Below are 144,179 nucleotides of genomic sequence, written 5' to 3'. Positions count from 1 at the left end.
TTTGTTCTGTGCTTGCTGCCACCTGCAGTAACGAAGCACAGAGTTGAGTCAGAGGAAAAACAATGGATGGGGTCTCCATTACATGCAGACTGCAGAGATTAGATGAGTGCTTAATGTACAACCTCAAATCCACTATCTGAATGCCTTCTTAGATCAGGCATGATCACTGGTGTCTTTCCTACTTGTATCTGTAGGGTATAATAAATCAAAGAACACATTTATTTCCCAAAGCCAATCAGAAGGGCACTTGTCTCATCAGTATGTTTTGGTGCCAGGACATAATTGCACAAATGTTGGCATAACTTAATGAAAAATCTGTAGTGCAGGTATGGATATCTTCTGTATGTAATTCAATTATTATTTGATTAAAGGATAATAATTGTTATCTTGTGTTAGCCAATATGCAGTAACACGTTGCCTTGTTTTTTCAGTCCGTTAAGGATATTCCAAAAATAATGCAAGCACACTTAACAGCCTTTTAAAAGCCAGAAATGTTAAATTATTTTAAAAGATCAACATGATTTAGAGTTACACAACTTGCATCGTCTTGCAAAACACAAGCATAGGCTATTCAGGCAATTTTCCATAAGGGAAATGTGTGCATCAGTAAGAGTGAGGCAAATAAATTCAAAGGGGATGTTAATAGTGCCTGGCAGGGTATCTCTACATTCCATCTGGAGATCATTGATTCAATGGGCAATAATAGGCATAAATGTTAGAGGAATCCTCATTCTTAGAGTCAATGAAATGCTAAATCATAATTGCACCCTTATCAATGCATCAAGGAGTCTTGGTCTACAGATTATATCACAGGGGATGTTACTACATTCAATTATGTCAATGGGAGATGGCACATTTGTAGGGGAATATACTTGGGATCATCTTGCTCTATGGGTAATAAGAGCTAGTCTGAATACTAAAACGCCTCACTGATGAATTGTTACAGAAAACACTTTTTAAATCTCGATAATTCCATTACATTTGGTTGAAATTAAAGATGTGCATAATAAAAAAGGAACTAAAAATGTTTTCCAGAGTTACGAAATGCCCTTTAGCTGCCCTTGACATTTCTAAATACATTTTGTCCAAGCAGGATCCTTCACATTGGCTGTGAATGTCACTTCAGAAAACAGTGGCAATTCTAGTTGAAACATCATGTTATAGTCCTATATGGTGCACTGTCATGTAACATTGTAAGAATTCATATGGATAACCACAGAAAATTATTGCCATAAAATGACTTTTTCAGATCAACCCAATGCTTTCTTCTTTTTTTCCTTTTCCCTGCTTCTAGCAAGAAGTAAAATGAGCTGGTTTACCTACAATCTTCAAAATGGCAGAAGGGAGATCGGGAAAAGAGAGAAAGGAAATCTGATCGACTCTGGTGGCGAGTCTTCCACACTCCAGGATGTCAAAGGGGTCTCTCCATATCTAACGCCAACATTTCTATCCAATATTCACCTGGTTTACCGACTCCTTGTGCATTTTCCTCAAAGCGAAATGAGCTCTTGTGAAGTTTCACTTGAAACAATTTTGGAGAATTCCTTCTAAAATGTTTTTAAAACTTCCACAATATGTTTTTGAATGTTAAGATAAATTACATTTATAAGTAGGTCTCTTACATACTCAGACATTGGCTTAAACTGGCTGGTTTTCAGAAGGGGAATTGCTCCTCAGAGCCCTCTGAAACTAAGTTAGCCACCTTCAAAGCTCTTGCACTGAAACATCCCATGAATTTCATTGGGGCTTCTGCCAGTTCAAATGCTTTGAGGCCTAGACTGCCTAGCATGACATCCAGAGGTCACCATTTTATGTGATAAAGCCATAAAAATTTCCATATGATGTATTCATGAGACTGCAGAACCTTACACAACTGTATTGCTTGTGAAATCTGACTTTAAAATATAGCTCCAATACTTTCCAGCTGGTTCTACCAGTGACAGAACACCTGTCACTGGAAACAGAACACCTATTACTTAACTTTCATCTTCTGTTTGATTAATCTTAACAATTCATTAAAATATGACTCAGTCCAAGTATAGCAAAGACACTTATTCCATGTCCTTGTCCCTGATGGCCCAATAGTGAACAGTATTCTTTTAGGGCAGGGGTGGACAACTTTTGGCCCTCTAGGTATTTTGGCCTACAACTCCCATCAGCCCTAACCAGCATACCAATGGTGGTTGCCCAGCCCTATTTAAGGGGAAAGAGCACTCAGTTGCCAGGGGTACTGAAAGTTGCAGTGGAAAAATGGGAGGGAGAATGGACATATGCATATAAAGGCATATGCATATATATAGTTCACATACACTGAAAGTTTGGGTTTTAGTTACCACTACTGTAATGAGATTTCATGTTGGTCTGGATGATTTTCTGTAGTACCTTTCAACCCTGTGATTCTGTAATTGTAACAAGGAAAGGGTTAAGTTGTTAAAGTCGGCCAAAACCTGCTGGACTGGGCTGGGCTAGCCACTTCTATTGCAGTGGAGGCTGGTGGCTCTGATGTCATGGGGCAGTGAATCTGCTCTGGGTTTCAGTCAGAACTCTGAAGGAGCTATCCAGGGTGCTGAAGCAGAGCAACAGATATTTGAATGGGGTTTGAACCATAAAATAATTTCACCCTCCCTCCATAATTCATACAAAATTCTCAGTCCCACACACTTCCTTCATCTTAGGCTCCATTCTCTCTCTCTCTCTCTCTCTCTCTCTCTCTCTCTCTCCCCCTCATTTTCATTGTTTTCTTAAATCCCACTGATGTGCTGGGTCCCACTAGCCTTTTGCAAAGACTTCTGGCTGAGTTGTAAACATCAGTGATTAAGGTTGCCAACTGATGAGACAAAAAACAACAACAACACCCCCACACACCATATTTACCTCATTTGGATTTTCAAAGGTGGCAAGCATCACTTCACTGCACATCATGACTTACATTTGGCGTTTGACCACTGAACTGGGCTCATAAAAGTTAATCTTTTTCAATGGCAATTCTCCTCAAGCACTGAAACAATCACCAAGGGTAGTGTTTGGGAAACCCTTTTTAAAAATTCTCTTTATCGTCTGTTTTACAGTTTGCCAGAGCCTCTGATCTGGTTATTGTTTTTTTGCTACTCCCATCTTTGTCTGATAGAGTGAATAGCATGCTTCATGACCACAAATTTGCCTGTGTTTGTTCGCATCAGAACCACAGTAGCGTATGGGCCCGTCTGTCAGTTTTCCACCGTGAGGGGAGCACGGGGATTGTTCTTTGGAAGCCAAGGGCTGGAAAATAACAAAATGGTGGAGCAGAGCTTGGACAGCAGCTGCTCAGAATGAATCTGTCTCACCCACTGCTGACACCTTTGTGCTATGTTTATTCCTCTGATTTAAGAAATTCAGAAAATCCATCATGCAGCACAATACTATGCATGTTTACCTGGGAGTAAATCCCACTTTGTTTGATGAGGCTTACTCCCTAGTAAATGCCCTTAATATTGGAGTCTTAAATATAAAATCAGATGATCGCCTCGGTACGTCAGGGCCAGTGGTTCTCACTGATATACACGTATCACGCTGCGGATTGATTTTGCCATGGAATTTTGCACTGTTCTTGGTCAATAGTTGCTTAGAATATTTTTAAAAGGCTTAGCAAAATTCTCAGAATATGAATGAATGCACTCATCCACTCTTGGGCTAAGCAACAGTGTTATTGACAAAGACTATAGATGGCTTCTGTGCATCCCAAACCTATGCATGATTACTGGAAAGCAACCCCAACTGAATTTGATGAGAGCTACTCCAAGTAAGTCAGCATATGGTTACAGCCATAGGGTTGTATCCATTGTTAGTCCTACTTAGAGTAACCCCATTGCAATGAATGGGACTTAAGTTATGTATGACTAACTTATTCATTTCAATGGGGCTACTCTAAGTAGGACTAACATTGGATTCAATCTGTAGTCTTGCCACGCATAAGGCTGCAAAAAAGCTGCTACTGGGATGTAAACAACCTGTTAAGAACAGGATCTGTGAGGAACTACCACAATGTAGCTGCTTTTAATCAATTTGTGGCCAAAGAAAAGTATGTGAATCAGAATTGAATGAAACAGAGATTGATAACTGCATAGTTTCTTGTTTGCTTTCCCAGGCCCTCTGGTTTTGAGCTACTTTTGGAGACTCTCTGAGCCAGCATGCTACTGGTAATAAATATTGAAACATTTTATGACCTTTTTATTATAAGTATCACAGTAAGTAATAGAGGGGCAAAATTCTAGCTTGTGCTCCAGTGCTAAGCGTTTGCATTGCCATGTCAAATTTTGTAATGTTGTTCTGGTGCAGCAGTTGCTTCTCACTGTTCTGAGAACTTTTTGACTGCTACAGCAGATAGGCCAATAGACCTACAACATGTTCCAGAAACCACTAAGACAGTGCACAATTAGAAAGCAACAACCAGGGTGTGTGGAGATAGTTTTCAAGATATAAGGCAGCAGGAATGAACACAGTATATAGTATTCAGATAATAAAGTAAAATGGCAGTGGTGAGGAAATATATAGACCCAAGTGAACAGAAAGAAGAATCTAGCTGAAAGCTATTATTATTTTACAGAGCTTTTAAAATATTAAAAAGTTACTCCAGGGTAGAGAATTTGAGAAGTAATTTCTTATCCAGGAAACAAAGGTAGCAGACTGTGGTTGAAATAACAGATCTGTAATCTGTTCCCTAAAGAGTCTGGTGGAATATTGTTTTTAGAATGTAACAGTAATTACAAGCACCATAAGCAAGACCCTGTGAAATACTATGGGAGACAGTGAAGAAGAGGTGAACAGATGGAAAGACAAAACTAATGAGTAGTCCAAGCATGTACATCCAGAAAAAAAAGTATAAAGCTGTGTGGATTTTGCATTATGCTATAAATAGGTCAAGTGGATATTTAATGCTAGAAATGCTGCCTTTAGGCTTCTCCGTCCAGTGTTAGTTGTACTTCAGAACACTCCTGAAGATTCTTTTTTAATTTGTGCGTCAGATATACAGTCAGAGGCTGTTCTACATACTGCATTTATCATGCACTCTTCATTCCATACTCTCAGTTGTTTATGGGTTCTTTAGATGATGCCATGACCCTTGTTTCACTTCTGTGACTAATGAGCACTTTCAGTGAGTTTTTTTAAGAACAGAGAAAATGTGGCATTTCATTGTGAAAGCGAAAGAAACTGCTTTTTCCACTTCTGTATTTGTACTATTGTGCTATACCACAGTGCCACCTAGGGGTTATGTAGTGGAAAAGCAGGAAAGGAAATGCTCAGATCTCAGTTCTGCGACAAAGCCAAAAGCAGATACAGCCAATTAACAGCTACATGTAGAAAAGCTCAGAGAAAGATAAAAGAAATCCTCTAGTATATGTAATATAAACCATATAACCAGGGTGCTCACAAGAACAAACAAACACACTTCTAGCTCAGCCTTCCCCAGCCTGGTGCCCTTGAGATGTTTTGGATGACAATTCCTAGCATTTCTGACTATTGGCCAAGCTAACTGAGAATCATGGGAGTTGAACTCCAAAACACTGGGAGAGCTCCTTTAACACCGGGAGGAACGCTGCTTTAGCTAAGTTCTAGTGTGGAATGATGTGTTATTCGTATCAAATGTTTCTAAGATTAAATTTTTTTTTTAAGAACCTTCAGTTTCAGATAAGAGTTGAGTCACTTACAAATTCACTCATGCTCCAAAAGGCATGGAAATTGTAAGTTATTATCCATGCCATGTGAGCTATCTTAATATATTCTACAATCCAGCCTTCTCCAATCTGGTGCCCTCCAGATGTTTTGGACTACTACTCCTACCATCACTGACCATTGGCCATGCTGGCTGGGGCTGATCTCCTCAAAGAAGTCCAAGTTCCTGTGACTGCTCCAAAGTTGTTCCTGGATTTTCTGTTCACCCCAAATGTCTAGCAAGTCTGCTATCATCGTGCGCCTCCACGACACCCCTCTTCCCTTGTTAATCGATGCCATCTTTGGTTGGCATTGATGGGAGAAACAGAGGGAAGGGTCCTATCCAGCAGATCTTCCCTGGAACAAAATGGACTGAATTCCGAGCGGCAGGAATGGGATCTCCTGTAGAGGGTCATGCGGCGGTCTGCGTTGTATGAGCCTGATCAAGAAAAGAGGACACAGAAGTAAATATCAGAGGAGGCAGTGGGCTATGTGCTTCTTTGACACTACAGTCCTTCCTCCCCTCTCAGTGCTCCCCCACCAGCAATAGAGCCTTTCGCTCAAGCCAGACCTGGGTACGGGGGGGGGGGAGGCATCAGAGGGCAGCCGCATGTCATAGCCGCGATTTCGAGTCCATTCCGTGCAGGTGCCTGCCCCCCGTGCCCCCAGTAGCAGCAGCAGGCTCTTGAGGTGGAGCACGGAACTGAGATTTAGCATAGTGCCTCCAGGGTGGGTCACATGACGCAGAAACTGCATGGCTTTGCAGCCTTTGCAGAGGAAGGTAAAGCAGGTCAACCCACCCTGACTCACGCACCAGGTAAAGCACCATCCCCAGGCATTGTGTGCCCAGATGCGGTCCATGTCTTTTGAAGCCCAAAAAGCCATTCAGCGCACAAGCCCCGGAATGCAAGTCCCACCTGCCCAGCCGGCATTCTTCTCCCAAGAATGGGCATGCCTTAAGACTCACAGCGACAGTGGATACACAACAGGAAGAGATCTTCATTGTTCTGGAATGCTATTCGGAAGGGGGCGCAATTGGTCCACCAAAACCCCAAACGTACACTGACAGCTGTTGCTGCTTTTTTGTGCATGCTACCCGGTGGGGTAGCCCTTGGTGAAGAGTGTTGCTGTGGTCGCAAAGACTGCATGCACCCAAAAGGGAAAAACATACCCCACGTAGAGTGGGAAATAACACTGAAAAATTTATTGGGGAGTTAGTGTAGGAGCAATGGCAACCTCGTACACTACACTGAGGCACTCTCAAAGAAGGACAGCATTTACAGTGATGACAGCAATGTGGAAGTCTCCCCAAAATCATTTTCTGTGCGTTGCAATACCCCGGCGGTGGGGAAGAAAGCCACGTGAGGAAGAGAGTTTTCAGATAAAGGGGGGGAGGACACAGTGGGTGGCCAGCAGTGGTATCACGGGGGGACCAGCAGACTGGGGGAGTGGGAATACACAGGACAAATAGTACTGCATGCTCAGAAAGTGGGAAGTTGGGTGAAAGCACTTACTGTACGATCCCGGCAGACAGGGAAGCTACAGCGACACCCTCCAATCTTCGATTCTTCAAAGATTCAAAGATAATCTCTGTATTAGTATTTTTATTTTTTAAAAGGGAAGGGGCACAAGAGGTCTACCGGTTTGTGCTAAAATTCTGACTGCTGAGGAAGCAACACGATCACAAGCCGGAAGACGACCTGGGGCCATTGAGGGCTCTGATTGGGCAGGAGGGAAATACAAACACTGCCATATATGGGCATGCGTGGGAGGGGACAATGACCATATATGGTAATGAACACGGAAATTCAGAGCACATTAATGGGAAATACTGGAATAACAGGGTGTTGAAAGCGGGAGCAGGGGAGCGGGAAATTCCGGTTCCGAAGCGAGGCGGGTGCTGCATAGTGTGAAATACGGGTGGTGAAACCACATTGGAGGCGGGAAAAACCGTAAGTGTAGATTGGCCCTTGATTAAACTCTCCCCATGCACCATGGATGTGATCCTGATTGGCAGTGATTTAAATTTTTTAACAGGGCCTTGGATCCAGATTCGCCAGTGGAAATATGCTGCTGGCAAAATGGGACCTCCTTGTCCTCTTGTTCCCCTACCAGTCCCTGTGCATGCCCTCCAAATCTGCTCCAGAGCAAAGCCTGGTTCTGCCAGCGGCATCCTTCTGCTGGTGGAATGACACTTCTGGAACTAATCTTGGATGCATTCAGTGCATTTATGCATTTCATTTTCTTTCTCCCTTGTCTGGGGAAGGGAATCTCTTCTTCTGATCCTGCCTTCCTGTGCAAGGATCAGAAGGACAGATCCCTGAGCTTTACCTAGGAGAGAGGACTATATTTGTGGAGTATGATGGAGAGACATGAAGAGCAGCAAAGTTGGCTGGGAAGTTGACAGGGAGGGATGTCATGGAGCTCGAGGACCTTGAGGGAAGGTAACACTGGGTGGTAAAACAGGCAAGGGAATGGACACTTTCTGAAAGTGAGGGAGCACCTGAGCGCAAATGAAAGGAATGGAAACAATAAGAATGAACAACATTCAGGCAGACAGGGGCACAGTTGAGGAGATGGCTGGCAAGTTGGTTGGAAAAACACAGATTTACATGGATTGCAGTGGGGAGGTGAAACTATGTTGAGGAAGAATGTATTTTCATTTCATTTCATTTCTATACCGCCCAATAGCCGAAGCTCTCTGGGCGGTTCACACAAACCCTGCTGCCGCTCACACGTAAAACTGGCAACCAAATTTAGCGTTGTCGAGCACGCTCTGCGGGTGCAGGTAAAAGAGCTTGTCGAGCGTGGGGGGCACCCAGCGTGTGGTGTGGAACAGAGACTCACCGACCTGCCAGCCGGGGATGTCCTTCATGATCTTGGCCTCCTCGTCGAGATTTTGACGCAAGATGCGTAGCATCCTGCGGTCATCCTCAGCCATAAGAAGGGGAAAGATGGCCACTCGCATCTCCAGGTCCTCGATGTTCAGGCGCCAGAGACTGCCTGGAAACTTACCGCCTCTCTCGGTTCCATGTCACAAGGGAATAATAGCCATAGACGAGGGTCCCAATTCCAATGGCGAACAGGCTATAGCCCGAGAGCCCCCGCCGGGGCAAGTTCCTCTTGTAGTCAATGGGCCCGTACCCGCCCGGCGGCGGCATGTCCTGCTTCACCTTCCCACCTTCTGAGTAAATCTGCGTAAGTAACAAGCTTCAGTGTTGCCATACAGTGCACTCTCACTTAGGAGTAAGTCCTGTTGAACTGAACAGACTTACTTCAGAATAAACATATATGGTTGAACTTTTTTTCTATAACAGGCAGGTTGTCTTTCTTGCCACTTTTGAGGAGTTAGAGAGAATTTGCACGCTATTTGGAGTTTGGGAGGCAGAGGTGTAAATTGAGTTGCCTACTCAAGCCAAATCCAAGATTGCTCACTCCCCCACACACACACCCTTCAATTTGTCCCCACCCCCTTAGTAACCACTGAAATTTCTTTTAATAATTCATAGAGGCTTCCCCTCCCCCCTTGCCACCCTTTACTGGTATTTGCAGCTACTGTATAAAGTCCGTACTGTATACAGTACTACAGTGAGAGAGAGGGAGATCAGACAGGGAAGAGTGGGAAAAAGAGGGAACAATGAGAGAGAGAGAGAGAGAGAGAGAGAGAGAGAGAGAGAGAGAGAATGAACACAAAGAGACAGACGAAAGAAAGAGGGCATACAACAGTGAAACACACACAGAGAGCAAGTAGACACATACACTGAGCTGACAAACTAGTTCTACCCCAGTTGAAAGCCAAATTATCAGAGTCTGCTACACCATTTCCTGTTTACAGAATTAAGGTAGTGATGGCTAATGTGTTTCCAATTGCTGAGACACTGCCAGTACTTCCAGGGTCCATAGCTGTCTCAGCGCCTGCAGATAACATGTGCTGTGATAGTTGCTCAACACAACCCACCATTGATTAAAATTGGGAGTTGTGTGCAATAGATTGCCACCAGGAAAAGCAACATCCCTACAATCTGCAAAAAAGGCAAATGCTATTTTGGGCTGCATTAATAGAAGCATAGCTTCCAAATCCCGGGAAGTACTAGTTCCCCTCTACTCAGCACTGGTTAGGCCTCATCTGGAGTACTGTGTCCAGTTCTGGGCACCACACTTGAAGAAGGATGCAGACAAACTGGAGAGGGTTCAGAGGAGGGCAACAAAGATGATCATAGGACTGGAAACAAAGCCCTATGAAGAGAGACTGAAAGAACTGGGCATGTTTAGCCTTGAGAAGAGAAGACTGAGGGGAGATATGATAGCACTCTTCCAGTACTTGAAAGGTTGCCACAGAGAGGAAGGCCAGGATCTCTTGTTGATCATCCCAGAATGCAGGACACGGAATAATGGGCTCAAGTTATAGGAAGCCAGATTCCAGCTGAACATCAGGAAAAACTTCCTGACTGTTAGAGCAATACAACAATGGAACCAGTTACCTAGGGAGGTGGTGGGCTCTCCCACACTGGAGGCTTTCAAGATGAAGCTGGACAGCCATCTGTCAGGGATGCTCTGACTTGGATTCCTGCACTGAGCAGGGGGTTGGACTCGATGGTCTTGTAGGCCCCTTCCAACCCTACTATTCTATGATTCTATGATTCCCTGAATATATACCACTGACAGAAAAAACTGGTTTAAGAAAAGGTAGGTTTGAGTACACACCTGAAAATGTTGCAACAAGTAAGAACTGCATTTTCAGGGAAAGTATTTAAACTGCTGTATCTCAGCTATTTGTAATCTTATCTTGGTTCTATTTTCATGCTCACCAGACGTGCAAATGCTCATGAACTTAGGCCAAACTGTCTTCGTTTTATAATGATTACATTATTCAGACTAGATAATGGTAGAGCACTGTCTGACCGCTCTGCATTAACTTCATAAACGCTTCTGTGCCTGTAAGATTTAGTTGCCAGGAGAACCAGCTAGCACCCAGAGCTCTGTGAATAATCCATTGTTTGCATATTATATAATAATTATTAAGTGCTTTTCTTACATATGCAAAGAACTTCCCATACCTTATAAACCTTACAACAGCCCTGTAAAGCAGGCCACTATTATCTCCATATTACATGAGGTTAACAGATAAGTGGCTTCCCTGAGGCTACCAAGCAAGTTCTTGGCTGAGGTGCATTTGAACTATGGATTTCCGTATCACAGCATGTTGCAGAAGAAGTCCACATGCAGCTTCCTTTAGCTTATATAGTTCTATATAAAATCTATACTTTTCTATAGAATTTTCACCTTATATGGTCCACTAGTAACATGCCATTTTCTACAAGGTATCGCAGATGGTCGGAGTGAAACCATCACTGTGATACAAACGTATTATAGAACAGTTATGTAGAAAAACTTTGCCTCTCTGTACTAAAGTGCCTCATTTTCTCTGCATCTGCAATTCTTCTTCTCCCTGACATCATCAGCAGTGGGAATTAGGGAATGTTAAGTAAAAAGACTCACGAAGTAACAGAAGACCCAGAAACAGGAACTGCAGCTTCAGAGGAAACAGAAGGTAGATTTAACATCTTGGGATGTAAAGCATTATTCTGGGGAGATGGAGAGAGCAATCCTAACGCCCAGATCCATTGACTGGACGTAGTTAGGGTGGGGAAGAGGTGCCTCCCTGCCAGGGGAGCAGGCAGAACATCCTCTCTGCTGAGGCCTAAAGCTTTGAAGGAAAGCTTCAAAGGAATAGATCTACGACTGGCAGCATTTCTGCTGGCGGTAGGCCCCAAAGCAGGGCATTCCAATGTCAGGGTAGGCCCTTCTTATTTATTTATTTATTTATTTATTTATTTCTATACCGCCCAACAGCTGAAGCTCTCTGTCCTCCTGTCCTTCTGGCCTGTCCAGCTCCAGCTAGACTTTAAGCTCCTAGTGATGCGATCGGCAGTTGCAGTACTTCATAGCTGGGAGGTGCAGATGCAGATGCAGCACAATCACAATAATCGAAGGCAGCTTCTGGTGAGTGAAGCAAACGGAAGCTGGAAGCAGTAAAGTTTTGGTCAGCACGGTCCGGACTCAGCTGGAACTAAGCAGCTGGAACTAAGCCAACTACTTTCCTGTTAAACCGGTGTCCATCCTCCTGGTTGATAAAAGTTGGATGGTGGAGATGTAAATGTTTCTTTGAAAGAGAGTTGTGTTCCTATACTTCTAAAGAAAGCACTAGTGCTAAATTGGGGGGGGGGAGCACTATCACCATCACCATTGGATCCCACCATTCTTGGATCAATTATCAGGCAGACTTCTTTTTTGAGTAAAGCCCTAGAGTGGGCATGACAACTCAGCTACAGTTTTCTTGGATGAAGCTGATTATTTGGGTACTTCCCAATCTAGCTTCAGGCCCATTTTTTGAACTGAAACAGCCTTGGTCACCTTGATGGATGACCTATGCCAGGAACTGGAATCATAGAATCATAGAATAGTAGGGTTGGAAGGGGCCTACAAGGCCATCGAGTCCAACACCCTGCTCAATGCAGGAATCCAAGTCAGAGCATCCCTGGAGATGGGGAATGGGGAATGTACTCCTCATTCTGCTGGACCTCTCAGTGGTATTCATTACCATCAACCAGTATACTTCTGGGAAATTTGGCTAATATTGGACTTGGGAGATGTCTGTTTTGTGATGGTTCCAGTCCTATTTTACTGAACATTTACAGAAGGTGGTGCTGGGATATCATTGCTCGGCCCCTTGGCCATAAGCCTGTGGGGATCCTCAGGACTCTATTTTATCCCCAATGCTTTTTAACTTCTACATGAAGCAGCTAGGAGAGGTCATCCTGAGTTTTGGGTATTCCTGTGCTGATGATACTGAGCTCTACCTCTCTTTTTCAACTGATGCCAAGGAGGCTGTCAAAGTCCCAGACTATGGTTTGGACTATTGTAGTGATGGATTGGATGCAAGCTAAAAACTGAGGCTCAATCCAGACAAGAAAAATGTTCTGATGGTCAGTAGACTGAAACGTGTGAGTACAGCCTGTTCTGGATGGGGTTGCACTCCCTCTGAAGAATCAGGTTCACAGTTTTCAAGTGCTTCTGGATCTGGCATTGCTCCTGGATGTCCAGATGGCCGCTGTAGCCAGGAGTGCCTCATCCCAGTTTTGGCTCGTACACCAAATGCACCCATTTTTGGAGAAGATGGATCTAGTCACCATGATCCATGCCTTAATCACTTCCCATTTAGAGTACTCTATATGGTGCTGCCTTTGAAGAGCATTCAGAAACTGCAGCTGGTGCAAAATGCTGCAGCCAGATTGCATTCTGGTGTGTATTTTGTAGACCATATTGCACTGGTCCTATATCAATTGCATTGGCTTCCAATTCATTTTGGTGCCCAGTCCTTACCTATAAAACAGTAAGGGTTAAACCAGTAAACCAATCCTGTGTTGATAGTCAGCAGCCTCTAAAATCAAAGGCTGCTGAGCATCCTTTTGCCTTCAATCTTCTCCCAGCATCAGGGTCTTTTCCAGTGAGTTTTCTCTTCGCATTAGGTGGCCAAAATATTTGAGCTTCAGCTTCAGTATCTGTCCTTCCAATGAGCAGTCAGGGTTGATTTCCTTTAAGATTGACTGATTTGACCTCCTTGCAGTCCAGGGGACTCGTAAGAGTCTTCTCCAGCACCACAGTTCGAAAGCATCACTTCTTTGGCACTCAGCCTTCCCTATAGTCCTGCTCTCACAGCCATACGTTGCTACTGGGAAAACCATAGCTTTGATTACATGAATCTTTGTCGGCAAGGTGATGCCTCTGCTTCTTACTATTCTATCTAGATATGCCATAGCTTTCCTCCCAAGGAGCAAGCGTCTTTTAATTTCATGGCTACAGTCACCGTCTGCGGGGAGCATAGGAAGCTGCATATGGCAGCTTCCCCAGTCTCCTCCCTGCCCCCAGGACCGCCCCCTTTTCTCCATCTCCATGCTCAGGTTTCTGAGTGCAGATAGGTAGCTGGCATGGTTCTCTCCATGCTGGCTATGAGGGGGAGGTGGCAGGAGCATGGTTTACTGGCTCTGAGATAAGAGTCCTGTCTCCGACCTTGGAGCCAGTAAACTGAACAATCCTATGCCCCCCCACCCCCAGACACTGTCTAGGGACCATAGGATTGCTCCCTAAATGGTTTGGGCTCAGGATGTTGGGTTTATTGTGGGATTATTTTTTTGTTTTGTTTTGTATGTCATCTTGAGTGCCCAGTTAGGGCAGAAAGACAATTTATAAATAGTGGTAGTAGTATTAACAACACTTCTCCATCCATCTGCCCCTACCTGCTCCATTTCTGGAACACTCAGGTGAAGAAATGCTACGCACTACTGATGGCAACAACTTGCTGTGATTATTATTTTAATTTATTTATAGTCTTTGTAGTTGGGAGACAAAGCAGGAAAGAGTAAATAATATCAATAACCTGGAGCAGTGCTGGCGAGGAGGCATGGCCTGGCAAGGGGGTGTGGCCTGTGGAAAGTCCAGAGGCCCAGACTGAGAGGACCAGAGGTCCACATTTGGCCCATGGGGCAGAGGTTCCCCACCCCCGTACTAAGAGGTCAAGGAGAAGAAATAAGAAGAAGAAACAGCTATGACCAAGGGGCAATAATTGCTATACTAAAGAGACATAGAAACAAATGGGAAGCAATTGGCACATCTACTGCCTGGATACAAGTGAACTCCAGTACAGGACTTGAAGAAGCAGGGACATTTTCCAGGAGTTGTGCCAAAAAGTGAAAGACAGTGCAGTTACTCCCTGGCCATGTTTCCATACACCGTAATGATACTAGATCATCATGTCACTGGGGGGAAAATAAAGAACATAACCACTTAGTGGTAACACAGAGTAGCAGAAGGAGAGAGCAGAGTCAAATACTAAGCCGTGTGTGGTCTAACCACTGCTCTTGGAACAGACTCACTCTGCTATGTATCTCTCAGTAGCTGTGTTTTGTGGGCAATCACTTCATGAATATCTGTGTACTCGAAAGAAAGTGACTCCACTCTGACCCAGTAGGCTAGAAAATTGGTTTATATTATGTTTGAGTTGAATTTAATGGGATGCAATGGCTCCTAGCTATGTATAATGATGTTTATTAGTTTTCCAGAAGGAATGAGCATCCATATTTTCCAGTATCTTGGAAATGAAACAAATCTCATGGTGTGAGAGTAATAAGCATCTGTTTTATTTTGGGAATACCACATGCCTATTACCTGATAGATACTTTAACAAAGAAATATCCTGAAACTAAATGTAAAAATTAATAGAAATGGCTTCAAGCACTAACAGCACTAGAAGAGATTGCCAAAATGAGGCCTACAAGTAATTCAGAGCTGCTGAATAAGAGACCTGCCTTTTAACTTAGTCCTTCATGATATTTACCTAGCCATTCAAATTTGGAAATGTCTACAGCTGAGCTGTCTAATGTAGCTTCTTTAGCCTGAAGAGAGAAAAGTGCTTATCTGATTATTTTTCATGATTGCTTTCTATTCGTTAGCATTACCCCTTAAAAGTTAAGGACATCCGTATTGTATTGTGGACACATGTCAAGTTAATGGCACAAAGGAACAGTGACGCCTTCGGGCATATTCATAGATATTCAGCTCTGTTTGAATTTGAAAGCCAGTATAATGCAGAGGCTGGAATGTTTGGGTTAGATATGGGAAACTCATGTTCCAATCCCCATTCATTCTGAAGCTCACTGAGTGATCCTGATCAAAAACTGAACATGAACTGCATGCAGTTATCAGTTCACATGGCGGAGGATCAGATGGGCACACCTCCTTCCATCATGCATGTGTTGTAATGTGTTGTCCAAAGGCTTCATATATGTTTGGTAACCCAATTCATGCAATTTTTATCCCTTCTATCTTGAGGTGGAAGAACTGCATGTGGTAGACCCATGGGTTGTATCCTAAGTTAGTCCTACCTAGAGTAGACCCATTGAAATAAATGGGACTTAAGCTAGATTGACTTAACTTAGATACAACCCACTGAGTACAACCCCATGTCTGTACAACCTTGTACACAAAGGCCTTGAGTCACAGGTTATGTCATGCACGCCCCTACTCTTCTGCCATGCAATATAGATTAAAGGCCAAGTGTGTGTTTGGTGTAGACCAGCCTCTCCTAGCCTGATAGTTGTGAGTATAAAATAGATAGAGCCATATATGCCACACTATGTTCCCTAGAGGAACACCAGGATACACATGTAACACATCAATAATTACACCACTTCCATAGAAACACAGGAAAAGGATAAACTGAAGTGAGAGAAAAGTGAGATGATAATCTATGGAAGTATTTATTAATAGAAGTTGCGAATACATACATTTCCTAAAATGAACATTCAAATAGCATGAAGGATCTTTAGGAAGGCAAGGCACAATGAGACATGGTTTGTTTTGAAGCTTGCAAGGCATGCAACAAACATCAGCTTCAGGCTCCAACAGGAGTGTCCTAGGACAACATATTGACCAGGTTCGCATGATCAGCAGGCAATTAAAAAGCTACACTGGTTTGTTAACTACACTGCTGGGCACATGCTGGGGGGATTTGCATAATTACCCTCAGCAGTACCGCTTGTCATGTTGTGTGAACCTGGCCAGGGTGGCTTGTTGCCATGGGTAATAAGCCACCCAGAACCTTACAAGCACCCATGGGTTCTCTGTGGCTTGTTACCTACGGCAACAAGCCACCCTTGCCGGGTTCGCACAACATGACAAGTCGTGCTGCCAAGGATAATTATGCAAATCTTCCCGGCATGTGACCAGCATGCATACCGTAGTTAACAAGCCACCATGGCTTGTTAACTGCCTGCTGACTGTGTGAACTGGACCATTGTCTAATATAGGTCAGAAGTCCAACTGTAGCTGTGATTAGCATGTTCAAACCTCCCACCTGCAATAATTGTAAAGACCACGTGAATACGCTGTAGAAAGATGTTTCGGCGATCATCATAAGGGCTCCTGGAAAATTCCTGAAAGTGAAATGTGGTGTATTTAACCTCATAATAGTTTGCCTATGGTGTTTCATCTATTCATGATGTCTTGTTTTAAGTCTGCATTTGTAAGTGCAAACTTCATCTGATGCTTGACAGAACCATTTGCTATGACTTTATGTTTCCTCAGAGATTCTTAGGCCAGGTCCCAGTGCCCATTCAGGAGCAGACATACATGGTGCAAGGATAGTGGTTAATTTACAGTCTATCTTGAAGGTCACCACAAAATGAGTGTCATGAAGCTGTCTGGCTCTTAGGGGAGTTCATTGCAGAATGCTTTTTAAAGGAAAAAGAAGAGGTAATATCTCTAGATTGAAAAGGAGGAACTCTTAAGAGCAGGGACTTGGGATCCTTTAATAAATATATTTTTTGCAGCACACTGAGGCTCTCTCAAATCACACTTGGTTGGCACACAGTTTGGGAATAACTGCCTAATAAATAATTCCAATAATTCTAATAAAATGTCACCTAATATATGTCACATATTTATAGTCATAGGGCTAATCTCTTCCCACTCATCTACATTTCTTATTTAAACCATGAATTGCAAATCTTATTCTTTAATTTAAAATTGCATTCATATAAAGTGAAAGCAGTGCTCTGCTGATGCTGTGCCACTGATTTTTCAAGATGGCTTGCATTGGCTGCATATGGACCTAATATTAAATTATGGTTTAGTGGTACGTAAACAAACCTTGGTTTTATGCACTCCCTTTCCCCTGGCACAGTCACAAGGAGAATGGAAGCATTTGGTTCCATTTTCAACTAAGCATGGTTTGATGTTATGTCTGAACCTGGGCAAACTGTGGTTAGTTTGACTCTGGTTTGTCTGAACAAGCCAATATCAAATATGATCCTGGCACATTCGGATAAACCACAGTTAAAATTAACCACAGTTTGTCCAAATTCAGCCATAACAACACACTACACTTAGTTTAAAGCAGAAACAGTTGCTTATGATCTCTTGATAGTTGTCATGCAGAAAATGGACTAGATTTGTTCTCCAGAGGGCAGAACTAGAATGAATGGGTCAAAATTGTAAAGAAGCCGTTTCTGGGTAAATATTAGGAGAAACTTCTAAACGGTAAAAGCTGTTTGAAATGAAAAAGACTGTATCGGCAAATGGTCTGCTCTTCTTCATTGGAGGTCGTACAGCCATCCGTCAGGGATGCTATAGTGATATCCTGCATTTTACAGCCTGAATTGAACAGCGGGCTAGATGAACTCCAAGATCACTTGCAACTCTATGGGCTTTCTCTAAGTACAACTAACTTTGGATGCAACCCTATGATTCCTCTCAGTTATGCTGGAGGAGGGAGGAGCATTGTTGTACATGTAATGCTAAACATTGAATGAGTTCACTACATGCAGATATCATTAACTCACATGTGACAACAGACTGCTGGAAGGAGAAAAGGTGACGTTTGCACTTCTCAGGTTTCGAGCCAAGTTAAATGGGAATGTTTTTCTGTGGTAAGGATGGTTTTAACATGTGAAGCTAGGGCCTCAGATATTTCTCAGAACTGTGTCATAAAAATAAAGGAATACCTTCTTGTATATAGCAGTTAGCCTATTATGTTTCATTTATTAACAATGTTTTATTTTAGGCTTGCACTTGTGAGAACAAAAGAAAGCAAACAATATGTAAGGAGGTAACAAATAGCTAAGAAATGGTGTGGCATGAAAAAGAAAGGAAATGTAAAGAAACAGAATTTGATAAGAGGCAAAATTTTGAAAAGTAATGTTGACAAAAACGAAGTTCATATACAGCTAACTTGATCTTGGAACAGCCACTCCAAGAATGAAGCATTCAAGGAACAAGGTTATGAACCATCTTGGAAGTCAATGTTTCTTCCCCCTCATACATGCTTTTACTGCCATCTCTTGGACAGTGTTTAGATCGCAAGAAAGAGATTTTATAAGGAATTCAGATTTGTGAGAATGCTAGAGGCCTTTGGACTAGATGAAATGGAACTTCTACAAACTACAGGCTTGGATAAAAGAGACAAGTAAAATGGCAATTGAGAAAAATGGATGCTAAAGATTAAGATGATTGTAATGATGGAAGGCAGAATCTATGTATGGAGAATAATTTCCAAGGAGCAACTGGGGCACCTTTCCCCTTACCACTATTGAATCAATAGCCTTGATCAAACATTGGTAGATTGATAACTGTATCCGTGTAAGGTACAAGGAAGAGTACCCCCCCCCAACCTTTTTACTCTGATTTCTTAATTCCCAATTGGAGGTGGTGAAATTTACTAAGAGGGAATCACAAGTGGCTTCTTGTTTATTTCACTCCTATATTAACTGGGTTGGTTTTTTAAAAATGATATTTTCAAACTGTAGAGTAGTTCCTCAAATTAGTTTGTGAAATCTGAATACTTTTGCAACCACACATTTTGTCTGTTTTATGATCTGTTCATCAGACTCAATTCAGTACCCTTTGCTGTGTATACATATTGAACCTAAAATGAACATTCCCTTTCCTTTGATAGCCATTGTTGTTTATTCGGTCAGTCGCTTCCGCCTCTTCGTGACTTCATGGACCAGCCCACGCCAGAGCTTTCTGTCAGCTGTCACCACCCCCAGCTCCCCCAAGGTCGAGTCCGTCACCTCCAGAATATCAGCCATCCATCTTGCCCTTGGTCGGCCCCTCTTCCTTTTGCCTTCCACTTTCCCTAGCATCAGCATATTCTCCAGGGTATCCTGTCTTCTCATGATGTGGCCAAAGTACTTCAGTTTTGCCTTTAATATCATTCCCTCAAGTGAGCAGTCTGGTTTTATTTCCTGGAGTATGGACTGGTTTGATCTTCTTGCAGTCCAAGGCACTCTCAGAATTTTCCTCCAGCACCACAGTTCAAAAGCATCTATCTTCCTTCGCTCAGCCTTCCTTGTGGTCCAGCTCTCTCAGCCATAGGTTACTACGGGGAATACCATTGCTTTAACTATGCAGACCTTTGTTGTCAGTGTGATGTCTCTGCTCTTCACTATTTTATCAAGATTTGTCATTGCTGTCCTCCCAAGAAGTAAACGTCTTCTGATTTCCTGGCTGCAGGCAGCGTCTGCAGTAATCTTTGCACCTAGAAAGACAAAGTCTGTCACTGCCTCCACGTTTTCTCCCTCTATTTGCCAGTGATCAATCAAGCTGGTTGCCATAATCTTGGTTTTTTTGAGGTTGAACTGCAACCCAGCTTTTGCACTTTCTTCTTTCACCTTCGTCATGAGGTTCCTCAGCTCCTCCTCGCTTTCAGCCATCAAAGTGGTATCATCTGCATATCTGAGATCGTTAATGTTTCTTCCAGCGATTTTAACTCCAGCCTTGGCTTCATCAAGCCCACCATGTCGCATGATGTGTTCTGCATACAGGTTGAATAGGTAGGGTGAGAGTATACAACCCTGCAGTACTCCTTTCCCAGTCTTAAACCAGACCGTTGTTCCGTGGTCTGTTCTTACCGTTGCTATTTGGTCGTTATACAGATTCCTCAGGAGGCAGACAAGATGATTTGGTATCCCCATACCATGAAGAACTTGCCACAATTTGTTATGATCCACACAGTCAAAGGCTTGAGAATAGTCAATAAAACAGAATATTTTTTTTTCTGAAACTCCCTGGCTTTCTCCATTATCCAGCAGATATTGGCAATTTGGTCTCTAGTTCCTCTGCCTTTTCTAAACCCAGCTTGTACATCTGGCAATTCTCGTTCCATGAATTGCTGGAGTCTACCTGGCAAGCTCTTGAGCATTACCTTACTGGCATGTGCAATAAGTGCCACTGTTGGATAGTTTGAACATTCTTTGGTGCTTCCCTTTTTTGGTATGGGGATATAAGTTTATTTTTTCCAATCTGTTGGCCATTCTTGTGTTTTCCAAATTTGCTGACATATGGCATATATCACCTTGACAGCATCATCTTGCAAGATTTTAAACAGTTCAGCTGGGATACCGTCGTCTCCTGCTGCCTTGTTATTAGCAATGCTTCTTAAGGCCCATTCAACCTCACTCTTCAGGATGTCTAGCTCTAGCTCACTGACCACACTGTCAAATCTATCCCCCATATTATTATCCTTCCTATACAGATCTTCCGTATATTCTTGCCACCTTCTCTTGATCTCTTCTGCTTCTGTTAGGTCCTTGCCATCTTTGTTTTTGATCATACCCATTTTTGCCTGGAATTTACCTCCAATGTTTCTAATTTTCTGGAAGAGGTCTCTTGCCCTTCCTATTCTATTATCTTCTTCCACTTCCACGCATTGCGTGTTTAAAAATAATTCCTTATCTCTTCTGGCTAACCTCTGGAATTTTGCATTTAATTGGGCATATCCCCCCCTATCACTGTTGCCTTTTGCTTTCCTTCTTTCTTGGGTTGCTTCCAGTGTCTCAGCAGACAGCCATCTTGCCTTCTTGGTTTTCTTTTTCTTTGGGACATTTTTTGTTGCCGCCTCCTGAACAATGTTGCGAACTTCTGTCCATAGTTCTTCCGGGACCCTATCTACTAAATCTAGTCCCTTAAATCTATTCTTCACCTCTACCGCATATTCATGAGGAATATTAGTGAGCTCATATCTAACTGATCTGTGGGTCTTCCCTATTCTCTTTAGTCTGATTCTAAATTGTGCAATAAGAAGTTCGTGATCTGAACTACAATCAGCTCCAGCAGGTCTTGTTTTTACCAACTGCATAGATGTCCGCCACCTTTGGCTACAAAGGATGTAGTCAATCTGATTTCGGTGTCGACCGTCTGGTGAAGTCCATGTATAAAGTCGTCTCTTAGGTTGTTGGAAGAGAGTGTTTGTTATGCACAGTGAGTTGTCTTGGCAAAATTCTATCAGCCTATGTCCTGCTTCATTTTGTTCTCCCAGACTATGCTTGCCTGTAATTCCAGGTGTCGTTTGACTACCCACCTTAGCATTCCAGTCTCCTGTAATGAAAATAACATATTTTTTGGCGTACTATCCAGTAGGTGCTGCAGATCCTCATAGAACTGATCTACTTCTGCTTCTTCAGCATCTGTGGTTGGGGCGTATATTTGGATCACTGTGATGTTAAATGGCTTACCCTGAATTCGAATTGAGATCATTCTGTCATTTTTTTGATTGTATCCAAGCACTGCCTTAGCCACTTTATTATTAATTATGAAGGCTACTCCATTTCTTCTGTGGTCCTCTTGTCCACAGTAGTAGATCTGGTAGTCATTTGATGTGAAGTGGCCCATTCCAGTCCATTTCAGTTCACTGACACCCAAAATGTCTATATTTAATCTTGACATCTCCCCAATAACCTCATCCAATTTGCCCTGGCTCATAGATCTTACATTCCAGGTTTCTATGGTGTGTTGATCTTTAGAACATCGGATTCGTCGTTCACCACCAGTACCATCGGCTGCTAGCCGTCCTTTGGGCTTTGAGCTAGCTGCGTCATCACATCTGGGGCTAGTTGAACTTACCCTCTGTTCCTCCCCAGTAGCATTTTGACCATCTTCCGACCTGGGAGTCCCATCTTCCGATGGTATACCGACATATCTCTGGTTGTACTGATCCATTTAGTTTTCATGGCAAGAATACTGGGGTGGGTTGCCGTTTCCTTCCCCAGGGATTGTATTTAGTCTGACCTCTCTGCCATGACCTTCCCATCTTGGGTGTCCCTTCACAGTTTAGCTCATGACGTCATTGAGGTGCTCAAGCTCCAGCACCACGACAAGGTAACGATCTCCTTTGCTGAAGTTGATAGCCATACATTCATATATAACAGTATGTAAGCACACATCATTCCAGAAACATTCCTTTGGCTAATGTCTTTCACAAGTCACAAACAGCCTTCCTAACAGCTAACTTGTAAAGAAAAAATCTATTAGGGCCTTGCCAAAATTAGCATGAAGCTATAAGACAATGTCTATCTAAACCTTTCTTAGCTTTCTTTAAATCACCTAATCAGCAGAGGAATTTGGGAGTTGGAAATCTTGCAGGCCTCCTTCATTATTTTGATCTCAGTGATGAATGAATGAAATGTACTGAGTTCATCACTAAACAAGGAAATGAATCAGTCAGAGAGAGGGAGGAAAAGAACACAAGCAGGCAATTTCTTTGTCCTACAAAAAGAACCAATGACAAGATCATATTCAACATCAACATTAGAGAAATGTTACCCCTGCACAAAAGGCAAAAAAAAAAAAAGGCAAAAGAATGGCAATCTATCTGTGCAAAGACAGCAGCTTCTAAGGGTACAAGAATGAGACAACAGCACAGCGCATGTCAACTCTGGAGCTGTGTGTCTATTTTGTTGGGACTACACAGATCCATATATTGTATAGTGTGTGTCTAAAATTCACCAAGATTCATACAAAAGTTACTCCTTTACTAAAAACCCTTACCTGATACTAGAATAATCCAGGGTAGTAGGCTATTTATTAGAGAATAATTTCATTATCAGTTAAACAATTACCATTGAATAGTAATTGTTGAATTGGCCAGCAAGGCGGGGGAGGGGGGATAAAGCCAACTGCTGGAGGAGTTGGAGGGTCTCACTGCAGGTGTATTGAACCTCTTTCAGCCCGAGGGCCAAATTCTACTTTTGGAGAAGGCCACTTTCTCCAAAGGCCACATTCTCCAGGGGCCACATTCCAATGGTGGATGGAGTGGAAGGCTAAAGGGGCATGGCCAAGGGCAAAAGGGGAGGGGCCAGAATACGAAAAAAAAATCAACAGAGTTTACCTTAAAGCTCTTACAGCCAGTAACTAAGCCTTAGGAGAGGTATTTCAATCTTTTAGGATGGGGGAAATTGCACAAAACCTGGGAAAACACCAAACAATTGATGCCCAAGAGAAAGGGGGTGGGTATGAGATGAATCAATTGTTTTTTATTCAGACAGTTACACTATTTGTCTGCCCCTTGTATTGGGACTTGACTGATTTGATCAAGTTAAATACATCTGTGTTACCCTCCAAAAATGAGTGACAAGAACATTAAAAGAATGTTGGTAACTGGGGAATGGACTATGATATTCAAGACCAAACACAGAAATAGATTAAATTGTTACATACTGTTTTAGAGAAAATTAGTTTTCAACTCTCAAAATGATGTGTTTTCCTCAGATATGTTAAAATAACAACAACACTATGTTCAACAACCTTGGATTCTGCCAAGTTGCTATCACCATAGTAACAGAATATCTCCATTTTTTCACCATGGTAAGAGCAAATCATTTACTACTAGACTAATGGAGGATGAAGGAATAATTCAAACTCACTGTTAGAATAGAAGTTGAGAATGTAATTCTTAACCTTGCAAAACTTGTCCAAATTACCGGTATTATAGAAAACAGTGTTATGTTTCAGTGTTTGAAATTATCATGTTTGACCATGTCCTGCATCAAAATGAAGCATTGGATTGCAGACAATGCGTCACTGACTTATAGAGAACCCACTTCTTGAGATATGGGTGTATCACTTGGAGTGGTCCAAAACTTATTGTGGGGTTCAAACCCCCAGTTCCTTATTTGTCATTATCATCTGGGATCATCACACAATGTGCAAAAAAGGCAGTTTTGAGTCAAGAGAATTATTATTTCATTTGAAGACAACAGTTCCCCAATCATGGGCGTATATGATATGTGGTAGTCCAAAGCTTCTTTTGTGGTGCAGCCAGGACATATACGCTTTAGGTCCTTATTCAGTTTACTAACTGAGTGCTATTTCAAACTTTCACGCAAATAAGGAACCGGGAACTAGTAACCAACTTCAGCATTGTGTATTTTCCTTTGTATGAGAGCACTTCTCACACAATGAAACAGACAAGAATGTTGGGCAGAGTGCAGAATGATTACTCACTTAGGGAGAGAAGGAGGATGTCCAAAATACTACATCCATGCAGCGTTATCGTTGCACCACCATGACTTAATTCCAAAGAAGAGGGCTAGAATTGATGCACCTTCACCACCATCATCCACACCATCCTCCCAGTCCTTCTCCCCAGCACTGTCCTCATGTGCAGTCGTAATATTTGGAATCCCGGGAGTCTGCATCAAATGCTAATTAAGAGTAACTGCATAGTTTGGGAGTTCTCCTGGACTCTGGACTAACTGAGGAAGCTCAAGTAGCTATGGTGGCCAGGAGTGCTTTTACCAGTGTAGGCTGGTATGCTGGCTGTGGCCTTGGAAAGCACAGGCCTTGCCTCAGTTATCCATGCACTAGTGACATCTAAGCTAGACTGCTGTAAAGCACTGTGTGGGGCTGCCTTTGAATGGTTCAGAAACTTCAGGTGGTGTCGAATGCAGATGTTTGAGTGTTGGTAGGGATGAGGCAGTCATATCATATGACACCTATACTGCACTAGCTGCACTGGTTACTGGTGTGCTTCTGAGCCCAATTTAAAGTGCTGGTTTTAACACTTAAAGCTGTAAACAATCTGGGACCAAGTTACTTGAAGGAGCATCTCCCCTGTATCAGCTGGCCCACACTTGAAGATCAGCAACGGGGGCCCCTTTCACTTGCCCACATTTGAGGTAAGTGAAGTTGGCAAGTACAAGAGAGAGGGCCCTTTCTGCTCTGGCCCCACATTTCTTGAATGGGTGGTCATCCAGGGTCTCTCAGGCCCCATCACTGCAAACTCTTAGGAAAGCCCTGAAGACCCATCTGTTTTCTTTGGTCTTTTCTTGGTGGTGTTTTATTGGACTGTTCTTCGCTTTTAGCTGCAGTTGTGTCTTAGATTTTAGTACTGTCTGGGCTGGATGTTTGTTGTTATTGCTGGTATTTATTGATTTCACATCTTTTGTTTGTTTGTTTGTTTTGCTGTATTATTATTGTAAGGGACTATATCGTGTAAGGTGGCACAGGGAGGCTCTCTACACCAGCCTAAAATCCCGCACTTAAAATGGGGCTTTCTGCTTCCGTTTTAAATGCAGGATCACAATGGACCCCCTTTACACATGCTTCCTTTCCCCCTCCTTTTCCCCCTTATCTGAATCTTCCATATGTTTCATTATATAGCTGCTAGATGGCGCTGTGGTCTAGTGCCTCTTATTGCAGCTTTTCCTTTTCCATGGAGGGAACTCAAGTGGAACTCAAGTGCAGTAATTTGATAGCTCATTATCTCCGATCTTTTAAAAAATGGATAAAGGTCATTTAGTGTGGGAGATGCCCTGGAGGTTGTTGACATCATCTAAAGGACTGGCAAACTGCCATGAGTAACCAATCTCAATAGCAGGATAAAAGCTCCGTGTGAAGAAGTCCAGTGATTCCTTTGCTGACTCCACTCCCTTGCTAAGGCCTTGGGCCCAGAGTTAAGTACTTTGTCCTTTCTTTATCAGTTTCCAATTGATGCATTGCCTGCACTGGAAAGCGGGCACTGGGGAGTTTGTGGTGAGTAGGCCCAGTACTATAGGGAAGTCTGCCTCAGGACACCCTGCCTATGAGGGTCCCAGGTTTGGGGATCTTGGGTTCCAGGGACTCCTGGCTGTCAGGATCAGGCTCAATGGCAGGCTCTGAGTCCAGCATCTCCACAGTTGCCACTGGCTCATCTGACCTGGCTGGCATCTCCCCCTCTCCAGCATGATCTTGACCTGCAGGTCAAGATCATGACAGAGAGGGGCTAAAGACTGGTCTTCCGAGTCTTGGGCTGCCCTTCTTCAACATGATTTTTGAAAATGCTATAAAATAGTTAGGCAGTTTCTTATAATTTGTGTGCTATGAAGACTGTTCACATTACAATGCTGATATCACAATCCAGCTAAAGAAAAGACCTATGCAGGCATTCTAAACCTGAACAGGGCAAATGTACAAGGAGAAGGAGCACTCCAGCCTCTCCCCTATCCTTCATCATGTTTGCCACCGACAACTCATCTGGAGAGCATCTTCTCTCTGTGGAGCCCCTTTCCCACAATCAAGAAATGTGATGGAGGCTCTCCACGTGAGCAAAAACAAATACAGGACGCTCTCCTCTTCAGACAGTTGCCCTCCACAAGCTGAGGGTGACAAACATGATGAGGGAGAGGGGCAGGGCCAGAGTGCTCCTTCTCCTCCAGTGTTTGCCCACTTCAGGTTCAGAATTCCTAAATAGGGTTTTAGTCAAAACTAAACCTCATTGAAAGCAATGAGACTTATTCATTACAGGTATGTCCCATGCTGTGAATAATTTATTTTCTGGGTTGTTTCTAGTGGCCTCAGTAATACAGTTCGCATTGTAAAGGACACTATACTATATGTACTTTTGTAGCTTTATTAATTAAACTAGGATTAAAATTCTGAAAACCAGTCACCCAGTTCAATCTGGAGCTTGTCAGTTATATTAACACATTAACATATGTTGTGGTACGCACGTATTGACTAAACATATGTCAAATGAAATATGTTTTCAGTCAAAATGTACTGCAGTGTCAATTTCTCATATGTTTTCTGTGAGGGCATTTTAGCTATTGTTTTCAAAGAGAAAAATATAGCTAATCTTTATAGCAGTTATCAAATACACAAAGCAGGTTTAAAACAAACTGAAGACCTTTATAATCTAGAGGTATCTAGGTAACAAGACAAGAGCTTTCATCTACTGAATGGTTCCCTGTACTTACTGAGTCAGGCTAAAAGGGATGTCCTACACCTTTGCCTATGGCCCCATGTACACGGGGATTCTACTGTGTCTCGCAGATGACGTTACCTCCACCCCACATCAACCGTGGGTTTTTCTGCCTGAAAAGCCGCTTTATCGCAAAGTCATTTTGCACTGAATTCTCCCATTGCAGCAGCTTCAGTGCCGTTTGGGAGTCTGTGTGACCTCAATTGGCTTTGGTGCGGGCTGGAGAAAACAGCACTGATAAGCGGAAGGGAAAGTTGCGTCATGAAAGGGTGGACACGAGGAAAAGTGTTGGCTAACCATAAAGCCAGATTCTGGCTGAACATCAGGAAAAACTTCCTGACTGCTAGAGCAATAAGACAATGGAACCCATTACCTCGGGAGGTAGTGGGCTCTCCCACACTGGAGGCATTCAAGATGAAGCTGGATAGCCATCTGTCAGGGATGCTTTGACTTGGATTCCTGCATTGAGTAGGGCTTGGACTCAGTGGTCTTATAGGCCCCTTCCAACCCTACTATTCTATGATTCTGTGATGTTATGTCTACTCATAAGTAACTCATTCTCTTTCATTGCACTTCACTGAGCATGGGAGCAAGGAGAGGGGCGGGGAGCATGCCTGTTGTTTTACATCTCCGGTCTTAAGGAAGAGTGAAGATCCACATAACTTGAACAATTTCAAATGCTGATTGCCCCAAATGACCCTTATTCCTGCTGAGAAAGAGTGGACACGACGAGAGGTGTTGGCTAAACATGTCTACTTGGAAGGAACTCACTGTTTTCCATTGCACTTCACTGAGCATGGAGAAGGGTAGGGAGCAAGCCTCCACTCATTCGCTGCCCCGCCCACCCAAACCTGAACTAATGTGATTTCAGGTGCCGTTTGCCCTGTGAAAGCAGGGGGCTGGGGTAAATGTGTACATTGCTTTACTGGCTATGTGTGCCGTGGGAGGAGCAAACCAGAATTCATGAAAATCCAGATTTAAATGGAATTGCCTCAGAAAGTGTCTCCATGTAGATGGGACCTATATGAAAAGTCAACATGTCTAGTTTTCAATGGCTTTAATCCAGAGTATTTCTTCTGTGGACGGAAGGGCCCCTTCCGTATGCAGAAGGCTTCCAATCTTGTAAAGCATTTCAATTGGTAGGATAGGGGAGGAGGCACTCTTTGTCAATTCCCCCTCCCCTGGCAATCTCCTCCCACCCCTAAAATCTGCTCTGGAAAGTTGGGGGATCCTCCGGAACAATGGAGGAGGTGGCGCTGGGGCTGTGGAGGGAGAGGAAATTGACAAGGTGTGCCTCCCTTTCCACTGGCAGGAGCATTCTAAATGAAGCTCAGGAAATGCTCCCACTGGCGGGGAAAAAGCTAGATCCAACCCTTTGACAGAAGCGCTGACTGTTGATGACTATAGGTTCAGTCATAAACCACTGAATACCTAGCACCTAATATTTTCTAAAGCCAGTATCCAAAAAATACATTAGGAACACCCAACAGCTTGGATGTGTCCAGTGAGATGGGTGGCTTTCCCCCCCTTGGAGAGCAGAACACCTCCATCCCCACTCCAATCCATGTCACACCAGAAACTGCATTTGCTAGTCCCTTCCACTTCAAAAACAGTTTGCCAAGTGGCATGTGAGAGATATCGTATGTGGAACTAATTCTGCAACACCTGCGATCATGGTCTAAATGATTAATCATGGCATACTTGCCTGTCAAAATGCTAGATGAAGCTACTACCGGTGGATTTCAAAATTGTGTTTCCAGATAATACATTTCACATACTCCTGCTGAAATCTAATGATGTCTATACTGACTTCAGCAATTTGCTTCAATTTCATTCTCTTCCTGATGCCCCAGAGGGATGTTGTTACTACTTTCTACCTGTATGAAAAGTAGGTTTGACTTGGGAAAAAAACAGCCTTGCTTTCTCTTTTGCTGTGAACAGCATCCTGATCAGCAGAAATTAGCAGGTGGAATTTTTCACAGTATGAAGATTGCATTAGGATGGGAGGAATACTTGGCTTTCCAGAGGTGCTTATAATACCTGTGCTACCAAAGGGCTTCCCTCCATCCTTAGTTCAGCATATCAGAGATCATGGCAGGAATTTTGCAGATCAATATGCTGTTATATAGCTGCTGCTTCGAAGCTTCGAAGATCATGCCTGAATTAGGGGAAAAAACATCACGGAGAAGCCCCGATTCTGCAGGGATAACGCCTTAATTAAAAAAATATATATCCTGAGTGGGGATAGGAGGGGGTAAAACTTAACCTCATTTGAAGGGATAGAACAACCCCCTGCTCAGTGCAGGAAGCCTGATTCCCAGGCAGTCGCCCATCCAGCTACAGACCGGGGCCAACCCCGCTTAGCTTCCAAGATCGGACAAGCACGCACACATCCAGCCCTTTGCTTGTTGCTGAGGAAATGGGGGCTGCTGAGGAAGCTATGTGATCAGTAGCCAGAAGAAGACATGGGGCCATTGAAAGCTGTGATTGGACAGGAGGGAAATACAAACACTGCAGTATATGGACAGGCGGGGGAGGGGACTATGACCGGATACGGTAGCGAAGGCGGAAAATCAGAGCACATTAAGGGGAAATACCGGGATATTAGGGTATTGAAAGTGGGAGCACGGAAGTGGGAAATTCCGGTTCCAATTCGAGGCGGCTACTGCGTAGTGTGAAAGGCGGGCGGTGAAACCTCATTGGAAGTGAAAAAAGGCGGTAAGTGTAGATCCAGCTACAGTCTATGCAGCCACAGTCTATATGAAACAAATGGTGCTTCTCGATATTCCGATTTGATTCTCTAATACAGGCTCTCTTCATGCCTCATTTTAACATGAAAATGCAGTTTTGCCACCACCAAATTGCTGCTGAATTTCAAGGGCAATTGGGGGGCAGCACTTGGTGGGTTCTGGGGGTGGGAAATAGGCCCCAGAGCCTTCAGACGTTGCCCACAACTGCTCTAACACAAGGGCAGACAGAAAGTAGATCAGGATCTACTGGTTCTTTTCCGGGTGATTTGCAGTAGATCAGCAAAGTTTTCTGACTCCCACTAATTTAATAGTGGAGCTGTGGCTCAGTCATGAGAACACACACTTTGCATGCAGAAGGTCCCAGGTTTGATCCCCAGCATCTCCAGGCAGGACTAGGGAAGAATCCTGCCTGAAACCCTGGAGAGGTGCTGCCAGTCAGTGTTGACAATACTGGGCGAGATGGACCAAGGGTCTGACTCGGTGTAAGGCAGCTTCCTATGTTCCTTTTTCCTATGTCGCTGTACAGGTGCTAGCTGTTGATGTGACTCTCCCTTCCTTTGGTTCTTTACCTTTAAACTGGACTTGGCCTGGGCAGCACTTAAAATAGAGGACACCTTCAAATAGAGGACTGTCCGCTCCAAAGTAGGACACATGAGGCAGTATATTGATTCTGGGACCCTGACTTACTTAAGTCCCAGTCAAATCAAAATGAAGGGTTGCCAAAATGAAGTTAAGTCACAGATGCGTCAGGTTAACAGTTTATTGATTACACACAGGTGATAAATGGATGCAGAAAGAAATGCAAAGATAGCTCACATGTCCCTTCAGCAGGTCAAAGCTGGCTTTGGTCACAGCTGGCTGTGTGCCCAGGTCCCCACAGCACACAGGGTGTCACTCCACAGACCAAGTTCCTCCAGGCTGGCTGCGCACATTTCCCCGTCGAGTGAGACCAAACTGGTTTGCTCTTGGTATGAGCTTATTCAGCTCCCTCCCACCTTTCAGAAGGTGCGTGAAACATCCAGGCTGGGAGAAAAGTCACCCCTTCCTAGGAGAAAAGGGCCTCAACATTGCAGCATGACAGGGAAAGTTTCTCAGCTTTTCTGTGAGACAGAGCAAAACATCCTTATCTTGGAGGGATGAGGTAACCTGGCAGAGCACAGGCAGCTGCAAGGTCATTTGCACGGGAAGCTGTGAACTACTTTATGCGAGAGACCTACTTGATTCACTAAAAACTGCCCATTATACTAGGTTATATATGTCTCTATGCATTCAAACAGCATATAGAACACTGTGGAAGTTCACATCTGACTCCTCCTCATTCTTCCGAAACCAAATCCAGTACAGGCAGTATCCAATTGGGGTGTTCCAGGCACAGCCAGCTGTGCCGGCCTGGGTCCACAAGTGGCCCCTGCTGCTTGCGTGACGTGATAGAGCATTTCCGGGGCATGCCCCGAAACAAGGGGAAACACTCATCTCGGGAAGGGACAGGGATCCGGCAACCTCCCCTCTTCCAGAAACAAACATTTCTGCTCATTTCAGAGCTTGTACCCAGAACTGCTAAATTGCATCGCGCAAGTGGCCGGTAGGGGCTGCTTGCAGATTGAAGCCGGCAAAGTTGGCCATGCACAGGACAGAACCAGCGGGGATGGCCGCACATGAAAGGCCTCAGTTGGAGATTGCCCAAAGCAACTCGATTCTTCAACTGTTCTTATTCTAATAACTGTTCTTATTTTTTTACTTCCTTTACTCTACATCCATCCTCTGATCATTGCCATTCTTCTCACAGGCTATACCTATTTCCCCACCCCACCCCCCAACATAGACACACACTTCATTTTAACATACGAATATTTGCATTGTCCTGCTGAACTGGACTAATGGAGCCATCTATAGATTAGAACAGGCCATAGTTTAGCAGTAGAGCACATGCTTTGTGCATATAAGGTGCCTGGTTCAATTTCTGGCATCTCCAATTAAATGTTAACTGTTAAAGGATCACAAGTAGAAGGGCTGCAAAAGGGGCCTGCCTGGAGCCTTGTGAACCCAATGCTATTTGGAATAGAAATTACTGACTTTGATGGACCATAATACACGAATTACTCTTATGAACATGCGAAGGTGCCTTATACTGACTTAGGACCGATAGTCCTTGATGGACCTCGATGGATCCTCACACAGCACATAGTTGTGCTATGGAATTCTATGAGTTCTATGGAATTCTCTACTACAGGATGTAGTGATGGCCACCAATTTGGATGGCTTTAAAAGGGGGTTAGACAATTCCCAGAGGAAAAGGCTATCGATGACTACTAGTCTTGATGGCTATTTGCTACCTCCAGAACCAGAGGCAGTGAGCCTATGTACACCAGTCGCTTAGGAACATGGGTGGGGGGGGGTGCTGTTGCACTCTTGTCCCACTTGTGGGCTCCTGGTCGACAGCTGGTTGGCCACTGTGTGAACAAAATGCTGGACTAGATGGACCCTTGGTCTGCTCCAGCATGGTTCTTCTTATGTTCTTATGTCCATCAAGGACCATTGGTCCTAAGTCAGTATAAGCCACCTTCATATGTTCATAAGAGTAATTTGTGTACTATGAAAGACAAAAGCTCTGTTCACATGTTACTCATATGTAGGACATTTCTGTGTTCAAGCAGGAGCTGAGCTACACTTTTAATACCGCCCCCAATGTCGCGTCTTCTTTCAATATCTATATGTTGAGAATGGTTGTCTGCAAAGGAACCCAAAAGTGCAAAGAGCTGCTCAGGTGTAGGGGCTCCGTGTGACTGGGATGCTCGGTGGCATGAGTGTCCCAGTTGCACAGAACACCTACACATGAGCAGCTGCTCATTCATTGGGGTTCCTTTACAGACAATCACACTCAACATGTGGATGTCAGAGGGAGGAGATGCAATGTCAGGGGTAGGGCTAAAAGGGCGGCACTGCTTCGTCTTCAACACAAAAATGTCCTGCCCATGAGTAACACGTGAATAGGGCTAAGGAGAGGCCCTACTGTTGCTCTCTAGGTACTTGCACACACCAAAAATGGAGGCTGAGCTTTTGGCTGTCATGGCTATTAGTCAACAATAAATATTTGTTGTTGTTGTTCAGTCGTTCAGTCGTGTATATCCTCCATGAATTCGTTTCCCCCCCTTAAAAGCTATTTCTCCTGTGGTATTTTGTTTTCTGTGAAGAAGTCTTTCTGTTTGTTTATTTTAGGCCTGCGGCCCCTTCACTGGACAATGCCAAATGTGCTTATTTTAAGTTGAGAACTAATTATTGTCCATTCACTGTACAGGTTCTATTCCCCCCCACACACACACAGACCATGGGTTGGATCCAGGCCTAGTCTGGATCCAATATCCTGAAAAAGAATGAAGTAGGGAATGCGGTGGGTGGGGAGAAGAATGACAAAAAGTACTTGTTCTTAGATTTTGATGCCTCGGCTATTACAATGATATTTCAAAGTTTCCTCGTCTGGCTCCCAGCACAGCTAGCAGGAGAAAATTCTTGGCCTATTCTAAAAGCTAAATTAATACTGGCCATTAATTCAGTCACAAAGCCAAGCCCAGTCAACTCTTTAGCTACATTAATTATTTTTATAGCTTGCAAAGTATGTGAAAAGACTTAATAGCTGCTCATTTTATAAACTTCAGTGCAGTTCCTCTGCTGTGAAATGTTGCAGAGCCAACTGGACTGTCAGTCCAACTGTACTGGGGTGAGCTGTGGGCGGGGGGACTCCCCAAACCAGGTGGAGAGATCTTCCGTGAGTGGAGCATCTTTTCCAAGATGGGTTGTAGTTTCTTGAGAATATGTTGGCGAAATTTCAGCTGATAAGTGTATATAATATCAAGGGGTATTCTGTTACTTTCTCCATCGGATGTACTCTAGACCACCAGTCTGGCTTTCTCAGCCTGTTGTTTTACTTTGCTTGTGGTTACTGAAGATTTAAGCATGTCTGACATTCCAGGCAAAAGGTGTGACAGAGGTCATTGAAATACCAGTGGAATTTCTCAAAGGTGGACGTAGACGACGAAGTTGATCCCCCTAAGGCCAGAGTACAGAACCAAAAAGTGGTGGGGGCTGGATGACCCCCCCAACCCAGCCCTCCATGGGCCATATGACATCAGTGGGTGTGGCCACAGCTCCTCTTACCACTGCGCAACGGCCCCTGCAGACTAAGCAGGCACACATATCACTTGGTCACAGCCTTCCTCACTATGGTGAGACATACTGCATTTCTATAGAATTATTATTATTTATAAATTTGCATCTATACATAAAAATCAGCATACGCAGATTTTATGCAAATCCATGTACTCTTTTGTTCTCTTTTCTGGTGATGCATAAGTGGGCCCCTACTGAGGAACATGTTCAAAACATTTTAAGATTAGCTATGCCTCTACCCACCTAATAACAATCAAGGTAACTAAAAAATCTTAAAAGAGTAGATTCCTGCACCCCACAAATCATTCAATGTTCAAGGGTAGAATAGTGTCCCTAATTCAGGTGCATGACTTTTTTTTTTAAAGTGCGGTCATACTCTGAGTGAATTAAAGTGGAATCAAAGAATGTGATACTGATTATACAGAACGAGACTCTCAACTAAGAACTGGAGTGGCATTTAGAAGCAACAGAGGGAGACAAATGAAATATCTGAAACCTTTGGAGTTGCACAGAATTGATTGCACAGAATTACCTTCCTGCACGAAATGCATGAAAAGAACACTTAAAACCAGTGAGCGTTTTTTCTTTCTTTTTTTAGTTTTGCAAACAGATATACCTGGTGACATTTCTAGTAGATGTGCATTTCCACATGAACACTGAATCTTTCTCAATTGATGACTGGCAGCAAGCAGCATCCTTTTAAAACTCCCTGCAGGATAATTCCAGAGAAATGGACAGAGTCACAAATTAAGTCACAACTCGACAATCTCAATATTGAACTTCCTGGTTGCCTTTCATGCTATTTTTTTCTCCCCTGGGGCGGAAGTGAGAGCTGTCCGTTTCAACATAGCTGTGACTGAGCGGTAGCACCTTCTTGCAAACAAAAGGTAGTGGCAAAGACAAGAATTCATGCTCTTTCTATCTCAGGTCTAGCTTTGTGTGGGAATTATGATTTATTTATTTATAATTTTAAACCCTAAAGCAATGCTTTCCTAATGCTACTGCATACACAACTTCTAGAGAAGCGCCTGTGATAGTCTGTAGCAGCAAAAACAAAAAAGAGGGCTAGTCTGTAGCAGCAAAAACAAAAAAGAGGGCTGTGGCACTCTAAAGGCTGACGTATTTGTTATGGCATAAGCCAGACTTCCACATGCTGGTTCCCCCTTCAGATGTGTTAGACTAGAGTGCCCAGCATCCCCCAAGGGTGCTGGGAGTTGTAGTTCAACACATTGGAACAGGAACCGTGTCGGGGCAGGCTGGAATAAGCTTTTCAGGTGTAGAGTCGTCATCAGATGCAAGTGATGGACTCTAGTCCCTAAAACCTATGCTATAATAAATCTATTAGTTCTGAAGGGGCCACAACTCACAAGCCTCTTTGTTGCTTTTATTATACACACAGTCTATTATTTTTATTTTTATCCTGATGTTGTGGGTTGGTAAACTGCGACTGAGAAACTTATGATAGCCCTACAATTTAGTCCACAGTTAATACTGCACCTTTGGGATGCAGCCGAGGCTGGGATTCAGCCCCAAATCCCCTACGACACAAGAGACCCCTCAGGTCGCAGAAAAGGAAGATTTGCTCTAGTTCTCCCCGCTGACTTCTCCCACCCAGCCCGACTTCAGCAGGCAGAAGCCCAGTGCTCCACTGACGCGCATGCAGAAATTGTGTGCTTCTCAAGGTTTAAAACGAGCGAACGAAAGAAAGCCATTTCCCACTGGAGCCGGAAGGAACAGGAACTCCTGTTGTTTTTATTGCTGATTTTTGTCGGGGATGCGAGGAGAAAGGGAACCCCTCAAAATGGTTTCCAACCTGAAACTCGCAAGCTGTACCCTATGTGTGATTCTAATTATTTCAAGTCTATGCGTCCAACGGAATGGTTTCTTCAAGAGCCCGTGCGACGCTTCCTGCCTTCATCTCCACCCGTCATTCAATTCGGCTCGGCCATTCATTGAACAAAGCGTGGTACGGCTGCCAATCCTGGCAGAGGAAGGCGGACCAACGCCCGCCCCTGACGGCGCTGCTGCCGCCCCGCCTTGGCGACTAGGAGAGACGGAGCATGGACGTGACTCGAGGGCTGGAGAACTTCCCCGTGTCCGTGTGGCCGCGGCTGGAGCGGCCCCCGGCATTCCAGGTGAGAGCAGCCGAGCTGGCCAGCGCCATTCGGGTAGGGCCGGGGCCGGGTGGAGACCTCTGCGGAAAGCCCGTCGCGGCGGTACGCGCGGACGACAACAGCCCTAAAGGCGCTGCGTGGGGCCGAGGCTATTTTGTCGAAAGGGTCGCTGGGAAGTGTAGTTCTCTCGGGGGCTGCGGAGTTTGCCGCGCTTCGCCCGAACCGCAATTCCTGGAATTCGGCGCATGGCGCCTCAAAGGAGAATTGTGGGCTGGGGTTGATCCGCCTTGGGGTGCAATCAGCACCCATCAGAACTCTAAAAAAAGCCGTCCAAGGTGCTGAAACTATTTGGGGGATTGGGTTCAAAAGAACCCAAAAGAACTCCTTTGGAGTTCTGACTGAAACCCGGAGCGGATGAACAGCCCCGCAGACGGCAGGCCTTTCAAGCGGGCTTGCGCCCTCGACGTCTCTTTTTGTAATTAAAAAAAAACCACGCCTGATCTTTCCCTTTGCATGGTCGGGGGTTTAGTTCCCACCTCATGTCACTCCCTCCCCACCTCCCCAGCCACCTTTTTTCCCAAATATCAGGAAAAAATTGCCTCTCACTTATCACTCCAAAAAGGTTACAAGAATCCACATTTATCAAGGTACATGTCACAGCATTTTCGCATTACTAAAGGCGCAACCCTATGCATGTTAGGCTTTTTTTATGTCTAAACATGCATAGCATTGCACCCTGAATTTTCCCTCTCCACCACTTTTTGGTCAGAATATTACATTTTCCATAACTTGGCTCTTTTGAAACCAGATGCGCTCAGAAACAATAGAGAAACTAACTATTTAGAAGCTAACGCAAACTAAATAGCTGGATAGGTGGGGACTTCCATTCAAATCCAAGGGTTCCCACCTTTTTAGACCATGAATCAATAACTGTTTTCGCACTTGTGGAGACTGAGTTGGATCCAGATTTAAACTGGATCAATTGTGCTGGTGGTGGAAGTGGTCTTCTCTGCCCCCTCCTCCCCAGAGCAACCTCTCCAGCCCCCTGAAAATGCTACAGCATCAGGAGACCCTGCTGAATGGAGTGAGCTGTGGCACAGTGGAGAGAGGGGACCCCAACAGTTTGGAGCAGAGGGACCTTCCATGAGCAGAGCCCTTCCTCTCATGGAAAGACCCTTTGTCTCACTGAAGGCAGATCCTGGATCCAACCCACTGTCAGTGAGAGAAATGTGCACGCTTTGAAATTCAGTGAATACCACAGGCAAAGTGGTCCTGAATTAATTAGAATTAATCCTAGTGATCTTCATAAGTACTGAGATTTTTAAACTGTCCAGCCGATAATGTTTTGAAAGTTGACCTTCTAGTAGCTGGATCTTATGCAGACAGACATGATAGAGGTGTACAAAATTATGCGTGGTATGGAGAAAGTGGATAGGGAAACATTTTTCTCCCTTTCTCATAATAGTAGAAGCTGATCTGTGGGAGGTTCAGGACAGATCAAAGGAAGTACTGCTCCACACAGTGCATTGTTAAACTATGGAATTCACTAGCACAAAATGTTTGTGCTCTTGTGCCTTTAACAGCAGGATGAAAGGAAGAGGTTCAACAGGTGAACCTTTTTGTATCACTACAACTCCCATTTAATTTCAAACTATTGTGCAGATGTTAAAGGCGCAGAAATCCTTCCAAACACCTGAAACACCCCTACAGGACAAAACAGGCAATATTCCTTTGCTTCCCAAAGTTAGTACTAGATGACCCTGCAATATTGGTTATGTCCATTAGAGTGCATTCTTGTCTTTGGCAAAATTGTTACTTGTTACCTTTTCAAAGAATACAAATAATTCAAGTAATTCACATGCAAGTTTTTGATTGCTGAGTTTAACACTGTTGTTTTAATAGTGTATTGATGGTATAAATGCCAGCCTGAGTATAAAAAAAAATAATTTCCTGACATTTGCAATGTATGTGTACATTACTGAAGTTGTCATGCCTGGTAATTGGGTGTGCAGCCTGTTCTAGATGGGATTGCACTTCTTCTGAAAGAGCAGGTGTGTAGTTTGGGAGGCCTATTTGACCAAGCACGGTCACTTTTAACAGCTTCAGCTGGTTTGTCAGCTACAGTTATTCCTGGATAGTCTGGCCACTGCTGTTCATGCTCTGGTAACCTCTCGATCAAATTACTGTTATGTAGGCATGAGGAATCTCAGGCCCAAGGTCCCAATCCAGCCCTCCAGGGTTCAGATGTACATATAAGTGGCTAATTGTTTTCTGATAAATTTGCTTAATTCAAATATAGTTTGAAATTGTGTAGTCTTGAGCAAAGGGCTGGATGTGCCCGATCTCATCTGATCTCGGAAGCTAAGCAGGGTCAGCCCTGGTTAGTACTTGGATGGGAGACTGCCTGGGAATCAGGCTTCCTGCACTGAGCAGCGGGTTGGACTCGGTGGTCTTGTAGGCCCCTTCCAACCCTATGAGTCTTAAGTTTTGGAACAGACAGAATAGGGCAAGACCATATATCTAGCCAGTTTGTAGTTAAAAACATCACAAAAGGCTAAATCTGACTAATGGGCTTCCAGTTGGACCATGCTGCCCTACACCATCAACTGTAACTACTGGGGGTATTGCTATTCTTGGAGTGTTAATTTTGATTTACAATGTGCAGCCATGCTTTATCCCAGGGTTTTGGAGATTCATTTATTTGCATTAAATTTAGGAAGGAGAAAGCGGAACAAGTGACGGACAAGAAACCTAAAAAAAATGTATTTTTCAGAGTTAGCACAATCCCTTCCACAATCTTACACCTTGTTGGTGTTCTGCCAAAACAACCTGCCTTTCCTCTGATTTCTACCTCCATAGCACTGAGGCTAAGCTGTCTTCCAAAACCTAGCCTCTCAGATTTTTTTCAGTCTCTTTTCCAAAAATGCATTATTAAAACATTTATAAAGTTCCCACCCACCACTAATATGAAAGTATTTGACATGTCTGGCCAGAATTATTAAAATATTGTTTGAGATACTAATTTTCCTAAGCTTACACCAGTATATTTTTTATGCAGTGCTATTTATGTATATGGTGCATTACAAAGTATGAGAGGAAAGGTGTTTGCACCGAGGAGTTCACAATCTATAAAGCACACAAACACGGGCTGTGTTTGTATGCCACAGGATTCTAGTTCCGGCTTATTGTGAATGAGCCAGTGGTCCAGTACACGCTGTGCAAGCAGCTAAATAAACCACAGACCTTCTGTCAATGCTTTGCTTGTTGCAATGTGAAACTAGGAACTCTGGCTTGCCTATCTCCGGACAAGCCAGAGTTATAAGGCATGGTTTGTTCTTGGCTTATGACTCTGGCTTGTCTTCTGAGAGACGAGACAGAGTTCCCATTTTGCACATCACGATAAACCATGGATAGAGGATCTGTGGTTTAGCCACTTCCAGTTGCAAGAGGAGCTAAGCAGGAGCAATCAAGCAGTATGCTGGCTCACTCACAATAAGCCAAAAATCTTTAGATGAACTAATTAAACATAAAGCAAAATTAGTGATAGTTCCTTACCATCAGTGTGGTTTTTCATATGATAACATAAAGCTATAACACTGGATATATTTTACTAGGGAAAATGCAGTAGGACTTACTTCTATGTAAACATACATAGGATAGGGTTGTTACCTATTTTTCAAATACTAGTTTTTCTCTCTATGTGACAGCAAAGTCTTGGGGAGGAAGACTGATTACACTACAAGGTTTGGCTCTCAACTCTCTTCCTTTCTTATGTTCACAAATGTTTTTGTTGAAGACAAAACACACCACTGTCTAGAAGCTTGGGGTGGTTTGATTTTTTTTAAATGTCTACTGGAGCATCTAAGGTAACTTTAGAATAGCCTCGTAGAGTTATGATTAATTAGTGAAGCTCTGCTAAAACAATATGTATATTTTCATACCATGTATGCATGTAGATGAAATCAGAAATGTTTCACTCTTCCACCATCTGCTGCTTTCTTTGTTCCACGATGCAGACAAATTGCAACTCTCATGTTTTTCTTGTGTTCTTAAAGGATGCATTTGTCATCCAAAATACACTGAGTCATGGTTGGTCACTTTAGATAAAATTAGAAGTGTGAGATTTGTGTGGGCTGGCAGGATAATTTTATCCTTGCTTTAGCTAATGAGCTGCTTTAGAGGAATTAAAATGTTAGTATATCTCAACCAGTCCATGTGGACTAGCACCTGCATTGTAAAAGACAGATATCTGCAGAAGTCATTTAGGGAGGAAGCAAAAAGAAAATGCAAAAGAAGGAAGCCTAGAACATTATTTAGCTATATATACTTGTTCTACTCTGCCACTGCTCAGATACCTAAGCAGTAAATTGATAATGTTTCAAAAAGATGTGCAAAGTTAACCTCATGGTTTCTGTCTATTCCTAGAACAATAAAATAACCTCCCTCTTGGGGGCTTTTTGTTAACATTTTATTAATTATTTAGTTTTTCAGCACAACATAAACAGTTTGCACGCCATCAATCCCTTCTCCTCTATCCCCTTCCTATTCCCAAAGTTTCCCCATCCAATCTTCATATATTTTCATTTTATAAAATAAAATAGTTACATATAGGAATTAAATTGTTAATTAGAAACTTGAATGAAGTAAGCAGATGAATTTAACAATGGGCATGCCCCTTTATCAGTTTGCAATGATTGTCTCTAAGATCCAAAATAATTTTAAAAATTGGTTAGCTGATGTATAGTGTGTGTGTGTATGTGTGTGTGTGTATTAGCATATGCTATGCTTTTTCTTCTTCTTTCATGCAGAAAGCACTGTTAGCCACCACAGTGATTTCTTCCATTTTGTATTGCAGTATAGTCCAGATCATGTGACTGGAGCAGGAGATGGACCAAACCCATCTGAGATTGCCTTTCCTGGATGCAGCTGTCATTCTCCTTCCTGTTTGGCTTCCATGTGTTCCTGTCTTCGCTATGGAGGAAATTTTAACAATTCATGCATTAATGGTGAAGGAAATACACTGGATTTTTCAAAGCCTGTTTTTGAATGCAACACCATGTGCCAGTGCGGAGAGTTGTGCCAAAATAGGGTGATTCAAAGGGGCTTGCAATTTAGACTTGAAGTTTTCAAGACCACTAGGAAAGGATGGGGTCTTCGCACCCTGGAGTTCATACCCAAAGGAAGATTTGTGTGTGAATATGCTGGAGAAATCCTAGACTTCAAAGAAGCATGTAGAAGAATACGGCTGCAGACATCGAGTGATCCGAATTACATTATAGCAATAAGGGAGCACCTGTATGATGAGCGGATATTGGAGACATTTGTCGATCCCACGTACATAGGTAATGTTGGTAGGTTCCTGAACCACTCCTGTGAACCAAACCTCTTTATGGTCCCTGTCCGAATAGACTCAATGGTACCTAAGTTGGCTCTTTTTGCTGACCGTGATATTTGTGCAGATGAAGAACTCACCTATGATTATTCTGGAAGATACCGTAATTACTTGCCCGTAAAACATCAAGAGAAGCTGCAAAAAGAGGAAGAATCTAAGAAGACCTGTTATTGCAAAGCCAAATTGTGTACAGGTTTCTTGCCTTATGATAGTTCTTTATTCTACAAAGACAACATAGGAAGCTGTGCTGAAGAAACATTGTAAAAATACAAGCAGTAGTGACATTTATTTATTTTAAATTTAAAACATTTCTTGGCCGCCTTTCAGGGCAGAAGCCCTCCCAAGGCAGCTTACAGCAATAACACATAAAACAGTTAAAATATTAAAAGCGATAAAACAACAATAAAAACAATAAAACCGTCAGCGACAACAATGGCAGTAGCAGCAACAGCAGCAGCAGTCATATCAAGAGGCGGCCATGGTAAAATAATACATTTTCAAGGCCTTCTTAAAAGCCTGCAATGACAGAGCATAGTGAACCGCCAATGGCAGCTTGTTCCAAAGATGTGGGGCCACTGCAGAGAAGGCCCTCTCACGTGTGCTCACCCACCTGACTGCTCTCACAGGTTGGCAAGTGAGAAGGGCCTCTCTTTCTGATCTTAAAATACAGGCAGGCTGATATGAGTGAAGGCAGTCCTTCAAGTAACTTGATCTCAAACCGCTGAAAGCTTTACAGATCAAAACCAGCACTCTGACTTGGGCTCAGAAAAACACCAGTAACCAAAGGCAGCCCCATGTATAGCGCATTACAGTTGTCCAGTCTGGACATCACTAGTGCATGGATAACTGAGGGAAGGTCCATCCTCTCCAGATAGGGCCGCAGCTGGTGTACCAGCCTAAGCTGGTAAAGAGCACTCCTGGACACTGCAGCCACTTGGGCTTCCCCAGTTAGCTCAGAGTCCAGGAGGACTCTCAGACTGCACACTTGGTCTTTCTGGAGGAGTGCAATCCCATCTAAGACCAGTTGTAAACCTCCATCTGAAGTAGTTGGTTTCCCAACCCGCAGTACCTCCATCTTGTCTGGATTAAGTTTCAGCTTGTTCACCCTCATCCATCCCAAAACAACCTCCAGACGCTGGTTCAAGAGTTCCACAGCCTCCCTGGGATGGAAATGAGAGGTAGAGTTGAGTATTATCCGCATACTGATGACATTTCAGTCCACACCTCCTGATGACTTCCCCCAGCATATCATGTAAGTTTTCAAAACTGGGGGGGGGGGGGGCAAGATAGAACCTTGCAGCACCCCGCAGGCTAATGGCCATGGGGTGGAATACGTCCCACAGCACCACCTTCTGAGACCGCTCCTCCAGAAAGGACCAGAACCACTTTAAAATCATGCCTGCCAAGCCCAATCCAGATAAACTATCCAGAAGGATACCATGGTCAATGGTATCGAAAGCCACTGAGAGGTTCAGAAGAACCAACAAGATTGCATTCCCCGCATCCATTCCCAACCAGGGCAACCAAGGCTGTTTCCATCCCATAACCAGGCCTGAAACCTGATTGGAATGGATCTGAGTTCATCCAAAACGGCTTGGCGTTGTGAGGCCACCACATGCTCCAGCACTTTGCCCAAGAATGGCAAATTTGACACAGGGCAGTAGTTATCCGAAACGATAGGATCTAAATTTGGTTTCTTCAACAAGGACCTCACCACAGCGTCTTTCAAAGCTGTGGGGACCTCACCACCCCTCAAGGAGCCATTTACCACCTCAGAAGTGCAGATATCCAGCCCAGCTCTGGCAGATTTTACAAGCCAGGATGGGCAAGGATCTAAAGAACAAGTAGTAGGCCTCAGTCCTCCCAGCGGTTTGCCCATATCCTCAGTTTGCACAAACCAAAAGGTAACCACAACATGGCTAGATGGTGCACTAGCCCCATCTATAGCAAACTTTGTCAAAACAATGGCGTTCCAGTCAACACGAATACAAATGATTTTGTGTTGTCTTTTTAAAGAGTGCTACAGCAAAGAAAATCAGTGCATGGAAGCAGCCTTCCACATATGTAACTGATGCAGATGTGTTTTCCTATCTACTTTGTGATGCCTACTGAAGGTAACTGTTCTGGAAGTACTAAAGGCTGGAGGTGTCTCTTTTCATGTAGATGTGGATCCAACTTCCCAGCCAGGGCCCCCAGTTGTCATATCTGACCAAATGTTCACAACTAGAGCTAGATCAGAAGTTTTGCCTGAATTACCCTTATGGGCTTTAATGGAACTTCAAAAGGTGTTTCTGTAGAAGTGGCTCACCATATTGATACCCAAATCCCAAATGCATCTTCCTAGAAGCAAAGCCCATTAATTCCATTGAAACTTACTTTCTTGTAAGTGTGATTAGCAGGGTGTGTGTGTGTGTGTGTATAAATAAAATCATCACGGCTGTTGCCTTTGTACACGAGTAAATTATGCTAGTGATAAAAGGGTAAAGGAATAGGGACAGGTTAGCCGTTATGGCTATATTTCTCATCAGAAAATATCTACTAATGTAAGAATAATGTATTAAACAATCTATGTATATTATCAACAACTTGACCATAAGCTTCTATCACTTACATCACCTTTTCCAAAAACAAATTTTGCTTCTCTTGTCTCTAGAAGTCAAAATGCATTTGCTCCCCAGTGATGTTCCTAATCACTGATTCATAGGGCACTGGAGCCATTATAGTGCCGTTATACAAATCTGTGATGCAAAAAAACTTGGAATACTGCGCACATTCTGGTAACCGCATCTCAAAAAGATACGGTAAAGCTGGAAATGGGACAGAAAAGGGCAACCAAAATTATCAAGGGGCTGAAGCAGCTCCTCTATGAGGAAAGATTACAACACTTGGGGCTTTTTAGTTTAGAAAAGAAGATTAGTTATAGAGGTGTATGTATGGCATGGAGAAAGCAGATAGGGAGATATTTTTCTCCCTCATATAATTCTAGAACCCACTGGGGTCATCCCATGAAGCTAAACAGTGGGCGATTCAGGACAGATAAAAGGAAGTACTTCTTCCCACAGCACATAGTTAAGCTATGGAATTCACTATCATGTTAGGTAGTGATGGCCGCCAACTTGGATGGCTTTAAAAGATTGGACATGTTCATGGAGGATACTAGTCATGGCTATATATCACCTCCAGTATTGGAGGCAATATGCCTCTAAAGCTGTTGCTGTGGTCTATGAGTGGGAAGCTGCTATTGCACTAACGTCCTCCTTTTGTGCTTCTCATAGGCATCTGGGTGGCTGTTGTGAGAACAGAATGCTCAGCTAGACAGACCTTTGTTCTGATCCAACACTGCCCTTCTTAGGTTCTTCCATGCTTTGTCTTAATCACTTTCCTGCCTTCATTGGTCATAGTGTGTGGGGATGGCACTGAGGCTCTGTTCATACTGATTCCTCTCTTCCTCATTCTGTTCAGTACACTGGCTCCTTGAATCTTATCTAATTAGATTACCTCTTTCTGTGAAAAGAAATGTAGGCAACCGGTGCTCTAACCACAACCATAGAACTTATACCCTGATGTTGGTGCCAAATACATTAGGCACCAACTATTAGAGTATAATATTATTTTTCAAATGAATATTTCACCCAGTCATCTTCAACACCTGTAAGCCAAGTAGGAAAAAAGATGTAAGTAGCAGCATTGCTCTTAAGTTTTAGAATCTAAGGACATGTTTAGTTATTTTTAGGAAGTGAAATATTAACTCCCAGCCTATATATATGAAACCTCACGTCTATGACCTATTCAAACCTGCTTTCAGTAAAAACCAGGGAGCCGGTTTTCCTCTGTTGCAAATTTTTCAGCCTGACTTGGAAGCAGCAAGAAGTTCAGCCTGTTTCCCTTCCAAGTTGTTCAAATAGCCATCTGTTCGTACATCTAGCTCTTCCTAAGATAACACAAAGGTTTATTATGGATTTTTTTTAATGTGAAAAGTAAATTATTCTATAATATCTGTCTCAAACCAATAAAAAGAAGCATCATTAAAGACAAGCAAGGAGATTGCCTGCCAGTGTTAGAATGTTGAATTCACAAGTTAAACCTCTCTGGGCAGTATCCAACGCCGCCTGCATGCCAGCAGGACCCACCCGGTAGTGCAGTGGAAAGCTAGAAGTTGCTGAAGCAACCCCATAAATGAGCCAAAATGCTCATTTCTGGAATGGGGCAGTTCAGCATAGCTTGCAGAAAGGAGCTGTGCTGATCTGTCCCACTCCAGAAACAAGCATTTTGGCTTGTTTTTCAGGTTGCTTTTGAAGGTGCTAGCTTCCCATTGCTCTGGAGATTGCAACTCCCTCAGGCGATCCAGAAGGATACCATGGTCAATGGCATCAAATGCCACTGACAGACCCAAAAGAATCAACAGGGATGCACTCCTCATCAATTCTCAGGCAAAGATCATCCACCAAAGCAACCATGGCAGTCTCAACTCCATATCCCACTCTGAAACTGGTTTGAAATGGGTCCAGATAATCAGTTTCATCCGAGATTGCTTGCAGTTGAATAGACACTGCCTTCTCGATTACCTTGCCCCCAAATGGTAAATTATTTACTGGTCTACAATTATTGAAGTCTAGAGGGTCAAGGGAAGTCGTCTTCAGAAGTGGTCTAACAATTGCTTCTTTTACACATGATAAAATGCCTCATTAATGCTCCCTAGGGAGGCATTAATAATATTCAGCAAAAGTTGCTTTACCATCTCCCCTCCCTGGACTACAAGCCAGGATGCGCAGGCATCGAGAGGGCAAGTTGTCTTTTTGAACAAACCAAGCAGCTTGTCCACATCATCAGGAGTCACAAGCTGAAAATGAACCAGTTTAATCATGCAAGCAGAGTTGCTGGACACCCCACTGTTGATTTCTGTTCCCATGACAGCGTCTAAGTCGGCTCGTATCCGAGAGATTTTATCCACAAAAAACTCATTAAAGGTGTCACAGCAAGCTACTGAAGGCTCTAAGATCGGATTCGGGGGCGGAGGGCTGACTCAGCTTCCTAACCACACTGAACAGCTCAGCTGGGCACGAGTTTGCAGACACGATACATGCAGAGTAGAAAGCTCTCTTCGCTGCATGTATCACCTCATAGGTTTTCAAATGATCCCTATGTGTCTTGTCAGATTCAAGTTGAGTTTTCCACCATCAACGGTCTAGTCATCATCCTTGCCACTTCAGCTCCCTCAGTTCTTCTGTAAACCATGGAGCTTGTTTGGAAGTGGGTAGGAAAGGATATATAGGAGCGACCATGTCATTAATCCTGGTCAAATCTTCATTCCACACAGAGACCAGGGACTCGACAGGCACCAGCCAAGAAACCCCCCAAGGCATTTTGGAATCACAGTAGATTCATTAGCCTTCAGGGGCGGACCATCTTAATTGGTCCTCCACCCCTGTGGAGGCAGGTAGTAGCTGTGATACTAGCTCTGACCAGACAGTGATCCGTCCATGACAACGTGGAGACAGATAGAACCTCCACCCATGGATCATTCTCCTGATTGAGGCAGAAGATCAAATCAAGCATGCAAGCAGCTTCATGTGTTGGCCCCTTGACCACCTGGGACAGGCCTATGGTTGTCATGGTCACCATGAACTCCTGAGCTACACTCGGCAATCTGGATTTGAGGGGGATGTTGAAGTTGCCCAGAACTAAAAGCCTGGGCGACTTCAACACTAACTCCAAGACCAGCTCTGTGAGCTCAGTTAGGGACTCTGTTAGGAAGCGGAGTGGCCAGTACACTAACAAAATTCCCAATCTGTCCCGAGGTCGAGATATACACACTCAATGTGAGCCAGTTCCTTCACAGTGAGACTAGTCATGGGGCTGTTATCTTTGTGGACCACTGCTACACCGCCTCCCCGTCCACTTCTCCTTACTTGCTCTACCATGGAGTACCTGACTGGGAGAAGCTGCATCCATACAGGCCCACTTATCTCCCCCAGTCAAGTCTCTGTAATGCATATCAGGTCAGCCTTTTCATCCAAGATTAAATCATGGATGATTGCAATCTTATTCCAGACTGACCTGGCATTGCAAAGGAGCAGGCAAAGATTCTGCGGGTGTCTTGGCCCGCTCCCAAAGGTACCTGGGCTGACAGGGCAACCAGAAGACTGGATAGGTGTAAAGTACCTGCCCTCCCTTCTCCTATGAATTTTTGCTCTGCCAGCACCATATCTCCCCATGCTGCCCACAACTGTTATTGCCTCCCCTACACACATAATGCTGACTTTTACTCAAAAAAGACATCAAACTCAGCAACATTCAGCAGAATAAAAACAGTCAAGCCCAACATCCCATCTCTCACCTGGAATGTACACCTAACACTCCCTTCCCATCTCCCACCCGGGGGGGGGGGGGGCACAATTCAATACCAGCAGGCTCTCACCCTCTGATATAAAATCACTTCTCTCTCACCCTTTAAATAATAAAGAGCCTAACTGGAAAAAAACAAAACACATTCAGAGGCCACCGCCACCCCCCAGACAACCTCAGAAATCCCCTGTCATCCCCAAAAGGAGGAAAGAAGGGAAACACAGAGAAAGGAGAGAAAACCAAGGGATATGGCCTTCGCCACCCCCCTGAAGTGGCTACCCCAGAGGGGCGACCCCCCCTTTGGTGTCGCCCCACTTGGGGGCGCTGCTGCTGAGGATGCTGCCGCCCACATCGGCTTCCCTTAAGTCCGGCTCCCTGGAGGGACAGCCAATGGCTGGATGCCAAACACTCCCCAGGGAACAAGGTCCTCAGCTGTTCCAGGAGCCGGAAATAACATGCTCTTCCCAAGGCCAGAAAGGCTGCTATAGCAGCAGTGAAGGAGCAGGGAGTTGATGCTGCCCACGGAAAATGACTCCCACCTGCTCCTCAGATGAATTCCCCTGCTGCCACAGTTCTTGCCCTGCTGGCTGCTGCTGGTCTTATTGACCTAGATATAGCCACGTTTGGGGCTGCAAGTCTCTGTTAAAAATGGAATAGCAAACCTGCACATAATAATGATAGTACAATCTTCAGATCCATAGGGTAGAGCTGGTGGTAAAAAAAAAAGCTTAGACGCAGACAGGATCATGCAGCACAGGTGTGCAACTGTGCACCTGGTCTCCATACTAGTATAACCTGGGATGAAAGTTCCAACTACGAATGTATGTGAAATTTGTTGGGTTCGCAATTTTGTGCAAGAATACTCAATTTGCAGCTCCTGAGACTAAACACGAAACTGAATGCATCTTGCTAATAAATCCAGACATTTCTGAAGCTTGCGATGAGGGAGATGCATACAAAAAATGTGTACATTTGAAGTCTGTGTACAAAGAATGCAGCCATTTGGAAGATGTGCACAAAACTGCTATTTTCAACTGGAAAAAATGTGTATTTTAATACATACAGATTTCTGTCCCAATAAAAAAAAGTCTTGCAGTCTGATGCAGACCTGAGTTGGAACAAGCTTGGTAGTGGAAAAATGAGAACCTCAAGAGATATTGATCACCAGATTCACCTATGCCTAGGGCCAGCCCACTGTAGGAGGTAACACTGCCCCCTCCTGGGAGTCTCACACTTGCCAGACTTCAGGCCAGTCACTAACCCTCTTCAGGTGTTCTACGTACCGTGTTGAAAGAATGCATGAAGAGGAGCACTCCAGCCCTGTCCCTCTCTGTCGTCACATCTGTCACCCTGTACACACGTAGGACGATGGTCTAAAGAGCAGCATCTCCTGTTTCACGGAGACATTCCACATGATTAAAAAGACTGATTTTCCAGGGTTCTGGTTCACATGTGGAGCCTCCACAGCTACAGGAGGTGCTCCTCTTCAGATTGGCACCAGCAGGGCTGGAGCGGTCCGCTCTTCCCACATTGTTTCAACACGGTAAGTAGAACGCCAGAAAAGGGCTACTGATTCTCAGCCTAACCTACCTCGCAGGATAAAATGGAGAGGAGGAGGACCATGTAAGACACCTTGGATTCCTTGCAAGCAGAAAAAAGGCAGGATGTTAAACAAATTTTTAAAAAATCACATAACAAAAATCGAGCTAATGAGCAATCACAGTGCAAATCTTATTCCAAGCTCTTAATGTATCAAGAAATTAGTTCAAGACATGGCTGATCATAATCTTGAGATAGAAGTTCTTCCCTCAGATAGCTGACTTGATGGAAATAGGAATCTTCACAGGCAGGGGCTTGATAGAGTTGCTGTACTCCCTTGCTGATGTTAGTGGCAGTTCTGGCTGCCTTGGCCGCAGCAAAAATCAACCCATCTGCGGACTCATCCATGGGGGCAGCCATCTTTTTTTTTGTACAGCCCCTGGAAACCATGTTACATGATCACAGTGTGCCATTTCCAGGGACAATTCCGGCCCTGTTTTAAAAGTGTATGTCAGGATCTGCACTTCCTAGCCGCTTGGAGAGGCTTTTACTTTTAAAGAAGTTAAAGGAAAGAAAGAAGGGAAAAGTATAGAAGTCCTCAGACTGCCTCATGTGATTGTAAGTTTAAATGTGAAGATACTTTGAAACGCTGTAGTAACAGAACTTTCATCTGAACTTAAAGTGTTGGATTTGCAACTTGGTGAACATGTTACGAATTCTGATGAGGTCTTTACCACTCAGGCAGATACTCTGACTGCTAGAAAAACACAATTCCCCAGGAACAGAAGTTCTACTCTTCACAGCGTCATCTGGATCTCCTGTAATAAATTTGCAACAACTGAGTATTTCAAGTACAAAAGGAAAAACCCATAGTCATTAATTCAAAGCCAGTACCAAGAAAACAATTAACACATAGGTAGGAAAAAAAGAATGAGGATATAATTTTAACTTTGTTCTCTTAGACTATGGGTGTTGTTCTCATTTTCAGTCTGGCTTTGACAGGTTTATTTTACCCATTACTCTCTTACTTGGCAAGACAAGTTTGAGAAATCCAGTGGTCCCAGCTGACAGATGAAGGCATTAGCTAATCTTATCATAACAGTGTAGCTACCATCGCCTTTTGAGGCGCCATTGAAGCAGCCTGAAATTCACTGCCCTACAAGGCGTTTTCCTATAATTTTATACATTTACATGTGTCTATTGTTTTCCTTATCAAATTGGAGCCCATTAATTCAGGCAGTCGCCACTTTTTGGGAGGGACTGTTTCCCATTTTAAAAAGGAATGCTCACTTAGAATAAACACTTTGCAAAGGATGGAACTTTTCTCCTGCTACCTTCTAATTTCTGGAGAGCAATGTGCACAAAACAGCTTGCTGCTTTGTTAAAGCCATCCCGAAGAATTCATGTTCTTGGCATACAGAATTATATTGTTACAATTATTGTATGTATTAGGTAAACACACACACACACACACTTTTAGGCCACAAACATGTGGAGCTTTGAATTAAACTCTTGGGGCCTGTGGACCTCAATTCGAGATCTAAAGACTCAATTGTACTTTCTAAATGACAAGTAAGAGCAGCTTCATAACCATGATGATGGGGTGGCTTGCTTCAAAGAATCCATAGTTAATATTAAACACAATAGAGGGTCGGACATGACAAATTCTGGCTAATCAAAAATTGAAGTAAATGCTTCTGGACTTTTCCTCATGATCACACCAGAGGAAGAGAGCGGGGAGCAAACAAGCACAAAGCTTTTCTTTCTTTTCTTTCCCCCCCACCCCCTTACATGCAATAGTCCAGGCATCTCAAAAATTATAATAGGTTAAGGCAGAAAAATATAGAATACGTTGTTCACATAAACCAGAGAGGCCGATAGGCTAAAGGCAGAGTGTTATGAAGTTTAGTATTGCCAACATAAATAATAAATTGATACCAATCCATAGTAAATGTATCTTGTTTCCTACTTCCTTTCGCCATTCATAACTTATTTGTTAGCTTTTCTGTTAAGGAAATTTTCCAAACCTGGTCCCACCAAGCGTCTAACAAGACTCCTCTTAAGTCCTTCCAAAACTGAGCAATAACCAGTCTAACTGCCACCAACAAAAATCCAGCCAATGGCTTAGAGAAACAAATTCTATTATTTCCCCCCAAACACTCCTAAGCATACCAACTCTGGTGTTCTCTCCAATTGCAGTCCAAGTATCTTATCAATTTCACCAAAGACTGCAGTCCAAAACTGCAGGACCACCACATATGCTGGGTTGATCCTGGTTCCTTGCATCCCCTCCAGCACAGCCTTGACAGTTTCTGATGAATATGTGCTAAACAAACAGGAATCATATACCATTTTTGAAGAACCTTCAAAGCTTGTTCTCTCATATCGATAGATACAGTTTTAAATGGGAATTTTTCCAACACTGTATTCCATATATCATCCTCTATTTCTGTTTCCCAGTCCAGTTCCCACATTCATTTTAAACTGTTAGTTGAACCCATATCTAAATCAATTAGCACTTTCTAAATAAGTGACACCAGGCCTTTCTCCCCCTTGCATAGGAATTTGAGTATAGATTCAAATGGTGCTAAATTTTTTAGGGCCTGTTGTTTGATATCCTCTCTTCTAATGAATGTACCTACTTGATACCATTCTAACCAAGTTACTCCAACCTCCTTCAAATGAGTCCTCCCAAACTCTCTGGGGAGGGACAGGGCATTTAAATAAAGTTCTTTCAACCTGTAAAGCCCCTTCTGTTTGAAGGCTAGTATATCCATGTATTGCCAAAGTGATTTGGTTCTTGATTTTACCTAATATAAGGCAGATCAAGGCAGGCAGCTGTCCTAAGGCTTTGTTGCCAACATAAATATTACAAAATAGACCCACTGGGTTTTATCCATGGCATATATGAACACCAACAATCCATTCAACTGGTCCCAAATTATGGTGTGTCCCCTGGGCAAAGGCATGATACCTTCTTTCCCTTGGTGCACTGGGTCTCCTTCCAGGTTAAGGTCACAGCACCTCTCTGGCTTCAGTGGTCTGGAATCCCAGAGGCAAGAAGGAGAGAGGCAGTAGTGAAGTCAGCAGCTTTTGGCAGTGGACTCACACCAGGCATCCACTGGCAACCTTCTTTCCTGTTTCTCCAACTGTCTTTTATAGTCCATTAGCAGGGCCTTGCAGGCAGTCTGTCCTGTAGGCTTAGTCCATCCCACCTGTGCCGATTGCCTACACTTGTGGGAAATGCAGCATCACCACCCAGTCCTAGCAGTCTCTCCTTAAAGGGATATTCCCATGGTTGCTCATAGCAAGCAGCCCTATAGCTTGGCAGCTTCTAGGAGCTGCTTTGTCCAAGCTTTTTCCTTGGGAGTAAAGGCATGAAGGGAAGCTGTGACAGGTCACACCTGACTCCTCTAACTACAATTCATCTTCCGGTAGGTTCCCAATACAATCCATAGGTTGGTCCTCAGTGTGGAAGTCTGGATGACAATGTAAGGGAGTCATAGGGGATATCCCTGGTAGTAATTTTTTTTTCTTCCCTTTCCATACCTGTAAAATTGTTCTCAATGTAGAGGTTTCACTCACACATATTCTCTTAAATTCATTTTTAATATATCAAAATGAATCCACTATCTGTGATGGTAACATCGTTCTCTCCACCTGTACCCAATGATTACGAATATCTGTCGATAACCAAGACAGGAGGTGATGTAACTGATATGATTCATAATGTAATATTAGATTAGGGATACCCCATCCTCCTGCTGTACATTGCCTATATCTAAGAACTTTGGCTGTACATGGTTTCCAACTTTTAAATATAAATAGCTCTAATCTAATCTGCCAAATTTGCAATGTCTTATACTGAAGTTCTAGGGGTAATACATAAAACAAATATGTTAACTTAGGAAGGAGCATCATCTTAATAGTTGCTATTCGACTGAAAAGTGAACGATTAAGTTTCTCCTATTTACTTATATCCTTCAAAATATTTTCCCATAGCGTCCCATAATTTATTTTAAAGAGTTTTCATATATTCCTAGGTAGATAAATCCCCAAATAGCAAAAACAGTTATTTACTAATGGAATCCCTAGTCTTTGTGAAACTCTTAGTTGCTCACCTGGAGGAAAGTTTAAATAAAAAAGGTCTGATTTCTTAAAATTAACCCTCGAGCCCGCTTTTTCCTTAAATTTATCTAATCCTTCTTGTAGAGCCTGAATTGCATATGATGGATTATTCAATGTCAATAACATGTCATTGGCATACAAACTAATCAAAGGTTCCATATTACCTACTGTAATTCCACGTATTTTTGGGTGAGCTCAAAGTTGATTTGCCAAAAATTCAATTACGAGGGTAAACAAAATAGGTGACTGCGGGCAGCCTTGTTTGGTACCACTATACAAATTTATATTACAAGAGTTTAAATCGTTAACACGAATCTGTGCCAAAGTTGGAGGGTAAATACCTTGGACTACATTCAAAAATTTAGGGTCAAATTGATAATGTCATAGGGCATTTTTTTAAAAAACAACTCCAATTTACACAATCAAAGGCTTTATACAAATCCAAGGCCAAAATTGCTATCAGATTTACACTCCTTACAAAAGTGCATCAAACTGAATAACCTCCAAACAGGATCTGCTATAAATCTTCCGGGAAGAAAACCATAATGGTCTGCATGAACAAGTTTCCCCACATGCCTTTTCAGTCAGTTTGTTAATACCAGAGTAAAAAGTTTGTAGTCATTATTTAGTAACGAAATCAGTCTGTAAGAATCCATCTTCAGTGGGTTTTTTGCTGGTTTTAATACTACAATTTTGGAGCGTGTCCAAGTCTCAGGAAGTTGGGCACCCTCCAAAATTCCATTGAAAACAGACTGAAGATGTGGAAGAAATATTTCTTTAAAGTGTTTATAGAATTCCCCAGTAAACCCATCTGGGCCTGGGGATTTATTTGACTTAAGGCAAGAGAGCGCCTCCTCTATCTCTTCCAACGTAATGATATTCCAAGCTGATATTCCTCTATTAATTCTATATCCCTGTCTATGTTTGCATAAATTTGTTCTAAATATTCAGCGAACAAATTAACAATTTTTCCAGGACCCAAATGCTTAACCCCATGATTATTGTCAAGTTCCTTCGTCCTCTCTCTTTGCAGTCAACACACTCCAAGATACCAGGCTTCAGGCTCACTATTTTATTAGTTAACGACCAGGTTCTTTACAGATGCAAATTCTAGGAAACTCTCAGGCTACAAAGGAAACAGCTACTCCACACAATTACAAATACCCATAGAGTAGCCAAAGTGGAAGTTAGAGAAGTTGCCAGCAGTTTGAACAAGAACTTCCCGGCCAGACTAGCTTACGGGGGACACCCCTCCCTTACAGGTGCTCCCCCCTACATAGGCTATCACACATATCCAACCTGGAGGAGCGTCTGAGCTCCACCTCCAACTTTTCCCACTTTGCTCTGTGACGGACCCTAGCATCCCTCAAGTCACGCCTCTCACTCTCCTCCTCCCCCGAGACCTGGGTTCTCATGGAGGAGGAATGGGGGGGCCTTCAGGTCACGCCATCTGTGTGCCAAGGTCTTGAGAAGAACGCCTTGCTATATCTGAGCTCACTAGGGAGGGAGCCTCCCCCGTTTCTGGCTGTTCCCATTCTGAGTCTGAGCTGCTATCTCCACACGCTCAGATTCATTCCTGACAATTATCTTCAATTGCAATGATTTTATTTCTTGCCCTATGCTGCTTCAATCTATTAGCTAATAACCGTGACCCTTTGCCATCAAATTCATAAAATTGCTGTCTAGTATACAGCATCCCCACCATTGTTTTATTAATATCTAGGTTCTGTAGTTCTGCACGTTTGTTATCCAATAGTCGCCTAATCCTAGTTGTTCCTGTACTCCTATATTCCTCTGTTAAGGATCTAATTTTCCCCTCTAATAGTTAAGTCTGTGCTCTGTTTTGTTTTTTCATTGAACTTAATTGTTTAATATATACTCCTTGTATTACAGCCTTCATAGTTTCCCATCGCAAAGTAGAGCTTATTGTATCTATAGAATTCTCTTCAAAGTAGTGCTCTAAACTTTCTTGTATTTTTTGCTTACTCTAATTAGCCGTTAACAGTAGAGGATTAAATCTCCATACTGGAGAACCTTTTATCCTGGGTGTGAGGGTCAGATGTAATAAAAGGGCTGCATGGTCTGTAACTTTTATAATCCCTAAATCCGCTCCCTGCAACCTTTGTAATAATTCTTCTGACAATAAAACTGTATCAATCCTAAAAAAAGATCCACGTGAGCGTGAATAAAATGAAAAACTAAAATCTCACGGATATAACTCCACCCATGCATTCCGTAACTGATAGGGTTTGAAGACTTCAAACATTTTATTTGCCTGTCAGTATTTTCTGAGACAGGTGTTATCACCTTCTCCTAAAACTGTGGTTCCTTCAAGATCATCTGGAACCACCCCCTGGAGGTTCCAATTAAAGTCTCTGCCTAAAATTACTGGGCTAGTCCCAAACTTTTAAAGTTTTTTAAACACTCTGTGAATGAACCCTATTTGTCCCTCATTTGGGGCATATATAGTAGCTACAGTTAATAATTGCGATTGATTGTAGAGTCCCTCTAAAAAAGAAAATGGCCTTTCAGGTCCCTCAAAATCTTTGGTGTAACAAAATCTACATCATCATGAAACACTATTGCTACCTCCTTGGGTTTATTAGATCCAGGAGCCACATATTTATGAGACCATTCTCTACCCGGTATAAGAACATCCTTTCCAGTGATTTTATGAGTTTCTTGGAGTAATAAAATAGAGGAACGCAGTTCCTTCACTAAATTTCGAAGTCTCGCTCTCTTGATAGGGCACCCCGCCCCTTTTATTTTTAGAGAAGTGATTTTTATCTGAGGAGCCATCATTTCGAAAAAATTAAAGCTAATTAAAGAATTACCATGCCTTTCCAGTTCTATGTCCATCTGCCATAATAAAATATGTAGTCTTGGCTTTTCGCATGCCCAAACCCTCCCCCCTATGTCCTGACTGCTTATACATTCCAGTATTATTCCATATATTTCCCAATGGGGTTTGCCCCTCCAGAGCCCCCCTCCCATATCAGAGAGTCCCCTCCTCAGGCTATTCCAGAGGAGAACCTAAGGATATGCAAATCACTATTCCCCCGCAATAATCAGTTGCCTATTGCAACGGGGTTGACAGACTTAGTTATGTCTCCCCAAATGTTGCACCTGAAATGCAGAATTCAGGGTAGATTACACCTCTGCCTTCATTATTGTGGGGTATACCTCAAACACCCTTTATTTCATTTATCTGAAGCCCAACTTAATATCTTATATTTTACACTATCATTTAACCTTTTTCAAAGCTTAGCCAAAAGTTACACTTATAAGTCCTTATAAACTTCCAGAGAAGTTATCTCAGCAATGTCTACTAGTAAGCAGGCAGAGTGTTCTCTGTGAAAGTGATGTGCCCTCCAGAGTAGAACGGCCTGACCTTTTCTTGGCAGTCCTTTTTCCTTTCAGTTTCTCCCAAACGCCTTGTTCTTCCATATCTTCCTCATCGCCCCCCTTAAGTAAATCCTCTGCTGCATATCCCAATGGGAATTCCAATTTAAGAGCTATAAACAATTCCGCCATTTCTTTGAGCGAGGAGACTGTATGTGACTCACCTTTACAGGTAACTGTCAGTCTAAAAGGGAAGCCCCAATAATATTGAATCTCCTCTTGCGATTTCAATGTAAAGGGGCATAACTCCCTCCATCTACGCAGTGTTTCAGGGGCCAGGTCTTGTAGCACTATCACTGGATTGTTATTATACTTGATCTCCTTCAGTCACCTCAAATGTCTCAATAATTCCTCCTTCAAAGTAAAATGAGCAAAACAGACAACTATGTCTCTGACACCCGTTCCTCCCACGGGTTGAGACCCTAATGCTCTCTGAGCTCTCTCAAAATCTTTCACTAATACCGGGAAATCTGGAAGTAATGTTGCAAACCATTAAGACAGAAATGCTTTCAAATCTCCTCTTTCCACATCTTCAAAAATTCTGGCATCAAGAGCGGTTCTCTGCCTCCTCCAACTTATATTTAATATGCAAAGTCTCTCTTCTTACCCTATTCATACTTTTCCAGCTGCCATATCAAAAGCCCCAGAGGCAATGGTTTCAATTGCTTCTATTCAGGATCCCAGCTCCAACAGTTTCTTGCCTAATAAATCAGCCAGCCCCACCAACAACTCTTTATTTAATGTCTGTAGTTGTTTTGCTAAGTCCCCTCTTATCTGACCTGCCTCCTTCATTTGTAAATCTTTCTGCAATATCTGAGTTGCAGTCGCCATCTTATCTGTACTCATAGCATCTGGAGCTGGAGAGACAGCTGTCCTTTCCAAAGGCTTAAAGAAGTCTAGTATGCTGGTATTTCTGCTTCTGAGGGTTCTCGCCAGTTTGTTTTCCTTGTTCAGCTCATTAGTCTATAATTCATGCTCCAAAAAATGAGGTTTTAGGGGCAAAGTGTTACTATGGGTGGAGGAGCTCTCTCATTCAGCATCTTACATCGACTGCAGTCAAGCCACGCCCCAGCCCAAAGCTTTTTGACTAATTCTTGACACAATAAACCATGGTTTATCATGACATCCAAATGTAGCCATTCTGTTACAGGTCAGTAGAACAACTAGTGCAATGCGTCCTTGAATTTTCGCATCTGTACAGATGTCACACATTGTAAGAAATATTGTACTGTCTTTAATACTGCAGAAGGCATTAAATGGAATTTGAGATTATTATTCAGAATACTTAAGAATTTCATGGCCCTGCTGATATTTAAACATATTAAACCAGTGGGGCAGTCCTAGCTGTGTCCAAAGATGACAAATCACTGTTTATACACATCTATCTGTATTTTTTTATTTCCTGCTCTGCAGCAGACTTCCTGGATCCATGAATGTAGTTTACTTTTTAAAAGAACACATACAAATGAATCACCTGCACTATCCTCTAATATCAAGTTTTTTTATTTAGCCACGCAGAATTGGATTTGTTCTAGCAAGCTCTTTTTTTCTTTTCTTTTTTAGTAATCTTTCCTCTGGCATAGGCAGCAATCTGAAGCAATAAATAAAGAGGTAATTGAACTCTTATTTCTGCTTGGAGTATTCTGGTTTAAGTCACGGGGGGAGGGGGGATGAAAGCATATTCTTAATACTGTTCTCAACTCATACATATGGGAGAATATGTGAAAGAGGGAAACAATCTTGTGCTGAAGGGGCTGTGATATCTCTTTTCAAAAATCCACTGAGTTTGATCTTCTAGTTCCCCTTCCTACATTCTTCATCCCTCTCACCCCCCACTCGTCCTCCATCCTTTAAAACAGGGGTGGAGAACCTCAGGCCTGGGGGGCAAAGCTAGCCCTCCTGGAGTGCTAACCTGGCCCTCTGTGGTTCTCCAGATGGCCATGCCCCTTTCTCCTGGCCCCACCCCCTTTCCCCAAGCAACAATTATTTGTTGGTTTCCCAGATTTTGCGCAGTTTTTTCACCACTCTTAAAAGGTTGAAATGCCTCTCCTAAGGCTTAGTTACTGCCAATTTTTCAAAATTCAATTTGGCCCCCAGGCAAAAAGAGGTTCCCCACCCATTTTAAAGGAACCCTACGACAAAACAAAACAAAACAAAAAGAGTTTTGGCATTGAAGTGTGTTATGCATTTGGGCGGGAGGGCGGTACTGTGGGTTAGTTATTGTTTTGAACCTTGGCAGCTCCTGTAGAGTTGGGAGTAGCAGCAGTGGTGGAGCTTCTGCTAAGTTTTGCAGTTCTGTGCATGATAACTAAGGAACAGTTGTGTTTGAGGCCTGCTAAGTCTTACAGTCATTCCCTCTACCTATACAACAAAATGTAACTTACTGGTGATAAATTCAAAGACGCAAGATGGAAGACCGAGAGAGATAAAAGCAAATCAAGCTTAGTAGAATTGCTACCCAACCAGGAAAAAATAATGGTCTAGCCAGTTTTTTGACTGGAAGAAGTGTCTGTAAAGGCCAGAAATGTGGTCAGGCTGCCAGAATTATTTTAAGAAAACATCAGTATCAACATTTTCACTTGGCATGCAAATTGATCCACTCAGTTACACCTACATACCAGGTCTTTGATGAGCCCCAAAGCACCATTTCACATGCTGCTCTGTGTGACAGCATAGCAGGGATCCCCAACCTTTTTGGGTCAGTGGGCACATTTGGAATTTTGAGACTCTTGGTGAGTGCTTTCACAAAATGGCTGCCTTGTGGGCTTGCCCATTCATAAAATGGCTACCATGGTGGGAAGGGCCTGTCACAAAATCGTCATTCCCCTGATGAGACTAAAAGAAAAGCAACCTGCATAAGAACCTAGGTATAAGGCAGAGGTGGTATCTGAGCTCCAAAATAAAAAAAACATTCTTTTGAATCCAAATAAAGATGGTGCTGGAGGGCAGCACTTTGCTTTCTAGCATGCCAGCCTCCCCGGGTTTTTTTAACATTAAGAATTTTTAAAAAAACCCAATGCAGCAGGGAGCCTGGTGGGTGCCAAAAAGAGTACGAGGGCGCATTGGTGCCCATGAATACCACACTGGAGACCCCAACGCTACAGTGTACATGAAACACTGGTTCTTTCACAGCCATCTTCCATAGGGTCCGTTATACTGAGGGAAGCAGACCAGAAAAGGGAAATGGAGGTACTTTCACACTTGATTGCCTACACAACTTTTCTACACAATTAGGTAAGTACAGACTCATCCTGCCACATTTGCCAGCATCAGTCACAGGAGCAAAAAAGGCCCTTGCTATTACTTCTGCTTCCCTGACTCTCCCGCGTCTGACAAGCTCTGCTCCCTGGGTTTCTTCCCTGGTACCAAAATGTAAGTTTAAATCCTAGGACACAACAACAGTAGCAGAATAGTATTTATTAATACATTTATATCCCACCCTTTTTCTTCTTGCAAGGTGGCTTACATGGTCCTCCTCCTCTCCATTTTATCCTCACAACAACCCTGTCAGGTAGGTTAGGCTGAGAGACAGCGACTAGCCCAAAGTCATGGTTGAGTGAGGACTACAACATGGATCTCCCAAATCCCAGTCCAGCACTTTGAACATTACACCACACTGGTTTGGTTTAGTAGCTGCTTACACTTGACAAGATCTTATTCTTTTAAAAACATTTCTCTCGAACACAGAGTTCCTGACTCTTAAAATGGAATAATCTGTAAGGTGAGCAAACGTGTTGGATCAACTTCATTTTTGTTTTTTACTAGAACCCCCAGATCCAGGTGGAAAGACATTCACTTAGAATTAAACAACAGGATGCCCCTGAGCACATTCGGAACCTAGGAATTTATCATCAGTACGCAGAACTGAACTGAGCTCACAGTCCTTTCTCACAAAAATCCACTCTTGGTTACCACAAGTTTTGTAATTTCAGTAGCCTAATTTAGGTGGGAAAAGTCATTTTGCTATTACTACTGCTAAACAATTGGGAGTCAGAAACCCTTGCCTGTCTACTGCAATTCTCCCAGAGATCTACCAGTAGATCCTGATCTACCTTCTGCCACCCCTTGTTCTAAAAATGTTCTCTAAATGGTGCCATAGGTGAATGAATAGTTTTTGCATTTCAGCTCATTCCAGCCTCCAATGGCACCATATGCTGTCCCATAACCTATCAGGAGCTAGAGGAACTAGGAGGCTCTGCCTGTATGATCCACAGATGGTAAGGGACCAGCTTGATTTAGTTACACTTTCAGTCTATTAAACATAAACTTGTTCAAGAGAAAAGATTAGGGAGCAGGGCTGGCATCAAGGGTAGGCATGGTTGGGCATCTGCCAAGGGTCCAAAAACCAGCAGGGGCCCACTGACAGGAGCCCTCTTGACTTGCTCCTCCTCTTCACCATTGCAACTGCTTTTTCACCTGCCTCTCGCTCTGGCCCAGACAATGGTGGTGGTGAGAACGAGAAGCAATAGATGCTACTGCCTATTTGTTCACTGGCGCTCTGCCTGTCAAGCAAGCAACTGTTAACAGTGGTGGAAAAGAGGAGGAGGAACAATGCCAGCTGGTGACAATGGTGGTGAGAAGGTAGACTCACTGCAGGAGTGGGCCCATTGAGGGTTCTTTACCCAGGAGCCCTCAAAAACCTGGAGCAGGCACTGCTAGATTGCTACTAATTTGGCACCCTGAAGGCATTTTGGACACCCAAGAACAGCTACATCATAAGCCTCTGCTCACCAAATATTTACCAAAACCCCTTTATGAGACAGCAATTGACAGGAGAGATTTGCCATGCTTACCAAATGCAAAGTTCTATGGGCATGCCATCACAAGCTTCCTTATGTCCTGATTTTACAGATGCATGGCTAGACCTGAGCATTTCAGACTTGTTAACACATTTGAGAGGCTTCAGTCCCGTACAAGAGATCTGTTCAGCCATATGTCAGGAGCCTGAAGGGAACATTTTGTTTTGTTTCACACTGATGGAATATTAAATAGCACTGTCTAGAAATGTTGCAAAGTAAGAATTAGTGACAACTGGGTTTCTTTCTACTCTCCTACATCCAACCCTTTTTAAAAATGAGTTTTATTTGAATAATTAGTATGATTCTTTACTGTATCTACCACCATTCAGCTTCACTGGATGTCCCCAGGTTCTAGTATTATGTGAGACAGACAGACAGACTTCACACTATCCACTTTCTCCACATCGTGCATCATTTTATACTTCTCTAGCATGTCCCCCCATCATTTATTCACCTTTTGGAGTTCTTCACTGACCTGTCGAGGGTTGTCCGTGTAGAACAGCCAGTAATGCGAGAAAGGATCACTTTGCTTAAGGCAATCTGGTATCTAAATTATTTGCATATTAAAAAGAGGGAGAGACAGACTGATTCACATCTATGCTATTGCAACTGTGAAATGACTTGCATACTGCAGGAGTTGCATCTCCCACCTGGTTCCCATTATGCTCGTAATGCCTGGCCCTTTATGGAGACGCACAGGTAATCGGTATGCAAATCTATATTCCAATTGCAGACTCCGGCTAGAAGGGCAGATATATGAAGGTTCTAAGCTTGTACGTATAATTTAGATTACTAACATAGGCTGCAGGTTGTTAGTGTGATGCATATTCTCACCCTACTACAGCAGCAGAGTGGGAGCGTTGGTCATTTTAGCCTGAAATCTGTGCACGCTTACTTAGGAACACGCCCCACTGAAAATAGTAGAACTTCTGAGTCAACATGGATCAGACTATGAGTGGGGTGGAGGATGGGGTGTAGTGTCCAGATTCAATGTGTAGCTGAATGAGCCTTAATGGTGGGTGTCAATGTTCTACTTATCTAGTCGCATCTCAGTTACTGTACAGCTAATCAATGTTCATAACTGGAGAATCGCAGTGGGACAAACTTTCCAACAAAGCCTGTCTCCTGCAGTGTTATGAGACAACACATAACAGGAAAGTGTTTGATAATAACTTCAGGGTGCCAACATGTGCAATCAAAGGCTATGGGGCTGATACAATAGCCAAGCATTTTCCATTATGATTAAAACAACTTCCTCTGACATAATCTAAGACAACAACAAAATCCACAGATTTCAGCATTTCCAAATCTTGCTGTGGTGGTTCTTCTCTAGTACAGCAAAGAGTAAGTTCACATTTTGACTGACAATTATTTAGGACAGGAAATGCCACAAACTATGGATAGCTAAGCAAGCAAAAAGTTAAGCCAATACAAGACTCACAGCTGGGTACACGGTGTTTAATTAACAGCTAAGTTATTTCATACTGTATTTTTAAAATTTTGGCTTAAAAACTGCAACAGATGAATAAAGTGGAACAACTGCAGAAGAAACAGGAGAAGAAAATGCCCTGCTCAACCTGGGCAGCGATCTTGATTGGGCAGTTAACCTCCAAGCAAAGTGATACTGAAGCTGGCACCAGCTGGGAAGACCAAATCGAAGAGATAAAGCACTGCTCTGAATTTCTTGGAAGAAGTCAGCCAGCAAAAAACACTCTCCTAAATTACAAGAGTTAATCCATATCAGGGATAGGCAACCCATGTCCTCCAGATGCTTTGGACTACAACTCCCATAACCCCAGATCATTGGCCATGTTGGCTGAGGCTGGTGGGAGTTGTAGTCCAACACATCTGGAGAGTGCTGCCCCCGATCTATCCTGTGCTTGGACAATGCCTGTCATTATTGTTAATTCCTTTAGAACTTTTGGCATGCAGAGCACTTGAAAATCCTCATTTCCTTCACCTGTACAACAATGTCTGTTAGTTCTCCAGTTTCCATCTGACACGGGGAAGCAAGGCCAAAAGTATCCAGCCAGGTTTACTGGTGAGCAACTCAGTTCTTTCAAGTTCAGAACTATTCACCAGGCTAAGTCAGAGTATAGGCAACCCGAATAGCACTGGCAGTTTCCTTTCCATGTCAGTATTATGTCTGCCTCCGCCAAGGACAAAAATATTACGCAAGTGCATTTCCACTCCCCTTCATGGATCACTGCCTTGTTGCGGCGAACGGGCTTGCGTAACTCAGTGAAGCCATAAGCTATGCTGTGCAGGGCCATCCAAGACGGACAGGTCATGGCAGAGAGTTCTGACAAAATGTGGTCCGCTGGAGAAGGAAATGGCAACCCACTCCAGGATTCTTGCCAAGAAAACCCCATAGAAAGTATCACAAGGCTAAAAGAGATGACGCCGGAAGATGAACCCCTCAGGTCGGAAGGTGTCCAATATACTACTGGGGAAGAGCAGAGGGAATTTCCAAGTAGCGCCGCAAAGAGTGAAGCGACTGGGCCAAAGCCGAAAGGACACTCAGCTGTGGATGTGTCTGGTGGTGAAAAGAAAATCCGATGCTGTAAAGAACAATATTGTTTAGGAACCTGGAATGTAATATCAATGAATCAAGGTAAGCTGGAGGTGGTCAAACATGAGATGGCAAGATTGAACATCGACATGTTGGGAATCAGCGAACTAAAATGGACAAGCATGGGCAAATTTAATTCAGGTGACCATTATATCTACTACTGTGGGCAAGAATCCCTTAGAAGAAATGGAGTAGCACTCATAGTCAATAAAAGGGTGGGAAAAGCAGTACTGGGGTACAATCTCAAAAACGATAGAATGATCTCAGTACGAATCCGAGGCAAACCATTCAACATCACAGTAATTCAAGCCTATGCCCCAACCACTGAGGCCGAAGAAGCTGAGGTTGATCGGTTCTATGAAGACCTACAGCACCTTCTAGAACTAACACCAAAAAAAGATGTCCTCTTCATCATAGGGGATTGGAATGCCAAAGTAGGAAGTCAAGAAATAACCGGGATAACAGGCAAGCATGGCCTTGGTGTACAAAATGAAGCAGGACAAAGGCTAATAGAGTTTTGCCAAGAGAACACGCTGATCATAGCAAACACTCTTTTCCAACAGCACAAGAGGCGACTCTACACATGGACATCACCAGATGGTCAATATCGAAACCAGATTGATTATGTACTTTGCAGCCAAAGATGGAGAAGCTCTATACAGTCAGTAAAAACAAGACCTGGAGCTGACTGTGGCTCAGATCATGGGCTTCTTGTTGCAAAATTTCAGCTTAAATTGAAGAACGTAGGGAAAACCACTAAAGCATTCAGGTATGACCTAAATCATATCCCTTGTGAATATACAGTGGAGGTGAGGAATAGATTTAAGGCATTAGACCTGATAGACAGAGTGCCTGAGGAATTGTGGACGGAGGTCCGTAACATTGTTCAGGAGGCAGCAACTCAATCCAGCGCAAAGAAAAAGAAATGCAAGAAAGCAAAGTGGCTGTCTGAGGAGGCTTTACAAGTAGCTGAGGAAAGAAGGGAAGTGAAAAGCAAGGGAGAAAGGGGAAGATATATCCAACTGCATGCAGATTTCCAGAGAATAGCAAGGAGAGACAAGAAGGCCTTCTTAAATGAACAATGCAAAGAAATGGAGGAAAACAATAGAATGGGAAAGACTAGAGATCTTTTCAAGAAAATCGGAGATCTCAAGGGAACATTTTGGGCAAAGACGGGCATGATAAAGGACAAAGAAGGCAGGGACCTAACAGAAGCAGATGAGATTAAGAAGAGGTGGAAAGAATACACAGAAGAACTATACAGGAAAGGTCTTAATGTCCCTGACAGCCATGATAGTGCAGTCACTGAACTTGAGCCGGACATCCTCGAGAGTGAAGTGGGCCTTAGGGAGCATTACTAACCACAAAGCTAGCGGAGATGACAGTCTTCCAGCTGAGCTATTTAAGATCCTAAAAGATGATGCTGTTAAAGTGCTGCACTCAATAGGCCAACAAATTTGCAACAGTCAACAGTGGCCACAAGACTGGAAAAGGTCAGTTTACATTCCAATTCCAAAGAAGAGCAATGCCAAAGAGTGTTCCAACTACCGTACAATTGCGCTCATTTCACATGCCAGCAAGGTGATGCTCAAAATCCTACAAGCTAGGCTTCAGCAGCATGTGAACTGAGAACTACCAGAAGTAGAAGCTGGGTTTCGAAGAGGCAGAGGAACTAGAGATCAAATCGCCAACATTCGCTGGATCATGGAGAAAGCATGAATTTCTTCGCTGGATCATGGAGAAAGCATGAATTCTGGAAAGAGAATTCCAGAAAAACGTCTATTTCTGCTTCATTGACTATGTTAAAGCCTTTGATTGTGTGGACCACAACAAACTGTGGCCAATCCTTAAAGAGATGGGAGTACCAGACCACCTTACCTGTCTCCTGAGAAACCTGTACGAGGATCAAGAAGCAACAGTAAGAACCAGACATGGAACAACCAATTGGTTCAAAATTGGGAAAGGAGTACGACAAGGCTGTATATTGTCGCCCTGCTTATTTAAATTATATGAAGAGTACATCATGAGAAACGCCAGGTTGGATGAATCACAGGTCGGAATAAAGATTGCCAGGAGAATTATCAACAACCTCAGATATGCAGACGATACCACCCTAATGGCAGAAAGCGAAGAGGATCTAAAGAGCCTCTTGTTGAGGGTGAAAGAGGAGAGTGCAAAAGCTGGTTTGAAACTCAACATTAAAAAAACGAAGATCATGGCACCTGGCCCCATCACTTCCTGGCATATAGAAGGGGAAGAAATGGAAGCTCTGCCAGATTTTATTTTCTTGGGCTCCAAGATCACCGCAGACGGTGACTGTAGCCATGAAATTAAAAGACACTTGCTCCTTGGGAAAAAAGCTATGGCACATCTAGACAGCATAGTAAGAAGCAGGGACATCACCTTGCAAACAAAGGTTCATATAAACAAAGCTACGGTTTTCCCTGTAGTAATGTATGGCTGTGAGAGCTGGACTATAAGGAAGGCTGAGCGCCAAAGAATCGATGCCTTCAAACTGTGGTGCTGGAGAAGACTCTTACGAGTCCCCTGACTGCAAGGAGGTCCAATCAGTCAATCCTAAAGGAAATCAACCCTGACTGCTCATTGGAAGGACAGATACTGAAGCTGAAGCTCAAATATTTTGGCCACCTAATGCGAAGAGAAAAGTCACTGGAAAAGACCCTGATGCTGGGAAAGATTGAAGGCAAAAGGAGAAGGGTGGATGAGATGGCTAGATAGCATCACTGATGTAATGAATTTGAACTTGAGCACGCTCCGGGAGAGAGCGGAGGACAGGAAGGCCTGGTGTGCTATGGTCCATGGGGTCACAAAGAGTCAGACACGACTTAACGACTGAACAACAACAGCATTTCTTCTCACAAGTTTCCTTTCCCTTACTCCCTCCTGCAGCCCCCTGCACACTCCCCAGATCTGCTCTGAAGAGTCCTCTAGATCAGATGGGAGGGGGGGAATGCACTACAACCCGTGCACCCATATGAGCTGCATGTCTATTACAATAGGATCATTTCATTCTTTGCTTTACTTTCCAGAACTCTACTATAAATGCTTAGAAAATGGTTGTGATTTTTTTTCCTACTGGCGACAAAGCAAACCTTACTCCCCCACTCCCAGTTTAGAAACAAAGAACATGCCTGACCAGGCATCTATAGCTGCAAAATCTGCACTATATTTGCAAGTCTGATTCTCCCCCTTCATGCCCTCCCCATTTACTCATTCCTTTGCAAGGTCCTTGCAAGAATCACCTGGATGATGCATGATCAGGACCTCCCAGGCTATTGATTAGTCAGTTTGAATTTTCACCTCCTATTCGGGAGCTCCCACCCTCCTGAGAAATACATATGTTAGTGAAATCCTCCTTGGTCTTTGAGTGGCTGGCAAAGAGCCAAGGTTATACTCTTCCAGGCTGCAGAATCCCAGGTGGGCCTCTACCCTTCCCCACCAGCAAGCTGCTTTGGTGAATTGGAGTCCACTTGGAGTAGAACCTTCAGTATGCCGGCTCGTTCTCTGTGGAACTCCCTGGCTGTTGATGTCCGGCAGGCACTGACATTGTTTTGTTTTTGGCTGCCTGCTGAATACATTTTTGTTTAAACAAGCCTTTCTTGTCTGGCCAGCCATGCCTTTATTAGTATAATCTGGCCAGCCATGACTTTATTAGTATAATCTGATGTTAAATATTTTAATTCTGTATTTTGATTCTTTTTTCTTTCTTTCTTGTTATTGGTCACCACTCAGGAAGCTCATTAGATATAGGGCAATATATAAATCCTGTAAATAAATAATAAATACATGGAGGGAACAATCCTGTGGCCCCTAGATAGAGTCTGGGGGGCCACAGGATAATTCGGAGTCTTGGATCCAAAGTCGGAGACACCACTCTGATCGCAGATCCAGGAATCCGTGCTCCCCAACCCTCCCCCTCGTAGCCAACATGGAGAGAACCGCGCTGGCTGCCTCTCTGAGGTCGCAAAGGCAACCTCAGAGAGGGGGTAAAGGTGGTGTGCAGGTGAGTGGGGAGGGGACCGGGGAAGCCAGGGTATGATGTATCCTGAGGCCTCCCCAGCCTCCTGCTCTGACACACCCCAGCTAGACAGGTGAAAAAGCCTGTCTAGCTGAAATGCAGAGTGGGAAGAATGCAGAGGTAAAGATCGCTTCTGCCGCTCCTCTTGCTCTGCATAGGATGCCCGTAAGCCTCTGAGTTTGGAGCCTTACAGGCACTGCCATAGAACTGTACCCTAAGTTGTAGTTTGCCAATTCTGTTTCATTTTATTTTAAAAGCAACTGACCATTTCTGAATTTAGCTGCTTGATTCTTGAAAAAAATATACTCAATTAGAACCTGGAGTTGATTTAGTTTTTTTGCCTAGCCTAAAGTTGGCTTCGCTCAGCATGCCTAGACCATTTGACATATATGCTAACCTGGCTTTTGAGGCGTTTAAGGAAGCTCTGAAAGAAGGAGACTATCCTTCTCCATAAATACAACACCTTAAGACTAGATTTTCACTTGTGCAAGTTATGAGGAGTTATTAATTACATGAGTGGTGGCAATCCACCACAGAAAAATACAAACGATATCTTGCAGCCTGTCCTACCTTGCAAGTTTAGAGGTGCAGACTCCTGTTTGTCACAGCATCCAAACACTAAACAGCGAGGGTATCCTTGGGAAGTGGTACAGAAAACAACTGAATCATTCAGCAAGAAATACATCTCCTACTCCAATTAGATGAATTCAAGACAATGAGTTCTCTAAATAATTAAAATATGAGAAGCTTACAGTGTGCCAGTTTGCATACAATTAACAGATGCTTAATTCATATGATTAGAAAGTTTTAAGTGATACTGACGTTAGGTAGGAATACTGTAAAAACATTTCATTCATGTTCATCACTGAATGTAAAGAGCATCTGCAAAACATTACAGAAGCTCAAAAAAAAAAAGACGTGTTCCATTTTCATCACAGGCTGTGTGCATCTGTCAAGACACAAGCTGGCGTGTTATACTCTTCTCATATTAATATGCAGCCCTGTTTCTCAAACTTCTTTGAATAAAATTCTCTTTATGGCATCAAAGGTGCTACCTGACCTCACCAAAGATCGAGAACTCCGAGATGAATATATTCTGGTCATTTCACAATATTGGCAGGTCCCACAGCTTATTTTCATAATTTCTCAAATAACTGTATTTTGATGTAAAAATTATCCAGAGATTCTCTGACTGGAGGGTTTTTTGTACTCTACTCCAAAAGGAACATCATCAGCAAATGTAATTGGACAGTGCTCTATAAAAGTTTAAGAGCAGTTTTGTTTAGCAGGAAAAATCCATTTCATTGAAGATTTCTCTAGATCAGGGTGCATGTGGCCCTCCAAGTGGTTTTGCCCACCCACCCACCCACCCAATGCTACTGCAGTGACCACTGAATTCACCACCAATTTGCTGCCAGGACTGTACATAAAAAACAAAATGGTAGCTATGTGGGATAAAAAAAAAAGTTCCAAAAGATAATTTCAAAAATCCATATCACCACAATACCTTTAATTAGGACAACTCAGTGGTCAGAAAATGCTGTGCAAACTTTCGAGTTTTCCAACTCTTCATCAGGCAAGTTGGTAAACAAAGCAAAAGGTGGGGGGAGAGAGAGATTGAGAAAGAGAGAGAAAGTAGCTGATGTTCGAACCTTGGAGTCTGCATTTGATTACAGTGTTAAGATGGAAAATGGGAGGAAGCTTCAGACATTCAAACCAGGTACAGAGATGATTTCAGGCTGCTCCTAGGACCCCCCAAGGGTTGCTGGGAAGAAGAAAATGACAATGGTTGATCCCCCATTTTTTAAAATATAAACTCCAGCTGTTACTCAAAAAGAGTCTCAATCCTCGGTCGAAATACACTGGCTTGGTTTACACATAATGCTAAATCATAGTTTATTTAACCTATGGTTTATTGCCCAGGATTTGTCTGGCAGACAATTGAACAAACTATGGTTTGCTTTCTCAATCCCTGACTTGTTTCCTTCCTCCTTTCTCTGCTCCCTTCTTGTATCCCGAATGCCTTTGTGGCACTATAGTACTGGCATGTAGAGTAGCTGGTTTGTTTGTTTTATCACTCTTGCCTGCTGCCTCGGTAACCTGGTGAAACAACCCATGAGCAACTCACGATTCTGGGTTTGTACATAGTGATAACAGATTATTTAAACAACCCAGAGTCCACAGCCCAACAACAAACCATGGGATCTCCTTCAGGGTTATTTGGGGTTAGCAAACCACTGTTTGTTCATATGGCTGCATTCATACAGCACAACCCAAAATTAACAACCCATGCCATGGATTAGCATTATGTGTGAACCAGGGCACAGTTTCCTTGGAAGGCAGAAAACAGAAGTGGAAAGAAACTAGAAAAACTTCCTCACTGTTAGAGCAATACAACAACGGAATCCATTACCTAGGGAGGTGGTGGGCTCTCCCACACTGGAGGCATTCAAGATGAAGCTGGACAGCCATCTGTCAGGGATGCTTTGATTTACATTCCTGCATTGAATGTTATCAATAATGTCTTATAGGCCGCTTCCAACCCTGCTATTCTATAATTCTAGATAGTTTTTATATTTTAAATAACATATTAACAAACCTGAGGATAATTTTAGATGGTGTCCCAGGTAATAAAACTAAATGGAAGCCAAACTAGCTTTACCTAGTAGTTGGAGGGGATATATCCTCAGATAATAAAGTTCCAGCTTAAGTGGTATACAATCATCTTCCTTCAGTGTAGGATCCTGCTGCTGAACAGCAACATTTGGCATTCTCCAGGTCACATAAAAATTGAAGGCACATGTTGGCCAGAAGGAAAATTCCAAAAGAAAATGTCCAAAATCCACAACATCTTAGTACTTTTATTAGGCTGCTCAAAGGTCACAAAATACTGTGCAAGCTTTCAAGTACTCCAGAATTCTTCATCAGGGAAAACAGTAAACAAAACGGGAGCAGGGGGTGGAGTGGTTGATGTTCAAGTCATGGAGTCTGCATTTGTTTACAACCTTAAGATGGAAAGGAGGAGGAGACTACACATATTCAAGTTAGGCCAGAGAAAGTTAATTGCAGTTATGATAGTCATAGCTTAAGTACTCATTGATTTCAATGGGACTTGAACTCTCTCTGGTTCAGGATGATCTTTGTGTTTTTCTTCATTCATGGATATGGTTTTCCATATACGTAACAATACCAATTCTTAATTAAAAAGAAATATACCAGTGTTTCGTTCCCTACTTGCTTCTGCAAATACATACAGCACTTGAAGGCAATTTCCTAAAATAAATTTTCCTTTATTAAAAAACAAACCATTTTATGTCCTGTGATTCTGCTGTTCTTGACTTAAATATGGAACAATTTAGTATTAACGTTAGATTTCCATATGGAAATCTAGCCTATTTTCTTCAGGCACAGATCATTCAAGAAGAAAGTCGTTAGCTGAAATGTTCAGAATTTCTTTTTTCATCTTTTTCAATAAGATGTAATATTTGTCTGAACTGCATTCTCTTCCTTGAACCCTTGGTGAGATTTCTCTGTCCTCCAGAGCTGTCAGCTTCCTCACTTTAAATAGTCGGGCAGAGTGTCAGTAGCACAGCGAAATCCCAGATTCGAGGCAGAGCTGTCAGGCGTGTTTTGGCTTCGGGCTGCACATCGATACCTATAGCAATAGGACTGAGAAGAAAAACAGCACATTACCACAGCTGTCTATTAAACTGTTCCAATTTATTAGGTGAACTTGCCCATGAGGAGATGCTATATCTGCAACAGGAACATTAGTAGTCCAAGGGAGGGATTTTTTAATTTAATTACAGAAATCTTAGTGCCTGAGATGGAAAATCCAAACAGCATGCCATAGTGATAAAAATATAATATACTCGATAACCCAGTGCCTTATCCTGTGTGATGGTAAGGATAGCCTTGTTAGTAAGTCCCTCCAGGGCAAGAAGACAGTCAAGTCTTCCTAGGCATAATCGATGTAAAGATTTTGTGCTCTTTCTCAGGTCATGTTTTTCACTCACAGAAGTATTTACTGGACATCACTCCTAATCAGACAACATTTTCTGACTTTATGGACATCTTAATGTACATTTTGGAAATGGGTCTGCTGAATAGCTTCCAGATTTTCCTGTATACTGACTCTGAAGTAGCAATTGATCTGAAGCCTTCACACGGCACAATTTTGCCATGGGAAACTTCTCGGTACACGCATTCATAACAGCATAAGAACAGCCAATGCTGGATCAGACCAAGGGGCCATCTAGTCCAGCATTTCCCTCACACAGTGGCCACGCAGCTGCCTGTGAAAACCTATCATTTACTAGCTGTAAGAATTGAAGATTCTCCCATTCCCCATCCCCACCCACAAGCAGCAGCATTTGTGGAAACAAATTGCCAAAGCAGGTCTGTTTTTCATACATTTTCTAGCATGTGATTTGAAATAGCAAGTAGGTTCCACCTTTAGAATTCAAGGATCCTAGTGATGATGTTTTACCACCTTCAACTGGAATGTTTCTGTTCTCTCCAGTTTTTCCTTCTTTAAATGTCACCTTGCACATTGTTTTTGCCCTTTTTCAATTTTATTTTGACACTCCCTGGCAATCGTTTCAGCTTCCTTGGGGAGGCCTGCTTTATCATTTGAGAACAACAGCTGTCTGAGAATGATAGGATCTTTGTTGCCATAGTAATCTCAGTGCCTTGTAATCTTTTAGTGTGTCTACTGTGACAATATCTTTGTGAGACAGGGTGGCAGTGATATCTTTAGAGATGGGAAAACGGTAAGAGAGAGCTGCATTCCATATCTATAGCTGATGTCCTCATCAACAAAGCCAACAGTGATTCTGGAAGTATGGGAGGGGCACCTATATTGGCATTTTTACCCCCCACAAAGCTTTAGAAAAGCTTCTCTCTGTTTCTAGGACAACTAATATAGAGACTGACACAGTCTTTTATTCCTCGGTCTTGCAATTTCCTATTATTCCAGGGCATTTAAAAGCTTTGGATTGTATCCAGTTGTTGATTTGTGCTAGTGCAAAGCTCTTATTCTCACATAAGGTGTGGCATCCAATTTTTGCTCTCCTCGCCCCACATCCACCGCAGCTCCCCCCTCCCCGAAAAGCTGCACCTGGGGCTTGAGGGACTCTCTGGAACAGTATGGGATATGGAGCAGAAGGCTGCAGTAGGCGTGGGGGAGTTGGGTGGGGATTGGCAAAAACAGGATCTTTTCTGCCAGTGCAAAGCCACTACTGGATACAACCCACTAACACAGGGTAAAATCTAAGAGTGGATTTGCATTTTTATTTTTAACTCATTCAAGTCAACACAGTTAACAGTTTCAATAAACTGGAGTGTGTCTTGATCCAGCCTTGAGAATGCTTCAACACATCTGCCAGTCAGCATTAATGTAATGTGTATTAGGAATTTATAAGACTGGATCAATATATCCATATCCACTGAAGTCAACTCATTTTGACTTCAGTAAATAAGCAATAACTGCATGCATTGGCTTTAAGTTGCACAAGGAACAAAACCCAAATTCCCCAGTTCATGAGACAAAACCTAGCTACTGGTAATCCAATTAAACTCTGTCTGTTGCCCCTTTGGAGTGCTTTTTCACATCCAGTAAAGCAATTTTAACATCCATTTGAATTCACAGGGTCAGGATATAATATTCAAGATATACACACCAATCTACATTTGATGCAAAGACTAGACCATTGATTTCTTTCTTTCTTTTTGTCAATAGAGGCCAATATTGAAATAATGGGCATATTATGATTAAGCTCTTAGTGAAATATCACATCTTATACAAGAAATGCCACCTAACCCCTAATCCTGTACCACAATAAATTACGTACAAACACACACACACACACACACCTGGATTACTCATACTGTACAGCCAGAGATTTTATCTTATTAAATGGAATCAACCTTTCTGTCTGTGCTGCAGCCAGAAATGTTTTGTTAATGACAATATTCTGACCCTGATGCACTTTGTAAGTCAAATCTATAATTGGATTTAGCTTGCCTATGTCCACCATATTAATTTGTGGCAGAAGACATATTCAGTAAGGCAGAGAGGTCTATTTTTAGTTTTTAGCACTTCATCATTTGGGCAATACTACATCCAGAAAAGCCGAACACACTCCCTGATGTCACTGATTAAATTGATCTGGTCAGCATTTGTTAGGATGCCTGACATCAAGGTGACTTACTCCATTACACAGAATGACCATCAACACAGACCAATCATTTTCCTTCTGCATTAAAGCTCAGTTTACAGACGTCACAGGTCAATGGCTGCTTTTCAATTAAGATGACTTGGAACAGATTGGTACCGACGTACGTCTAGCAGAATCCTTATTTAATTGACTGAAAACTTCCTGTCTTTCCTGAAGGAAGAACTATACAGCTGTGCCCTAGGGATTTCAAAAATTGCTAGTCAGAGTAGAGATTCAATTAGTCTGATATAATAAGGACTGGCTAAAAGTAACAGACCAGAACATATAATATGACCATCACCTACAAGACACATGTCACTTTAATTTCATATCCATCTCTTCTGAAAAGCCTTCTTAGCTGCTGTTGCTACCGAGAGTAGTCTCTTCCTCCAGAAGCTCCTCTCAGATCCTTTGCAGCACCTGTTTTCATTCTTCCTCTGCCCCTGGCTATCTACTGCTCAATCCATTTCCCTCATGCCATTCCACCATGCCTTGTGGTTATGGCCCATGCTGTTACTCCCTTTCTTCTAGTCTTTAAACTTCTATTCCTATTCTTGAACTGTCCAGAACATATAGGCAGCTCAAGTACCTCAATATGCCCAGCTATTGATGTCTTTGTAGAATTTGGAATATGGCAACAAGGAAGATGTGAGAAAGAGTAAACACAGCTAGAGGGCCTGACAGACGAGCAGGTACTTTTTGAGGGCACAGCGGCTCTGCTCCTCCAAACAGCAGCCTTTTACAGGTACCATCTGTATATCAGGAATGGGCACCATGCAGACCCCTGCCCTTCTGCATGCTCCCTATGACTACTGTTGAATTTGCCATGGCAGCAAAAAAAATCAGCAGTTTGCTGCCAAAGTTTGGTCACATGCCAGCAGCAAAAAAAGCCTATTTAGATTTAAAACAAAGCTAAATAGGCCCATTTTTGCTGCCACTGCACCACCATATTTTAAGGGCAGGGGTGTAGCTCAGCCCCCAGTAAGTTCCAGGGGGGCAAAATTAGCCCCCAGACTGCCGCAAGTTGCTCACCCCTGCTGTACATTTTCAACTGAAAGCCAAAAAATTGCTCTTAAAAAAAGTGAACGTTATGATTCTCAGGAATTCCAAATGTGAAATATCAGATTATTATGTGTATGTGTGGGGGGTGGGGGTGGGAGGGGGGATATAAGTAACTGACCCAGCTGCTTCATTGGGGATATAACATTCAGTATGAGCAGAAGTTTACTCATTCACTTCAATGATAACACTCTCATATAAACCAGGGGGGGAGGGGGGGGCTAACTTCAAATCTTGCATTGTCTACTTAGTGTTTTTCTACAATCTCCATGATTTACAACACAAAAGACAGACTCTCTTGAAGATGGTGACTGAATCTTGGTGAAGTCATCCTGAGTATGCGCTGTTGCTCAAGAACATAAGAAAAGCCTCGCTATGTCACACCAAGCTCACCTAATCCAGCATTCTAGCAGACACTACTACAAGGAACAGGAGGAGGGGTCAGGGAAAGGATGGTGTTTGGGAGTTTAAGGGATGGGGCTAATTCAGTACTTTGTGGTTTGGGGGAAAGTTGCTCAACTTATTTCTGACCCAACACACAAAACAAGCTGAAGGGACTCTCCCATCTCTGGTGCATATTTACTTTCAGTTAGCTTACTTATGCCTATACCCTAGAAATGGATAGTCAATGAGGAAACAAAATTCTTTTTAGTACAGATTCTGTGCCATTTAGCTATACTTTCTAGTCCTGAAACAACAGAAAACTTTCCCCAACCTTTTTTTTAAAGAAAGCCTATTCTGTCTTGACTCTAAAATGGGCCATATTACTCATCAGTAAAGAAAATTGTTATCCCGTTGTTAATTTAATCAAATCTGCTAATTAACGTGTGACATTGATTTCACCCTCAAATAAAAGCAACTTAGAACATGTGATCTCAGTGTAGAAAATATAATCTTCTTATGAAGGATGAGTTACATATGAAAACGTTAAAATGTGTAAGAAAAAGGACCTTACAAGCATCCAAGGAAAAAGAAAATGCACAGTAAGATTAATTTTTAATTAGAATAAATGAAATTGGAGACATGGCTTTGGCGTGAACAGGGATTTTCCCAAGAACTCTGCTGTGCATTACACTGGGAAATAACCAAATGGTTTCAGAGGGACATGTGTGCATTTACTGTTCAAGAAGTGTTTCAAATGAATTACTAGTTACTAAGAATGTAGGATTTATTTGTTTTTGTTTATTTTTAAAATAATTTCTCTCTAACTTTTCAGAGTCTTTTAAAATAACTTTTACAACTTCCCAAACACTTTTACATTGGACTTTAGAAGAACAATGCAAACTGCTTCATTGCCTTGACTTTGTACTCAGTTCTTTACCAAAAGGCACCTTTTCCATTAATAGTTCAGCTCTAAGGAAAGTTAGCTTCCTATTGACTGTTAGAGATACTACAATCCTGGAAAGGTTTACAGGCCTATCTGTGGTAACTTTCCAAGTCAGAAAGGGTGTTTAAAACACACAATTAAGCAACAGCCTTAGGCTAAGACTTCCTCTTGGTTTCTTCACTTCCTCTCCGGTTGAAATGGATCTCAATATCCAGTGTTGGGTGTGAACGACTGCAGGGTCATCTGGGGTCTCTGTTTCATTGTTATATGGCTGTTTGTCATTTATATAGCTAGCACAGCCTTGACTTTGGATACCTAAAAATTACATTTGTCATACGGCTCAGCAACTGACCACCTCTGAGACAAAGAAGAAGTAGAAGCAGATCAAGGAAGAACATCAATAATAATAAAAAGAAATAAAGAAAAAGAAAACTAGCCTTTCTGGGAACCTAGTCTCTGGTACAGCCTCATAGCCAGTGCCATGACATCATCAGGCCTCTCAATGGAAGCAGTAAGTCCAGTGTATTAGAAAATGCTGGGTTTTCAGCATTCTAAACAACTTCCTGTTAGAAGCTCCAAATTGACAGGTGATGCATCTGTAATTGCTGGGCAACCACCTACATAGTTCACCTTATTTCCCTGCTTGCTTCATTCATTCATTCATTCAATTTATGAGCTGCCTCTCAGGGTGACATACAAAATAAAAACAAATACAGTAAAACCAGTGATAACACATATAACAAAGAAAATGTAAAAGAATTTAAAAGCAGCAGCTGTAGCAGGCATTGTATTAGTAGTGACAAGATAGACTCCTAACCAGCTATTAAGAAAATATTTTTAAAGAGGCAGCATGAGTCATCTTGAATCTTCCAGTAGAGGCAGTTTGTGTCAGCATTCTCATACATGCACATTCACACAAGACAAGCACCAAAGAGCCCCCTACTTCAAAAGTGGTCTGCTCTCAGTCCCATTACCACACTACATGGCTGTAGAGTAGCCCCCGCCCTAGGAAACCATGTCATTGTTGTACTTTTAAAAACAGTGTCTAACGTGCACATGCAAAAGCTTCCTATGTGGCTCTAACAATAAACAAAATTAAAATTCTACAATTAACAGAGAATTAAATCAATAAAATATTTTTAAAACCACAAACCAATAAAGCAGCAGGAAAAGCAGCAATGAAAGCAGAGAAACAGCAATCAATCAATCAATCCCATCCAAAATAACATCCAATTCAAATTAAGAGTTCAGGAAAATAAAATTATCTTACCTGACACCTAAAAACTAGGAAGGTAAGCACCAACCAGGGCACCGCCACTGAAAAAGCTCTCTGATAGCAGCAGCGCCCACAGCAGGGCCTCTGATGCAGGTCTTTAAGAGCATGCAGGTTCATTTTTACAGCCTTCCCCAACCTGGTGCCCTCCCAATGTGTCAGGCTGCAAGTCCCATCACTCCCAGCCAACATGGCCATTGGCTGAGAATGATGGGAACTGCAGTCCAACACATCTGGAGGGCACCGGGTTAGAGAAGACTGCCATAACAGGTTTGGGCAGTTGGTAGGGGAAGCTGAACCTCCTTTCAGTTTATATTTGCGTGATTATGCCAGGAGTCATTGGGCCAACAAGTCCTACATGTGCATGTTTCTAGTTTCTGAGGCTTCTGACGAATGGAGACGTACCTTATTTCCCTGCGTCTTTCTGCTTTCCTATGGCCTTTCCCTGAACAACTTGCCCTTGTGGTCCGAATGACATCTCACCCTGTGGAAGTGAGTCGTCTAATGCTGGTACCAGTCCGCTGCCACTACTTGAGGTATTTCTCTTCCATTGCCCTTAATAATACCATAGGAACTATGCTGCTGCTGAACTATGTTGCCAGCTCCAGTTCACATGGGTATTGTTCTTCACTAAGCCACACTGGATAAATAACAATGTTTTTATTTTCTTATTAAGTAACAGTTCACATTTTTCCAAAGCCAAGTAAAGTAATAAAAGCAGCACACACAGAGAGATCTAAGTTGTTTTCTCCCTCAGCTTCCAACACTCTCCCTTAATTGTCCTCAGAACCCCTGTGACCAATCCCAACTCAGCAAAGAAGCCCAATCACAATGCAGTTCTACCATCAGTACAGTTCATCCGAGCAACAAACATAACCTGCTGAACTCCAATGAGAACATCAGTTTCCCATTTTACCACCCTCCATAGGGCTCCTTGCCCTCCCCGCCCTGTCCATTTCAACTGGCTACCCTACCTAATGTCAAGAGGTCAGACTGCTGAACTAGTTGTCATCTTAGTTGCACTTGTGGAGGCCTAAGTAGTTTTTCCTTTGACTTAGAGAAAGGCACTCTGACGTCCTTTAAGAACTCCTAATCTAACGTGCCAGCAGTTGTGTGGGTTGGCCACTGGAGTAAAAAGGGGATTGTCAAGTTCCTCGCTGTCTAAGTGGGACAGCTAAATTGCCAACAAGCTAAAATTAGTAGACAAGTGATGTTTTATTTCAGCTAATGTAAATGGGAACTTCAATTAATTAATAGTTAATTGTTTCATCAAGTTATTTCAATTTATCCATCCAGGAGTGCTTCTAAATCCACCATCTTCAGATGTACACCATTAGATGCAATTCTATTTGCGTTCTTTCCTCTTACCAGTTATTTATTTATTTATTACATTTCTATACCACCCAATAGCTGAAGCTCTCTCAGCAGTTCACAAAAATGATCAGATATACAAATAAGAACCTGTACAAATGAACATCAGAACGGCAATTGCCTCAAAAATTCTGAGGACTTTTAGCATTACCTTATGGCACATGTAGGATCCACCTTTCTTCACTCGGTCTGTCCCTGTTGGGGGTCCTTTCTGTGGATGGAAGGATACCCATTATTGTTCATCTCTACAAGGCTAGCAGCAAGTATCAATTTTATGGGAGAGGCAGAAAGGAATCAGAGATAGAAAAGTGGGGGAGTCATAAGACTCATGTAAGAAAACTACAGCTGCTGCTACACCCAGAAGCAGGAGGGGAAACTTGGAAAGCATTACACTGTGGGGGACTGGAAGACAGTCCAGTATAATTGCACAGGCCTCAGCACAGCAAAAACTACTTCAGTTTTTAATTGCAGCTTTCCTCTGTCAAGTCTGTAGCATGCTATTTTAGTTTCCCTAGATAAGCTTTGTAGCATACTGCTAAGAGCTCGGTGATAAGAATGACATTGTGATGATGGATTGAAAAAGAAAAGCAATTGGTAGAATTGCATCCAACTTGTTTTGGTGTCATAATTAGAGCTGTACGATTTATGCTGATTTAAGACCTTCATCCCTGGACTTTAGTTCGTCTCTTGCTGAAATCCAGTCTAATTATAGATTTAGTGGTAGGTCAGATTCCCATGACATACATCAATATTAGGATACTATTTGGGGGCTAAGCAGTATACAGATCTCACCTTCCTCTTTCAGGCAAACAAAAATCACCCACATTAACTATCCCATCATTAAACAGAGTGTGGCTCTGGGAAATTCTGTAATATTTTATAAGATCTTGACTTTCAACTATTAAGGCAAGTTATTGGAAAGCCCTGGGCAGCTCCCCCCCCCCGCCCCCGAAACATGGAGAAACTGGTCAGGGACATACATTTATTTATTATATTTCTCAGTTGCCCCATAACCAGGATTCTCTGGGCAACTAACAGTTCTTTAGTTACTCCAAAAATCTTTCTCCCTCCCACCAACATCTCTGCCCCCCCCCCAACACACACACACATGACTTTATGACCAGAACACCTCTGTAGGTAGAGATGAATTGATTAAGGTTCATATCTGACCATGATTTTGTCTTTCTCAATTGGCTTGGGGCAATGGTTGGGAGACCATTTTATGCTCATAAACCATATCGGCATAGCCCATACTGGGGGATGTTGTTTTGGGAATGGCAAGGGAAAAATACACTTTTTTAAAATGTTGTAATCCTTCAGGACCTTAATGCTGAAAAGCAGAATGATCATATTATTCAATAATATCATTAGTATTACTAGTACTACTGTGTGTCTCAAATGCATTCACAGACTCCAGGCCAAGTAGAACTTGGGGGACAGAAAAAGACATCCTTTCAAGTATTATTCAGGAACTCCATAGAGCTCTATTGAAGGAGAAAAAGCACAATGTGGCTGCCTGGTGGTAGAAGGAGATTTTTTTTTTCTTAGTGGTGGGAGCAAAGGTTTTTCTTAAAAAATTAAAATTAAATCTAAAGAAACCTTCATAAAAAGAGTCTGAAAGAACACAAAGGCCTGCCTTTGCTTCTGTTCAGGGTACTGGTTTTTGGTGCTGCCAAATTACTGCCATTTCCTTGATTTCAATATTGCTTCACGAGAAGCATCACTGTTATCACACTAAGGAGAGATGGCCTTGGTCTGCAAAATCACAAAGAAATATGGTCTGCAGACAAAAGTGCTTCTTTAGCTAAACTGTAACTTTAAACTGTTTTTTTTAACTGTAAGCCGCTGTGATAATTTTATTAAGGGAGGCAAATAAATACCTTAAAACAAATAAATAACCACTGACCTTGTCTAGTTCCAGCGATTCACTAGATATCACCCACATGCTTTTATACATATCTTCACAGCCAAAAGATCTAAATAGTATTATTAAAATACTTGTATATTTATTACGGGTTGTCTCCAGATTTAATCATACTTCAAGGCAGTCTGGAGCCAACTTCTACCAAGGAGCTCGGGGTGGCTTATACTCACTTTCTCCTCAGAACAACCAAGTCAAGTAGCGTGGCTGAGAGGGATTTGAACCTAGATCTTCTTGGTCTTAAAGCCAAACTACATGTTACATTAACATGTAGCATACAACTAAGGCTTGTCTTTTGTTTCACTCTAGTGTAAGTGTGCATAGCTCCAATTTGGATTGGGACCACTGTGCTCTGGAAGAAGAGAATTAAACCTTCTCCCCAAATGCCCCTGCCCCCCAAAGGGGGGGTTAACAAAAGAAAAAAAAGTATCCATTGGTGTCATTGGAATTTCTAGGGAAAATTGGGGCTGCACATGCTTGCACTAGAGTAAAACAAAAGACAAGCCTTGGTGTAATGTGTAATTTTGACTCTTATTCTGGCACTCTAACCAGAAACCTACGAGAATGGAGAATTCTACGCCCACTACTATATTCCAGAATTTTTCTGGACATCCTCAGAAGAATCGTGGTATGCATTTACCACTGGGTATTGGGTGTGGGGGAGTCTCAGAGCATTCCGTAGAAGTGTTAACCTCATTGTTTTAAGTGGCTGTTCATACTACTGATTTCAGTCCACAGCCACAACTGTGATCTGCTGAGAACATATGGAACAGTCAGAAGGGCTTCTAGAGTTCCACGTAGTTCTCAGGCTCTGTATGACTTAGCCTTGCTAATACAGTTTTTGGCAGTTCTATCACTACATGCCATAAAGAGCCCCTCAAACCATGTACAAGATGTGGAAAAGTATTAGCCAACTGCCTGAATAGGGTTCCCTGTGGCAACACACAAAACTCACGAAAAGTGAGATTCAAAATCCAATAAGTACCTCCAACCAAAACAACAATGAATGTGCCCCAAGTATTGTGGACTGGATTTGCTGCTGGAAGAAAAGTAACCGGTAAAAACTATTAAGTTAGAATACTCTGACTCTAGAAAAGGCTCCCTCTTATGCCTATGGGACTACCGTATGTGCACAGATTATACAGGAATAAACTCTGCTACTAAAGCACAGATACAATTAGCAGGTTCTTTGGATTACATCCCCCCCATTAATTATGCAAAGATAATACAAGATCAGAGGAATGAAGAGTATATTGGCAGCAAAGCATGAATTGAAGTGAAAACTGCAAATTCCAAAGTAGGATTAGCACATAGTAATACATTATTAGACCACTTGAGTTATAACCTCTTCAGGCTACCTATTACATTACACAACATTATCCCCTTAATGGAAACTCTTCTCAGTTACAAACATTTTATTACAATTGAGTGAATTCACTCACAAGCAAAAATCCATCCTAATGGAGTCACTCCCTCTGCTTGCCAAACATTTCTTTTCCTGCCATAAATATGACAACAAAAAATGCATCCTCCCTCCCCGCTATATGATACTTATTTCTCCCCTATAGTTATAGCCAGATCTCCATGGTCCACCACACTGAGCAGTACAGCACTTGCAGACTGATTGTGGAATGCCTAGAAATAAAACCAAATCGAAAACAAAACACAGATAGTACTTTAAATTTCTGATTCATCTTGAGGTGAGGACACTTCAGGATTGGTTTAGTGTTTCCTGCCAAAATTTTAGATTGGCTGGTTTAAAAGGGACTGCTTGACTGGTGTTGTTCTCATATTGTCTCTGGAAGATTCTCTGGCTTTAAAGAATCCCAAAGAAAGCAGTAGAGGAGTCCCAAAGAAAACAAGTCCTACAATTATGGAGCAGCATTTAAGCAATCGGATCTGGGGCACAGACAGCATAATTTACAGCCATTACAGACAATAGGAGAAAGTGGCTTAAATCCAACACTGTGCGAGGGACTTCCACTTTCTCTCCTCCCCCGTGTAGCTCCCTGTGTGCCCCCAAAATCTGCTCCAGAGTGTCCCCGCAAGCCTCTAGAGCAGATTTGGAAGGAGGTAGAGTGCTGCAGGGAGGGAAGGAAAAAACTATCCATAAGTGTTTTCTGTTCCACTGGCAGATGGCCAGGGCTGGATAAAATGAACGAATGAATGGATACTTTTAATTTGCCCAATAACAAGCATTCTCTGGGTGAATTACAAACAGTTAAAAGAATAAAGTACAATACAAGTAGTTAGAATAAAATACAATACAAATATTTAAAAGAATACTTAAAAGAATACTGCCTGGACACTAATACAGTGTCCAGGCAGTAATTTTCTAGTATTCATGTATCACATAACAGTAAACTAGTAAAATAGGGCAATTACTGTAGCTGAAAAGATAGGAATAAGGTGTCAAAACACAACACAATAAGATCCACAGTTTTGCCAATTTGCTAGGAAAGTCCTGAACTTTGAAAAAGGGATACAAGGCAAAGGCAGGCTCTAGTCTTCAATACTTCCCTAGCCATTAGCTCAGCTGCGGTGAGGTCACATAAGCCTAGCAGTCAAAGCTCGTGATGACTGGCTGAGTTGTTGTGATATCACACTAACACTTTAAGCAGAAATGACCCAGAAGAGGCTGCACAGTGTTAATGCAGTTTTAATGCAGAAAGATTACGGTAATCATCAGAGATCACAGCCATCATAAATACAACTCTGCTTTCCTTCCCTATCTCTGAGGGTAGGAATAAAAAATAGTAGTGCGTGTGCAACTCCCATCTTGCTGGAGAAAAACTAAGCCTCTTCTCCACAGTTTGGGAGCAGAATTGTTTTTCAGAATTCTAGCGGGTTCCAGTAGGAACTCTTCACTGGACTGGCAGTGTTTGTCCCTGCAGAGAGGCCCTTAAGGGCCCATGTGGAAAAAGGAATATGAATATTGTGTTACTACAAAAGGCACTGAATAAAGTTCCCACCTAGGTTTATATGCTGGTTAAGGTCACGAAAAGCTAGTATTTGCTTGCGCTTGCATCGTCCTGCATGTTTGACTTTACAGACAATCAGCTTGGCTTGTTCTAGGTCTGCTTTGAAAGAGACAAACAACAGTTCATAATTTCTACTGTGTGGCACTTCCTGAAGATCTCTTGATTGCATGCAATTATACACTATTAATAATTACTTCCAATTGCCAAGTGCCAGTGTACCACTATACAAGCACAGAATCAAAACAGATTCCTGCCTGAAAGGGGCCTGCAGTCTAGGTCAGAGCAGGGAAAAGAACACTGGGAGGGAGAGATGTTAACTAACACACACACACACACACACACAGAGACCAAATGCAGTTAACCACTGAAACGCTAAGTAGAAAAAGATAGGCTCTAAGGCAGAGGTGGAAAACTTGTGGCCCTCCAGATGTTTTGACCTCCAACTCCCATCACCCCTAGGCAGAATAGCCAATGGTAAGGCATGATGGGAGTTGTAGGCCAAAACATCTGGAAGGCCACACATGGCTCATTCCTGCTCAAAGGAAGGAGTTGAAAACATATACTAGGTTCTAGGAGCAAGAATTGATAAAAAAGAGGAGGAGCAAAAGTCTGCAGGAGGGGACATAATGAAATGATATGTTTTGCTAAGAAAATACAAGAAATTTATCCCAGGTACAAAATGGTACAGGAACTGAGTGAAGAGAACTGAGGAAAGATAGATAATTTTGGCATGAGAATAAGATGAGCGCAAGGAAGGCCTGTAATATGAAGGTTATCGTAATCAAGGTGGACAAATAAATCAGATCATGGACTTAGCAGTAGGGACAGAAAGATATTAGGAAGGAAGAAAAAAGGTTTTGCCAGTGGTAGAATTGGATTTCTCTCTCTCTCATCACCTCAGAAATTATTCCCAGGCTAAGTTGATGAATGGCAACAGGTGTACATCATCAATTGGTTAGGGAGCTCCCCATAATATCCAGCATGGCTCCTGAAGGGTTCCTCCCACCCCATCCTGGGGAATGACTCTCCCTACATTTCCAAAGGATATGCATGGATGGATGCATGAAGTTCAAGGACACTTCCCTTGAGGGAGGGATCACATTGCACCATCTCTGAGGATTCCAGGGCAAAGGATCGTAAGATCCTGTCAAGCCCCCACTGAAGGAATCCCCCTCCTGCGGAAGCCTGGGCCCTCAGGGGAGATGACAATGGGCCCATCCCACAGTATTTGGGGAGTTGTGCCTCTGAGGCAGAGCAACCACATAGCCCCCATGAGCATATTTGCCTCAAGAGACAGGCCAGTAGGACTCCTTTGAGAAGAAGTGCTCGACTATAAAGGAGGACTCCTCAAGAGACAAGGACTCCTCAGGAGCAAGGCCCTCCTGAGTAGGATTTTTTGCCAGAAGGCCTGTAATGCACTGCAGCTGAGCTCTGGGAGAGGCTTATGAGGCTCTAGCTATATAAGCCTTCAGTTTCAGCCTAGCCAGTGTTAGAACATCATTCTACCAGCTCCAGTGCCTTGTTTCCCTGACCTTGCCTTGGGATTGAACCTTCATGTGTCTGACCCTTGGACTCCTGCTTGATTCTACTTCTTGGACTGTGTATTGTAGCTGACTGCTTATCTGTGTTTTGACTTTGGCTGCGCCTCAGACCTCTAGAAACCACCAACTTGCCTGGTGATACTGTGCTTGACCATTTGCTTTCTTGATCTACCTTTTGGATAGCCCTGTAATTTGCCCTAACACTAAGTCTGATTTAGCCATAGCAGGACAGAGAGGGACAGAACATACCTGCTTTCCAAGTGTGGAATCTTGAGGCAGAAGAGAGGGCAGCCTTATTTGTCTAAGCTCTGTAGTCCAGTCAGTGAGCCCACAGAGAAAGGAGAAGCGATACAGAATCACAAAAAGAGAGTAGTTTTCTGAAAGCAATAAGCTTTTTGTGCCTGGCCAAAAAGATATGGAAGTCGCCTAGCTTGCTGTGAGTTGCAGTGGGCAGGCAGCCTGTCTTTCCCTGGGGTGGTATTGCCTAGTAGAAGCAAAACCTCAGGAGGCAGCATGAGGCCTATATGTATATTTATTGCAGGAGAGGGACAGGCTGTAGCCTTTGCTAGGAAGTTGCAGAACTGGTTCTACCTGCTCTCTTTACTTCCTTTGGTGGTCACATAATAACTTGCTTCTACTGGTGCCATCTCCTCTCCATTTAGGACCTAGGCCCATTTCTAAGGCCTGGGCTCATGAAAGAGAAGTCTTCAGGACAAGGACAGAAAAACAGACTAATAGGTAAATTATCCCCCTCCAAGTCAGTCTCCCTCCACGGCCCAGAAGAGGCCACTATTAAGTCTGAGAATCAGACGGTGTGGCTTACGCAAAGGCAGATTCAAGGTAACACAAGCCTCATTACAATGACTGTAAAAGCTTGTTTTACAAGTGTTCCTTTAAACATTTAAACCATCCCCATCTGCTAACGCTTACGAAGCAATCCATAATGTACTTCTAAACAGTAATCTGTAACTTTCCACATGCAAAAACGGAGAGCTCAAACTTGCTGTGGCGCCACACAGCTAAATTAGCATCACGGTGCTGAACTGTACACAGTTCTGCCCAGCAACCATGCCTCTCCAAGAGAAAAAAGTCTGGAATTAAAAGCTATCTCGAGGTTAAGAAGAAGCACTGCTCATTTACCATGTTCATGCTTGGCTGCTTCTCTGAAAGCTGATAAGTTACAGTTGACAAAACAGGAGCAGGCCAGATCATTCAGTTCTTCCTTGCTCTCACACAGGTGCACACATGATGGTACGTCTAACCACCCTTCACCATTGGAGCCATCAGCAAAATCTTCTTGGCTTTCTACTGATAATTTAAAATGCTACTTTTTCATTTACAGCCTTGGTTGCTGGTCATCACTACATCTTGAGGTAGCAAATTCCATAGTTGCACTATGCACTATGTGAAGTACTTCCTTGTATCTGTCCATGGAAGAGAGTGCCATATTCATGGAACAGTAACAGAGAATGGGCCTCATTACAGATCAAGTCTTACACATTTTGATTCCCTTGGCAGATGCAGCGCTTTAGAGCAAACTAAAAACACCCCCGCTCCTGTCAAATAGGAGAAAATGAATAATAGAACGGAAGAAAAAAATGAAGGTAGGTGAGTGGCAAGCAATAATGGGTCAGTTAATGAGTCTGTGGCCAGAACAGTCTCCTCATTACACTGATGAAGTATTTTCTAATTACCCTCATTAAGCCACCCTCGTAACCCACACTCTGCAGAAGGATTAACATGCCCCACAGTGGCTTACCGTGTTGTCTGGTGAGCACACATGGGTAACGGAGACCTACCATGGAGACGCATGCCTGCAGCGGCCACAAATGCTGCTGCCACTCCGCTCAACAGATCTCTATGGCCCAGATCTGCCCGGCCACAGAGAATGATTGAGCAGCCACCGAGAATGCTTTGCTGCTGAGGAGGCCGCTGAGGTGCAAGGCTGCTGGGCCTGGAGGACTCCAGAGGGGGTGTGCCTCAGAATGGGTGAGTGAACCACGCTGCATGGCATGGTTGCATATTCATGTGTTGGGAGTGCAGCCTGTTCTTTTGGTAACCCTCCCCACAGAGTGGGTACCGAAACACTATTGCTTAGCATGTCATCCGAACACACCCAGTGACTCAGTTCACACAACAACCCTCACTCAGGGTTAAGTATGGGTTGAGTGTCCCATATGGATTATCATTGAACCATGGCTTGTTGCTGAACCATGAGTTTTTGTATTGTATGAACCCAGCCATGCTAACAAACCATGGCTTGTTAACCATGAACAACCACAGTTCACAACCCAACAGCAAACCACAGGTTCTCCTTGTGGGTTCTTCGTGGTTAACAAATGATGGTTTGTTAGCACAGCTGGGTTTACACAACGACACAAGTTTCAACAACAACCCACGCTCAACCCTGTGAGTTGTCATGTTGAGTGAAACCAGGCAGTCTAGGCTATTCCAAACTTAGCCCTCAGAAGAAACAGTGACCCAAGGGCAGGGAGACAGTCACAGGAGGGTCCTCCATTTTGAGAGCAACTCTTTTTCAAGAGATAAGTCTTGGCAAATAAATTCATGCATGAAAGGTAATGGTAAACATTTAATCTCGCAGAGCTGGATACCTTCATTCATAAGCTTGGTTAATTTGAGGTATGTAGAACCTGCTCATTTTTTGAAAGCCACTCTAAACAGTTAACTAGAATTGCCAGCCTGCTTCATTTATCTTTTCAGAGATAAGCAAATTCTAACCGCCTTAAATTAAAAAAAGCATACAGGCTTACAGCTGTGGGAGATTCCGACTGTTTACAGGAGTGAATGTTATATTGTCCCTTGAAAAAGAATTGTCTTCCAAATACATTGGAAATAAAGGATATGTTTGATTCTCTAAATAGCTGTCTTGCCATTTGTTCTTCGACACTTGTACAACGGTTTGGTCTCTCTTTTTGACTTCAGATTAGACTATTGTTGACTTTGAACAATGACTTTGCGGTGAGGCCTCTTTGCCAGGAACAAAGACACAGATTGCTACCACATTCATGCTTTAGTAGGTATTGCTCAGCTGGTGTCACCCCTAGTCCTGGTTCAGGTTTTTATAAGGAGATGCTCTAAAACTAACCAGACATATTCCTATCAAAAAACTAACATCGGCATCCAATGTAGCATCTATGTAATATGTAGGGATGTACGAATCCCTTCCCTGGCTCCACGCAGGGTCATGCGCGGTGGAGGGGAGGCGCTCCATCCCTCCCCCTGGAATCCTCCCTCGCCGGCTCCGCTCCGTGGCAGCTCCGCAGAGCTGCCGGCTGGGGCCATCCGCAGCCAGAGTTCCGGCTGCGGCCGGGCTGCTGCGGCCGCAAATGGCGGCCATCGTAGCGGCCGCCATTCGTGTCCTTGCAAGCAGCCGTGATAGGCTATGTAAGTATTTACATAGCCTATCACGGTAAAGGCAGCCATGCAAATGGCGTAGCGGCCGCCATTTGCATCCCTGCTCTTTGCCGTGATAGGCTACGTAAATACTTACATAGCCTATCACGGCTGCAAGGCCGCAAATGGCGGCCACAGCAGCCCGGCTGCAGCCAGCAGGGAGATCAGCCGCCAGAGCCACCGCGGCCGCATCCACCCCAGGTAAGTTCTGTTGTGGGGGGATTTGGGGGGGGGGGCGGGAGTCCGTTCCGCCATGGATTCTGGGGGGCCAGATTCTAATGAATCCAGCCTCACTGGAATCCATGGTGGAATTCTCTGACATCCCTAGTAATATGAGATTGAACTATGTTTACAATCTGACACTTAGTGTGGCAAGTCAGAAAGGGTGTAAAGACAGATAGTGTGAGAATCTCTATATACTAGTGGGCTTGTACTTTGGATGCCTTGGTTTGTTCTTACAACATATTTGGCTGTTTTTGAGTCGCATACAACCATTACCATCATTTTGTATGTGCTTATATTCTCTCTCATGTTTTAATGAAAATGTAATACATTAAACAAATAGAAATGGTTTGGAAATATGAAGCTGGCATGTTGAGTCAGACCTTTGGTCTACCTAGCCCAGTACTTCAAGGTGGAAGGAGAGGGAATCTGCTGCTTGCTGCCACCTCTGCTTCTGCCTCTGGGATTCCTGATCCACCACATCACTGTGAGTGCTGCCTCTTCGCAGGATTAAGGCCCTGACTCAGCAGCTTCTTCCAGGGCTGCCACCCCCTCCCAGCCCAATTGTGTCATCTTCCTGAACTGGGGGCATAAAAGCTAGGCTCCTGTGGGGGCGGGACGGCCACTGAAGGGGCAACACCAAAGGGAGAACATGAGGGCGAAGGCCTGCCCCTTCTCAATGGAGGGGTGCGGGGGTGCTGGGAGGGATGTGCTTCAAAAAAAGAAGGGGAGATGAAGGGACACAGGGAGCAGTCATCACAACTATACAGGGCAGAGGGAGATATGGTGGGGGGAGACAGCTGCGTGTTCAGGGGAGCAGGGACCATAACAGGGTCCCCCAGCGGTCCCCCAGCGGTCCCCCAGCGGTCCCCCAGCACAAATAACCTGGATAGCCTTGGCAGCAGCCCCCGAGTTGAAAATACTGTTGGTGAATGCTGGGTCGGTGAATGGTAAGACAGCTGCCATCCAGGACTTGATCCTGGATGAGCATGCCGACCTGGCATGTACTACAGAGACCTGGTTGGATGAAGCCAGGGGTGTTAATCTATCTCAGCTTTGTCCCCCAGGGTTTTCTGTAGTACAGCAGGCTAGACCTGGGGGGCAGAGTTGCAGTGGTCTATCATGATATTATCCCCCTCACTAGGTGCCCTGGACCATAGTCTACTGGGTTTGAGTGTGTTTACTTAAAAGTGGGTGCTCAGGACAGAATAGGGATTCTGTCAGTGTTCTGCCCACCCCACTGCCCAACGGTCTCCCTTCCTTAGCTAGCCGGGGTGATCTCGGCAGCAGTGATCGAGTCCCCTCGGCTTGTTCTGCTGGGAGACTTCAACATCCATGCTGAGGCTGCCCTGTTGGGAGTGGCTCAGGACTTCATGTCCTCCAGGATAACCATGGGTCTGTCCCAAGTGGTTTCTGGCCCCACTCATACAGCAGGTCACACTCTAGACCTAGTTTTCTATGCTGAGCAGGATGACGGTGATCTGGGTGTGGAGGAACTTTCTGTTGTTCCGTTGTCATGGACAGATCACTACCTGGTGGGGTTTACACTCACTGGAACTCAGTGCCTCTGCAGGGGTGGGGGACCGATGAAGCTGGTCCATCCCAGGAGGCTGATGGATCCAGATGGTTTCCTGATGGCTCTTGGGGATTTTCCTGCTGCCTCGGCAGGTGATTCTGTTGAAGCCCTGGCTGATCTCTGGAATAGGGAAATGGCTAGGGCGGTGGACAGAATCGCTCCTGAGCGTCCCCTCTCACCGAGTGGAGGCAAACCAGCACCCTGGTTCTCTAGGGAACTGGTGGTGATGAAGCGAATGAGGCGGAGACTAGAACGACGTTGGCAGAAAACTCGGAACGCGTCCGATCAAACACGAGCTAGAGCTTATTTGAAAGCCTACTCCATGGCAGTGAGGGCAGCAAAGAAGTCTTTCTTTTCTGCCACCATTGCATCTGCAGGGAGCCGGCCAGCGGAGCTGTTTCGAGTGGCCAGGGCCCTTCTACATCCTGGCCCATGTGGTAAAAATTCTGACCACTCAACAGCCTGCTGTGAACAATTTGCTCAGCACTTTGCTGATAAAATCGCTCAGATCTGTTCTGACTTGGATGCTGTAGTTGATGCAGATCCTGTAGATGTCACTTTGGCTCCTGCTTGCTCAGTGTTGATGGATTCTTTTCAATTTGTGCAGCCCGAGGATGTGGACAGGATCCTTGGAGTGGTGAGAGCCACCACATGTATGCTGGATCCTTGCCCCTCCTGGCTTATTAAAGAGGCCAGAGGAGGACTGCCTGAGTGGATAACGAGGGTGGTTAATGCCTCTTTGGAACAAGGTATTGTTCCATTATGCTTAAAAGAGACGGTTGTGAGACCTCTGTTGAAAAAGCCTTCCCTGAATTCCACCATACTAGATAACTATCGTCCAGTCTCTAACGTACCATTTTTGGGCAAGGTATTAGAGCGTGTGGTGACCTCCCAGCTCCAGGAGTTCCTGAAGACTCAGGTTCACAGTTTGGGGGTCCTCCTGGATTCAGCCCTAAGCCCGGATGCTCAGGTTTCAGTGGTGGCCAGAAGTGCTTTGCACAGTTAAAACTAGTGTGCTAACTGCGCCCATTCCTGGAGATGTCTGATCTGGCCACAGTGACACATGCCTTAGTTACATCCCGTGTGGATTACTGCAACGCGCTTTACGTGGCTATGAAGAGTGTTCAGAAACTGGAGTTGGTTCAAAGAACTGCTGCCAGACTGTTGACTGGGGCTGGCTACAGGGAGCATACAACTCCCTTGTTAAAACAGCTTCACTGGCTTCCAGTCTGTTTCCGGGCACAATTCAAAGTGCTGGCTTTGACCTATAAAGCCCTGTACGGCTCCGGTCCAGGTTATCTGATAGACCGTATCCTCCCTTATGAACCTGCCCATGTACTGAGATCTTCTGGTGAGGCCCTTCTCTCAGTCCACCACTGTCACTGGCATGTTTGGTGGGAACCCAGGAGAAGGCCTTCTTGGTGGCTGCCCCACAGCTGTGGAACACCCTTCCCAGGGAGGCTAGGATGGCTCCCTCCTTGACGTGTTTCCAGAGGCAGGCTGAAACATTCTTGTTCCAGCAGGCCTTTGGGACATAGTTGGCACCTGGCGGTAAGGTGCTAAAATGTTGTTTTAAAATTCTGTTTTAATGTTTTAATATAATTTTAAGTATATTGTTTAATTTATATTTTAACTTCTGTATATTTTCATGTTTTAATTTTTGTAAGCTGCCTTGTGTCCCAGTACTGGGAAAAAGGCTGGGTGGTGGTGGTGATGATGATGATGATGATGATGTCCATCCTAGACTTTCTCATGTTCCATTTTAACTGGAGATGCCAAAGATTCAACCTGGGATCTTTTGCATGCGAATAGACACTAGCATGGAGCTACAGTACACTGCCTTTAATAGAATTAAGAGTTAAGCCAAGTGCTATGATTTCTTGGGGAGAAAAATCCCATGCTTCCTATAAACAAATGTATATGAAAGGCAATAACTACATTACTTTCACTCACTCACTCACTCACTCACAATACAGGCTCTTACGGGCATAACTTGTACATTCAGACTGGAGCAAGCTTGCCATATCATATTGTTTTCTAAGGCTGGAATCCTATGCACGTTTAAATAATAAGCTCTACTGAAGTCAGTGGACATAATTCCAAGTACACATGCATAGGGTTAGACTGTAAAAGTCCTTGCATAAGCTTATTGAGCTAGATTTGAAGCTGCTCACTTTTTAAACACACATTTAATAACAATTCAGCTTTGAATCATCTCTATCAACCAACAATGGCGAAGATGTGCTACAATTGGAACAAACTGTCTTAGCAACATCTTCCTTGCTGAATGGTTCAGACCACAGACAGTCATCTGTCAAGGTCTGAACAGGCCACCAAGATTTTATGCAGCGATACACAACAGACTGGGAATTATTTATTAGACTTGTTGCAACATGAAGCCTCTGCAGGAGTGGGGGGCTGATGGCTTTCTGATGGCTCTTGGATCCTTGGAGAAATGAAGCCTACCACTTGCTGGACCCTTGCCCTTCCTGGCATATAAAAGCAGCCAGGGGTGACTGGCTGAGTGGGAAAGGGCAGTTGTGAACACCTTTTAATGGAACGGTGTGAACAACACCCACCTTTTAATGGAACGGTGTGAACAACACCCACCTTTTAATGGAACGGTGTGAACAACACCCACCTTTTAATGGAACGGTGTGAACAACACCCACCTTTTAATGGAACGGTGTGAACAACACCCACCTTTTAATGGAACGGTGTGAACAACACCCACCTTTTAATGGAACGGTGTGATTCCATCTTGCCTAAAAGAGGCAGCTGTAAGACCTTTGCTCTTACCCCCACTGAACCCCACTGGATTGGGTAATTTCCAGTTGGTCCCCAATATTCCATTCTTTGGCAAGGAACTGGAGTGTGTGATGGTTTCTCAGCTCCAGGGATTTCTGGATGAGATGGATTATCTAGATCAATTTCAATCTGGTTTCAGGCTTGGTTATGGGACTGACTGCTTTGGTCACCTTGGTGGACGATCTATGCTGGGAATTGGACAGGGGGAGTGTGTCCCTGTTAGTTCTGCTGGACCTCTCAGTGGCTTTCGATATGATCAACCACAGTATCCTTCTGGGGTGTCCCTCTGAGATGTGATTGGGAAGCACTATTATACAGTGGCTCTGGTTCACTTTGGAGGGGCTATTTCAGAAGGTGGTGCTGAAATTTCCTGTTCAATGCCATGGCCACTGGCCTCAGGGTTCTATCTTATCCCCCATATGTATATTTAACATATACATGCATCTACCGGGACAGATTGTCCAGGGTTTTGGAGTTTGTTGCTATCAGTATGCCATTGACACCCAACTCTATCACCGGGTTTGCATGATTGCCACAGCTCATTGTCGCTTATTTAAGCCATAACAACCTACAGCACCCATGGGTGCCATCCTGAATATTCAAAGCCACAACTTCACCTTATGTTGTCCAAACACATGGGCTATGTGAGGGTTAAACAATCATCACAGAACCCATGGCCTATTGTAGGGTTATGTTGTTTTACCCTCACGTAACCCACAGTCCCCGGGTCCGGACGACATGACAAGCTGCAGTTGCAACTTGAATATTCAGGCTGGCATGCATGGGCACCATGGTTCATCATGGCTTAATAAGCCACGATGAGCTGCAGCAATCATGAGAACCTGGCCACAGAGCTGAGTGTCATCAGCATACTGATGGCACCCAGGGTAATGCAGGTGGTGGTGCTTTTCCAATGCTGGCTAGCCATCATCCACCTAGACTAGCACAGGAGGCAGATCTTCCAAGCCACTGCCTGCACTATTCTGGGTGGATAGGGATGGCAAAAGCAGTGGTAGCCACCCAGCAATAGGGAAGCATCACCACTTGAGCTATTCTGGGTTCTCAAGTTCTGTTCCGCAGTTGCCCCTTACCCAGAGTACCACAAGCGGAAGCATTTCTCCACTGCTCCTAGCCAGGTGGGCGCAACACTACTGCTGCCATCAATGTCCTCCTCCCTAATGCCTCTGGGTCTTGCCCCCAACATACACATTGGGAGAAGGGCCCAGAGGCATTGGGGGGGAAAGGACAGTGATGAAGCTGCCTCCCCCAGTGCTTTTACAGTGCTAGGTAATAAAAGAAGTTTTTTAAAATTTAAAGCGAGGTCAGTGTCAGCCCCTGTGGGTCCCTGGAGCCCAAGGTTTTGCCCAAGCATGCTGTACCTTTGAGGACAAACACATTGCAGTCATTGACTCTAGGGGCTGTCACAAGGTACAGATGCCTGTGGCAAGACCCCAAGAACAGATGCAGTCATTGTATCAGATGTAACTAATAGAGGGCACTCCTGGCCACTGTTTCTACCTTCTTTTCCATGAGCAGTGAGGGTCCTAGAAATTATTTCATTCGCTGCATTCAGACACATTGATTTTCAGGGCAGTGAATGGGCATTCAAACTACCTCTATCACACTATGAATGTCTGTCTGTCTTAGCTCCACTATTATGGAGCAAAAGAAGCAATCATTCTGTTGTAAAGGGGCTGTTTTCAACTTCATCTAAACATGCACAAAGACAGTTTGAAAACAATAGACTCAGTTCTACAATTTGGTTAATATGTAGATGGGCCTCTTGCACAATTCAGTCTATAGCATATCGAGCCTTGCAATATCATGCACAGGGGTTTAACGGGAGAAGGAGCACAGCAGCAGATGGGTGCCACCTATTCTGCTTATTAGATACTCACTGGGTTGTATGTTTCATCTGCAGAATGACTAACAGCCCACCAATCTGATGTCCACTCCCAGGCATTTCCCACAATATTATACAAGCCATAACCATTTGGAGGAAATGCTGTTACCTGCAAAACAAAAAGTACGAAGGACATTGTAATTGCTCAAGAACAACTAAACTAAATTTAGTCTATTGGTAGTCACCATGTTTACCAGAAGGGGAGACGGATGCAGAATACTGTCTCTTTAGTTTGCACTCAACTCTTGTGTTTCTCCCCAGTCCCCCGAGGTGGGGGGAGACTTTTCCCTTTAGCTCACAATGTCCCAAACTGTCACATATTGCCTCCATGACCTTTGTTTACAGTTGACAGCTGCTCTGAGTACTAAGGAATACCCAGTTAGGCACTTACATATTTTTTAATATGGCATTATTAATTTCTACTTCTACGGTAGCTTACATGGATCAGCCAACTACTCAAAAAGGAATAAAAGTACAAATTCATTGAAAAACTAGGTCACTTTCTAAAACTAGCCACACTTGAGCAAATATTTTTGTTAGTCATTGACAGCCTGTTGTCAGTCTTCAGTAAAACATTTCAAGAGATCAGTTGGCCCACATGCCCACTTCAAGATACAGTTTTGATTTTAAAGAGAACTTGTTTAACTTCTGAATACCACATCTTTAAAATATAATAATTGTGCTAAAATTCCTACATCTAGACTTCAGCTCTTCTAGCTCAACAAAAGTCTTGAACTGCCCAAAGGTCTTTTGCTCTGCCCATTCTCTTTTGCTAACCCCTTATATGCCATGACTGAGGCATCTAAAAGTTAAGTCTTTTCTAAATTAGGCTTTGTCAGGTTGGGGGGGGGGGAGATTACAGCAGAAAAGTCACCCACTTAACATCAGAAATACACTCTCTCATAAACAAGGAAACCATTCAGATGAGGACTCATGTCTAGGCATGGATTCAACAATGTAAGACCAAAACAATCCAATTCCAAAAACCTTGACATTTTTCTTGCTAAGCCTCATCTGATTACATCGTCATTATGGACTGAAACAACTTGTTCTCATATCTACAGGTATGATTCTTAAGTTGTAAATTGCCTTCTTGCTGACCCTGGCATTTGTATCAGGAAAATGATTTGTTGCTAGAAAATAGATTTCCACCCTGCAGAGAGTGGGCAGACAGTGGGATACCTCTTATAAACCTCATTTACAAATTCACAGGGATGAGGCTTCAATCAGTTCATAAAGCTAGTAGCTTCCATGCATTTTCTACATTTTCCACTAAGAAAACTGAAAAGGGTCTCCCAGCTTCCTCCTTCTCAACTTGTTCTGATTTTGTCTGTTCTTGCATTCATATTAATGTTCTTGCAGCATGTGGCCATTTTTCAGTGACTTTCCCCATTACTAAATCATGCAAAAGACTGCAGGTTACCATATCCTGAAAACGCTAGTTTCATAACCACTAACATTTAATACAACTTCAAGAACACAAGAAGAGCCCTGATGGATCAGACCAAGGCTCCATCTAGTCCAGCATTCTGTTCACACAGTGGCCAACCAGCTGGCAGGTGACTGTAGGTACTGTAGTTGAACCAATCTGGAGGGTACCAGGTCTGGGAAGATGGATTTAATGGGATACACGAGTTTACCATCTTATTGGCAAGGTCTTTTCCAAAGACCACACATGAAAGTGAGAAAAGTAATCTCAACTGATGTTTTTATCTCCAAACTGGTAGCATGTACCTTATATTTGTTTGTTTTCTACGTACAAAAAGAAAGTGGGACCCTTTAGGAAACCTGTTAATAATTCCAAGTATATTTTATTTTATACTTTTTTTCCTCCCAAGTTGAGGCCTGTTTCCTTTCACTTAAATGTATCTACCCCCTCATCTTGATCTACAATTCTCTCCTCAGGATTAGCCAGAACTAGCCCATTCTTCTGGTTGCTAAGAATTCTTTACCTTGGATTGGTTAATTATTTCTTTATTGACAGCTTTAAAGAGGGGGAGAGGGGAGAGAGGCAGACTTAGCTAGCAATGTAAGGTCTGCAAATGCAGTAAAATTGAACTTTAAAAATATGTTTTTGCTTATAAAACTATCACATGAACCCACACAATTTTTACATTTTTCCTAGCATAACCTAGTTATGTTGATAAATGATCTCGATGACACTTGAAAGCTGCAAGCACCAAGACTTCAAACTACATTTAAACTTCCTTGCACAAATTCATTGGGAAACATTGCTGCCACCAGCTTAGCTACTTCCCCTAACCCTATTGTCTAAAGTCAATCTGCACAAAATTCACAGCGAAACACAGAAATGGCATACTTTGGGCTCCCAGAAACCAATTTTCAGTACAGTTCAAACTGGTTCAGTTTTACCAGTGAATGCCATGTTTTTCATGCTTCGCTTATGGGAATCCTCCTTACTCCTGTCCCCCTCCCTACCCAAACTACGGGGCATTACTTTTATATTACAGACCTGTATAGGGAAAACACCTGCCAATAGCTATTAAAGCTGAATATATGAAGCTGCCTTACACCAAATCAGACCGTTGGTTCCTCTAGTACAGTACTGTTGACTCTGACTGGCAGTGGCTCCCCAGGATCTTCCCAACACCTGCTACTTTCAACTGAAGATGTTGAGGACTGAACCTGAGGCCTTCTGCATGCCATCTGGTGCTCTACTTTTGAGCTACAGACTCTTCCCAAATAGAACCTTCATTTTCAGAGGCAGTGAATATCAGCTGGCAACAAACAGCAGTGAATAACTATCCTCATCAAGTCCCAACTGTGAACTTCTGACTGGCTACGACTGGAGGCCAAATACTGGACTGTGTAAGGCAGTTATTAGGTTCTTACTGTTAAACATACATGGGCTTCTCCTGCCTTCTGGTACTCATAACATGCACATGAGACCACTTTGAGGCAAACCACATCTCTGTGTAGGACACTAGTCAAGGTGTCCTAGGGCTTGTTTAATTACAATAGTGAGTGCTAGTATAGACCTAACACTGCACCATGTTTAACACTGACAAAGGAAGGGATTCTGCTCAAGAAAGGCAAAGGCATACAACCCTGCAGCCCATCCCAAATAGCTTAACTATAGTTAAAATATCACCAGCATTACATCTGTGCCAGGCTCAGAGATGACAGGGAAAAGTCCTGGATATCTGCTTCTCCCAACAGCCTAGCAAGACATCTGGAGGTTCTCAATCTTCTGAGACCCTGCTTCGAGTCCCCCACACACCCGCCACTGCCAATAGCTGTATGGTAGGTAAGTGTCAAAGACAGGGCCTGAAGCATCAAAAGGTAGGAATAACCTCTTGGAATAAGTCCACTTGACCTCATTATTGCTCTCTTTGGAAAGCAGCATAGACTATGTTAGATGGTGCTCTTTAAATGAGATTTCTTGATGCTATGTTTGACTCTTTACTGCTCACTTCTTTTTAAAAACTTTTCTTACATGTTTTTTATATTAATTTTAATGATTTATTACTTGCCATCCTGATTAGGTTATAGAAAACTATGATACAAATGTTGGAAATAAAATATAAATATTTATTGCTGAGCTGTTCAGTAGGGAAGGAGAGAAAACAGGAGTATTGCCTGTGTTGCCTGTTATTACAGGCAACTACAGGCCTTTCCCTCAAATTGGTTAGGAGGTTATGTTCCCTATAATCTCCTAAGGATATACACAACATGGCTCCCTATATTTATGAGGTTACCCATGAGTTGTGGCGATCCTGCCAGTTTACTTCAATCATGCATATGGGATGGGTGTGCATCTGCTTTGGACAAAGCCTGAATCCAAAATTGAAGTGGGGTGTTTCAAAGTGATTCAGGCTTTGTTCGAGGCAAAGGCAGGGCTTCCTCGAAGTGGCTTAACGTGAACTGGGCTGCTCTTGAAGCCTCAGATCTACCTTGGAGGGTCAGAGGATGCAGATACTAGTCAAACAGTCTCAGGCTGTATGTTAAAAATGGTTACATTTCCCTTCCAAGCTCTCCATGAAAGGAAAATGGCAAGCAGGGAAGGGGAGGGTGCAGTTTTGTGACTGACAGCTGTAGCTTTTAACCAGGGAATAACTTTACCAGTGTTATCCTTTTTACTTGCAATCATAGTGCTTTTGGGAGGGATGTAGATACCAGTTGGTGTCACCTGAATGGAAAACAAAACAGCCTCAAACTGTTTTTTATTCATCATAACTCCCTAACCCCTGCAGCTATCCTTCTCAAATTTTACAGTTTAATTTCCTAGAGGCAACACTATCATGTATACTATTTTCATACAAACTGGTCCAAAAACAGATTGGGGGGGGGATTTTAAAAAAACTTCCCTTGCAAAAAACAAAAATAAAAAACACTTGTATCTATCCTTCTGAAATGTTTCAAGTCACTTACCTAGGGATATCTCTTTGACATATGCCATTTTCATACAAAGCCAGGGAGTGGGTAAGTAAATCCAATCCCCCACTCCATTTTTAAAAAAAAAAAAATGCAAAAAATAAATAAATCTGCACCTATTTGACTGACATTTGAAAGACTTAACCTCCCCCCCCCCCCAGAAGGGGAAACTATGCCTGCAGATTGCATACAATTCTGCTGAGGAAAAAAAGGCGTAAACGTCCCCTCTAAATAATCCCAAACTGTAAAAGCTACCTAGCACAGAAACTCCTGCACTGATTTGTCTGACATTTGAGATGTTCCATCTGCTCAGAAGAGGCTACAATGCCTGCACATTTTACTAATTATGTCAAAGGGTACAGAAGTTTGGTTCATTTCCCTGTGCAAGTCAACTGGGACTTGAGGGTCTTGCCTGAAGCAGCCCGAGTCAAAACGGACTACTTTCGAAAGTGGGTTCCACAACAAATCTTGTCTTGATGCACACCCCTAACTTACAGGTGCAGTTCCTTTGTATCCATCTTCCCCAATATTGCTCGTAGGGAATTCTCCCTGCCAGATATTAGCATAGTGCTGACCGCTTGGATGAAGCTTGTTTCCCCAGGGGAAAAGTCTGTTGAAAGAAGCACAGGCAAATGTTATTCAGGGTAACAGTAGGATGCTTTTCGTTTGAAGCCAGAAGAGCAAAGAGCAAAGAGCAAAGATGAGGGATATGAATGGTCCCAGTTCCCAAAAGTTATTTTTTTACCAAGTTGCCAGTATTCGCATATATTTTTTAAACGTTTAGTAACAAAAAATTTTGTAAGTTAAAAATATGCATTCAACATCTGGTAGTTTTATAAGGCAACATTACAGATTTACATATTAAAATAACACTAATGACCATACATAATTCTACCCAATTTTTATCTCCGAAAGAAAACAAAAAACTGGGCATCAGGAACCATAAATACTGCTACAGAGCTTATTTATTTACAACCTTTATATACCGCTCCACATCGAAACATTCCAGAGCAGTGAACAATAAGAGATAAAATAATAAAGACAGAAAAAGAGTAAAACACAATATTAAAATTATTATTTTTAAATACTGGCTGGTTATTCAAGGAAGGCTTCCTGGAACAGTGCTGTTTTCAGAAGGTGCCAGAAACAACACAGTGTTGGCGTCTGCCTGACCTCTAGGGGCAGGGAGTTCCATAGAAAGGGGGCTGCCACAGTGGAGGCTCTTTTCCGGGTGGACCCCAACTGCAACTTTTTTCTGTCTAAACACACATAGGATTGCACCCTAAAATAATTTGAGAGCTTTGTATTGCTTTCTACCTCAATACTCTGTGCTGCTATTTCTTTCTGTTGGGTCAAGCACTAAATCCAGTGGGTCACCAGCCAGTAATACCTGGCTGTGCGTGTGTGTGGGGGGCCCTTAGAAGTTCCCTCCAAAGCTCAGGTTCAGGGACTGGGGGAGATGGTGGCAGCGGTAAGGTGTGGTTGGCAGAGCCACAGTGCTCTTGTCTGCCTTTACAAGATGGGTGGCAAAATCCTTTCACTTTAGCAAATACGTTTGTAGGTCTCTTAGTTAAAACTTAAATTATTAAAATTATCTGAGAGCTTTGTGTTGCTCAAACTCTGATCTATCTAGTAGGACCTAAGGACCTCCTTAAACTATGTATAGGAAAAAGCTTCCTTTCCTATGTTTCCTTCCATTTGCAAGAGAAAAAAGTCAATAGTTGTGAACTGCCCAGAGAGCTTCAGTTATTTGGCAGTATAAAAATGTAATTAATAACTAAAATAAATAAAAATTCTAAGTACCTATTCTCAAGACCCCCTCGGCAACTATATTCCCATTCAGCCTCTGTCGGTAGCCGTTTTCCTGCCCAAGTGCAAAATGCTACAGCATCATTCCAGGAAACGTGAAGAACTGGATGATCCATTCTGAAAGACAAATGAAAAGCAAACAAGCAAAAAAGTATGAACAGGGATATCAGAGGTGCCAACCAGCCTTGGTTCTCATTCGGCACATTAAAACAATTAGAATCTTTCGCCAGACCATGGAATTGCTTCACACAATATATGAATGCACTGAAACAAAGAACTGACCAGCTTTATGTTAGAATTCGAGCTACAGACTAAAGTGGGTAGAAGATTAACAACAAAATGCAAAGATCACCGGAGGAAAAGAGGCAGAGTAGCACTAGATCAGAAAAGTATATGGGCAAAGTTGGATGGAAAGATGTAACAAAATTAGTTTCATGTATACTTGAGAAGTAGAATTAAGTCACCTACCAAAGGGCACAGGTACCTAGCAATACTGCAACAGTTTTAAGAAGTGCTATTCAGACCTTTGAAAAGTTCTTTCATTTTGTTTGCACAACATCATATATACAACGAGCAGGGCTGTAATGGAGGAGGAACACAGGAGAACACTGTCCTGGAACTTTTTTCAGTGTAGGAACAATAATGTAATCTACTGGAGTACCAGGATGATACATTTACCTGGCGAAAGCTTTTTCTGAGTTATTTTTAGAAGGCACAAAGGTGTTGGTTCTTTACATTAAAGGTAAGTTAAAATGTAACACAACTGTCATGCATCATGAGCCCTGCACTTCAAGATCTACCACTGCAGTGCTAAAAATGTGGTGTAGTGGCAAGAGTGTTGGACTAGGAGCTGGGAGATCTGGGTTCTAGTCCCCACTTGGCCATGGAAGCTCACTGGGTGACTTTGGGCCAGTCACACACTCTCAGCCCAACCCACCTCACAGGGTTGTTGTTGTGAGGATAAAATGGAGAGGAGGAGGATAATGTAAGCCACCTTGGGTTCCTTGCAAGACGAAAAAAGGCGGGGTATAAATGCAATAAATAAATAAATAAATTGCTAGCAGACCTTATTCAATGCTCATTTAAGCTGTCAAAAATATGTATGGGATACTGATATGGTATTTCTGGATGTAATGTTCCTAGTTTAATAAACCACAGTTTATTAAGCCAGGAATAAGCAAGAGCCCTATGCCTTGCTCCTAACCTCACCTTCTCCTTTGAGCCCCCAACTTCAGCACTTTAATCCTGATCTGTTGAAACTACAGTTCTCCATTACATCTGAAATGGAAATTTGTGATTTAATGTTCTATTTGACCCTGTTTAACCAAGATCACACTGTGGTTTAAGATCCTGGTTAGTTAACCAACATTAAACTACAAAGGGGGGCAAGGGAGGGGGGAGCACAAGAACCTGACCATCATTTCTGGCTTAGTAAACTATGTTACGTCTGAACCAAACCCAGAGAGTTGCACCACTCACTTGCTTCATAGAGAGCAATGATGTGTGCAAATGACACAGAATCGGCTAATGATAATCAAAAGTGCAACAAAGATTTCCACAAAGTGCAACTAAGTGAGAAGACAGCACATGCAGAGATGTGCTTTGGCAGCGCAGATGATGTTGTGAAGGCCCAGTAAGAGTACTGGATATATGGGCCACTAAAAGTTGTTGGCTACTGATGGATAAGAGCTGAAATGGAGATGACAACATGAGATTATTTTGTTGTTGTTTTGGCATGGGAACCATTTATTTTAACATCCAGTCAGGTAACAAGATCTTGGACTACCTTTCAAATGTGGGGTGAGCTTCAGTCTCATCTTATAGGTCCCTTCCAACCCTACTATTCTATGATTCTATGTCTATGGTATATTAAAGTAGTCAAACAAATGGTCATGCTGCCAGAAAGGTACCTACACTACAGGCCTGCAACTGGTAAATTCCAAACATGCACAACCCTTCTCCCCTGCCTAGCTATAATAAGAGAACCTTTTTCTTTTATCCATGGCACCTCCTCGTTCATCTCTCCCTCCCATCTTTGTGACTTGCACTATCTTATCTCCTGTCTGTCTCCACCTCCATAACACACACATTCCTCCTCCCTCACACACACACCACCTATACGTGGTGAGACTTCACTGCAACAAGCACAATACAATATGTAAGACAATGGTCTCACCAACGCAGTTGTTTGCCTTAATCTCCCTTAGCAAACACCATTCTCTTCAAGACACAAACAGAGCACACTCCATTCATTTGGGTCATTTTTAGGTTTTTATAAAACCCACAAAGGAAGTATTATAGAAACTATTGCTTTCTTATTATAGAACACAGTTCTGGAATACTTTGCTTAACGTGCCTATGACCTGTCCTAGGTCAGGACGATAAACTTCCATAATGTATTAAGGTTAAAGAAAGCAGATTTCTGGAACTGTTATTTAGCACTGATTTTTAACCTCTTTTTTTTTAATCCTCTCATGACAACTGATGCCTCTATTTTTGGTGTCAATTCATTCTCATTCTGTCCCACTGGAGACCAAGCGACAGAACTGTCCTGAGGAGCAAGAATCAGATGATATGACCGTGATGTGATTCTTGTCTTAAAGGATTTGAAGAATACGGCAACTTTTGCCAGCCCTGAGGGGAAGAATCTGACTAATACATTCTAATGATAGACTCAAGGCCGCTTCACTGGTTATATCTTTCCCCGAAGAGATTCAGGGAAGAAAAATAAAGAGTCTACATTGTAATGTTAAAAGTTCTGCATCATTTTAATGGAAAGGGGTGCAGAGAGAGAGGGTTGAATTTAGAGAATCAATCAATTAGAATAAACCTAAGCAAGAATGCTTGAGGCCTTTCAAGTAATCTTCTCCCATTATATCTCTTTTTTTCTGCCTTGCAAAACCCACTTTCAGGTACTACAGCTTCTTGTATTTTGACATATAAATGAGACCACATTCATATTTGAGGCAACCTGATAGTATCATCCGCTTGAAAAAGGTACCTAGAAGGCAGCAAACTTCCAACGGTGAAATTGCAAAGCGAAAACATAAAAATACATACAATTTCAGAAAATAAAGTAACAAACCATAATAGGTAACAGAAACCTTTAAAAAAGGTAACAGTGACACAGATTTGAACATTCTCAAAACCCGTATTTTAAAATCTGCATCATTGCTACTGGTTATTTTTTAAAGTCTGTTAGTTTTTTTACAGCCTAAATCTGAAACTGTATTTTATCTGAAACTCTGTATATTTTAAAGTAACTACGGTTTTGATAGCATTCTTTACGATTTACAGTTCTCTCTAGTGGCTAGTTTTCAAATACAACATTTTATGGGGGGACGGACAAAAATGTGCAAGTATTCCATCCTTCTGAATATTGTTTCTCTGTTGAATACTTGACAGCAGAATCCTATACGTGTCTATTCAGAAGCAAGTCCACCAAGTTCAATGCAATTATTTCGAGGTAAGTGTGTATAGGATTGCACCCTGAGGGGTTTACAAACAAAAACCTTCATAGAAACTACTGTAGCCATAATTCCTTGTCTTGTGCATCTACATGGCAACGCGGACCAATATGTTAATTCACTTTAACTAGGCATGGCACATGAGGAGTTTTTTTCAGACAGACTTTCCTAGCCTGCAACAAAGTATTATTTAGCCTAAACCCACTTCTCCCAATGTTCGGAAGTTTACAAGCTACTTGAATTACCTACAATTTAAATGTACTGAATGAAGAGGAAGATGGGGGGGGGGGAGCACCAGGAATAGTGAAGTAAAAGAGTAGAGACCAAATACTCCAAGGATAATTTTATTCCAGAGGGAGAGATCCTGAAGGGATATAGGTATTTTGTACAGAGGTACAGATACTCAAATACAAAATTAATGCAACTTACATCAGTTATGAAGGCTGCAACTAGGTTTCAAAAACATTGCTTTTCTCTTTAAAATATATTTGTTGTTGTTCAGTCGTTCAGTCGTGTCCGACTCTTCGTGACCCCATGGACCATAGCACGCCAGGCCTTCCTGTCCTGCGCTCTCTCCTGGAGCGTACTCAAGTCCATATTCATTCCATCAGTGATGCTATCTAGCCATCTCATCCTCTGCCGTCCCCTTCTCCTTTTGCCTTCAGTCTTTCCCAGCATCAGGGTCTTTTCCAGAGAGTTTTCTCTTCGCATTAGGTGGCCAAAATAGTTGAGCTTCAGCTTCAATATCTGTCCTTCCAATGAGCACTCAGGGTTGATTTCCTTTAGGACGGACTGATTTGACCTCCTTGCAGTCCAGGGGACTCGTAAGAGTCTTCTCCAGCACCACAGTTCGAAAGCATCAATTCTTCGGCGCTCAGCCTTCCTTACAGTCCAGCTCTCACAGCCATACATTACTTTTAGCCTTGTGATACGTTCCATGGGGTTTTCTTGGCAGGAATACTGGAGTGGGTTGCCATTTCCTTCTCCAGTGGACCACATTTTGTCAGAACTCTCTGCCATGACCTGTCCGTCTTGGGTGGCCCTGCACGGCATCGCTTATGGCTTCACTGAGTTACGCAAGCCCCTTCGCCACAACAAGGCAGTGATCCACGAAGGGGTTAAAATACATAGCAAGTGGTAAAAGATCAGGCTCCTACTTCTCCATTTTTTAAGAAAAGCAACATCTGAAATAACATGAGCAGCATTCAAAACTGATGAAAAGTACAGATACCTTGTACTCAGGTAGCTATGAATGAATATTTTATTTACAGTCAACTGACCACCAGCAAAAGATACAAAAGTACATAGCAATAAAATATATTGCTATATTTACATTGTAAAAGTCACAGTGCCATAGAGGATCTAGTTAGAAGAGCAACGTTCAAAAATTTAGGAACTCGCTTGGTGATTAATCTGTTCAATCCTTCGAGTAAGATTCACAAAAGAGATTCTAAAGACCGACCTGGAAAAGATTTAGTAATTGAAAGTATCAGGGCATCTCTGACCCCGAGAGTAATGGCAATTAAACGAAACATGTATTACAGATTCCACTTCAACATTGTTACAAGGGCAACATCTCTCATTTAGCAGTGTTTTGGAATATCTTCCAGCTAGGAGTGTAGAGGGTAAAACATTAAGCCAGGCCAAAGAGAATGCTTTTCTATATTTAGGAATTGATGGCCAGTTTAAATAAGCCGTTCCGTCTTTGGAGAAGGAGCCTGACAAAGCCAAAAATCTGGGGGAACACTGGCCCTGTGCTGCATAATAGAGTTCTTGGAGGTGAATATCTCACAACCTCTGTTTAACTAGAAATTTTGTGCTATCCCAGTCCAAAGATCGTAAATAGGAAGGGGAGAGCCTTATTGAATTAACTTGTTGCACCACTTCCATTCTCCAAACTAATGCACGGGAATCAGTTACTGCCAAAGATGCAAAGGAGGTAGAAGGGAGCAGAAGGCAGCAATGGAGCCAGAAATGGAGTATGTCCACGCCAGACATTTCAAAGAATTAAGGCCAGCCCCCAAATTAAGAACAGCACCCACAACACACCTACACAGGTATCTGGACTCTAATACAAAATATCTAGTGATAAGCAGTGAAAAACTGACAGATGTGGGACAAAATTCTACCCCAGGGTGTACTTTTTATTGAAGAATTTACACAGAAGTAGATACAGAACACAACACTTCCAGGACCCTTGTCACCTGCACAGTAGTCAACAGTGCCCATACATTTCAGCTACTTTCCATTACAGTTTTCTTTCTGTAAACAAAAAGGTACCCAGGGCATTAAATAATTCAATAAATCAACTGATTTGTGCATTTTGTCCCAGCTAGCAGAAAGTATTAGGATTTTTTTTTTAAGTCACATGTGGTTTTTCAAAGAAAAACTGATCTAGGTAAGCAAACTTAAGTGCCCTTCTTCTGACACCCCAAACATGGATATGTCTGGGGACGTTTTACAACCCTGAGATACACTGGAATTTGGCTTGGGTGGTAAAAGGTCCCCAGAAGTGTCTGTGTTTCTGTCATTAAAATACCAGTTGAAACTCAATAGCTATTGGGGCTCACCTGTTTGAGATATCAGAATCAGAACCCTCAGGGTGCTTCCAGTTAGCTCCTTTAACAGGCAACCACCAAGGAGCAACTGCAACCTAGATAACAGAAAAAGAAAGTGCTGACATTTTTCTGAACAGCCTATCAGAAGTCATTCTACAAGACAGCAGTGACAAAAGAATGACCAACCCTCATTTTTAAACTTAGTGGCTCTCAAGGGCCCACTTCAGATGATCCTATCTTGACTTAAGTCAAGATATGAATGAATGTTTTGCCCACAAATGCAGCCCCTTTGCACAAGCTGTGATTTAACCAGGAAATCTCTAACTATAGTTTCCCATTTTGTCCAAAACTATAATTACTAGTTTTGCAACAAGCTTCAGAACAGGCCACGATCTTAAACCAACTGCAAACCATTGTTTAAGATCCTGGCTTGTTCTGAAGCTAGTAACCATAGTTTCCCTGTTCAGACTTGAACAAGACACAATGGTTAATTACAAACTTCCAGATTTAATTACAGATCAAATGAAGGGGGACTGAAAGGGTTTTGTATATGGCAAAATGCTCTTTCATATTTTGTTTTGGTAAACCAAGACACAATTACCCAGAGCGGACCACTCAGTGCTCATAAACATTCTACGGTGAGTTTTCCATCACAAACAGTGGGCCAGATTACTTACAGAGTATGAAATAAAAGAATGCAAATGATGATCTGGTGTTCCAACTGCCATTGTAAAAATTGCACTCTTAACATTTTTTAAATCCATTTTTCAGGGAGCTGTTGTACCTCAGTAGTAGACATACATGTTTTTCATGCTTAATCCCTGGTATTTCCTGTTAAAAGGATTGGGTAGCACATGATCAACTATGGGGCGGTATAGAATGAATGAATGAATGAATGAATGAATGAATGAATGGAAACACACCGGAGAGCTGCTCCAAGTCAGCACAGACTACCCTTCCCCAACTTAGTCCCTTTCAAATGTGTTGGACTAAGACTCCCATAATCCCCCAGCCAGCTTCTGACTGGGAGATTATGACCTTGTATAAGGCAGTTTCCTAAGTTCCATTATCTTATTCAGTTGACCCATTTTTCTGTCCTCTAACTCTTTCTGCACTAGTAGACAAAATAACAAAACTACCCTTTGGAACTCTTCTGAAGGCAGTCCGAAGAATGTTTTTGGCATTTGCCCTCCCACCCAACTCCAATTTTAAGCCCTCAGGATATTCATAAAACCTGTCTAGGAATGTCTTATTAACCTTTGCCCACATGTGTTGTCATCATGCCAATGCCCCAGTTTATAGCTTTAAGTATTCTACCACTGTGCTGTAATAGCTATGATGTTCTGTCCATAAACAGGATTAGAGTTTTAACCTCTTTTCTACTTTTGCCCAGTGGCCTTAGAGCATCAGCAACTAACACTATCAAACTGTACAAGTAGTACTTTGGGGAATTTCACTGTTGATTTCTTTGACCTCAAGATAACACTTAATTGAGGTCAAAACCCAACACTCATATTGTTTTGCCTTTTCTTGCAGTTGTTGCCACTTTCATTGAAGTGCAGGAAGGGGAGAAAGGTGTAAAGCATCAACAATACATGGTTAGCAGGCAGCATTCAGTTTAAGTGGATCATAATGTTTGTACTGCTGCCCCATTCTACTGGATATGCTTTATGGAAAACTGATGCTTGGGTAGCTCTCATACATTGCATAACATTGCTTAAGTAGACCTTTCTCCCCCATGAAACACACCCATCATTTCCTTCTGTTATTACCCTATATAAGCTGTGTGTTTCCTTAAATGTCAAGGTACATGAGCCTTTGTCTTTCAGGCTATAAACTAGCTTCATTATGCACAAATTACTACACAAACTGCCTATTCATAAGAAGTTAAATTCAAACGAAATCCTGCAGCATATAATACAACCCCACTCTCCACCCTGATTTATTTATAGTGAGGAAGCCATCATGATTTCCTAGGGAGGAAAGTCTTGAGAGAAGGTGCTGCTCCAAGCCCACTCAGTTCTAACCAAAGTATAAGAAGGGATGTGGAACAAGGCCTCTCAAGATTACCTTATTAATTATGGTTTAAATCAAACAAGTGATGTGGGAGCCAGCTGCTCCCTTGGCAATATTGCCTAATGGATTAATCTTTCCTTATAGAATAGAACAGTATAGAACAGTAGGACTGGAAGGGGCCTATAAGACCATCAAGTCCAACCCCCTGTGTGAAAAGACTACAGTGGGCCAGTTTTCCAAATGCTGTTTGTCCAGCTTCTCACTGCTTCCCATCCTGACCTCTATGGTTAATAACCCACTGGTACCCATGACCCACTAATACTGTTACACTATGTCTGGGGACTTTTCTAAGTTCGAAAGGCTAAGGTGATGCAACAGAAGGGCAAACATATTCACCACCCACAGGTGTGGGTGTGTACTCCAGTGATTCGTCACACATCAGCTCAGTTACTCTGCAACATAGTCCACAGCAGTCCTTTCTGTCTGCAGGACCCAATGACCAACCTGGGAGGATGGAGTCAGCCAGGGTCTGGCAGTACTAAGCTGCCTGGGCAGATACTGCTACACTAGGAATGTACAGATTTTGCAAAATCTGTTCTGTCTGCATTTCGCAGGTATCTTTCATTCCATCATCCGCTCACTGGTGGCATCAGTTTTTTCCAGTTTCCCAAATTTGCACAAATTCACCTTTGCAAAAATGCGCAAATCACCCCAAAATAACCATTTTCATGCTTTAGCTTATGGGGGAAATACGATTTTCAGCCGGTGTTTTTATATTTTATATATTTTTCTACAACTAAATTTGTGTAAAGTTCTGGGAATTAAAAAAAAACAACTGGTCCATGAGTCAATGGAAACTGTGCAACTTGGGAAGAGCCAGTCCTCTGCAGAATCCATGGGTCACAATAATAGAAATCCAAGCTCACTGGATTCCATTGCAGAATTCTCTGACATCACTATGCAACATGCAACTCAGTGGCTTATCACACAGGGCAGCAACACACAGCCCCAAAACTTCCTGTTCTAGCTGGAAACTGCCATGGCTAAATATCCACAGACAATGGTGGTCAATGCAGAGACAATGGTGAGAAACACTCTGTATTCTGCATTGTAATAAAAAGAAAATGGCTGTAATTTAACGCCAATAACCATGTCCCTAAGGACTTGTCTGAATCATTTGTCTGTATGATTCACAGAAACAGTGGCCCTGTCTTTATAGAAACACTGCCACAGCTTCTAAATTAAAACTTCCAAGTGCTTATTAAGTCAGTTATTTAGCAACATCCTCTATATGTGCTTCAAGCAGCTCATTCCAAAAATAAGTTCAGTTGCCTAAAACTTACAAAATTCTCAGAATGCTGTAAAACGTCTAACTGTTATAAATCTAATTAGCCTTTGTTCTAATTAGGTGAGAGATATAAGAGCCCCAAATCATTTAATACAACAATCCTTCTCTTACAGCTAAGGATCTTAATTGCTTTTCTAATACCCAGCATTCCCATGCTTCAGATGAAATGCAGTTTGTTCTAAACAGACAAAGCATATGTTTGAAAGGAAAAGGGTAGAAGTAGAAATACAGATGATAAATTAGATGGAAAAGTAGTAACTTCACTACAATTGAGTATTCTTAGAAGGACTCCATGGGTCATCAGATTCAATCCCCTGCCTGGAAAAACAATGTATTCTATACCCAAAGCTTGCTTAAAACCTTTCCTTATTCTGCACTTTTTAAATGGCTTTGAATGTTGATGACATGTATGAATACAAGAAGCAAAACTCACTTGCATTTGTCCAAATTATGAACGCTCAAGGCTGTTCTGATCACTCTCTAGAGGCTTCCCTCCCCCTGCACCCCTTCTACAACACTAACAAAAATCTTAGTCCTGTCAGCCACTGTAATGGACTGAATGAGGGCTAACAAACTGAGGCTCAATCCAGACATGAAAGAGGCACTATTAACAGGTGAGTCTTCAGTTTGGTAGCACCAGGCACTTGCGGGTGCTCTTAGATCAATCACTGTCGTTATAGGCTCAGGTCGCCTCTGTGGTGTGAAGTGCCTTTTACCAGCTTAGGCTGGTATTGGAACTAAACCCCATCTGGAGAATAGTCTGGCTGTGGTGATCCATGCTCCAGGAACCTCCTGTTTGAATTACTGTAATGCATTGTCTATGGGACTGTCATTGAAGATGGTCTGGAAAATGAAACTGTTACAAAAATACAGCAGCAAGAATTTTAACTGGGACCAGACATTATGAACATATTGTGCTGGTCAGAAGGCGGCATTCAATTAGACAGTCTTTTCCACGGTGGCCCCACAGCTGTGGAACACTCTCCCTAGGGGCGCTTGCTTGATGTCCACAGTTGCCCTTTCAGTGCCAGGAAAAAGCTCTTTATCGTTCTCCCAGGAGTTTTAAGATCTGTTATTTTAGTCCCTATGGCACTGATGGTGGTTTTAGCTCCTCCATTTAGTTTGCAGTGTGTTTTACCTCCTGTGATTTGTATTCTCCTTTGTTGATATGTGTATATGTGTATATTTAGGGGTTTTATGCCGAGTTGTATTTTTAAATTTTATTGTTGGATTTTTTTTATTGCAGCGCTATGTTTTTAAACGATTTTGCATAACACCTAGGGAACTTGTTTTATAGGCCCCCAGAGAGACAGAAAGAGAGAGACAGAAATAATACCATATACAGAACTAGAGTGTTGGCCTATCTAGCTTTAGGATTAACTGGCAATGGACCTACAAGATCTTTCCCAGATCTGCTACTGGAGATTCTTTAAGTGGAGATGTCAGGGAACAGAGGTTAGACTTCCTACTTGCAAAACTATCTGAGCTGCCCACTGAGCTATATCTCCTCCCCACAATTCTAAAGACATTACCCCACCTCCCAAACATGGGCTTGTCTTAGAAATGAATCTATAACCTCTCACTGCCAAAATAAATATTATACCATCAACCCTCACTCTTCAACACGACTGAGCAGCGTAACAAGCTTTACAGGGAAAACAACAACTGATATCTGTGTTTTTTTGCACATGCACAGTGAAGCCCTGTTACTTCTAATTGAACCCCCTTTGACACACAGAGCTACATGGCTTCTATTAAGAGATTTCTAGAGCAAATACATGTTGTCATCCCACTTCTACAGCCATAATTGTCAGTAACATAGCGATGGTGGAAAGAGAGGAAGTGCATCAGCCTTGTAAGAATTACATGGAAAATTACAGAAGAGGGTAGGAAGCAACACAAAATCCCAGAATGGGGAAGTTACTGACTGGGTTTGGATGATGAGCCAAGGAAAAGAAGCCGCCGTGGCTTCTTTTCCCCACCTCGCACAAGCCACTTACACACCCACTATTTCCCTAATTACCTTCGCCACAGTGCAGGTTGCCATGTCGTCCAAACGCGGCGAGGTGTGCAAGGGGGGTGGCTTCCAAACCACCCTGTAACCCTTACAAGCCATGGGTTGCAGAGTGGTTTGGAAGCCACACACCCCATCTGGTTCAGATGACATGGCAACCCACACCATGGCAAAGGTGTTTACGGAAATGGCAGGCACCCAAGCAGCACGTGTGGGGCAGGAAAAAGAAGCCACGGTGACTTCTTTTCCCCGCTGATTGTCTGAACCTGGCCAATATGTCACGGGATTAACTTGTGGGAATCCATGAGGAGCTAACAGGGAAAATGGAGCAGATGTCAGTATGTGCTTAGATGAGGGTAGGATATTGGGTGGATGTCAAGTTCCCAAGGAAGCCAAGGGGAAGATACCTAAGTATAGGCCTGTCTAGAAGACATGTTTTCCAGATTTGCAGGGACTGGATGTGATTATTCAGTAGCAAGATAAAGACACTCATCCACTGTCAAATGCACTGTTATGCCCTCGTATATATTCCAGGGCTGAGGCGGGCCATTGAGAGTATCCTGCTACTCAGCCCAGGCTGAAATCAAGTCCTGCCCCTGTTTGGTTCTTGGCATACTTTCTGTAATGGAATCCTATTCCATTAAAGGGCCCCTCAGAGGAAAATGCTTGCATAATTGCAAATACAAAGATGTGGTAAGATGTATTTCACATGCAGAAACCACCAATTGAAAAACAGTTGTTTTGCATTCTTGTGTGTATGATCAGATTACAAAAAGAACATAATTACTGAAGGAAAGCTGCACCACTACACTTGCAAAGAGATCTGCCTACAACGCACTCGTCTTGCCAAGTCATGAGGTCACAGCTCAACTTCCTTTAAAATATTGGTATTTTTTAAAATCCGTGGCTCTTGAATTATAAGAATCTCACATTTCCATAAAACCAATTTATTTTCTGAAGGTACATAATGCCTTAAAGTTGGCAGCAAAATAGTGAACAGTTGTGTTATTAAAGCCAGACATAACATAAACAGTATATATATTTTTGGAGGGGGTCACAACATTTGTCATCAGTGCCTCCCCACTTCCCCATTTTGGATTTGAAGCATAATACCTTCCAGGAAAATGCAGTGGACCTAAATGGGGCTAAGACACAAAAGGTGATACAGTACTAGTTGGCATATTCCCTTCATTGGGAGCTGGGTACCACAAGGACCATCTTCTCCAATATGTCCTAGCCTACTTGCGCTGCTCATCATTTGAGGCATTTCTCTGGATTCCTTGGCCATCTGAGGTCTGGCAAGGTGGCACCCACCCTGTGGAAAGGCCTTCCAGTTGAGATTTGCCAAGCCCTGCCACTTTATGATTTTAGGCTTTTGGCCAAAGCATGATTGTTTAGGAAAGCCTTCCACTGATCCATCCTTCCTTCCTTCCAAAGAAAAGACCATTTTCTCTGTGCATTCACTTTGGCCTTTTGACTTTTATGAATTGCTGCTTCTGTTGCTTTTGGAATGTAGGTTTTGCAATGTTAATATTTTCTGATCGTTGTTTAATACATTGGGTAGATAGGGTTTTATTGTACATTTGTTTTATCGTTGTAAGCTGCTTTGAGTCACTTGTTGAAAAGAGAATTTATTTAAAATAAATAAATAAAACAAACACCTATGCAAATGTATCACTACCGAAAACTATTAAACTAGAATAACCAAGAAGGCTATATAAAATTCACCTTCTGGACAAGGCTGAATGCCCTACTATAGAGAGAAAGTTCCATTGATGTAATGGATACATGTTAGATTTTGACTGGAAAGAACTATGGTTAAATCCCCACTCGGCCATAAAGCTCATTAGATGCCCTTAGGCCAATCACTTTTCCACCTCATAGGGTTGTTGTGAAGATAAAATTAAAGGGGAGGAGGCTCCACAACAGACAATCCAGATTAGTGTGTGATACTAGACAGATCAGTGGCTAGCAAGGTGTATCACATCAGGAGAAGCTACTCGGCAAGCATTTAATAAAGTACACCCAGGTGGCTGAACAAGACAGTCAAATAAGCAGAAATTTTGACGAGAAGCTTCCTTTATATAAGGTTACATTGGCACAAGGCCAGAAGCCAATAATGGTTGTTTTAGATGTAACTATTTCTAAATAACCAGGGTTCAGATAACAGAGTACACCATATGATGCGTGTTTAGAAGGGAAGCCTTCTAAATAAAATAACATACTGCTGTTGATACTGACTTTATTACGAAGTACAGCTCAATCTGTCCTTGAATAACCCCAGCTCTGTGTTACAGCAAGACTTTTAATTATTTTTGAAGACTTTTGAAGGCCAGGTTGGACAGGCTTTGCTTACTGAAACATGTTTAAAACCTCACATTGATTGCAATGAGGGAAAGTGCTGGTAGAGAGGCTGTTGCTTGTGTAACACGATACTTAATCTGATAAAGATCTCTATTATCTTCTACTTGTGGTGTTTTGATGCCTTTTCAGTTAGAATAAGGACTCTGGCTTTTTTCAACAGTTACAAGAATGAGAAACCAACATACTTGAATATAAAAATGAGAAGAGGCCAACTAAAACTTAATGAGTCAGTGGCCTCTAGCAGCTAAACTATTAGAGTTGGACCTGAGGGCCAGTAACACAGTGACCTGGTTTGCATGATCACTGCAGCCCAATATGGCTTATTAGGCATGGTGGGTTGTGGCACCTGCAGGCACCAGGTTGGTGATCCAAGCTGCTGCAGCGGCTTCTTATTATGTGCGAACCTGACAAGGTTGAATTGCTGGGGTGGTTGACAAGCCACCCAGAAACCATGGGTTGTCTTAGGGTTGTGGGTGGCTTGTCAACCACTCCAACAACCCATTCCCACTAGGTTTGCACATAAGAAGCTATGGCACACCCCCACTACACCCCAAATATTCAAAATGGAGGCCACCACCACAACAAGAAGCCCTGAGGGAAAATTCACCCACGGTGGCTTCTCATTACATATAAATCAGACCAGTATGTTTTCAGGTGTACATTTAAAACATCTTTGGTGTATAATCAAAAACTTAAAATTGTGAACGCAGCGAACACCAGTGTCATACAAATACACTAGTCAGAGAGGCAGGTTTGGTTGCAGCTTCCAGATGATCATGCGAACACAGGTTTGCTACCAATGTAACATTTGGAACAATCCTGAGAGACCTAGAATATTGCCCCATTTAAACCATGGAAGATTTGAGGTGACCTCATTATCTTGCTCCATCAGTAAAACGAGAAAAATAGTAACCAATGCACAGAATTCTTGGGAGAACACACACTTTAAATGACACTTTGCTCACTTAAAAAGTGCTACAGTAGTAGTTAAAATATATATGATCTAGTTTCACCACCACAGGTCTCAGGATACATGCCATAGTTGCATGTTCAAGCTTCTCCTCTGCATAAGGAAGAGCTTATAAATTACACAAAAAGTTTCAGCTCCATTATCACACCATTACTCAGTAATTTTGGCAGGTCCGGTTCCGCCTAATCTAATGTTGTCATGCTCCTGCAATAATATCACTGGGATGTATTTGTTTTGAGGCTGTTTACATAGTGGTTGTTTACAAAATCATGGAAATAGTTCCAATTCCCTTAGGTTAGCAAGCATGTGCGTTCCAAAAGTGGAAATTGCTCCAGATTTGAAGCTGAAAATGTCCATTTAAAGAGAGCTATTTGTTTTTTATTAATACCCTTAACTCACAATAGCACCCACATGATACATACCAGCTAATGTTTGAAAACCGAAGAGAGGTACATTTAAGGACTGATTGAGCATTATTTGTCTCCCATCAAACCCAGCCTACTTCAATCTCTTATGCACAGTGAGATCAGGAGTAAGCATCATCAGGCAGGCAAAAACCCTCATTCTCTTTTTTCACCCACCATGTGCAGAAGTGATTACCCAAGCTAGGATCTCTTAGTCATGGATATCAAATCACCAGTTTGATAAATTCATTTTGTGTCATTGTGAGAGGGATGGGTGGGAAATGCTTGACCTTAATGCATGAGCTGCAATCCCATCTATACCCACTTATCTGGAACTAAAGACCATTAAAATCAATGGGACTCACTTCTGAGTAGACATGTATAGGACACTGTGAAGCACAGACACGGGCTGAAGAGAGCAAGATCCAACCTTCTCATTAAATTGTCTCACTGACCTCAAAGTCTCTGGCATATTAACTTGTACTGAAAATAAAGCCAGTAAAATAGAATTTGTACAGTCTAATATTGGATAAGTCTCACTATAGAAAACCATTAAGGCTTCATTTTGCCATCTTTTAAACATAAAAAGCCGCATCTTCTTTTTATCCCACTTGTTAAAACGTTCTTGTATTTCTTATGCTCAGTTAACTAAAGTTAATTCTGTTGCATGCTCTTAATGACTTCATTGTATTCAACGTCACATACCAGAAGTAGCCTGCCCAATGAACAGGATGAAGCCTGGACTTGGATTTGCAGATAAAGTCATCCACCCACAAGCAGACCAACTTAGATTTTACAGTTGAGGCAAGCTAGCACTGTTCCTGGCAATTATGCATATCAGTTTCAGATGTTGACACCCAAGGGCAGAGATAGAGAGCTTGGGAAGGCCCATGCAAGAACACTGATGTTTTTCGACTTCCTAGAGGTATCTTGTCTGGCCACTGAGAAAAACAGGGTGCTGGTGTAGACAAGCTTTTGGTGTGCTCCAGCAGGGCAATTATGGTTGATTATATCAAACTAGGCTCTTTCATGGAGGCAATTATTACTCACTCTCGATGCAAGATGTTCCTTTCCTCTAAAATGGCAATGCAGCTAAAGAAACCTTCTCTTGATCCAGAGGTTGTGGGGGATTTTTAGCTCAGTTTCAAGTTTAAACATACACACAGTTTCATTTTCATCAAATCCAAGATCAGCAGCATTGCTTCTGAATCCGTGATTGGTGGAGTCTGTTACAGAGGATACGCAAACTGAAGCTGAGTAAGACAGAGATGATGTTAATAAGCAGCCCACACAACCTAGAGGGAAAGACTGCCTGCTTTGCAGAAGATCTCATACCTTGCTGAAAGAGGAGGTTTGCAGGCTGGGTGTGCTCTTGGACACAGGAAGCTGCCTCATACCAATTCACGCGGTTGGTCCATCTATAGTCAACAATGATTGGCAGCATCTCTCCAGGGTCTCAAGTAGGAGTTTTTCCAGAAATCCCTGGAGATGCTAGGGATTGAACCCGGGACCTTCTGCATGCAAATCATGTCCTTTTCCATGGAGCTATGGCCCCTCCCACCCTTGCTCCTGAATACCCAGAGAGCAGGTCTCTCTCTTTTTCTCAATTACATGTCAAACATCACCTTACTAGGAAACAAGGACCTTGCAGTTGTTCATCACCTCAATACCTTATAGATGAGCTACTACACTGTACTCTTGGGAGCTGGGGAGGGGCTATTAAAAATAATTCCAAAGCTGCAGTTGGTATTGAATTTAATTATTTACAATATTTATATACCGCTCCACATCAAACACTTCAGAGTGGTGAACAACAAGATAAAAGAATACAATCCCATAATTAAAATTATGCGACCATGTTGTACTTGAGTTCTTGGTTCTAAGGGAAGCAAAAGCCGAGTGTAGTCAAACGTGTACCCTGGATTTTAGGAAAGCTGATTTTAATAAACTCAGAACAATGATCAGTAAGGTCCCATGGCAAGCGACGCTAACGAGAAAAGGAGTCCAAGATGGGTGGGAGCTTTTAAAAAAGGAAATTCTCAAGGCACAATCACAAACAATTCCAACAAGAAGAAAAGGTGGAAGACAACAGAAGAAGCCAATGTGGCTTCACAAAAAGCTTAGGGATGACCTGAAAACAAAAAAGGACACATATAGGAAGTGGAAAGAAGGCCAAGTAACAAAGGAAGACTACAGGCAGGTAGCACAGAATTGCAGGGATGGCGTCAGGAAGGCTAAAGCTGAGAATGAGCTGAGGTTAGCGAGGGATGCTAAAAACAACAAAAAGGCTTTCTTCAGCTATGTGCATAGTAAAAGGCAGAGGAAAGAAATGGTGGTTCAGCTATTAAATAAGGATGGCAAAACGATAACAGATGACCAAGAAAAGGCAGAGGTGCTCAATTCCTACTTTGGCTCAGTCTTCTCCCAAAAGAGGGTCTATGACCCCCCTGGCAAAGGCGAAGTACAGGCTGAAGGGGCAGGATTGCAGCTTGAGATCAATAGGCATATGGTCAAGGAATACCTCATTACTTTGAATGAGTTCAAATCTCCAGGGCCAGATGAACTGCATCCTAGAGTAAAACTCTCAGAACCGCTGTCTATTCTCTTTGAGAAATCATGGAGGATGGGGGAAGTGCCAGATGACTGGAGGAGGGCTAATGTTGTCCCTATCTTCAAAAAGGGTAAAAAGGAGGAACCTGGGAACTACAGACCAGTCAGTCTGACATCAATCCCTGGGAAAATTCTGGAGCAGATGGTAAAGCAATCCATTTGTAAGCACCTTGAAAACAATGCCGTGATTACTCGAAGCCAACATGGATTTGTCAAAAACAAGTCCTGCGAGACAAATCTGATCTCATTTTTTGATCAAGTAACCGCCCTTGTAGACCGTGGGAATGCTGTAGACATCATATACCTCGACTTCAGCAAAGCTTTCGACAAAGTGCCCCATGATATCCTGATGAGCAAACTAGCTCAAAGTGGACTAGATGAAACAACGATCATGTGGCTCCACAGTTGGCTACAGAATCGGACTCGAAGAGTGCTTATCAATGGGACCTTCTCAAACTGGGGAGAGGTAACGAGTGGGGTACCGCAGGGCTCAGTCCTGGGCCCAGTGCTCTTTTTATTAATGACTTGGAGGAGGAGGTGCAGGGCATGCTGATCAAATTTGCAGATGACACAAAATTGGGCAGGATAGCTAATACTTTGGAAGACAGAAACAAAAGTCAAAATGATCTGGATAGACTGGAGCGCTGGGCTGAAAACAACAGAATGACATTTAATAGGGATAAATGCCAAGTTCTGCACCTAGGAAAAAGAAACCAAAGGCCCAGTTACAAGATGGGGATTACGTGGCTCAACCACACTACAAGCGAGAAGGATCTTGGAATAGTTGTCGATCACAAGCTGAATATGAGCCAACAATGTGATGTGGCTGCAAAAAAGGCCAGTGCTCTTTTGGGCTGCATTCATAGAAGCATAGCTTCCAAATCCCAGGAAGTACTAGTTCCCCTCTACTCAGCACTGGTTAGGCCTCATCTGGAGTACTGTGTCCAGTTCTGGGCACCACACTTGAAGAAGGATGCAGACAAACTGGAGAGGGTTCAGAGGAGGGCAACAAAGATGATCAGGGGACTGGAAACAAAGCCCTATGAAGAGAGACTGAAAGAACTGGGCATATTTAGCCTTGAGAAGAGAAGACTGAGGGGAGATATGATAGCACTCTTCAAGTTCTTGAAAGGTTGTCACAGAGAAGAAGGCCAGGATCTCTTCTTGATCATCCCAAAGTGCAGGACATGGAATAATGGGCTCAAGTTACAGGAAGCCAGATTCCGGCTGAACATCAGGAAAAACTTCCTGAGTGTCAGAGCAATACGACAATGGAACCAATTACCTGGGGAGGTGGTGGGCTCTCCCACACTGGAGGCCTTCAAGACGAGGCTGGACAGCCATCTGTCAGGGATGCTCTGACTTGGATTCCTGCATTGAGCAGGGGATTGGACTCGATGGCCTTGTAGGCCCCTTCCAACCCTACTATTCTATGATTCTATGATTCTAAAACAGTTAAAACATTTTAAAAGAACAGATTCTGATCTTAATAACTGCAGCTGTTCATTCAGGGAAGGCCACTTGAAATAGCAATGTCTTCAGGAGGCGCCGAAAACACCACAAGGTTGGCACCTGCCTGACCTCCAAAGGCAGGGAATTCTACAGGAAGGGGGCCACTATGCAGAAGGCTCTTTTCCTGGTGGACTCCAGCCAGGCCATAGGTCTTGAATGCAGCTGTGAACCTGGTAGGAGTGGGGCAGTCACAGTATGCCAGACCCCCTATGTTCTTTCAGCTGCACTAGCTGCTGAAGGTTTTAAGGCGCCATTCAAGATGCAGTAATCACCCATGCACAGCAGTACTAGAAAGGATGGATGCACAACCTTCAAAAATAAAAATAAGAGAAAAGGGGATTCTAGAATGACAAGAAAATTGTGTTGTGAAAGACACAGCTCACTTGATTTCTGTTCAGCACTTTCTGAAGAGCTAAATGGTTCTCCACTGTACCACAGAAACCTGGGAGCAACATACTCTGTCAAGTACAACAATAAACTTTACGCTACTCAAAATTATGCTGACATGAGGAAAATGTGTTACCACTAGCAGTACCCAGCTGCCAGTGCCAGTGCTCCCACACAAACTACTACCCTTTGCTCCTGAAGAGTGTCCTCATTTCCTACACTGCTCCATCCCTTGGCTTCCTCTACTCAAAACAGACTTCAAGCAGCACTACAGTATCCAAGTCCCATCCATGAGACGACAACTCATCAAGCACCTGTCTGACCTTTTCATTGCCAACCTTAATTCCATCTCTGACCCCAAAACAAATGAGATCGCAGGACGCATCATCATCCCACGAACCCACAAAGCTTCCCTATCTGTTTGCGGTTAGCAATGGACATGGCAGCTATTTTATTTCACTGTTCTAGAAGCCTGAATAGATACAGCCCATACAATTACTGTGCCCACCCCAATGTCTCAAGACACAATGACATCCAGTGTAGCAATAAATCTTAGAATTTTAGGCTCCATTTATTTTGCCACTCACACAGAGGAAACACGATAATCAGTCACCCCTCCCATTCTACCTGTCCCATGATGGATTCCTTGCCCACTTCAGTGTATTTGACATTCCTGATCAGAAAGGCACGGGCTTAAATACAGGAACTCTGCCAAACAGAAAGTGAATATCCAGAAGGTGATGCATCTTTGGTGCTCACCTGATCCACAGTTTTCTCCAGCTAAGCTATTCCGTTTCCCAAGCACATCAAAAGCTGTACTGAAATGACCTAATTCTGTTCAACTTTCTGCTTCCATAGCAACCGTAAAACATTTAGGTTTAAAACAGCTGCCGCTGACTGTACAGACACACCACAATGCAAATAATGCCAAAAGGGACATGGTTTTCATGGCTCCAGACAAAGAAGAAAGGACAACAGGCAGGTTTGGTTTGGTTGTGCTAACCTGTGCAGAAGAGGCATTTATAACACAACTTACCCAGCAATCCTATATACCAATTATGCTGGGTGCTGCGATACACCACCACTGGGCTGGCAGAATAGCCACCGTATCCTGTATCAGCTCAGGCTGGGAAATGGAGGGGGAAATATACAACCAAGAAAATCCCCAAATGGCAGACAAGCTGCAGATGACCTCTCCCTGGAAACATCGCCCAAGCTCACTAATCAGGAACCGTACCGAGGTGACAATGTCCATACTGTGGGAGCCACTCCATGCCAGCTGAGCCAGGGGCATGTCCATCACATTGTCACAATCCCAACGCAGAAAAAATACTAAGAACCAGGCAGCATCCAACCAAGGGAGCCCTGAAGTGCAGGCTGTAGATCAGGCACAAACACTCTCCCAGGGTTGCTGGTTCAAATCGACACAGAGGATTTTTCTTCTTCCTTTCCTGCAGCCATCATTCATTGGAAACGGGATGGCCAGTACAGTTGCAGACATGCACAAACAAATGCACCGATGCTCCAAGGGTTACTAGTTCAAATACCCAAGGGGAACACCGGTTACACCTTGATATTGGCTGTGGCGATCCAAGAGAACATGGGGAGAGGCTGAAGAGAAGTGAGCAAGGAGCGTGTGGCTCTCACACAGCAGAGGTCTCGCGAAGGGCATTCAACCCCCACCCACAGCTAGAAACAACACAGGAACATACTTTGTCCCCTCTGACAGTCGCGGGGGGGGTGGGGGGAGAAATGATACACCAGAGAGGAAGAAGCCAAGTGCACTCATTGCTACAGCTATAGGAAGTTCCACATAAGAGCAGGAGAATACAGCATACAGGCCACTGTGGTGACATTGCTACAACCACAGGAGGGTCAACATAGCCCAGCATGCTGCGTCCCACCGTGGCCAACCAAATGACTGCCAGGAACCCACAAGCAGGGCCCAACAGCAATAAATAGTCAACATTTGGGATCTCCTGAAGTGTGGAGACAGGACCCCATACAAAGAGACATGGAGGCGTTTCACTAAAAAGAAGAGTTGGGTTGCAAGTTTCCAACGAGTGCTGGTCCAGGATGAAGTAGCATAGGAAGGGTTGGGCAAGAGCGACCATGGAGAAGTGTGCATGTGCACGTGCACACGCAGGTATGCACAGAAACTCAGCAAGTAGGGAAGTAACAGCACAAGAAGCGTGTAAGCCTGACAAGTTTCCAGGCTGGGGTGGAGCTCAGAAGATCTAGGCTGCTTAGGAGGCACCATTTCATAACATTTTGAGAAATGCTATGACAGGCAGTTACTTGCAGAACAGATTCCTTGCTTCAGACTACCCCCTTCATTCTTCATTTCTCATATTCTTTGCTTTGTAATTCCTCCACTGATCATCCAGGGCCAAACAAAATTCATCTTGCATGCCTTTTCGACTCAGCTTTGTGTGTGTGGACTGAATTCCCACACTCAGAGTGTGATCCTTGTGCAAATCACCCTTTTAGGTTTGACTCTCAGTAGTTCCTTAGATGGTGTCAGCAGCTACGTCCATAAAGACTGAATGTCAGTCCTAGGAATTCATCAGCCCTGGCCTTGCCAGCACCATCCAGCTTTTATCCAAGCGGGGTGGGGGGAAACACATCTTGAGTCACATAAAGCTGGTGGCTTATAGCTTAGAAAACTAGCAACAAAAACATATTGGATTCCATGCTTTAAATCGAAGGAGATTTTTAAAAACAAAAAAAAAACAGTAAGTATTATTCTTCCAGATGTTACTTTTGTATTATCCATCACAGCCTCTGTATCTGAAGTGGGGGAAACACTTTTGGCTAAACCGTTAAATAACTGGCTAAGAATGCCAAGCCACAAGAAAAGCAAGTCCCTGCATCACTAGGCGGCTGGCCAAAGTAATCAGAATAATATCATTTTTCCATGCCTACCCAGATGATGTTCTGCATGCCAGGATGTCCTAATAATACATATTGAAAAACAAGGCAAAGGATAGTCCTCTAAAAGTTACTCTAACCAAATAGGGGAAATCTCTGAAAGGAAGCAGCAGAATTGAGCACTTTAGGTCACCAGCCAGTTCCAACTCGCCTCTGAGGCGAGCATCAGGGACAGTGCTTCCAAGTTAGGCTGAGGCCCATGACATATGGAGTAGCTGCTTAAAGAACTGGCATTCTGCCATTTGACTAGGGGTAGAAGAGCAAAACACAGGCACAGACTGTTAAACAGAATATTTTTTAAAAAGCATTTCCTGCAAAGCTCTCTATGGGGGAGCTGGACGCTCTGAATCTCTATATGCTCACTGCAAGGTTTTGTATTAGTATTTCACATGTGTGTTTATGTTATCAGGCATGTAAATAAACTTTTGCAGGCGTGTGTGTGTGTGGGGGGGGGGGTGTTATTTAGAGCATTTCGACTTCCATGCCAAGCATCACAATTCCTTTGAGGGGGAAAATGATACAGCTAAGACAATGCAAGGCACACACAAAAAATTCAGGGAGGCATGAATGCCCCCCTGCCCTCCTCTGAGTGGATTGTTTCATTAAGTCAAATGCCACACACACACACATACACACGCACACACACACCAGCCACTGCAATACTACACTTTGTATTAATCATCAGTTCTGGATTCAACTGGTCAGCTTATAACCCTGCTCTAGATACATTAATGCAGTCTTCCCCAACCTGGCGCCCTCTGAATATGTTGGACTACAACTCCCATCAGTGGGAGGCTGATGATCAAGCTGGTGATGGGAGCCCAACACATCTGGAGCACTCCAGGTTGGGGAAGGCTGCATGAAAAGTATACTACCAGCCCATGTGGTCCTCCCACTATGTGTTTATGTGGCCATGAGAGTAAGTGTGGTGATGTGGGTAGAGCAGAGTACTTAGACTGGAAAAACTTGGGCTCAAATCCCCCTTCAGTCATGATATGCACTGAGTGACACTAGGCCTGTCACTCTCTTTCAGGCTAACCCACCTCACAGGATTGTAATGAGAATAAAATGGGAGGGGGAAATTTTGTACATCACCCTGAAGTTCTTGCAAGAAGGATGGGATAAAAGCATAGTAATAATTTTCAAAGAGCTTCTTCCCTTTTGTGGAGCACGAAAGCATGAGTTTCCAGATCAGCCATATGTCTTACTTTGGCAACAGCTTGTTTCAGGAGACGGGCCAGTCGTCTTCTAGGTTTTCATGCCTTTTCAGACAAAAGGGAACCACAGGGCAAGGGTGAGAAATGCATGGCCCTCCAGATTTTGTTGGACTGCAACTCCCACCAGCCCTAGCAACCATATCTAATGGGGAGGGTTGATGGGAACTGCAGTCCAAAAACATTTGGAGGGCCACATACTTTCCCATCCCTGCCATAGGGTAATGCTTTAAGCCGGTCAATGCACACAGAGGGAACAAGATGGCTGCCCCCCCACCCCCACCCACCCTTTGTTATCAATGACCAAGTCAGTCAGGACTTCTAAAGTTAGAAGACAAGACATAGTCCTCTCTCCCCCTTTCTGGTTCAGTTGTCATCGGCCCCTATTGAAGCGTCAACAGAAGCACAAACCTGGACTCATTACCCCCCTATCTAAACCTCTGATCCAGCCTGCCTTCTATCTGTGCCTGTGCAAACTAGCCTTGCTGGCACAGCTGGCCAGTGGGGGCTTCTGCTTCAGAGCCCCATTGGCAAAGACACTTGTGGGTACAATTTGCTTCTTTATTTCTTTGCTGCATTTCTATACCACTGAATAGCCAAAGCTTTCTGGGAGGTTCAGAGAAATCAAAGCTATAAAACACAACATGTGAAACCATAATATAAAACCTTTAAAAGTTTAAAACAGAATAAAAGCAATGTAAAAAAAACACAGTAAAAGCCAGCAGTGGTGTAAAGATCAAAAACACAATAACACATTTAAAAACAGAGGACTACAGTCTGGGGAAATACATAAGTCTTCACCTGACACTGAAAAGACCACAATGTAGGTGCCAGGCAAGCCTCTCTGGGGAGGTCATTCCACAACTGGGATGCCACCACCAAAAATACCCTCCCATTAGTAGCCACCCACCTCACCTCATTTGGTGGGGGCACCCGGAGAAGGGCCTCTAAAGATGACCTTAGGGTCTGGGCAGGTATATATGGGAAGAGATGATCCTTCAGGTAACTTGGCCCCAAGCAGGCTTTCAAAGTTAATACCAGCATTTTGAACTGGGCCCAGAAATAGACTGACAGCCAGGCAAGGTCACAGAACACTGGCGTAACACCTTTCCAGGCTTCTGAACACCAGAGCTTGACAGTTTCACCTAAGCATCCCAGAAGCATTTGAAATCAACTATATGAATATCAACATTCTGTCCACAGCTAGGCAAACATGTCCAATTTCCCCCAGGCAAGCAGGAGCAAAGACTGCTTCTAGTTTATCACACAAGGTAAAAGAAATTGGCCACCTCTGAACTAGACAGCCATTCCCCCCGCCCCTTCTGGCTGTATTTAAAATAGAACAAGAAAAGGTACAAGTTCTACACCTTCTCATAGTCTGTCAATGTCAAAAGCATGGGCAATTTTCCCAGAAGAGATTGGGTGGGGGAAGAGGGTTTTTTTACCACATGCATCACGTCAGATTCAAACGCTCCATCATTCTAAACTGCAGCTTAACCCATTAAGTTTCCTCCCTCCCCTTTTATTCACAGCATCCACTTTCTTCGATAAGAAAGAATAAAGCCTACAGGGTCTAATTGCACCTCACAGTCCCACACACAGAGTGCTTCAGCGTGTGCTATTATTGCTCCAATGCATAACATTTTCCTTTGAGAGCACAGTGGGAACACGGCAAGATGAATCACTTCTGTGAAATTTAAACTGATTACATACGAAAACACTAAGTCACCTAGCGCCGTCCTCCAACTGTCTGCTAAAAATGCAGCTGAAAACCCACAAGTGGCCCCCTACCTGTGTTTAAGGTAAAATTAATATGTTGCTTCCCCTCTCAGCACACTGTATTTCCCAGCTGAAAAAAGAGTAGCAAAACAGAGGGGGGGGGGGAATCTATACAGCACTGCAAAACGCTGTTTCCCTGCCCCTTAACAGTGCAGCAGTGATATAATTTTTCGTATAGATGTAAGCCTTCTCCCTACAGCCACATTCACTTTTTTTATATATATAGGTGTAACAATCATCATCTGCAAAAGGTTGGTTCTGATTTTTCAGTGGCAAGGCTTGTTCCCACATTACATGTTTGCAGATACAAATCTACCAGGTAGTGTGTGGGTTTTTTCTAAAAACCCAGTAAAACGTGGAAGGAGATGTGGAGATTGGCTTCCCAATGGCCTGGCTCACATGTAATGACAAACCAGAATATGGTCTGGTTTGCATGACATGCTGAGGTTCACTGTGGGTTGTTTAACTCATGATGAGCTGCAGCATGTGCGGGCAACATTCTGAATATGCAACCCTAAGCAGGGGTTGCCATGTTGTGCAAACCCAGCCATCAAGGGTTACGCAAGGGTTGTTTTACCCTCAAATAACCCTTAGTGGCCATGTTTGCATGATGCAACAACCCCTGAGAGAAGGTTGCACATTCAAAATGTTGGCCGCATGCAACATTTAAACAATTCCCAATGAACCCACAATGTCATGTGAACCAAGTCTATGGGTTGAGTATGAGTTGTCATTGAATTGTGGGCTATTGTTGAATCATGGGTTGTCATTAGGCACGAACCCTGCACTACAGTTTAACTATGGCTTGTTAACAATCTCTTCCTGGGTTGTTTGTGGGTTGTAAACTCTGGGTTGTTCATATTTAACAACCCATAGTTAAACCATAGTGCAGGATTCACATGTAACAACAACCCACAATTCACAACAACACATGATTCAACCCATACTCTGGGTTGTTGTTACCTGCAAACCAAGTCAGTGTGTATCAACAAAATAAGAATACTAGTGCAGTCATTCCTAAATTACAAAAATAGGCACAGACCCACATATGAGTGTGAGCCTTGCATGTTTAAGTATTTAACATGCTCAATTAAGCATTGCATGAGAGGGTAATGACCACAGATGTGGGTTCCTAGACTCCTTCAAAAAATTGGTGGAAATACCTTGAAGCATGAGAATATATCATTAGAGAACTTTACTAATATTTCCATTTCTCTCCCCCTCCACACACACACACCTTTCTTTTCTGTTCTTTCTTTTGTCATGCATTAGGTTTTAGTGCTGGGAGTATGGGAGGTTAATTAAGTCATTACTAATGTAAGTCCCATTGATTTAAATGCATCTACTTTAAGTATGACAAACTCTGGATCCAGCCCAATGTATTTCTCACATCTTCACCCAGTTTGCATGATTTAAGCTGTGTCAGGCACCATTTGCCTAATTATCCACCCAGGCATGGTTTCTTGCATCATCCAAACCCAGGTGACAATGGCTGGTTTGAGGGAAGAACAAACCTCAAATAGCCCATAGCCTGCTGTTGGGTTATTTGAGGGCTGTTTCCCCCTCAAACAAGCCATCCTGCCCCGGTTCAGATGACACAACTGCATCCAGGCGGGGAGTTAGGCAAATGGCCCCCAGCATGCACTAGGGCATAAACAAGCCACCATTAAGCCACGGTGATCATGCCAACCAGGTCACCATGTCCTGTATTGAAACTTAACACATCTTTGCAGTTCTCCACATACTTTGATTACAGTACTACAGACTATATTATTACTGCTACAATGAAGTATGTGTGGCCATGTATTATTAGGCCAAAGCACACTAGCTAAAATGTATGACTCACAGCCTGATTAATTTCAGTCTTCACTTGTTCACTCAACATGCCTTCAAATACAAAGGAATCGCCAAATCTTTCTGCCTAGGAGAGAGGGAAAAAAAGGAGAAAATAGAATAAAAGTCGAACAGATTTGAAGGTTTGCTGTGCAAGTATTTTTATTCCCAAAATGCCAGAAAAAGAAAGCATCAAATTAGACAATTAAACGCACAATGGGCTTTGCTTAATCCTTCCTATTCGCAATTCAGAATTTGTTGTTAAAAGGAACAATAAGTTATATAGCAGACTCACAGGGGATGAAAATATCACTTTGCTCAAGGATATGATCATTCCAGAAATTGTCACTGAGATGAAATGCAAACTCCGATTAGAAGAACAGATGGCAGCTGCTAGAACCCCTGTAAACATTTCCTCTTCCACTGATTGAAACTAACATTTTAAACGGTGCAAATTCCACTATTATAAAGAAGAAGGAATGAGAATCAAGGGATATTGGTAAGCATTCTGGCAGAAGAACATCCAGCACATTACAATCTTGCTCATCTCAACAGATATTTACTATTAAAGGATCTTGCTTTACTAATAGGGGAAGTGAGGCTGAAAAGTGGAAGCCTGACCAGAACCATTTAATGAGTTTCTTACTGTGGTGGGATTTCAAGACCAACTGACCCATGAACCTATGAGATGGGATGTTTCTTTCAATGGAACCTGGTTCACAAGGCAAAAATTAATGGCTTTATTAGTAATGCCAGTCTTTCAAGGGTGAGGCCAGATGTCACTGGAACAACGTGCTCGCCTGTAGAAGTTCTCAGACATACCAAGGATCTCAGGTAGAAGGTCTGGGAAAGACCTCTGCCTGAGAACTTGGATAGCTGCTGCCAGTTAAAGTAGACCAGGACTGGGTAGAAAGTAGGTCTCCAGATACTTTGGAGTTCAACTCCCAGAAGACCTTGCCAGCATGGCCAATGGTCAGGAATGCTGGGAATTGAACTCCAAAACATGTCATTCATTTCATTTATTGTATTTCTATATCACCCCATGACCAAAGCTCTCTGGGCAGTTTCCAAAGATTAAGCCCTTTAAAATACAATATAGTAACCTAATATAAAAAACCATTTACATACAAAAAAATATAAACCATTTTAACAATTAACAATAAGAAATCCCAAGACCCATTAAAAACCCTGCCATATCCTGCCAAATGCATGGGAGTAGAGGAAAGGAACCTGGCACCAAAAAGATGACAATATTGGTGCAAAACATCTAGAGATCTACTTTCTGCCCATGCCTGGAGTAGACAATATAAGGCTAGGTGAACCAATGGCATTGGCCAGTATAAGGCAGCTTCGTGTATCTGAAACTACAACAGCAGCTACTGGGATGATCTATATCCGGGGGCTCAAGCGTAGTACATTCTAGGCTCCATGCCCCTCCTGATTATTATTTTATTTATTATTGTTATTGTTGTTATTATTATTTAGATTGGGATGCTAGCATGCTGCAAAGTGAAGTTCTGCCCTCCAGCACCACCTTTATTTGGCTTCAAAAGAGTGGTTCTATGTTTTGGAGCTCAGACCCCATTTCTGCCTTGTACTTAGGTTCTTGCGCAAGTTACTTTTCTTCTTGCCAGTTTGCCTTCCGGGAAGTGGTATTTTGTGATCAGCCATACCCACCATGGCAGCCATTTTACGAATGGGCAAGCTCCACCCCCATGGAAGCCATTTTATGAGAGCACCCATGATATTCTCTCAAAATTCTAAATATGCCCACTGACCCAAAAAGGCTAGAGACTCCTGATCTAAACATATAACAGGAAAACCATGCCAGGTATGTTGCTCCAGGAGTGGGGTTTTTCCCCCAGTCACAGGAGTAAAAATTACCTGGCCAAGATGTAGCGCTTTACTTACTTGTGCACCCATTGCAATGGTGGAAGGTGTAGGGAAAGGGATAGATAATAAGAAAGAAACAGTAAGAAAAAAATAAGAACACATCTTTCAGATTGGTAGGAAACATGCTTTTATGTGATCTGTGGTTTCTCCAGTTCTCTGGAATAGTCTGCTTTCGAACCCCGGACCCCCCCCCTCCCCCCCCCCCACACACACACATGAAAATGTTTGTTTAAAAAAGGCTTTTGAAATTCTTAAAGGTAGTTTGTGTCTGAGTGTGGGTTTTTTTGGTTTGACTACACTACTTAGAAATGTCTATCTTCATTGCACTGCACCAATGGGGTTTATGACAAGTAAACTATATTGACATACATAAGCGCACTGGGAATTAGGCATTCCCTCATTGTCGACAGTGACACATACCATTTCCACAGATAAGCCGCACACAGCCTAATGCAAATGCATGTTTACACGGGCCAGATCTACACTAGTGCTTTTTATCGGTACTGAAGTGCACTGATAACTGTTGGAGCACATTACACATTCTATATACCACTTTTCTAATGTGATTTCCTGCTTTTTACTCTGTATTATCCAAAATACTGCAACAAATGTCACTGTGTGCTGTGAGGTATAAATGCACAGGAGAGCTATAGCGTCACCATGATGGGATTGTATTGATATGACACGAGGTGAAGATCTGGCCTCAGAAATAAATACCTCTGAGTTGAGTGGGGCAGTGTTAAGCTAGCCTATCTGCTCCGAAACCGGTTTAAGGGTGCAATCCTATGTAGACAGACGTCAGCCTCTGAACTCAGAGGTGGACACCTATCCAATGCAGGGCAGGCAGAGCATGGAGAGAATCCTCTCCTCCATGCTCCAGCCGCCCTGCTTTTTTGGCTAAACGTGTGATTTCACAGATCTAGCTGGGGCGTGATGGAGCGGGGGGGAGGGGAGGCTGCATGGTGCATAGGAAGTCTCATAAAGAGACTTCCACTGTCTCCTCCCCTCCCCACCCCTGGGACCACCCTCTTTCAGCTCTCTCCATGCTCTGTTCCCAAACGCAGAGAAGGAGCCAGCACGGAAAGAACCACGTTGGCTAGAAGGTGCAGGGAACGCGGTTTCTGGGAACCAAAAAATCCTATGGCCCTCTAGATCGTGTCTAGGGGCCATAGGATTTCTCTCTAAATGCATTAAACTCAGTCATCACTCACTAGCTTTGGTGCAGGGTTGAAACCTAAGGAATTCACTGACCACTCCTTTCGAAACACTATTGCACCAGTCTTAGAATTAATACATTACACTAGATCAAAATCCATTAGGCACTGATTTGACACATTGATCTCAATTTTCTGCTACATGGACAATTGAAAATCAGAGTCTTTTAAAATGTATTTGAGAAAACTTACATCCCACCTTTTCACTACAAAATAATACCCAAGGTAACATCAAAAATACAATACTATTTATAGTTAAATATTTTGGTAGAATACTCGATTTTCTCTATATATTAGCCTCCCCACAGCCTGCTGCCCTCCAGATGTGTTTGGACTAAAATTCTCATCATCCCCAGCCAGTGGCTGCAGATGGTGGAAATTGAAGACCAAACACATATGGAGAGCAGCAGGCTGGGGAAGCCTGATGCACATCATCAAAATAGTCACACAAGATGGAGTCTGGCATATCAGCATACCGAGTATCTTCCTAACTTCCTCTTAGCTGCTGAAAACATGTGGGCAATGTCTAAAAAAATATCCGGAGACAGAACAACCCAGTGATTCTCCACACCCCTCCTACAGAGCTAACAGAAAGAGAATGCTATGCCATGTTTATATAAACTGTTCCAATCACAAATTTGACTTTTCTTCGTATTTGGGTTTAGTGAGTACATTCTAGGACTTAATCCCTAGAAACATTTTTAAAGCATATTTAGAAACTACTGATTCCTTTACAAAGTCCTCCAGCCTTTTCAAGTAGCTTAAGGATTTTAGCACTCATTTTCCCATCGCTATTATTGTGCAAGGTTGCATTTGTTTGGCGCAATCTTACACTTGAGTTGCACCAGCCAACAGGCCACAGGATTTGGCGTAAGCTCTCCTACACTAGTGGAATGAGAGATATTGTTCTGTGGAGCCTGCCATGTGGGTTCGAGCCCCCGGAGTTCCCTCTCTTTTGATCCTGACATGTTTTTGGCCAGGCATGCAAGAGGTGAGTGGGGGGAGGTGTTCCCCCCCTTCCCCCTGGTGGAGCTCAACCTCAGACCTCCTGCTTCCCAGCCCCTTGCCCTATGCAGTGAGCCACTGGAGGAGGAGGCTGTTCATGTGCATCTCCCCTGTCTTTGCTTAACAGAAAGCTTTTCCTCCTGAACAGGCCTTGAATTTTTGACCCAGGAGGACTGAGTGCACAGTCTGTAGGCCATCTGCCCAGTAAGTTATGTGGGTGCTGTGTTGTGTGGGCTCTCCTTCCTTCCCTTGGCATGGTGTGCTCCAAAACAGTGCTTGTAAGCAGCAACAGAGCCCTGCCTGTAGGAATGCCTGGAGACTGGGAGTGGTGGTGTTACTGCTGGCCATGCCACCAGGTCTGATGGAGTGGCGGCACTGTGCACGTATTGCGATACGGTGGGGGGGGGTCCTTGTCATTTTCTGTTGATTTGCTCTCTCCACGGGTGGGCACCATGTGGACTTTGCAACCAGCAAAGTCCCAGATTGGTGGGCTTTGATGCTGTTTCCAGAAACGATGGGAGCATTTCGCCAACAACCATCTTGGCCCCCTTACTTCTGTGCGATAGCCAGTGGCATTCACAAATTTCTCATATTCTGCATTGCTGACTTCATAGCGATCCATGAAGAAATGGTCGATGTGGACTCTCCTTGCAGGAGATTCTCCGTCTTGTCGTATAACTGGCTCATCAGTTCCCATTGTAAACACTCCAGCTGGAATAGAGGCCATCTGCAAATTGAAGGAGATAATTTCAGGTATGTCTAAAACAGCAGAGCTCCCCATTGTCCTTTCACACTGAATGCAGAGGTAAGCAACGCTTGTCATTTGTAGGACTACCACCTTCTAAGTTCAGAATACCTTCTACAAACACCTTTTCACAGTGATCATATTGTGCGAAGTAGTCCCCATTTTATCAATGGAGCAACAACACTGAGGGACAAAGATTTGCCCCAGCCCAGTGATTTGCCTGTGTCAAAATACAGAAGTGTGCCAAAAGGTTTACAGTGTCGTTAGACACACAAAACAGGTTGCTGGGCGATCTACAAGCAAGAACTGGGTAAACAGGAGTCAGATAAGAACGGCTGTGCTTCAGAAAAGGCTGAGAAAAGTAGGGAAGCTCTTCAGGTTATAGGAAACAGCATAGCAGAAGGCACTGACACATAAGCAGATGGGAGGGGTTGTTGATAAATGTATTTGGACCATTTCACACATTCAACAAGTCTGAACACTTTACACGTGACAAGGTACAGCCCTGACACTGCATAGATGTCATAATGTGCAGATGACTTGTGTAGCATTGACTCAATACATCCAATTCATATGTGACACTGAGGAGCCTATATCCTACTATACATAGATATTTTGGCATTTGCCAAGTGCATGAACTGAACCTTAGTGCAAAAGCAGAAAGGAAGAAGAGTTAATTAAGATATCTGTTAACCAACTCTAGTGAACTACCTCAAGAAAGCAGCTACCTTAACTGAACAAGATTAGAAGTCCACCCAAACCATCCTATCTCCAAATTGCTGGATCAGACAAATATGGCTCAGTTTTAGTTCTGACTTCAATTGATTTCTTCTTCTAAATCACTTTGACTTTCCTACCCATTTGTAAAAATATTTTGGGATTCTCAATCCAGGCTGCATCACCTGAATGGGCATCTTCCCTAGATACAAAAACCAGTTGAAAGAACATGAGCGTCCTAAACATTAAATCCACAGATGGAAAGAATGAAAGTATCAGACACTGTCACACAACAAACTACTAGGAGAAAGATTTGTTCGATTTAGCTCTAGCTATGCTGAGTTGTAAGAAGAAAGGCCTCTCTCATGTTGCAATACACTCTTCATGTTGTTGTTAGGTTTCTGCAGTGCTTGTAAGAACCACCGTGTTGCTGCACTGACCATCTGTGATCATGGATTCCAATGAGAGCATATATGGGTATCTGTCAAAGTCTGGTTTGCACTACACCCACCACAATATGTCAGGACTGGATGTCTTAATTTCCTTTAAATGCTAGAAATGCCCTGTTTTTTAATTTTTAAAAAGCCTTGGTTGTGACAACTGAAGAGTCACAATTTTGTTAGTCTTTAAAGTGCCACAAGATTCTGTGTTGGTTTTGTTGCAACAGACTAGCACAGCTGTCCCTCTGGAAACAGTTACCATTGATATTCATAACGTTTACGCATTCATCGTTTGGGAGATCTGTCCAGAGGTGGAAAAATTATTATAGACCAAGGATACAATTTCAAGCATACTGAACACAGTGGGACAGATTATTGATTCAACATGTATAGGATTGCACTATACATTTTGTTATATTTTTTGGTAAAGATAGGAGTCTGTATCCAAAGAAATGTCTATTAATCCTGTCTTCAGTTTCAAACTTCAGCATTCTGGGATCTATCATTTTTCTTTTTTTGAACCCAGGCACTACTCCTGGGATAGATACAGCTATCTAACAAGCAGAAATTCAACCAGTAGAACTTGCAGCTTCATTAAATTCCTTTATATCAAGCCATGTACAAATATGTACCAAAAGCAGCTGCATACCCAGATAGTACTAGGCAGCATTCTACAGAATAAGAGAGATAGCTGCAGAAGTCTCCAACACGAGTCTATTTTTCTACTAGGCCTGGAGTAGATTTGAGGTTAGTGATACCTCCTGCATCTCTCAAGAACAGCAGGTGGCTAAATGCCTAGTGATCATTGTCAGCACAACACAGCAGTTGGGCACTTCTGTACTCTCTTTCTTGGTTTATTGCTTGCAATCCTGCTCAGAAAAAGAAAAAAAATCCTCCTAGGTCCCATAGCTCTTTTGATCTATATTAAGCACCCAACAATGATAGAGGCATGAACTGCAGGTCTGCCTGTCCTTCAATTTCTTGCTGACTCACTTCAGCTAAAGTAACAGTTCCAAGTTGGCTTGGCAATTGCAGATGAACAGCTCACCCCTCAGTTATCTCTAGGAAACACACAGGAACAGGAGCATTTCAAAAATTAAGGCAGAAGAACAAAAATCTTTTTTTATACCTCAGTGACTCAGTCATCCCCTAATGATGTATGTAAGCAGATTCTTGCCCGTCAACGCACAGTAAAAGGAGGCCTCTCAAGGCTCAGTATTGTCCTTGGAATTGTAGTCTTGCATACCTTTAATTATGTACCTGCATATATTATTTTCAGCATCTGCTGTAAATGAAATAGGGCTCCTGAGATATATGCTCCAGTTTGTATTGCTATTCAACATCAATGCTGGTTGCAGGTCTCCAGCAGAATTCAGTACTCTTTAGGGTCAGGGGTGGGGAGCTGGAGGTGCTTGGAGTGACCCCGGCCCATGGAACCTTTCAATCTGGCACACAGCCTCTCCACTGTCTGAAGAAGGTTGTTGGGGAGAAGAGAACAGGAACAGGGGCATGAGCAGACAAAGCAGGGGGCTGGGGACCGTCATGCACGCCCCCACTCGTCTTTTCAACAACCCACAGTTGTTAACCGTGTTGTTAAGTAATGTGAACCAGACCAGTATAAAGAAGTTTCGTATGTCCATATACGAAGCTCAAGTGTAACTTGTGTCCTGGGAAACGGATCCCCCACTCCAATATGAAAAAATAAGGGAGTCCTTCCGAATTATGAACAGGTCTCTTGGGCAACATGCAGGGCATATTCATCCAATTCAATGATAAGGCCAGTGGTCAGGGATTATAGTCCAAAACCTCTGGAAGGCACCAGGTTGCCTAGCCCTTGCCTATCCTGTGGTAAAACCGTGCCTGGGCTACGCCACCTTATATTGCTGGTGGTGGGTTACTGCCCATTCCAGTGCTTCCCCACCCCCCAAAATCCCTGCACATAGAGAACAAGCTACATATCTGGGAGAAGGCTAAATGTCCCTTCTCCTCGTGCGCTAGCTCTCTGTGGGAGAATATCTGAGGGAACACTCCAGGGACAGATTTACTCTGCGATCTACTTTGTAAAATGGGGTAGAGATTTACAAGCCTGATTGTAAATCAGCCTGATTCAAATGCTACTTTTGTGGAGCGGTTGCTGCTCTCACAGTTGGCTTCAGTGGGGTAGTTAATGCTGGTGAAGAGATGGCATATTCCATCTTGGGGAAATATCCTTGCAATTTGGATGACAACACAATATACACTTACAGCTGTTACTGACACAATGTGGAAGGCAAATAAAGGGCAGCAGCAACCTCACCACAAGGAGAAATTACATACAGTCCCAGTTCAAAATGTAACAAAGAATTCCAAAACATTGGATAATGAATTAGAAATGTTATCAGTACAAAAACTGCATGGAAGCGTACTGCTTGATACATCAGCCCTTCATAGAAGAACTTGGTCTTTAAGCTACTTCATTGTGAAATGTTTGCCTTTTATATTGTCCTTGGCATTCTAATGCTTTCTTTCAGTGTCTGAAGAAACTGGAATGAAGGAAAAGGTCATTTAAAAACAAAATATATTTTCTCACCTCTGACTTTTTTTGCTGTCAAAGTTGTGTTCAATGTATTTGTTCAGTGTATTAAATCACATCCTAAGCTTCTGTCTACTGTATAGGTAAATAATGCGGGAGTGGGGGGAGAATTACATTAACAAATTATATTTTTCTTGGTAAAAATGAAGAGTAGAGTTTGGGATAGCCAACTAATTAATATTTTCCTGACATAACACCAGAGCGTGTTGAATTTGCAAAGCTCTTTGTAAATGGAAAAATGCTTTTTGCTGGCACCAAGGTTGTTCTCAAGTCATAAGGAACATTTATAAAGTTAGTGAGATAAATAACAGTATCTGAAACACAATGGGATTGCTTTGCCTTTGGAATAATTCCTAGCCTTAACAGTATTGGTACATGTTCTTAGTAATCACTCTATAATACAGGGGTGGGCAACCTGTGGCCCTCCAGATGTTTTGGCGTGCAAGTCCCATCAGCCCTAGCCAGCATAGCCAATGGTGAGGGATGATGAGAGTTGCAGCCCTCCAGATGTTTTGGCCTACAAGTTGCCCACCCTTGATATACTTTTATATAAAAAGGGAAAGTGCTTTTCAATTCACCATTCATTTACTTTGTTAAGACCAACTTGAAGCAGGCTGCTTCAAAAGACAGTAACTTGTCAAAGATAATATTAATACAATATTACAATAATAAAAGCAGTGGCTGAGGGGAGCCCCCAAATGACCACTCAGAGAGTGGCAGGTGATCAGGGCAGCAGAAGCAAACTCCATTTTATTCCTCTAGTTATGGCAGTGTTATGATTTGTGTATAAAATGCAAAGCAACGCATCAACAGAGCATTTCTTAATATTAGGGCTGGCAAACAGTTTTGTTGTTGTTGTTCCAACATATCAAGAAGAAAGTGAGTTGTGTGCTTCACAACTAAAATACAGATGAATGTCTAAAGCACACCCTCGCCCCCCAATAAGATCACTAAGTCCAGGGTCTAAAGTTGCCTAGCTGCACCAATGCCTGGGTATACAACCAATACAATACTGAAAGCCAGCGTGGTGTAGTCGTCAGGCTGTCAGATTAGGGCTGGGGAGACCCAATCCCACTCAGCTATGAAGCGCATTAGGTGTCCTTGGACCAGCCAGCCACACATACACACACTCACTCACTCAGCCCAACATACCTCACAGGACTCATGTGAGGATAAAATGGGAGTGGGGAGGGAAGAACCGTGTACACAGCCTTGGGCCAGTTGGAGGAAAAGCAGGATATAAACGTGATACATAAATGCAATACTCCATCCATTTCATTACATTGATATGTTACATTGTTGTTACATAGGAATGTTATTAAGCAAGTATACTGATCAAGTTTATCTGGTTTTTTAAATGAAGAATCAGCACTCTCCACTGCATTACCACAAGCCAGTATGAAGTGGTAAAGCCTTTTGCGCAAGCCGAGCTGTGTGCGGTGGGCATGTGTGGCACTTTCATTACCTCCGCATTCTTAGCTTTTCCACCTATAGCTGCTTCTGAGATAACCTGCTTAGGAAGAGGAAACATCCATGTTCCAAGGAGAGCAGTAAGTATACCTCCGCCTGTACTCACATTTCCCTGCTGGGAAGGCTGAGCACAGGTAGAGATTGCCTACCAACGCCCCAGCTCCAGCGGTTCCCAGACAAGCAGTGAGCATCTAATAGAGTGCAGAATGGCTGCTCTTGCAGTCACAGCATTTATGGCTGTAACTTAGGATGATGGAACCAACAACAACTGAGACTGAAACAAGTGCAGTCTGGGATGCTATGTGCAGTTCAGGGAAGCATTTATCAAAATGCTAATTCAAAATAAATGCTCAGCCAGGAGCATTCAGCAAAGAGTAATGACATGAAGGGGCGCCCTTATAAAGTGCCTGCTACTTGATAGCTCAAGTTAATCAGGACAGAATTGGTGGAGCTGAACAAAGCATCAAATATATTGTCTAAGTATACAATTCATCCTCCTCCCACATAGCAACAGCCCTCCAATTCTAATAACTCCAACAGAACAGATCAATCAGCCAGTAGCAATGTAGATCCAATTTCTGTTCAGCAGAAGGCACTGGCAAGCATACACAAGACATCAAATCACCCAACACGGTCCTCCATTCTGTATCAAAGTCTTGCCAGAACTGGCATTAGCTCTAGCTGTAGGGCAAAGGCAGCAGTATGGCTTTTGCTGATAATGTGAGATTTTTGGTTTGCTGATCAAATGGACTTTCAGTCCGCCAGGTCTACATAGGAATCTGAAAATGGTTTCAGTTTATTCAGAAATGTATCATATTGAAGGAACTCTCTCTTACTGGGCTGCTTCCCTCTTAGTACTAATTAATCATGCTAACATCTCAAGGATAAAAGGTAACCAAGATGAACACCTAATCCAGGTGGTTCATGGAGTGCACCAGTTTTATTCTGGATGCAATGGAAATGGACCATTATAAATATTAAACACTGGCATAATACTGGCCAGACCATTCCATGCCATTCTTCCTGGAAGCAATTTACAAGTCACTTAAACCAGTCTACAGTGCAACCTATAAGATGTTTTAAAATGACAAACTTGCTCTTGCATCAGGTTAGCTCTACTAACTGCACAGAAGCATGATATTGGAAGTGACACAAAGGCTAACAGTAGACAGCACCATGCCCTGATCCAGGACAGCCTAGACCTAAAAGCACATCCAAAAACTGTCTAGTCTAGCTAGTTGCTTCTATTGTTGAATTGACCTTACATTTAAGTTGTTCCCCCCCCCCAACACTTAACTGAAATCCACCTACTTGAGTTTGCTTTGTCTTTGCCTCACTAATGCAGAGGTGAGCAATTATAAAAGTAACAAGATAATTATACTGCTTCCTCTTTCTGGAAACATTTAAGTATTTGAAAGCTGAGCACAAGAGATGCAGTGAATTCATATATATGTTCCTTAGCATACTAAATAATAATGTATGTTCTGCCTTCAGTAGTAGTTGCCCAGCAGCCACCAGATAACTACCCACTGGAGAACTTTACAGAAACACATACACAGTCTCCCAAAGACCCCAACACACCTATAACAGGCAAAGAACAGATGCAAGCTAGGAGATAAGGCTTGGATGATTATATCATAAAATAAGAAGGAAGATTTTTCCAGAACAACAGAGAACAGGGCACCTACAGATCTGCATGTTCTGTCTGGTGATTGGATGGACCTAGGAAGCACTACGAAGACTTCAGCCACAGAGATATCTGGTAAACTGAGGCACACCTGTCCAGATGCCAGAATCAGACACCACAAGAAGAAGACAGCAGTGTGAGAACTCTTTCTTTAATAGTGCTGCATGTACTGGTCCATTACAACAGCGCTTTTACTTCCTTTGCAACCATATGAGCTATAAACTTTCTTAAAATCATAACTACAAAGAAGTCAATAGTATCACCTTAGGTATGTCATAATTTCAAACACCATCTTGCCATTTTCCAATATTAAAAGGAAGACAGAGATTCTAAGTAGTTTATTTAAAAAAAAATAGCAGCCATGAACACATGGCACAGCAATGAGCTTTGTTTAATGATTGATATGGGTCATCATACTTGCTGGATGCCAGTCTTCCTGTTAAAAAAAATAAAATATAAAGCTACCATTCCCAGGGAACAGAAATATTATCAAGTTCCACAAGTTGCCACACTGAACATAAATTATTCTGCCAGACCTTTGTATGGAGAGATCAGAGCTCAATGGAAAGCCAGCCCTGAAAAAAATATTTTCAGTTCCTAGGCAACAGCATCAAATGTTAAGTATTAGTGATATGGATAGCTGAAGATATAGTTCAAACTCCTAGATATAATCATATAATTTTTAGGCATCTGAGCCTTCCCAACACCAGACAGAGTGCATGTTCTGCCTGTATAAGGCACCCACTTGCAATTCCCAGTTTAGCTACTGTGCTAACTGCAGGTAGAAGGACAAGGAAAGCCATCTGCCTGAGAATGTGGAGAGCCACTATCCATCATAATTAGGATGCACTTGTTTCAGTGGGGACACACACAACTAATTCATGTTGATCCACACCAAACCTCAGATTGGTTGGGCAAACGCATATAGCAAAACACCACTCAGAGAATCTAGACTCCAGACCAGAAAAAATCACTCACAGAGCAATCCAAAGGTTCTGGATGGGGTAGGCAGTATCAATGCAATAGGACCCGCCACTTCCTATGCCCTGCTGGCTTACACTGATCAGGGCGTAAGAGGGACAGAAATGCCTTTTCCCTTCCTCCCTTTTTTTTCATTTTACATATTGCTGTGTTTGATGGGAAGAAGATTTACTATGCCAGTTCTAGGAATGGTGTAGTTTCCCTCCTTTTGCAGTGTGGTGGATCCCAAACCTCCTTTGATCTGACCCCTTCATATCCATTTTTTCTCCCTACTGTGTAAAAGCACCAATGGCAGAGGTGTGATGGTGGTGACATTTTCCACCACTGCAACACATGGTCTCCAGTGGCCAACTTCACTCTCCACCAGTGGAGTGGGAGGTCTGGAATATTCCAAGGCAGTCTCAAACAATCGTGCTACTAGAATTCACATGAACTCCGGGAAAATGGTGATGCAAGTCATATCATTCCTGCTTTCCGAGGCAGAGAATTGATAGATTAGAAACAGAACTAACAAAAGTCCACAAGATGGCGAAGAACTGCTGCAGGAGAAATATTTACGTTTAATAATGGTGGGAGGGGGAATGGGATCTCTTCACAACAAACTAAACAAAAACCTAGCTGATCAAAAGATCTTTTAATCCACTCCGACCCCCAGGTGTCTGAAGGGAAAGATCTTTGGGCAGATCCCCACATTAAATGTATAAAACCATGACATTCCTTATACAATTTTTAAAAATCCATCTGCAGAAGCATTAGGCTACAATGCACATACTTGCTTATGAGTAAGTTTTATTGAATTCAGTGGTACTTACTTCTGACCAAACAGGTTTTGGATCTGGTTATTAGCCAAACCACTAGTCCGACCCCGTCTTAAGGCAGTGCATGCCAATATGTTAGTTAGAACAACATATGCCTTAGATGGACAATGAAACCTTTTCTCATAGCATTTCTGAACACTTGCTTGGGAGTAAGCCCCCATTAAACTGAATGGGGCTCCTGAGTAAATATGTTTAGAAGGAAGTCGTCAGACGCTTCTGCAGAGTCCGTTGCAGTAAGACTCACAAAACTTGGCAGTGTTCCTTATTCGGTCTCTGCGTCCTGATACGCATACCACACACTCCTCTCACCCACTTTCCCACTCCTCCTCACCAAGGCCGGCAACCGATCGCAGGGCTTACCGACCTGCCTGCCCACATCTTCCGACTGCGTATTCCCCAGACAGCCGTTTGGCTGCGGGAGAACATTAGCCTCCAGAGAATATTTCCGCGCAGCCGCTTCCCCACCGCTTGCCCGGTTGGCGCTGCAGCCACATGAGCCTTGATCCCCCTCTCCTCCGGGCCTCCCATCGTCATCGCCGCCCCCCAAACACACTGCGAACCGCAGCCAAAGAGCCCAGCATGCGGAAACTACCCAAAGCAGCCCTCGCCTGGGCGCAGCCATATTTAGTGGGCAATCACGTGAGAGGAAAGTGGGTCAGCTGACCTCCTCCCTTCCAGCTGCCTGAGCTCTGGAACCTTAAGCACGTGTACTCGGAAGTATTGATTCCAAGGGAACTTAAAAGTTCCAGTGCATAAAACTTGCGGTCCGGTTGCCTACAGCGATGACAGCGGGGCAGAGCCCAGGGCGTGGCTGTTACGACCAAAAGAGCCACACATGCGGCCGGCTTCTTTTCTTTTAAACCGGTTTCCTCCTCTATCTCGCAGCCGCGCTTCAACCGCCTTTCT

At 43.1% G+C, this 144,179-nt stretch overlaps 3 protein-coding genes and 1 pseudogene across 6 annotated transcripts; 2 read left to right on the top strand and 2 right to left on the bottom strand.

Moving 5' to 3' along the window:
• Positions 1–8,356: 8,356 nt before the first annotated feature.
• Positions 8,357–12,853, bottom strand: LOC146354989 (NADH dehydrogenase [ubiquinone] 1 alpha subcomplex subunit 13 pseudogene; annotated as a pseudogene).
• A 23,373-nt stretch (positions 12,854–36,226) lies between these two features.
• On the top strand, positions 36,227–134,015 carry LOC146354987 (histone-lysine N-methyltransferase SETMAR). 2 transcript variants are annotated; one of them, XR_014788557.1, is made up of 5 exons: positions 36,227–36,311; positions 41,146–42,934; positions 58,660–58,707; positions 105,730–105,790; positions 133,992–134,015. XR_014788557.1 is itself a non-coding variant. In XM_084840306.1 (2 exons), the coding sequence occupies exons 1-2, from the start codon at positions 36,237–36,239 to the stop codon at positions 41,944–41,946; spliced, it is 876 nt and encodes a 291-aa protein (XP_084696432.1). In that variant the 5' UTR covers positions 36,227–36,236; the 3' UTR covers positions 41,947–42,962. The 2 variants fall into 2 exon arrangements, 1 of the variants encoding a protein (XP_084696432.1); XM_084840306.1 differs by lacking the exons at positions 58,660–58,707; positions 105,730–105,790; positions 133,992–134,015 and having other exon boundaries at positions 41,146–42,962.
• Positions 45,145–143,906, bottom strand: SUMF1 (sulfatase modifying factor 1). 3 transcript variants are annotated; one of them, XR_014788556.1, is made up of 10 exons: positions 143,605–143,906; positions 134,397–134,570; positions 129,745–129,819; positions 108,362–108,444; positions 102,319–102,441; positions 101,011–101,125; positions 96,116–96,229; positions 79,906–79,965; positions 69,077–72,175; positions 45,145–50,384 (listed from the first exon to the last, which is right to left on the bottom strand). XR_014788556.1 is itself a non-coding variant. In XM_084840304.1 (9 exons), exons 1-9 carry the CDS (start codon positions 143,893–143,895, stop codon positions 72,062–72,064), a joined length of 1,149 nt encoding a protein of 382 aa, XP_084696430.1. In that variant the 5' UTR covers positions 143,896–143,906; the 3' UTR covers positions 65,069–72,061. The 3 variants fall into 3 exon arrangements, 2 of the variants coding, with proteins under 2 accessions (XP_084696430.1, XP_084696431.1); XM_084840304.1 differs by lacking the exon at positions 45,145–50,384 and having other exon boundaries at positions 65,069–72,175; XM_084840305.1 differs by lacking the exon at positions 45,145–50,384 and having other exon boundaries at positions 65,069–72,175; positions 143,638–143,906.
• Positions 90,509–93,450, top strand: LOC146354988 (uncharacterized). The gene is made up of 2 exons (XM_084834421.1): positions 90,509–92,158; positions 93,386–93,450. The coding sequence occupies exons 1-2, from the start codon at positions 91,207–91,209 to the stop codon at positions 93,448–93,450; spliced, it is 1,017 nt and encodes a 338-aa protein (XP_084690547.1). The 5' UTR covers positions 90,509–91,206.
• Positions 143,907–144,179: the final 273 nt, after the last annotated feature.

This window comes from Heloderma suspectum, chromosome 2 (genome assembly GCF_057233095.1).
Source record: "Heloderma suspectum isolate Gila_16-S chromosome 2, 16-S_ref, whole genome shotgun sequence".
NCBI classification, from domain to species: Eukaryota; Metazoa; Chordata; class Lepidosauria; order Squamata; family Helodermatidae; genus Heloderma; species Heloderma suspectum.
This window is presented reverse-complemented; position numbering and strand designations above follow the sequence as displayed.

Excerpts from the sequence above, each read along its gene's own strand:
- LOC146354987 (XM_084840306.1), top strand. The coding sequence starts at position 36,237 with ATGGACGTGACTCGAGGGCTGGAGAACTTCCCCGTGTCCGTGTGGCCG. Across the intron at positions 36,312-41,145 it reads AGCGGCCCCCGGCATTCCAG|TATAGTCCAGATCATGTGAC; the intron begins GTGAGAGCAGCC and ends TTTGTATTGCAG.
- LOC146354988 (XM_084834421.1), top strand. The coding sequence starts at position 91,207 with ATGTCCTCCAGGATAACCATGGGTCTGTCCCAAGTGGTTTCTGGCCCC. Across the intron at positions 92,159-93,385 it reads TAATGCCTCTTTGGAACAAG|GCTCTTACGGGCATAACTTG; the intron begins GTATTGTTCCAT and ends CTCACAATACAG.
- SUMF1 (XM_084840304.1), bottom strand. The coding sequence starts at position 143,895 with ATGGCTGCGCCCAGGCGAGGGCTGCTTTGGGTAGTTTCCGCATGCTGG. Across the intron at positions 129,820-134,396 it reads CCACTGGCTATCGCACAGAA|GCAGAAAGATTTGGCGATTC; the intron begins GTAAGGGGGCCA and ends CCTCTCTCCTAG. Across the intron at positions 72,176-79,905 it reads GATCCTACATGTGCCATAAG|TCCTATTGCTATAGGTATCG; the intron begins GTAATGCTAAAA and ends TTTTCTTCTCAG.